The sequence below is a fragment of the Scardinius erythrophthalmus genome, assembly GCF_964197995.2.
Source record: "Scardinius erythrophthalmus genome assembly, chromosome: 14".
NCBI classification, from domain to species: domain Eukaryota; kingdom Metazoa; phylum Chordata; class Actinopteri; order Cypriniformes; family Leuciscidae; genus Scardinius; species Scardinius erythrophthalmus.
The window spans coordinates 26,984,456-27,098,198 of record NC_138234.1 but is presented as its reverse complement, the minus strand read 5'-3'; the positions used below and the strand labels follow the sequence as shown (position 1 = coordinate 27,098,198).

The 113,743-nt window shown below is 38.0% G+C and overlaps 8 protein-coding genes across 12 annotated transcripts; 7 read left to right on the top strand and 1 right to left on the bottom strand.

Annotated features, from left to right (window-relative positions):
* Window positions 1–1,196: 1,196 nt before the first annotated feature.
* capn2b (calpain 2, (m/II) large subunit b) lies at window positions 1,197–17,983 on the top strand. Its single transcript, XM_081383836.1, has 21 exons — window positions 1,197–1,524; window positions 2,742–2,811; window positions 5,396–5,514; window positions 6,744–6,877; window positions 9,039–9,207; window positions 10,088–10,171; window positions 10,257–10,342; window positions 12,502–12,570; window positions 12,675–12,835; window positions 12,974–13,137; window positions 13,275–13,286; window positions 13,400–13,611; window positions 14,528–14,564; window positions 15,274–15,339; window positions 15,421–15,478; window positions 15,557–15,621; window positions 15,747–15,815; window positions 15,905–15,983; window positions 16,086–16,202; window positions 17,526–17,584; window positions 17,665–17,983. Exons 1-21 carry the CDS (start codon window positions 1,288–1,290, stop codon window positions 17,686–17,688), a joined length of 2,091 nt encoding a protein of 696 aa, XP_081239962.1. The 5' UTR covers window positions 1,197–1,287; the 3' UTR covers window positions 17,689–17,983.
* A 1,957-nt stretch (window positions 17,984–19,940) lies between these two features.
* On the top strand, window positions 19,941–32,163 carry capn1b (calpain 1, (mu/I) large subunit b; the record flags this gene model as incomplete). The annotated part of the gene is made up of 21 exons (XM_081383837.1): window positions 19,941–20,186; window positions 20,817–20,886; window positions 22,712–22,830; window positions 22,910–23,043; window positions 23,116–23,284; window positions 23,396–23,479; window positions 23,566–23,651; window positions 23,735–23,809; window positions 26,281–26,441; window positions 26,523–26,692; window positions 26,793–26,804; window positions 27,190–27,401; window positions 27,571–27,610; window positions 28,265–28,330; window positions 28,411–28,468; window positions 28,563–28,627; window positions 28,754–28,822; window positions 28,914–28,992; window positions 31,079–31,192; window positions 31,278–31,336; window positions 31,434–32,163. The coding sequence occupies 21 exons, from the start codon at window positions 19,941–19,943 to the stop codon at window positions 31,458–31,460; spliced, it is 2,115 nt and encodes a 704-aa protein (XP_081239963.1). The 3' UTR covers window positions 31,461–32,163.
* A 608-nt stretch (window positions 32,164–32,771) lies between these two features.
* On the bottom strand, window positions 32,772–33,534 carry mrps28 (mitochondrial ribosomal protein S28). The gene has a single exon (XM_081383910.1). It carries the CDS (start codon window positions 33,527–33,529, stop codon window positions 32,978–32,980), a length of 552 nt encoding a protein of 183 aa, XP_081240036.1. The 5' UTR covers window positions 33,530–33,534; the 3' UTR covers window positions 32,772–32,977.
* Window positions 33,535–34,353: 819 nt separating this feature from the next.
* Window positions 34,354–37,455, top strand: sde2 (SDE2 telomere maintenance homolog (S. pombe)). Of its 2 annotated transcripts, XM_081385398.1 has the most exons (8): window positions 34,355–34,549; window positions 34,689–34,806; window positions 35,151–35,262; window positions 35,380–35,549; window positions 35,854–35,959; window positions 36,074–36,560; window positions 36,654–36,797; window positions 36,876–37,455. In XM_081385398.1, exons 1-8 carry the CDS (start codon window positions 34,448–34,450, stop codon window positions 37,089–37,091), a joined length of 1,455 nt encoding a protein of 484 aa, XP_081241524.1. In that variant the 5' UTR covers window positions 34,355–34,447; the 3' UTR covers window positions 37,092–37,455. The 2 variants fall into 2 exon arrangements, with proteins under 2 accessions (XP_081241523.1, XP_081241524.1); XM_081385397.1 differs by having other exon boundaries at window positions 34,354–34,549; window positions 36,074–36,797.
* Window positions 37,456–37,757: 302 nt separating this feature from the next.
* On the top strand, window positions 37,758–40,588 carry wdr83 (WD repeat domain containing 83). The gene is made up of 9 exons (XM_081383894.1): window positions 37,758–37,995; window positions 38,495–38,615; window positions 38,693–38,798; window positions 38,940–38,988; window positions 39,092–39,218; window positions 39,300–39,367; window positions 39,460–39,568; window positions 40,123–40,237; window positions 40,326–40,588. The coding sequence occupies exons 1-9, from the start codon at window positions 37,893–37,895 to the stop codon at window positions 40,482–40,484; spliced, it is 957 nt and encodes a 318-aa protein (XP_081240020.1). The 5' UTR covers window positions 37,758–37,892; the 3' UTR covers window positions 40,485–40,588.
* Window positions 40,589–48,746: 8,158 nt separating this feature from the next.
* yju2b (YJU2 splicing factor homolog B) lies at window positions 48,747–54,875 on the top strand. Of its 2 annotated transcripts, none has more exons than XM_081385623.1 (10): window positions 48,747–49,038; window positions 49,479–49,537; window positions 49,756–49,809; window positions 49,905–49,987; window positions 50,067–50,122; window positions 50,300–50,360; window positions 50,446–50,588; window positions 53,330–53,502; window positions 53,589–53,727; window positions 53,929–54,875. In XM_081385623.1, exons 2-10 carry the CDS (start codon window positions 49,535–49,537, stop codon window positions 54,390–54,392), a joined length of 1,176 nt encoding a protein of 391 aa, XP_081241749.1. In that variant the 5' UTR covers window positions 48,747–49,038; window positions 49,479–49,534; the 3' UTR covers window positions 54,393–54,875. The 2 variants fall into 2 exon arrangements, with proteins under 2 accessions (XP_081241749.1, XP_081241750.1); XM_081385624.1 differs by having other exon boundaries at window positions 49,033–49,308.
* A 962-nt stretch (window positions 54,876–55,837) lies between these two features.
* Window positions 55,838–79,230, top strand: c3b.2 (complement component c3b, tandem duplicate 2). The gene is made up of 42 exons (XM_081384007.1): window positions 55,838–55,944; window positions 56,042–56,077; window positions 56,246–56,272; window positions 56,549–56,741; window positions 56,871–57,033; window positions 57,132–57,202; window positions 57,304–57,395; window positions 58,306–58,388; window positions 58,469–58,556; window positions 59,097–59,199; window positions 59,277–59,391; window positions 59,475–59,590; window positions 61,291–61,446; window positions 61,926–62,135; window positions 62,216–62,416; window positions 63,213–63,371; window positions 63,452–63,581; window positions 65,555–65,617; window positions 65,752–66,286; window positions 68,508–68,593; window positions 69,968–70,107; window positions 70,190–70,399; window positions 70,514–70,580; window positions 71,006–71,092; window positions 71,227–71,430; window positions 71,520–71,595; window positions 71,678–71,837; window positions 71,949–72,059; window positions 72,987–73,131; window positions 73,218–73,381; window positions 73,472–73,627; window positions 75,233–75,292; window positions 75,397–75,487; window positions 76,503–76,554; window positions 76,643–76,730; window positions 77,294–77,383; window positions 77,480–77,585; window positions 77,940–78,029; window positions 78,106–78,189; window positions 78,267–78,347; window positions 78,542–78,689; window positions 78,766–79,230. The coding sequence occupies exons 1-42, from the start codon at window positions 55,871–55,873 to the stop codon at window positions 78,908–78,910; spliced, it is 5,256 nt and encodes a 1,751-aa protein (XP_081240133.1). The 5' UTR covers window positions 55,838–55,870; the 3' UTR covers window positions 78,911–79,230.
* A 14,403-nt stretch (window positions 79,231–93,633) lies between these two features.
* Window positions 93,634–101,794, top strand: pdgfaa (platelet-derived growth factor alpha polypeptide a). 3 transcript variants are annotated; one of them, XM_081383730.1, is made up of 6 exons: window positions 93,634–94,491; window positions 95,199–95,295; window positions 97,694–97,801; window positions 97,887–98,074; window positions 99,608–99,728; window positions 101,147–101,794. In XM_081383730.1, exons 1-6 carry the CDS (start codon window positions 94,429–94,431, stop codon window positions 101,158–101,160), a joined length of 591 nt encoding a protein of 196 aa, XP_081239856.1. In that variant the 5' UTR covers window positions 93,634–94,428; the 3' UTR covers window positions 101,161–101,794. The 3 variants fall into 3 exon arrangements, with proteins under 3 accessions (XP_081239856.1, XP_081239854.1, XP_081239855.1); XM_081383728.1 differs by having other exon boundaries at window positions 95,181–95,295; XM_081383729.1 differs by having other exon boundaries at window positions 94,152–94,491; window positions 95,181–95,295; window positions 101,150–101,677.
* Window positions 101,795–113,743: the final 11,949 nt, after the last annotated feature.

Below are 113,743 nucleotides of genomic sequence, written 5' to 3'. Positions count from 1 at the left end.
GCTGAAGCCAATGCTTATATTTGCCTACCCTATTAAATCACATGACAGAGCAGGAAACAAGATTTGTCTTCACTGGAATTACGGGGCCAGGGCAAAACCATTAAAGGGGTGTGAACGGCCATGGCCAAGCGTTTTATCATGCAAATTCAAACCCTAATAGATGGCCTGGGCTACTACAATTTGCGCTGTCCTAAAACATTTCAATTACATCACCAAACGTTGCAATTGGGATTTCACACTATAGCTTTTATTTTCTGTATGTTGCATTTTTGTTAGTATATGGTTAACCAATTCCATAAGTGAAACACTAACTTCCTCTCACACATAGCCTAGATAAAGTCTTGCCGTCTAATTTCCTTTGTTGAGATTGCGGCTGCCACAAAAACCGCGCTCACTGCAGACCCAGATAACGACCAGCTCCACCTCTGTGGAAATAATGGGCGGAGTTACGTTTAGCTATAGGGTGAGGGTGTGGTTGAAACGTCTAGCTCCACCCATTTACGTCCAAGCGAGGGGGAGCTGGACGTCAAGCTCCACCCAAGGGAAATCAAAACTTAATTTGAGAATGTTCATGGTCTATCCAGTAGTGCTTAGCTTACTGTAGGCTATTTGAAATATAACTCGGTGCAAGTAATAAAATAAATACTTTAATAACACGGCATTTTATTAACATGAATCAAAACGTGTGCAGACCATATACTGTAAAAGAGGGGTAAGTTGTGTAGAAATCAATGCTCTGGCTGCACCACCTTTGATATCCAATAGGTGGCGCTGTTGTGCAGCTAATCGAGTATTGAGCTTGTCTCTCCACCGTTATGTTGCCTATAAAATATCAGAATGGACATGTATGAACAAATATAAGTTAAGTTCGCACAATTAGCTTAATTAAACCAAAACAAATCCTTTAATTATATATCGGCGCTCCGCCGCAGTGCCATTGCAAAATAAAAGGTTATTTTATGTGGCTAAACAATATTGTTTGAAACGTAGCTTAAATAGTATTTTATATATATTGTAGTATAATACTAAATTGCTACAGCAATAATTCTTGATCATTCAGATAAGATATGGTCACTGTTGTCGCAGCGATACAGTAGCTCAGCCTGATAGTGTATTTTTGTTCACTCTTCCTGTTCTTCACTGTGTGCGTAAAAACGCGCAATAACTCGCTCATGACAGCCTGATGACCACTCCTAGAAAGTTTGGGGCGGAGAGTCACAGTAATAAGTTGAAGCATCAAGACAGTTGCACATTTCTCAGATTTTTTTGGTTCTTCAGAAGTGGAAAATGTCGGGAGTCGCCTCTACCCTGGCCAAGAAGAGAGCGCAGGCTGCAGGATTTGGAACGAACGCCAATGCCACCAAATACCTCAACCAGGACTTTGAGGCGCTCAGGAGCCAGTGTCTCGGCAGAGGGACCCTGTTCTCAGACCCGTCTTTCCCAGCCGCTCCCGAATCCCTGGGCTTTAAAGAACTCGGACCCAACACGTCCAAAACCAGAGGAATAGTATGGAAAAGACCCGGGGTATGACTTCAGTATTATAAGTTTTAATATGGAGGGCATCGTTTGTGCGTTGTTGGTTAAACGGGAATTCCATGCATTTCCAAAATCCTTATTAGTTGCATTTATGTAAACGGTTTCACTTCGAACGAGAGTTTTCGTACGTCGCGTATTTGCGTTCTAACGTCGCAGCGCTGTTTTTAATATTATATGTGCATTAGACTGACGTCTTGGTTGTTGCGTCTCATTTTTTTAGGGTCGCGTCATCAGCGTTGCGTTTTAAAGCGGTACCAAAACAGTTCTCTCAACTGGATACCAGTGTGGCGATTATATAGCCTACCCTGCAAACAAAACTATTTTTTCAGAACGTTTCGGTAATATTCATTTGAAGTTATAAAAACGTTATCTCTCAATGTTCCCTGGACGTTCAAAACGTAGCCTATAGTTATTGTGCGAACGCTTTGAGAACAATATTAAAGAACAGACAACTTTGAACATACAGATAACTTTTAATGTTATTGCAAGCACATCGTTTAGTGCCAAAAGTCTTAAAAGGCTTTTCACAAGATACTTTTTTTGTCAAATATTTGTGTTATGTAAATCTGTAGAATGTTTTGCCTATGCCATGCACGTCTGATAATGAATGTTTGCTGTGGTTCGCAAGCATTTGATTAACTTTTGGAGTTAAACACATATTTTATGACTTCTTATGGCCAGACCAAAATAATTCCCACAATGCATTATGTTGATTCTATTCCATTTAGCTGCATTGCTCACCGTAGGTGGTCGAATTAATACAGAACAGATGCACTGTAAAAAAAAAATGTTTTAAGGACAATCAACTTGAATGTTTAAGTCATTTCAACTCAAATTACATTAAACTGACTTAAAAATGAGTTTAATCTTGTATAACTTTAAATAGCTGAAAACTGCTTGACTCATTTTGATGAGTTAAAACAATGTAAAATCATGTTGTCATAACTTATTGATCATATATTTGTTTTACAGTGTGCCATTTTAATCATTAAATGTATTTTATTTATTGTCTTGGTACATGAACCCCAATATGAAATGTAAATAAATACAATCTTACTGTTTTGTGTCTATATACCTTCCTTTTCACTTTGATTACAATATGATTATTTAATGCAAAAACTTGTCATGCTATATTACAATAATAATATTGATTGCATGCTATGATCCTGCGTTTCAAATGTGGCTGTTTTTGGTGTTTTTTGCAGGAGCTGTGCTCGAAACCACAGTTTATCGTCGGTGGAGCGACACGGACGGATATCTGTCAAGGAGCTTTGGGTAAAATGAAAATTTATTTTAATATTCTGTGTGCTGATCTTCCATGTTTGTCTAAATGACAAGAACCTTTTCAATACAGGCCGTGCCTTTAGGTCAACAATTCTGCACACTGAGTCACATATCTCTTCTTACCCTCCTTATCTTAATTCTTTAAACATAGGATACCTGCAAGTCATTTGCATATTAAACATTTTTAAGTACCTCAACCAATAATTCAGCATATTGCTCATTCTACTCTGTAAAAAAAGGCAACCTAAAATGTGCTTCATGCAGTAATACTATTGTATGATTCATTATAAAAGGTTACAAATTATTTGCACTATTACTTGCAATGGAGAGTAAAAAATAAGTTGCTTTTGTGCTACTTTTTGGGTTTGGGGTAACGCATTACAAGTAACGTGCTTTACGTAATCAGATTACTTTTTTCAAGTAACTAGTAAAGCATTGCTTTTAAATTTTCAACAAAATATCTTACTAGTAGTTACTTTTTCAAATAAGTAATGCAAAGTTTGTTGCATTTACTCATTTCACTTGCACAAAAACAATCAGCAATCGTCAAAATGAATTAAAACAGTGAAATGCAATGTCAGAATATTACGCAAATGTAGCGCATTACTTTCCATAAAAGTACTCTCTCTGTATTTAAAATAGTTTGCATGCAACAACAAATAGGCTGTATTACAAAAATGGTCTTTTTAGTGTGGCATAAGTGCATTTACACATCAAAATCGTGTGTTACGCACCCGAATGTTACATTTTTGACGTGAATTGACTGAAAAGAAAAAATAGATCAAAACTGAATATTTTTGCATACTGACGGCAACGTTGTCAAAACGATCCTCGTTCACACAGATCCGCGAAAACTACTAAAAACGCTGTATTATTCAGGCCAAGCCAGTAGATGGCGATGTCACTTTGTAAAGAAACACTACGCACCTATAGATTGAACACGTATTACATATGGGCATGATGTCACCGTTTTCACAAATTCGCGTTTTTGATGTTTACACAGGGAAGATAACGTTGAAAACGGTGTCGTGTAAACGGCCACTCACTTTTTATTATTTGAAAAAAAAAAGATTTTTTTTTTATTCATTATTTTTATTCATTAATTTCATTATAATGATTTTTTTTATTCATTTTACTCATTATTTGAAAAAAAAAAAAAAAAATTGATTGCGTAATACCCGATGCTTGTAAATCCGGTGAAGTGCGTTAAGGTTAACTGTGAACTTGACAAGCAAACACTAGGGCGGGTCAGTATCTGAAGGATGCTTTTAATCTAGAGCTCATACCATTGTTATTATTGGTAGCTAAGACTTGTTTTCACTTAATGAAATAAAGCTGAAATAAAATAAAATTAAATACAAATATTAGATGCAAAAAAAAAAATTATTAAAAAACTTAGAGGAAAATTAGAAATGTTGCCTTCACAACTAACCGAAAGAAAAAAAAAGTAAAAAAAAAGAAAAACTAAAATAAGTGAATAAAAAAAAAATCAAAATTCAAAAGAAATGACAAAAGCACAACAAAAAGACTAAAGCTTAAAATAAAATAAAAATAAAAACATAAAATGAAAATATAAAAATAAAACCTAATTTTAAATATTAAATAAATACGGTAACAATTTACAATAAGGTTTAATTTGTTAACATTAGTTATGTATTAACTAACATGAACTAACAGTGAGCAATACATTTGCTACAGTATTTATTAATCTTTGTTAATGTTAGTTAATAAAAATAAAGCTGTTCTTCGTTTGTTCATGTTAGTTCACAGTGTATTAACTAATGTAAACAAATACAACTTTTGATTTTAATAACGTATTAGTTCATGTAGAATTAACAAAGTTAATAAATGCTGTAGAAGTATTGTTCATTTTTAGTTTGTGTCAACTATAGTTAACTAATATTAACTGAAACCATATAGTGTTACTATAAACACTGTAACAGTATATAAACAATCCTAAATTAACACGGGAGGCTCATACCATTTAGCTTCACACTGCTAACTTTAGTAATGTCACTCTCCCTTTCTATCTTTCTTTTGCCTCATTCCTTCCTGTGTTGTGTTAACCACTGACTGAATAACTGAGCCAAACACATAATGCAAACCACCCGAACGCAGAAACTAGCCGGAGGGATTTCGAACAGTTATTAAAGGTTGCAGTTAAAGAGAGGAAAACCTGGCTGTATTTATCCTGTAAAGTCTTAATGTGATGCATGTGTCAGGAAAAGCAGCCTATTGTCTTTTAAAGAGAGCGGATTCAAGTCTCTGCATTTTCTCCATGCGTCTGCTTTCTCAGACTGGCAGCTCACCACTTGCGTGACATGAAAACCACAATAGCTGCTCCGATTTGATCACGAGGTTGAGTCCCTCCAAAATGTGTCTGTTCTTGTTTGTCTGCAGGCATTTGAATGTGATTAAAGTTGTATTTCAAATGAAAATCATATTCCATATCTGTACAATACTGAATACGTGAGTAAGTGAGCAAGTGAACACAGGCCTTTCTGTGGCATGTTTAAACTCCAGAGCGCAGAGCAGTTATAAACACACAGTAACAGTCTCACTTCCTGTCTCTCAGGTGACTGCTGGCTGCTTGCGGCTATTGCTTCCCTGACCCTGAATGAAGACGTTCTGGCCCGAGTGGTGCCCAGCGGACAGAACTTTGATGACAGTTATGCTGGAATCTTCCATTTCCAGGTATCTGCAGTGTTTCCCCAAGTGTGTCACTATGCATTGGTGTTCATGTTACAATGTTAAATCATTAGCATGCTAATCAACAATACGATACGAACATTATATTTCTGGAGGGATTTGATGCTTATTGCATATAATTGCAAAAATATATTACACTCCTTAAAATACTGTGGTGGTACAGTGATTTTTATATACAGTATATCATGGAAACTATTAATTTACCATTATGTTGATGTGCTACTCAAAAAACATGGTATTACTATGGAAGCTTGTTTTCGCCATGGAATTGTTGTTTTAATTTTTTTTTCTCACAATTGCAAGTTAACATCTCTTTTTTCTCGCCATGCTGACTTTTTTCCCCTCGCAATTATGAGTTTATGTCTTGCAACTTTTCTCAGAATTGTGATATGGGGGGGAAAGTGTTTATATCTCACAGTTCTGATTTTATAACTCACAATTGAGAGTTTATATTAAGCAATTCTGAGAGAAAAAAGTCAGAATTGTGAGATAAAAAGTGTTTTGTTTTTTAATCAGTGGCGGAAACAAGCTTTTATTACCATGCCCGAATAAACATGATAATACTATAGTAAATGTTACGGGACAAAAAACTTAGTAACAAGGTAACATGTTAATAGTACTATAATATATTATTAGTAATAGTACTATATTTATTAAAATAGTTAGTATTCTTTTGAACTTTTTTAATCATCAATGAATCAGATTATCTCAGATTCCACAGAAATATTGAAAAAAATAAACAAGCATAGAATGTTGAATAACATCATTCATGATTCACCAAATCATATTAGAATGATTTCTGAAGGATCATGTGACACTGAAGACTGGCATAATGATGCTGAAAATTCAGCTTTGATCACAGGAATAATTACATTTTAAAAGTAGTTATTTTAAATAAATTATATATTGTAAAAAATATTGCATATAACATATTTTCTTTTCCTTTAAATGGTAGTGTATATTGTAATGCCATAGTACATGACTAAAAAAACATGGTAATAGCATATTATATGTCTAAAAACCCAAGATAATACATAGTTCATGTCCAAAAGTATGATAAAATTACGGTAATATGCACTTTTTGGTGCATTTTCTTATTGCCTTTAATGCAGAGTATGACTCTAAGTTTGTATAAGGGTGTATTTGCAGTTTGACACACATCTTGAGATCGAACAGATAAATCTGAGACTGCACCTTGTACCTTTGTCCTTTAGTTCTGGCAGTTTGGTGAATGGGTGGATGTTGTCATTGACGATCGGCTGCCGGTGAAAGACGGCGCGCTGGTGTTTGTTCACTCCGCCGAGGGAAATGAGTTCTGGAGCGCCCTGCTGGAGAAGGCCTATGCTAAGTTAGTGTTTGTGCATGTTGTTTCTTGTGTTTTTCTGTTTGGATGGGCAAAAATTACTGCAGTTAAGTTGGAAACTGGCTAAACCAGAAAGCCAGCTTATTTGTGGAGCTTGCTTTCTAGGAAAACAACAACAGGATAACCAAGTGTTTTCTTTAGGGTTGTCAATTGATTTGATTACTCTCAATTGTTTTTACTATTTTTTTTTTTTTTTTGTAATTATGGTAACATTCAATTTTAATAAATTCAATTTGTAATATTTCAATATATAAATGTAAAAAAATCACATAATTCTTACCTAACCTTAATCTAATAGTCTACTAATGCTATAATGAGAGTTAGTTGACATGTAGTTGCAAAGCTACTTGTAGTTGAGTGTCTAAAGTGACCCAGCAAAAAAGAGTGTAACCGAAAAAACTAGTCCCAAAAAAAGTGGTTGTTGAACTTTGGATACAAGCACAGCTTTAACCACCGCAGGTGTATTCCTGGAATAAGGGTGTGACTGCCCTAATAAAAAAAAATGTTATATGTTTAGCAATAGTTTTTCTAACACTAATTGATGGAGTGTGTAGCTTTTCATTTCTTGAACAACCATGTAGGAAGAAACATCATGGCCATATTGCAGGATGACAATGACATTCATCAGGCTCAAATTGTGAAAGAATGGTTGGGAGGGAGCATGAACAATCATTCTCACACATGAATTGACATCTATGAGTCTCTGGGCAAAAAAATGTATGCACCTCTCACAACATTTATTTCCATCAAGAGGAAATTTCCATTTATCGTTGCCAGCTGAACATGAAATGTCAACACCTGTTGTTTGTTGCGTTGTGTGTAAGATTGCCTACTAATTTTGGAACCACCATGTGAACTACGGGAATGGCCCCGCCCACAAGCGTTGATGTCATGCATGAGCATTTATAGTAGGGTTGAAATAAAAAGTTTAATGTAGACTATAAACGAACTACACTAGTCGCATGACTTCAATGTCACAATCACTACGCGTCCGACAACTCTTTCAGAATCATTTACCCTGAAACTTTGAGCTAACAAATAAACATAACAAGGCCGTGAAAATGAATTAGTGAGTAGCTGTGAAGACGTTTAATGTCTCTGACAACCTCTGTAGTCCCATGGTCACCATGATTTTGCCTTGATCAACATATTTTGTTGATCCTGGAATAACATTCCTGTCCCAAAATGTAGTCCTTACCCTATCCCTACCCCTAAACCTAACCCTACCCATAATTTTTCCCTAATATCAGAGTGAAATGGTAGGTGAATAACACTGATGTTGAAGCACCTCATCCTGGTTGTAAGCCTAAACTTGACATAAACTGTAAACTTGTCCCTCAAATCTGATTGGTTGATTGGAATGTTGGTGTGGTACTTGGTGAAATCATGTTCACCGTAGTCCCATTTAGTTTCTTGTTAGAAACTACCTTTTTTAAGACAAGAAAAAGCTTTTAAAAATTCACTTAAATAATTATTTTATGTTGTAGAGTAAAACGTGAAAATATCTTGAGCTTGTGTTCATAACCACAGACCTTATTTCATAGCCTGGTTCTACCAGACTCTCGTACATTTCATTTGTACAGAGAGTCTGGCCTCTCTCCATTGACAAGCGTTAACTTCCTTGTAGGCGGGTACTCTGTCGAAGTTTAAAACTATTGGATCTGCCCAGAGTCACTAAGGATCTGCCATAACCAATCGCTAACATTTGGTCGTGACGTATGTCAACTCAAACTAGCGCACGATCTCAACGTCATCGTTCTCAGCCACTCCCTCTGTTCGCTGATTGGTCCTACAAAAAATTGATTTCTGGAAACCTAAGAATATACAGCAGTCCCAGACGTAGTACTGAAGGAAAATGAAATTGAGCGGAAGTACGTAGGAGGGCGGAGCCAGGCTACTTATTTCAGGCATTTAACCAAAAACCCATTAAAAAAACTAAAAAAACAATTGACTTGAGGATGAAGTGCTAAAATGCTGATTTGTTTCTCCGAATTGGCCTACAATCTTTGTATAGTATCAAACATGTTGTTTAAGAGGATTTACTATAGTTTCTTTTTTAATGAGACTGTCTTATAGGTCTCTGAAAACATTCCAAAGACATGTGCTCACATGTCGTTTCATAACTCTTTTTTTTGGTGTCTGGCAGGGTGAATGGCTGTTATGAAGCCCTGTCTGGAGGATCCACCAGTGAGGGTTTTGAGGATTTCACCGGAGGCATCGCTGAGAACTACGACCTGAGTAAAGCGCCGGCCAACATGTTTCAGATCATCCAGAAAGCCCTGGAAGCTGGAGCTTTGCTGGGCTGCTCCATCGATGTGAGATTCCTCTGCCTGCACTCATGACACTCATAAATTAATATAAGTTACTCATAAGACAAGCGTCTTATGTAAATGTGTGTGTGTTCGTAGTTTATCGGGCATCAAATCCAATAACTGTTTACAGAACAAATTTCAATAGTATAATGACACTAAGGCATGTTTACACCTGGTATTAAGATGTGGACGACACTAAATGCAGGTGTAAATGGAGTCTAAAATGTTTTGAGTAAGTGAAAACGCATTAGACCGGATTGCCTTCGTAGTGTAAACGCTCATGTGGTCGAATGTGCCACAAAAGACAGTCTACTCTCCTCCTACTGACCTAATGCGTTAACATTATGGGAATCGCTCTAGCCAGACGGGATTTAAACTTCACCGGCTGAAGACCCAAGTTTGGTTTGAAGATGAAAAACATACCAAGCACAATGTTCTCTCACCATTCCTGATTTCTCACACACACTCACTGCGTTCTGTCTTGCATCTGTCAGAGCAGAAACTAAAGCTGCTTCTCTCCATATATTTTCCCATAATCTCCGGTCGTGTTCAAATGTAAATTGCTCAAGCTTATTTTCGTCCGTTAGACTGAAAGATGTGAAAACCCTTACATTTACCTGCCCATAGACCTTCCCCTTGAAGAAATCAGGACAGAAGTGGTTGAAAGTGGACAAAATAGACAGATTAAAACAGCAGGTGTAAACGGCAATGTGTCTCCCTTGTCTACTTGTGATCCGATCGACCAAAACGCAATTTAATACCAGGTGTAAACAGGGCCAGAAAAAGTTTAATATGCTTTGACCTGAATTTGGAAAAAACTTTTGGGTCATAAGCCCCGCCCTTTGTCAGATATCCCAGTTTAATGCTTATTTCTATGATGTAGATCACCAGTGCTTCTGATTCAGAAGCCGTCACCCGTCAGAAGCTGGTGAAAGGCCACGCCTACTCGCTCACGGGGGCGACAGAGGTATGAATAAAGTTATTGGCAAGCCCTTTTTTTAATGACAGAATTATTAAATTGTGTCATTAGAGTACATGCTATTTTTCTTCAGGTGAACTATCGTGGCCGTAAGGAGAAGCTGGTCCGAATGCGCAACCCTTGGGGGCAGGTGGAGTGGACCGGAGCCTGGAGTGACAGGTAGGGTTTGATTACCGCCAGGACCAGAGATACGACATAAGTTCATCGGTATACTAATATAATTCAGTAAACGTAACTGAAATAGCAGTTATTCAGAAAGTATAAGGGTCGCAACCGTGCAGTGTCGATAAACTTGACTGATGAAAATGGTTAGAAACGAAGGGTTTTTTGACTTTGCAGCAATAACAGAAATTGCAGATCATGAAAAGAATGAACTGATTTGAATTAAAACAAACATACTGTTGATTAAAAATATGACAGTTGCAAAATTTTACGCATGAATTAGTGCAATTAGTTACGCATGCAAACGTTTTCACGAACAAATCATGATTCATCAATAACTTTCCCAGCCAACATTTACATGTGGGCCTTTGATTGGCTGTCACTTGGGCTCTGCATGGGCAACCCAAATAGGGCTCAGAGAAATGTGTCCACCGGCTCCACATGGGCCCCATGTGTGTTAGCCAATAGGGGCCATGATTGGTCCATAGTGGGCTCTAAGTGGGGCCCATTTAGATGTTCATTGTATGGGCTCACTTGGGTCCCAAATGGGTGCTAATAAAGGGGCCAAGTTGGGCTACACACAAATCCTTATGGGGGCCACATGGGTGATCACCCTGGACCCACAAATGGCCCCATTATGTTTTTTTTTTTTTGTTTAACCACAATGGGTGAAAATTGGGCCTCATTTATTAATTTCTTTAAAGATTTCAGTGGGTCGGATAATTCACTATGCAAAATTCACTTTCAAACCACTCTCATTTTTATAAACCTGTACCTGACCAAATAAAGAATTCATAAAATTGGCTGATTTTATGTGGTAATCCATATATTTTAAAGTACATGATAAAATATATATTGCTGTTAGTTTTTGGTAAATGTTGATGTTGTCACACGACCGCAGGGAAGAGAAGTATCCAATTACAGTAAAGTTTATTTTTGAAAACACAAACAGAGTAAATACAAGCAGGAGTGCAGATGTGGGAAGTACAAACAAGGAACAAAACATAAAACAAAACAAGGCCGACGATATTCCAGCAAAAACACTAATCCAAACGAGACAGAAACATAAGCAAACGTTTTACAAGGAGGATGTAAAGACAACGGCCGACACACAAACACTTGAGCCCTATTCGGGAGGGACTAGTTTCCCACGTCTAGAAAACACTCTCCCAGCTCTGTAATAAACACAGAGATGTTAGTCCTGTCCGAATCGGTACTTGAAATCACAGACGTCAGGTGATAAGAATTGTTACTCAAACGTCTTTTAGAAAAGTTGTCCCGTCCGAATAGTATGGAAGCTTGTTTCCTCCACAGAATGAACAATAAAAAAGGTAATTGACTTTTTATCTCACAATTCTGACTTTTTTTCTCAGAATTGCGTGATATAAAGTCGGAATTACGAGTTATAAAGTCAGAATTGCGTGATATAAAGTCGGAATTACGAGTTCTAAAGTCAGAATTGCGTGATATAAAGTCGCAATTGCGAGTTATAAAGACAGATTGCATGATATAAAGTCGCAATTACGAGTTATAAAGTCAGAATTGCGTGATATAGTCGCAATTGCAAGAAATAAACACGAAATTCTGAGTTTTTTTCTCAGAATTGCATGTTTATATCTCGCAATTCTGACTTTATAACACGCAATTGGGAGATAGAAAGTCAGAATTGCATGATATAAAGTCGCAATTGCGTGGTATAAAGTCAGAATTGTGAGATATGAACACGCAATTTTGTAGTGCAATTTTATCTTTATTTTCGTCAGCTAAAATTAGATGCTACTTAGACTAAAATTAATGAATGTGACATTGAAATTCTGACTAAAAAACTCTGGAAATCATTAACATATAACTGTCCATATTGACATATGTGGCCTATTCAGAATTAATTAGTCCACCCTGTTAAACAACAGTGTGAATTATGACAGCATTTGGAAGTTAGTGATTCAGTGCAAAAACACCGTATTTACATGAGTATTTGTGGTGCAAGAAATCTTGACTGTGGGCAGAAGTGTAGATAATGGCCTATGTTGAAATCATAGTTTTATGGAGTGCTTGGAACTTTGGAAACAATAGCATCAAACATAATCATCAAACATCTACATCAAACACTGAACTGCTGATGGTTATCTGAAGTGTTTATTTCTTCCTTCCTTTAGTTCATCTGAATGGAACAGTGTTCCGGCTTCAGAGCGACCGAACGCCAACGCTGAGGATGGTGAATTCTGGTGCGTTTACAATCTAACGTCCATTTACAACTACAGTATAGGGTATTAAAAAAGTTCCATACATTATATTAAATACGCATAACGTGTTTTCTCTATTTGTTTAGGATGTCATTCTCAGAATTCCTAAGCCATTACTCTCGTATAGAGATCTGCACTCTGACCCCGGACACCATCACCAGCGATTCGGTGAAACACTGGGCCGTGACTAACCACGACGGCACTTGGAGGAAAGGCTCCACCGCCGGGGGCTGCAGAAACAACCCTTGTGAGCCACAAAAGAACTGCAAACACACTATAAGCATCATGAATCAGATTCAGATTTCAGTGCAAACAAAATGATTCAATTGGACAAAGTTTGGTTGGTTTGGTTTGTTTAATAATAATGCATCCATTCATTGCTCAGACACATTCTGGATGAATCCTCAGTATGTGATTAAGCTGGAAGATGACAATCCAGACGATAATGAGCCGGACTGCAGTTTCGTGGTGGGTCTGATCCAGAAGAACCGGCGCCGCCTTAGGAAAATGGGAGAGGACATGCACACTATTGGCTTTGCTATTTATGAGGTGGGTGGAGACACAAAGAGCAGTCTAAACAGTGTGATTATGATGGATGGAGAGGAAAGGAACACATGTACTTCAACAGAACTCCCAGATTACATTTGAACAATATCAAATCAATGTTTTTTTGTTTGTTTCCACAGGTACCTCCTCAGGTAAGCATTAAACTACAAAGAGGGATGGTGACTTTTCCCTTGACCAATCATATCTGAGAATTCACATTAGTCACAGCCTTCCTGGCTCGCTGATTGGCCTTTTTCTCCATCAGTTTCAGGGTCAGCGGGACGTGCACCTCGATAAGAACTTCTTCCTGACGCACGGGCAGAAAGCTCGCTCTGAGACTTTCATTAACTTGAGGGAGGTCTGCACGCGCTTCAAATTGCCTCCAGGAGAATACCTAGTTGTGCCTTCCACCTTCGAAGCCAACCTGGACGGAGACTTTTGCCTGCGTGTCTTTTCTGAAAGACAGACTGAAACACTGTAATATATCACATCTGTGTGAGGTTATACTTAAAGGCACAACATGTAATATTTTTGGGGCCCTATTTTAATGCACAAGTGCACTTAGGGCGTGTACGAATCCACTTTTGCTAGTTCAATGTTGGGAAAAATGGTGTTTTGGCCGTAACATGCAATAGACCAATCAGATTGGCTTATTGCACCGTGGCGGATTAAACGCTTTTCTAGTGAGGAAACGGATCTGCTCGAGGTTAAAGCACACAAGCAGACCAACTACAGGACAAAGTGTACATGCGTTGTCGACCCGCCTATAGGCGCATATTACTAACGTGCTCTTTAAATAACAAAAAAAATATTGCGCCATTGACTTTAGACCAGGTTTCAGTTGGTCAGTGGGGCAGTTTATTTCAGTTGCCTCAAAATAGCAACGCGCCAACAATGCGCCAGAACACACTTCGTTTTCAGACCAGCACGCCCATGAATGCACAAATGGGCACAAATGCATTTGCTATTTAAACAATGTGGCACAGGACGTGAAAATGATAACTGCGTCGGGCTGAAACTAGCAAAAAACACTTGCATTGTGCTTGGCGCCGCATTTTGCCAGGTGTATGATAGGGCCCTTGGATTCAAATATCCAAAAACCATTTGAACAATGTTTTAATGTTTCTGATTATGTTTAAATCCAGAGAAATCAGCAATTTTTTTTTGCCGATTGCTTTTCATTGGCTGTGGAGGTGAAGACGACAACTCCCATGATTCCACACACATTCACGGTGTCATCAAGCTACGCCTTTGTTGTTCTTTGAATAAGCGAACTCTAGGGGCGAAACTTACATACTGTGCCTTTAATGCCAATATGCAAACAGAATGTATTTTTATTTCAATTACTTGGTTCTTAATTTATTTAATTGTAAAATCTTATGTTTTCTCCTAGAATTTGTGATGACCCTGTGGATGCTGAATTACCTGATGTAAGTAACTCAACAGACTGCTCTCAAATAATATAATGTAACACTCTCAAAAGTTAACCAAAGTTGATCATTCAGTTCATGCGGAAAATTGGAATACCACATAAAACATTTGGGAATAAATCACCGTTTCTATCCCATGTGTTCAAGAGAACAAAATCGTCAATTCTAGGGAGTCCAATTTTCAGTCACATGATCTTTTTGCGTCACATGTTTTTTGTTGCCCATCAAAGAATTTATTATGTAAATGTGTTTCCATCATAGTTTTTGAGCGTTTTCTTATCTGATATTTTTTTTAAAAATCTGCTTCAATACGTACATACGTTTTTTTATTCACATTTTAATATTTGATACGCATCTTACCATTTCCATCCAGCCTTTTTTGTGCAATATCCTAAAATTTGCACAAATGGATGAAAACAAGCTACTTGCTGATAAAATATTTTCCACAGCCTGTCACGTTTATTTCTATTACTAGTAGAAATGTTGAAATTATTATAATTTTAATTTAATAATAATTAATATCTAATAGTAACAATAATAAATGAATAAATAATAACAACAATCATAAGAATCAATGAATTAAAAATAATCATCCTCATTAAGAAATATGAATATTTTGGGTTGTAATCAACATTTTGACACAAATTATGCTGATAAGTTGTATTGAACCTGGAACTTTCCTTTAAAATGTGCTTCTTCATGTTTTCAGGAGACTGTCTCAGACGCTGAAGTTGAATCTGGATTCAGAACCATGTTTGTAAAACTCGCTGGAGCTGTAAGTGGAGACGACTTGTTATGCAGTAAACCTTTATATATTCTGAAAAGCAGATCAACTGAATCATACTTCTCTCACTAGGACATGGAAATCTCAGCCTTGGAGCTCAGCACTATCTTAAACAGAATCATTGCAAAACGTAAGTACTCCCGCATCCTTTAGTTTACACTCGAGATCTAAGGAGGAGTCTAAGGAGCTGAACTGCGTTGTTTTGCAGGAACTGACATAAAGACAGGCGGCTTCAGTATGGAGACGTGTCGTGTCATGGTGAACATCATGGATGTATCCTCTCAGTTGCTACTCCTTACATTTTTATGTTTGTGTCAACGTGACATGTGCGCTGGAGTCAGGAATTACAAGAATTTGATGTGTTGTTGTATTGTAAATTTCCCTTAACTGTATCTCAGGACAGTGGGAATGGAAAACTGGGCCTTGGAGAGTTCGCTACTCTGTGGAAGAAAGTGCAGAAATACCTTGTAAGAGATCCCAAAACCCAGAAGCCTTTTACATAATTAACCATTTAACATTATTCTGAACATGTTGTCTTATTTTAAAATCACCCCAGGCAATTTACAAGAAGAATGACATGGATGGCTCAGGAACCATAAGCACTCCAGAGTTGCGTATGGCACTGAAAGAGGCCGGTGAGTCAAGCCAGACTCAGATACTCGCACACATACAAGCAATAATCTTATTTTGGGGGTGTATTTTAATATTCACTGCTTGTGTTCTCATTCCTCTCCTAGGTTTCTGCCTGAATAACGCTATATTTCAGCTGCTGGTAGCACGTTACGCTGAGACAGACATGACCCTTGACTTTGATAACTTTGTGGCCTGCCTCATGCGTCTGGAGATGATGTTCCGTAAGTCCCTTGAGTGTTCGTTTATCAAATATTTTGCATTGAACACATTTAATCAAATTTAGATTTAAAGGTAGGGTAGGTCATTTTCAGAGCAGCTAGCAATAGCGAGCTAGCTTTGAAAGCATGAGATCCCACCCTCCCTTTAGAGCGTCTCCAAAGCCACGCCTCCTTCAAAACACATGAACGCACACAGCAGAGTCTGCAAACCTACAATTTCGTTAAAATACCTCATGTCTCAAAGCACATAACATTACAATAATAATGAACAGAGCACTGACCTGTACCACTTGACTGCTGCAGATTCATTTCGGCGTTGATAGCGTTGCAATAAATTTGAGTCACGAACATCTTAGAGTATAACATCACTGGTTTCCATCTCTTCCAAATTACTGTTTATGTTGTGAACGCAGCATAAGCTGGTTGTTTTGGTTCAGGAGGAACTGTAAAAGGCGGCTGATGTTTTGTTTGCGCTGCTCGGTGACTGACGTCTGTCTAACTCTGCATAGCATGAAACACACTGATGACGTGTGATGTCTGCGCGAGCAGGTGCGCGGAGGTATAGAAATACATACTCTGACCAGCAGGTAGGACATCTTATCCGGTCCGAATGCAATGATTGGACAAACCTTATTTGGTCCTAAGATTCCACAGAAGATATTTGTACTAGGGATGGCCATACAATGTAATCTGCTACAACGCATGTGCAGGTTGCTTTTCCTTCTGAACAAGTGCGCACCCCGAGTCCGTGTTGCTTTCACATTCACGCGAATCAGAACACAGTTCGAGTGCAACCGAACTCAGACCTCCTCCTTCAGGTAGTCTCGAGTTCGGTACCTCGGGGCGCTCCCAGGTCCACATGACAGCTACATTCACATTACTTAGTTTTCATGCGAGCCGTGCCCCCAGTCTGAATTCTGCCCGTGTAAAAACGCCCTTAGTTTGCGAGCTTATGATTTCACTGCGTTTACGGCCAGCAAAGCAAAATTCTAATAGTATTTTTATTATAATTAATAATTACAGATCGAATACTCGACTATTCATGCACACCCCTAATACTGTATGTACATGTTTAAATATTTAGACCACTTCTGTTATTGATTGCTATCAGGATGTGAAGAGAGTTTCAACCAGGATAGCAAAAAGTGTTTATGAAAAAATTGCATACTCTGCCTTTAACAGATTTGACCCCGAAATCTGCATAGAAAATCTCTGCAGATTCTGTCTAGGCATTTGATGTTGGGTCTGCGCCCCCAGTAGAGCTGGATATGCAGAGGTTTTGTACGTCTCTGGTCTGATCATTGTGAATGTGTCTCTCATTTCTAGGGGTGTTCAAAAAGCTGGATGCCCACAAAAGTGGCTTCATTGAGCTGGACTTTCAGCAGGTTTGTCACGCTATACATTTTTTTTAAATGTAAATATTTAAATAAATACATTTTTTAATACATTTTCTATATTTTTTTAGTGGCTGAACTTTACCATGATTTAGATGACTCACCAACAGACCGCACCACTCAAGAATGAATTATTAAGATTACATGTGTCAAACTTTTAAAGATAGGTATTTACTTTTATTTTTTAAATTGTCTATTGCACTTTTGACCAGTCTTACTTCCAGATTTTGCATGATTTTATTGTGTTTGACATTGTCACACTATTTTCGTTTACAAATGGAAGCATTGTTGAACCAGGAGAATCTTAACCACTGTGTAATAAAACTGTGTGCATTGTTATTATTATTTTTCTCTCTCTCTGGAGAACATTATTAAACACTTTTGAAACTGTACGAACTCGTATTTTTGTACATCAATGGAAGTTACTAAAGAAACACTTCCGGTCCCTTTAAGGCATTTGACGTCTCAGCTGTCAATCATTCGCTAGCCCCGCCCTCATAGGCGTGGCCGTGCACTGCGGTACTCTGATTGTTGTCTCATCTGCACGGATCCGTTCATCATTCCCTATTGTTCGTTAATTTAAAACGAACCCGCTGGGCTGATAACCATAACGACAACTAAACGGTGGTAAGTTTTGTTTAACTTTTCCGTGTTAAATATATGCGATATCCGTCTGTTAGTATAAAACCTCTGCCCTATATTTCTAGCAAGTGACGAAACTATTTTCTTATTGCTTATTTGTTTAATTTCTACCGGCGATTGTGAATCGATATTAATAATTGTGAAAGGGGTCACATTTAGGATGTGCATTTTATATATATATATATATATATATATATATTATATATATATATATATATATATATATATATATATATATATATATATATATATATATATAATTAACTAATTTACAATAACATACAAACTGATAGCACTATATAATGCAGCATGAGTGAATATGTGTTGAATATGTTCAATTGTTTTTGAGGGTGTGTTCATTCATCATCTAAAACAAACACTAGAATGCTGATGCTCAGTCTGGCCTATTGATTTCACATCACTAAGTCAGCTGACATTGTATCAGTAGCCACTGTTTACATTCCACATGATCTGCCCTACTGCACCGCGAAAAAATCCACAGACTAGTTAAAAGTTTGTCATTTTGGTATAGTTTCAAGAGTATGTTTTGGAGAACATCCACTGCCCTTTTAAACCTTATATAAATATATAAATATATAAATTAACAGTTATGTGTACATTTACACTTATATGCAGGCAACAAAAAAGTATCACATGTTAATATTTTTTGTTACAAAGTAATACGTACTTTGGATTGCAATGTGACAACCAAATATACAGTAGCCTATACACAATGTATAGGCCTATATCAAAATACCATGGTATTACTCTCTGTTAGCATCACTGTACCATGTTAACATGAATTCATCATGTGGTAGCAAATTAGCCATGAACTGATTTCTCTTTCTGATCAATACATTTCTAAATGACCTTTTTCTCCTCAAGCCCACGGCCCTCACAAGGAACTGAAGGTATATTCGCCATCTTGTCTTTCTGTAGTACCAGTTTAAATTAAGGAATGATAATGACCTAAATATGGACTATTTAACAGTTATCTTATATCATGAGGTTTCCTTTAGCTAACGCTTAGAGAACTGCCCTCCATGGACATTGCATTGTCCATGAAATCATGGTAAACAGGGTCTGGACATATGCAGAGCTAATGTTTAACCCTATTAGAAGTCAAGACCACATGAAATCAGCCAGTCATTAGTAGACCTCTCTCCACCCTCTGTATGGCGCTAATCGAGTGACTGTTGTAGAGGGCATTTCTCTCAGCACGCTGGACTAAAAGCCGCATGAATGCTGCTGCACTAATAATGGCAAAGTGGGTGACCACAAGCGAACATAAGCAAGCATCATAAGCTTTTAGCAGCAGCACTTTGTGCTAAACGCTCAGAAACATTGAACGTGTGCTGTCGAATGATTGGTGCTATTCCTGTGCTAGCTTCTAGTCATATGCACACACTTTTACTCTTTTGTTTGGTGTAGCGGTTAAAGCTCTGAACTTGTGATCAGGAGGTTCCTGGTTTGATTCCCACAAGAAGCGAGCCATGAGCTATAGCCTAATCATTTAAAGCGATAGCTCACAAAAAATTGTCCCTGTTGTTCCAAACCTGTGTTGCAAACAGAGAAATGTTGAAGAAAGTGCATATCTTTTCCATATATTGAAAGTAAATGGAGACTGTGGGATACGGGTTTGGAACAAAATGGCATGGGATCTACTTTGTGTTTAAATGACTACCTTATTTTGGTGCGCTACAGTATGTTTTCAATTGGAGGAGTGTCGTCGCGTATCTACAAGGAGCGCTTGCAGGCTGAAGGGATGGGAAGCAATGACAATGCAGTCAAGTTCCTGAACCAGGACTACGAGGAGCTGAAGAGAGAGTGTGTGGAGAGCGGCAGGCTGTTTGAGGACTCCTGCTTTCCCGCCGTGCCCCAGTCACTGGGCTTCAAGGAGCTTGCGCCAAACTCCTCCAAAACACGGGGTGTGCAGTGGATAAGACCCACTGTGAGTGTCACAGAGCACCATCTAAACAAGCAGCATGGTAGAAACCACATACAACTGCATAGTCAACATGTTTTTGCCACATTTTGACACTGAAAAAAAGGACTGAGCTAGACTCGAACTCTCATGTCCCACCTGAGAACCAAGATGCAACATCTGGTGCTGATTACCGAGACAGATTTGAAACTGAGAGTTAAATTACTTTGTAATGGACAAGCAAAAATGAAATATTCCCTCTTTTCTCTAAAAAAAGGAAAGGAGATATCCATATGTAAATATGCTGAAACATTTAATTAATTAATTTAAATTGTTTCATTACTTCATACAAGCAGCAAGTAAGTTTCGTCATTGAATCATCAAGGAGTGTTATATTTGTCTCGGCCTGTGTATCATTGTCAGACTCAAACAATATTTTCATTGGCAAACGGACAGTATCCAACTTGTTCAATATATGTATAGACTTGTTTGCATCTCATATATTAAAGACAGAGACATTGAGTTCATCTCACAGGCGTATGATGAAGATGTTTGATGATATGGTTGATATGTAGTCATGCGTAAAGTGTGTTATTAGGTTGACTGGGAGAGTATCACACTTTGGCTGAGGTGTATTTGCTTGCGTAATGTTTGCAGGAGCTGTCCAACAATCCTCAGTTCATAATTGGCGGAGCCACTCGGACAGATATTTGCCAGGGGGCTCTAGGTGAGTATGTACTATACGAGCCTGGGTGTGTATGTTTGTGCGTGCTTGCACACGTTAACGAGCGTCAAAAGATTAATTTGTGCTTCACTGCAGTTTGGGTGATCCTACAGCTTAAGTCTAAGCAAAACAGAGTATGTATACAAACTTCACACATACTGGCTGTCAAATGTTGCCACACAAATGAAGAAACTGATGTCTCCCAAATTTTTATGAAAAATAACTTGTTCAACATCATATATTTGCAGAAATGCATCAATGTATTGTAGACATAAAAGCATAGGTAGGACGTAGCATAGGCTATTAGCATGATTTGCACATTAGCATGTTTTTATTAACATGTAAATGTAATGTAATATTATATTACATGGACGATGGATGGATGGATGGATGGATAGAAGGACGAATGGGTGGCTAGATAGATCGATAGATAGATAGATAGATATAGATAGATAGAAGGATAGATAGATAGATTTTACTGCATATATAATTTGGGTTTATTACAGTTGGTTTTATGAATGACTTAATGACAAATCCCACTTAGTCAGAATCTGATTCATTATGTTACTATGATCACAATGCATAGTGTTTTATGTCGCTTCTAAGAGGAAATGTGTGTTAGAGGGCTAGATGAATGTGTGTGTTTGTTTCCTGGCTGGTGGGAGTGTTCAAACACGATGCCTGAGTGGTGAGTCACACAAACACGGGTGTAGCATTAGAGAACTCTGCCATTGCTGGCTGCAAGCCACAGCCCACAGCCCACAGCGTGTGTGTGTGTGTTTGAGGGAGAGTGAGTCTGTGGGTGTGCACTCATTAGTGCCGAAGTTTGTACAACAAGCACTGGGTGGAGTAGGATGGGGAAGCTTATCGCAGAAATGCATTTTACCTTTCAGTTAGCACATAGAAAAGATTGAGCCTCCTCAGACAAACGGACAAACGGGTTTGGCTTTGCCAAGGGTGTTTGAGATAAAACAGCATTCATCCAAAGTAAATATAGAGTACGGAAGTATCTCAAACATAAACAAACACATTCTCCTCCCCCTCTTTGTCTGTGGGTGGAGGGCTCCCCCTAATGGGTCATTGTAGTACACACATTATATTTATCATCCTAGTTATTGTTTCTTCAGAATTAGCTTCTCAAACTTTGAAGAAGAATAATTTTAATTTTGAATTAAAGTAGTAACAAGCTGTATTATTAATTGTATTTTGGCTAAAACTATGGTGCATTTATTAACCATGGTACATTTTTATAAGGGTAATAGGTTTGAAAACTTTTATAAACTTTAATAAATTGTTTATAAATGCATTTTTTTTAATTCATGTGCCCTCATGATAAATAACCTCTCCTCCCTCTTGCAGCACCATCTCTTCTCTGATGATGCGTTTACTGGCATGAGGGCGGGGCAACCTGTCAATCACATGAGATCGACCAATAGCAAACCACAACCATACAATAAATTCCTGATTGACAAAAATAAAGTCGCGCCCTACATTTTCTCTTCGAGAAGCCATTTTAGATCAAAGGTCAAAGTTTATTTATAAAGCACATTTACAAGCAGTCACTACTGCCCCAAAGTGCTGTACAAGTATTTTACTTGGATATAAGCTACAATAGGGCAGAAAAAAACTATTGCCGCCTCAGTTTAATGCTGATTTAATACTTTCAATAAACGTTTTTTTTTTTTTTGGACTGGGGAGGAAGTTTTCACTTATAAGCGTTGTTATAGTACATAAGGTTCTTTTTTCCTCAGAATGTCTTGCCCTATAGGCTTCCACTGTAAATGAAATACAGTAACAGTATTTTCTGTGGTAATTTTTCTCCACTCAGGTGACTGTTGGCTTTTGGCTGCCATTGGGTCCCTGACTTTAAACGACAAGCTGCTTCACAGAGTTGTACCTCATGGGCAAAGCTTTACGGACGAGTATGCCGGCATCTTCCACTTCCAGGTGCACAGCCAACTGTTAATAAACTATATTTTTCTTTACTTTACCATGCACTAATGTGTGTTGTTTTCTTGTTGTGCAGTTCTGGCAGTTTGGCGACTGGGTGGATGTTGTGATTGATGACCGATTGCCAGTAAAGGATAAAGAGCTAATGTTTGTTCACTCAGCAGAGGGAAATGAGTTCTGGAGCGCCCTTTTGGAGAAGGCCTATGCCAAGTGGGTCTCTTCCTCTCTTTTCTTCTTCTATATGGCATTTATAGGGACCATAATGTGTGTTTGTGCCTGTAGACTGAACGGCTCATATGAAGCTCTGTCGGGAGGTTCCACCACTGAAGGCTTTGAGGACTTCACCGGTGGAGTGGCCGAGATGTACGAACTGCGTAAAGCTCCCAAAGACTTGCACCGCATCATTGCCAAAGCCTTGGAGAGAGGCTCACTGCTGGGCTGCTCCATTGATGTGAGTCCCAACAGCACCTACTACAGGCCTGGAGACACAACTCAACATTTATGAGTTATCCAAATAAAGATGGACAGTTTTTTGTGTGATTTAAGTGTGTTTGTCTGGTAGATCACCAGTGCCTTTGATATGGAGGCCGTGACCTTTAAGAAGCTGGTGAAGGGGCATGCGTACTCCGTCACAGGTCTCAGAGAGGTCAGGATCACGTCTAAAATGTATCTTGAGCTCATTAGTTTATAATTTTAATCATTTGCATCAATCTTTTGTTGTTTTAATTTTAGGTGGATTTCCGTGGCAGGAGAGAGAGGTTGATCCGTGTCCGAAACCCTTGGGGGCAAGTTGAATGGACAGGGGCTTGGAGTGACAAGTGAGACAGCCAATCAGAATGAATTTGAATGGACTTGCTATACCCGACATGCTCAAAGTATAACACTTATACTTCATTTCCAGTTCTTCTGAGTGGAATGGAATTGATCCAGCAGAAAGAGAGGAAATGAACAACCACATGGAGGATGGCGAGTTTTGGTAAATCTCCTGCATAGAAATCTGATCTTTATGGATAATGCGCTCTATATTAGGGCTGTGAGTTAGTTCCAAGAAGAAGTGATTCTTTGATTCTGAGATGTTGGGAGTCCAGACCCCAGAGTCGACTCCAAAGCACGTGAGTTGCATGTTTCGGAGTGAAGCACGGCACTGTGTTCATTTATACGTGAGTTGCATGTTTCGGAGTGAAGCGCGGCACTGTGTTCATTTATACGCGAGTTGCATGTTTCGGAGTGAAGCGCGGCACTGTGTTCATTTATACGCGAGTTGCATGTTTCGGAGTGAAGCGCGGCACTGTGTTCATTTATACGCGAGTTGCATGTTTCGGAGTGAAGCGCGGCACTGTGTTCATTTATACGCGAGTTGCATGTTTCGGAGTGAAGCGCAGCACTGTGTTCATTTATACTTGAGTTGCATGTTTCGGAGTGAAGCGCAGCACTGTGTTCATTTATACGCGAGTTGCATGTTTCGGAGTGAAGCGCAGCACTGTGTTCATTTATACGCGAGTTGCATGTTTCGGAGTGAAGCGCAGCACTGTGTTCATTTATACGCGAGTTGCATGTTTCGGAGTGAAGCGCAGCACTGTGTTCATTTATACGCGAGTTGCATGTTTCGGAGTGAAGCGCAGCACTGTGTTCATTTATACGCGAGTTGCATGTTTCGGAGTGAAGCGCAGCACTGTGTTCATTTATACGCGAGTTGCATGTTTCGGAGTGAAGCGCAGAACTGTGTTCATTTATACGCGAGTTGCATGTTTCGGAGTGAAGCGCAGAACTGTGTTCATTTATACGCGAGTTGCATGTTTCGGAGTGAAGCGCAGCACTGTGTTCATTTATACGCGAGTTGCATGTTTCGGAGTGAAGCGCAGCACTGTGTTCATTTATACGCGAGTTGCATGTTTGGGAGTGAAGCGCAGCACTGTGTTCATTTATACGCGAGTTGCATGTTTCGGAGTGAAGCGCAGCACTGTGTTCATTTATACGCGAGTTGCATGTTTCGGAGTGAAGCGCAGCACTGTGTTCATTTATACGCGAGTTGCATGTTTCGGAGTGAAGCGCAGCACTGTGTTCATTTATACGCGAGTTGCATGTTTCGGAGTGAAGCGCAGCACTGTGTTCATTTATACGCGAGTTGCATGTTTCGGAGTGAAGCGCAGCACTGTGTTCATTTATACGTGAGTTGCATGTTTCGGAGTGAAGCGCAGCACTGTGTTCATTTATACGCGAGTTGCATGTTTCGGAGTGAAGCGCAGCACTGTGTTCATTTATACGCGAGTTGCATGTTTCGGAGTGAAGCGCAGCACTGTGTTCATTTATACGCGAGTTGCATGTTTCGGAGTGAAGCGCAGAACTGTGTTCATTTATACGCGAGTTGCATGTTTCGGAGTGAAGCGCAGAACTGTGTTCATTTATACGCGAGTTGCATGTTTCGGAGTGAAGCGCAGCACTGTGTTCATTTATACGCGAGTTGCATGTTTCGGAGTGAAGCGCAGCACTGTGTTCATTTATACGCGAGTTGCATGTTTGGGAGTGAAGCGCAGCACTGTGTTCATTTATACGCGAGTTGCATGTTTCGGAGTGAAGCGCAGCACTGTGTTCATTTATACGCGAGTTGCATGTTTCGGAGTGAAGCGCAGCACTGTGTTCATTTATACGCGAGTTGCATGTTTCGGAGTGAAGCGCAGAACTGTGTTCATTTATACGCGAGTTGCATGTTTCGGAGTGAAGCGCAGCACTGTGTTCATTTATACGCGAGTTGCATGTTTCGGAGTGAAGCGCAGCACTGTGTTCATTTATACGTGAGTTGCATGTTTCGGAGTGAAGCGCAGCACTGTGTTCATTTATACGCGAGTTGCATGTTTCGGAGTGAAGCGCAGCACTGTGTTCATTTATACGCGAGTTGCATGTTTCGGAGTGAAGCGCAGAACTGTGTTCATTTATACGCGAGTTGCATGTTTCGGAGTGAAGCGCAGAACTGTGTTCATTTATACGCGAGTTGCATGTTTCGGAGTGAAGCGCAGCACTGTGTTCATTTATACGCGAGTTGCATGTTTCGGAGTGAAGCGCAGAACTGTGTTCATTTATACGCGAGTTGCATGTTTCGGAGTGAAGCGCAGAACTGTGTTCATTTATACGCGAGTTGCATGTTTCGAAGTGAAGCGCAGAACTGTGTTCATTTATACGCGAGTTGCATGTTTCGGAGTGAAGTACGGCACTGTGTTCATTTATGCGCGAGTTGCATGTTTCGGAGTGAAGCGCAGCACTGTGTTCATTTATACGTGAGCAGCTCATTATCTGCCGTGTTTTTTCTCAAAAATCGAGAGAAATAGTCTGGTATCAGTTCTTGGAATCGACTCCAATTCCAAAAGCTCAATCATTTCTATTTCCTGTGTATACTTTTTCTTCACAGAGTTTTGCTGTGATACTGATGCTTTGCTTCTCTGCCCACATCAGGATGTCATTTGAGGAGTTCAAACGTCAGTTTTCTCGTTTGGAGATCTGTAACCTCACACCAGATGCTCTGAGTGAAGATTCTCTAAATTTCTGGAACACGATTAAGTTTAATGGCACCTGGAGGCGAGGAAGTACAGCAGGAGGCTGCAGGAACCACCCCAGTGAGATTAATTCACAATGCAACTTATTCATCAGCTAAAACATACTGCATTACACATCTAGTTTGGTGTCTCTTTTGTCAGATACATTCTGGATAAATCCTCAATATAAGATCACGCTACAGGAGGAAGATGATGATCCTGAGGATGATGAGGTGGCCTGCACATTCATGGTGGCCTTGATGCAAAAGGACAGACGGCGTTACCGCAAGCAAGGACAGGACATGCACACCATCGGCTTCGCCTTATATGAGGTTTGAGGACAAAAATGAAGAAACAACACTCACAGACTTTGTTAGATATCATGGTTAACTTATATCATATCTAATTTCTTGTCTTTTTTCATGTGTTTAGGTCCCAGAAGAGGTATGTCATCTTTTCAGTTTTATATGAATCTAAAGGTGAAGTGTATAAAACACTTTGTAATCTGCAGAGGCTTTTAATTAAGTCATTTCTAGGTTGATATTCCCCTAATTGTATAAACACTGTGTCCCTGTGGTGTTTTTAAAATATTGCTCTGTTTGTTTGAGTATTTTGACCAGCCCCGCATAGTAACAGCGGCTTAACCAATGCTGTGAGTTTGGGGCGGAGCTATCTGTTTAACTGACCAATGACAGACAGGGAGGGTTCAGGAAACCTGTTTAAAAACAATAATTTTTTCATCTGTTTGGTGGTGGAGAAATTACAGACTTCACCTCTAAATTACATTCATAACTTGTGATGTTAAAAACTGTATTTATTCTGTTTTTAGTTTCGTGGCTCCCAGAGTGTTCACCTCAAGAAGGACTTTTTCTTGCGTCAATCGTCCTGTGCGCGGTCTGAGAGCTTCATTAATCTGCGAGAGGTCAGTACGCGACTGAAACTGCCACCGGGCGAGTATCTCATTGTCCCTTCCACTTTTGAGCCTGGAAAAGAGGCTGACTTCGTCCTGCGAGTCTTCACTGAGAAACAGTCAGAAACTCAGTAAGTGACTCGACCATTCAACTACAACAAACACCAGTAGTATAAATAAGTATTTTAAAATTTTGATTATATTTAATTATTTATCTTTTTTTGGACTCACCTGTTTGTTGTATTTAATTGTGCAGCATCATTATATTGGAGAAAACTAAAATAAAATCTTTTTTTTTAGCGAAATGGATGATGAGATTTCATTTAACCTGGAAGATGAAGTAAGTACTTTTCTACAGAAGCTTATTTTCGCCATGAAATAAAAATAAAGAAAAATTTTCGCAATTCTGGCTTTTTTTCCTCAGAATTGCGAGATATAAAGCCGCAATTGCAAGTTTTAATGTCAGAATTTCGAGATATAAATCTCACAAAACTTTTTTTCTCACAATTGCGAGTTTATATCTCGTTTATATCTTCTTTTCTCAGAATTGTGAAATATAAACTGGCAATTTCGAGTTATAAAGTCCAATTCTGAGGGAAAAAAATTGGCAGTTTATATCTCACAATTCAGAGAAAAAAGTCGAATTGCATTGCAAGATGTAAACTCGTAATTCTGAATTGTGAGATCTGAAAAAAGATTGCGAGAAAAAAGTCAGAATTGTGAGATACCAACTCGCAATTGCGAGAAAAGTCATAATTTTCAAGTTTATATCACGCAGTTTGATGAAAAGAATCACGAGATGTAAACTTGCAATTGCAAGGAAAATGCCAGAATTGTGAGATAAAAAGTCGCAATTACCTTTTTTATTTTTGATTCCATGGCAGAAACAAGCTTCCATGCTTTTCTCATATTGCAGATGGACAAAAGTACATAGACTTACATTTAAGGAAGGAACAGAGTATATCCGATATATAAATGTGTGTTTTATCCACAGGAAGAGGTTTCAGTGGAGAATATTGATAACTCTTTCAAAAAAATGTTTGCTCAGCTGTCTGGAGAGGTGTGTATGTTTCTATGCGTGTCTTGATTAATGATATTGTGTATTCCATTAGATTAATCTTGATCTAACCTCTCTTGTAGGACATGGAGATTTCAGTTCAGGAGCTCAGGACCATTCTGAACCGAGTGGTGAGCAAACGTAAGCTGGGCTGAGGTTTTCAAGTGTTCACGTCTGGTCTGTGTCTGTGTCTGTGTGTGCTTGAGAAACACCTCTGCTCTTCTGTGTTCTACAGACAGGGACTTAAAGACAGACGGGTTCAGTATGGAGTCGTGCAGATGCATGGTCAGCCTGATGGATGTATCCTCTGATTCTGAAATGCTAACGACTTAGCTTATTGGATTGCGTACTGTATTTATGCGTTTCGTCAGATTATTAATACGCATTTAGTTTATACTGTAATGTGCCTTGACTGATCGAACTCAGAAAGATGGCAGTGCACGGCTGGGAATTGTGGAGTTCCAGATTCTTTGGAATAAAATCAGGAAGTGGCTGGTGAGAAACTGAGTGGTCCATCAATCATCACACATCCTTCCCTACATCACATAGTATGGTGGCAACTCATACTCGTTTATCTCATTTGCAGGGCATTTTCAGAGAGTTTGATCTGGATAAATCTGGCACAATGAGCTCCTATGAAATGCGCCTGGCTGTGGAGTCAGCTGGTAATAATCAGTTTTTAATGTTAATCTTGTGTGGTTATGATGTTCCTGGTTAGAGACTAAAGATCAAATACTGATTTGATTTTGATTCACAAGCTCTTGATGTTTGATCAAATCAAACTGATTTGGAACCTATGGAAGCTTGTTTCCGCCACAGAATAAAAAATAAAAAAGGTAATTGCGACTTTTTATCTCTCAATTCTGACTTTTTTTCTCCGAATTGCATGATATAAACTCGCAATTGTGAGTTATAAAGTCAGAATTGCATGAAAGTCGCAATTGCGCGATATAAAGTCATAATTGTGTGTTATAAAGTCAGAATTGCGAGATATAAAGTTGGAATTGCGAGATATAAACTCGCAATTGCGCGTTATAAATTCAGAATTGTGTGATATAAACTTGCAATTGCGAGTTATAAATTCAGAATTGTGTGATATAAACTTGCAATTGCGCGTTATAAATTCAGAATTGTGTGATATAAACTTGCAATTGCGAGTTATAAATTCAGAATTGCGAGTTATAAACTCACAATTGCATGTTATTAAGTCAGAATTGCGTCAAAGTTGCAATATCGAGTTTTAAATTCAAAATGTTGTGTTATAAACTCGCAATTGTTATAAAGTCAGAATTGCGAGATATAAAGTTGGAATTGCGAGATATAAACTCGCAATTGTGCGTTATAAATTCAGAATTGTGTGATATAAACTAGCAATTGCAAGTTATAAATTCAGAATTGCGTGAAATAAACTCACAATTGCATGTTATAAAGTCAGAATTGCGTCAAAGTTGCAATAGCGAGTTATAAATTCAGAATTGTGTGATATAAACTCGCAATTGCATGTTATTAAGTCAGAATTGCGTCAAAGTTGCAATAGCGAGTTATAAATTCAGAATTGTATGATATAAACTCGCAATTGCATGTTATTAAGTCAGAATTGCGTCAAAGTTGCAATAGCGAGTTATAAATTCAGAATTGTGTGATATAAACTCGCAATTGTGTTATAACTTATAAATTCAGAATTGTGTGATATAAACTCGCAATTGCATGATATAAAGTCAGAATTGCGTCAAAGTTGCAATAGCGAGTTATAAATTCAGAATTGTGTGATATAAACTCACAATTGCATGATATAAAGTCAGAATTGCGTCAAAGTTGCAATTGCGAGTTATAAATTCAGAATTGAGTGAAATAAACTCATAATTACGAGTTATAAATTCAGAATTGTGTGAAATAAACTCACAATTACGAGTTATAAATTCAGAATTGTGTGATATAAACTCACAATTGCATGTTAAGTCAGAATTGCGTCAGTTGCAGTTGCGAGTTATAAAGTCAGAATTGCGTGAAATAAACTCGCAATTGCATGTTAAGTTATTAAACTTTTTTTTCTCAGAATTGCGAATTTATATCACGCAATACTGACTTTATAACTCACAATTGCAACTTTCATGCAATTCTGACTTTATAACAAGCAACTGCAAGTTTATTGGCCTATCACAATTCTGAGAATTGCGCAATAAACTCGCAATTCCAAGAAAAAAGTCAGAATTGTGAGAAAGTCGCAATTACCTTTTAAATGTTTTATTCCGTGGCAGAAACAAGTTTCCATAGGAGCCAGAATTGAACCAAGAGCTTGTGAATCAAAATCGAATCAGAAGATCTGTATGGATACCGATGCTTAATCTCGATTACAGATGTCTTTAACAAATTGATTTGAATCAGATTCATTTCGATACATTTCAGTTATAGTGACCATTTTACTTGCACATGATTTCGGGAATCGAGGCTGTATGCTTTAAAGTTAATAAGTTCAAAAGAGTCGTTCTTTCAGGCATCAGGTTGCTCTGTTTTTTATTCACTAAATAACCGATTCATAAGAGTAATTTGTTCATGAAACGGGTAATGCTGTATATTTTTGATTCCCAAGAGTGAACCACCTCATCAAGTTTACAAATACGTTTTTATGCAGCCACTGTGAATCAATCTATTTTGGGATTTTAAGAACATATATTAGGATCATTCCTATTAAATGCGTGTTTAATCAGTGAAAATCTATCGTTTTACCACTGCCTATTTTCTTGTCCTAAGGTTTTAAACTGAATAACAAGCTTCATCAGATACTGGTGGCACGATATTCCGAAGGAGATACAATTGACTTCGACAACTTTGTCTGTTGCCTGGTCAAACTGGAGACCATGTTCAGTATGTCATTTACATATCTATTTATTTGTATCATTTATTCGCTAATATTCCTCTAGAATATCTCATTGACTGTCATATTCAACAGGGTCTTTTAGAGAGCTGGATAGAGAGGGGTCAGGCATCGCAGAACTCAATATTAGCGAGGTGAGTAAAGTGTCTCCTATGTTGTTAATTATCTGTTAAGTCTAAATATTGTATATAAAAGAAATTAATTTGTTAACCCTCTTGTTGTCCCTAACAGTGGCTGTACATGACCATGTGTGGTTGATGTGTGAAGAAGATCATATCATGCTGGACTAGAAGGGCCGAAATCACACCCCCTCAACCGCAGCTTTAAGCCATTACACACCCAAAGATGCCAATACAATACTGCCTTAAAACACATCCAACATAACCATCACATCAGCTTATGACACTATGCTTTTTGATTAAAACAGGACACCTCAGTATGCAAATTGCTTTTATCAATTATAAACCACTAAATGTAAATGAATATATATATAACCGCTTTATTCTTAACTGCATGCGACTAACCTTATGCTGTAGGATATATTTTATTGTACCTTGCATATGTAGCTTAACTTAGCATTCTGAAGTTTGCACCATTACAGCCTTGATATTTAAAGAAACGTTTTACTTGAGATTCAGAAATTGATTTTGTTCGTATATGATTTTGTTAGAATTTATGATCACTGTGATTTGCTGTGCAATTATTATCTATATAAAAATAACTTATGTTCTTATAGGATGTTCAGGGAATTGTGCTACACTAGATCCTTTTATGCTGCTTATTATGAAGTGAAAATAAAGGTTAAATTTAACTTATTGGCATGTTATGTTTTTAATGGCTATATTTACATGATTCTGTATAAATTGAGAACCGCTAATTTTGGGGGTTTCAAATAGATTTCAATTCTGAACAGACAACTGAACAAAATAACGTAATTTACTAGAGGTTCTGACAAAATTGTAATAGCTGCTGTCTATTTAAAAATGATTATTTAATTTCCCTTGTAAATACTTCACTTCTTTCATTATTGAATGAATCCGCGTTATTGAACAAATCTCTTGAGTGAATGATTCAATGACAAATAATTGTTTTAACATTAACTTGTCGCCACCTACTGGTGTAACGATGTAATTAATACAACAGTTAGGCTATTTGAAGCACCATTACAATCAAAGGGTGATTTGCTCCATTTTGCTCAATCAGTAACATTCACAGATCATTTGAATAATTGTAACATAAATAACCATATTGTGATTTTGAAAAGACTGTGAATGTGTGTATATATAAAATAATAATAATAATTATATATTAGGGCTGTCAAAAGATTAATCGCGATTAATCACATCCAAAATAAAAGTTTGTGTTTAAATAATATATGTGTGTGTACTGTGTATAATTAAATTTGTATATATAAAAATTATATTCATATATAATATAAATTAAATATAAATATATACAGTATATTCATGCAAATATTTCTTAAATATATACATGCATGTGTGTGTATTTATATATACAAAATAATTATACACAGTACACACACACATATTATGTAAACACAAACTTTTATTTTGGATGCGATTAATCGCGATTAATCTTTTGACAGCCCTATTATATATATATTTTTTTTTTTTTGTTATTGTATATATATTTAGGGCCTCAGACATTAATAAACAATGATCGAAATCAGTTCGATTTTAAATTTTATATATCTCAAACATTACAGTGTCCAATCACACACACACAAAGTTCAATCTCAGTGTTGTCCGTGGCAACTATTCCTTGGTCTTGGTGTCTTTGCTCTCCATCAGTCCCAGCAGTGTGGCGTCCGCCTCCAGCAGCGTCGTGTCGCTGGTCGCTCCCAGGAACCGCGAGGTCAACTCCAGGTCCTCCAGCCTCAGTCTCACCCTGCTGCCCCTCTGGTACTTCAGCCCGTCCGGCGCCGGGGGCCTCCTGCACACACAGTGGAACTTCCCGCCGAAATCGATATATAGATCATCATTGACGACGTGAAAGATTTTCCCGATGACGATCTTGTCTTTCGCGGGACCCATCTGCATGAGCGGGGAGTGTCGCAGGAGCGATGTGAAGGAGGTCTCGTCCCTGGAGCTCCTCCGCGCCGCTGCGCTCCGGTCGCCGCTCTGCCGCAGGTCCGAGTGCAGATCATATGCGGCTGCAAACCCGCTCTTCACCCTCTCGGGCGACTCATCCTCTCCTCCGCTCGCGTCTGAGCTGTATAATGATCGGAGCGTGGCTAAAACGCTGTGTTTTGGCAGGAAAGATGATCTGGAACTCACGTTGAACATCACCTTGCAGAGCGACGCCATGTTGAAACGTCATAAGGAGCAGAAAACGCAGGGAGCATTTCAAAATAAGAGCATACATGAGAAAGTGGGATTTTCATGGGAAATGAGGAACAAAGTGAGATTCTAGCATGGTGCTTTTGGATTTATGATGCTCATACTATGCTAAAATGTTATTAATCATCTAACATAAAAGTTTGTGTTTATATATATATAGGGGGCTCTGTGATTTAGGCCTATACCAGTGAGTTATGTAATTTATTTAAATCATCATTTACACATAAAAAATATAAAATGTATTTTGGTTCAGTTATTCTTAGGGCATTTTTGAGTTATCACATCACAAAAAGATTATGTACAGACTTAATATAGTACAAATAACTAGAAATGAAAAGCACAAAAATATAATATAATAAAATAATAAATAAATTAAACATTACATATTTTTTAAAAAAATATTTCATATAAATATTATATTAAACATCAAATATGACATATATTAATAAATTATATATAGCTATAATTATATATACAGTATAGTATATAGTTCAGATGCAAAAGCCTCTAAGTGCCATCTGAAATTTTCTTCTAGAATGATCATTTTTATCAAGCTTGTATATTTAAGTTAAGTAATTTCACTTAAATGGCAATAACAATTACCTATTAATTGTCATTTAAGTGAAATTACTGAACTTAAATATACAAGCTTTATAAAAATGATCATTCCAGAAGAAAATTTCAGATGGCACTTAGAGGCTTTTGCATCTGAACTCTTCATATATATATATAGCTCAATTTATTTTGTATAAAAAAGACTTTTATATTTACTACGATTTGGAAAGTTCTCTCGGCTTCCGTAGATGAGTCAATGCAGTTGTACGTCACGGCTTTTACCGGAAGTTTATAAGCACATCTTCGAGAACAAACAGAGGAGAAGAAAACATGGAGCTCTTCGTAATTTCACCGAATTTAAGGTTTATTAACCTAACTGTCGGCCCGGATTCGACTGTCAGCGATCTTATCACTCATTTTGCCGTTAAAGAGGTGAGTCTATCATTAGCCGAACGTTAATGCGATACGAACTCAAGTTGTGCTGTAACGTTACTCTCTCTCGCTGCTGATGGTTCAATGTGATTTTGATGATGATTAAAGTTTCCTAAAGTATGTATTTATTTTCTCTCAGGGCGTCTGTTGTACGGATTTCTATGTGAAGAGTAATGGCCGCGTCTCTGGCAGTGAAGACCCGCTTCAGTCTGGAGTTGTGTACCGTCTGGAGCCTCGGTTGCGAGGAGGCAAAGGAGGTAACGTTAACCAGACGAGTCTTAAGTCTGTAAATATTACAATATGATAGGCTTTTGATATTTGGCTGATTGTTTTATAGATTTATATTGTAATGTAATGATTCGGGTCTTCTTTGGTGTCAATTTGTCCACGACTATAAAATGGGAATGGAATTAATTTGTTATTATTTGGAACCAATCCCAAATGGTGGTATTTTTAATTGTATTATTATTTTGTATTTTATTTTTTAATTCTTGGTGCTAGATTATGATTCTGTTAGATTTTATTTTGTTGTAGAAAATACTTATATAACGTCTTGAACATTTAAAAGTTATAGAGATGTTTTAAACTCATATTTTTGTAGGATTTGGCTCTATGTTGAGGGCCCTCGGTGCACAAATCGAAAAGACCACGAACCGCGAGGCCTGCAGAGATCTGAGTGGGAGAAGACTTCGAGACGTCAATCATGAGAAAGAGTAATGCTGATTAATACCATAATCATTTTTTGCATGCTTGTTTGATTATAATTTTCATAAGCTGCATCACATCTGGCTTGTATGATTGTATGAGTAAGTGAATATTTATTTGTGCAGAATGGCAGAGTGGTTGAAAAAGCAATCCGACCGAGAGGCGGAAAAGGAGCAGCGTCGTCTGGAGCGGATTCAGAGGAAATTGGCTGAGCCAAAACATTATTTCACTGACACGAATTATGAACAGCAGTGCCACGACCTCTCAGAGAGACTGGAGGACTCTGTATTGAAAGGTAACTTGGTGATTTTCTGTGTTCAAATTCCATGTGCTAGCCTAGAATACATTACATTTACATAGAAGAATTATGAATATTTATAAACATATATATATATATATATATATATATATATATATATATATATATATATATACACACAGTTGTAATTAAAATTATCCAACCCCCTATTGCAAATCAGGTTCATGTATGTATGTATGTATGTGTGTAATATTGCATTTTATAAATGTTAAATATATCCCCTATCCCTAATTCTTGACAGTAAAGGTAAAAGTTGAAAATAAACTTCTCTACTGTTTAGGCATGCAGGCTTCCTCTAGTGGTCTCGTTCAGGCGGACGAGAAACCGAGCCGCAAGCGTCCGTCACCAACCGACGGCCAAAAGAAAGCAAAGAAGAAATGTTTCTGGTGAGATTATTTCACATGTGTTGTGGGCAATAAAGGAAATGTAGATGAACTACAAAGATGAAATTCAAATCCTACAATTTCAAATCCTGCAATATGCCTTCTTTAATCCATTAGGTCTGGCATTGGAGAACTGGAAGACACGGGCAGCTCTGGTGAAGGAAGTGATGACAGTGACAGCGAGGCCTCTCCATCCACCTCTGGGGCTTCCTGTAGTTCGGATGTCCCCAAACCTAAGCCGGCTTCAACCACCAGGGGGAGTGACAGGACAGAACCTCAGGACCAGCCCAGCAGCACCAGCAGCTCCTCCTCGAGTTCAACAAGCTCCCCAACACACAGCCAGGAAGAGGAGCAGAAGGAGGCAGAGAAGGAACATACAGCTGATATCAGCCAAAACAGTGGCACAGAAGAGAAGTTGCAGATTGACATCAGCCAAAACGACAACACCGAAGAGGAGAAGATGCAGGTTGACATCGTTAAAAACTGCAGCACCAAAGAGGAGGAGAAGATGCACGTTGACATCAGCCAAAACAGTGGCACTGGAGAAGAGAAGTTGCAGGATGATATCAGCCAAAACACCAGCACCGAAGAGGAGAAGTTGCAGGTTGACATCGTTAAAAACTGCAGCACCAAAGAGGAGGAGAAGATGCACGTTGACATCAGCCAAAACAGTGGCACTGGAGAAGAGAAGTTGCAGGATGACATCAGTCAAAACAGCAGCACCGAAGAGGAGAAGTTGCAGGTTGATATCTGCCAAAACACCAGCACCGAAGAGAAGTTGCAGGTTGCGCCAGCAGAAGCACAGAGCGGCCCAGCCGAGAGCAGTCAGGCGCTGGAAGTGGTGAGATCTTCTACTTCTGATGTGGTTGTTCCTGTTGGAAATGTTTTTTTGTTTGATAATCCTGACCTCTCTGTTCAGGCGGAGGGTCCGCTGGATCTGCTCTCTGCGAGTGGGCCGGAGCAGCTGGAGGCTTTGGGTCTGGAGCGGCTGAAGAAAGAGCTGATGGAACGAGGGATGAAGTGTGGAGGAACCCTGCAGGAACGGGCTGCGCGTCTGTTCTCCGTCAGAGGACTGGCTGCAGATCAGATTGACCCTGCGCTCTTGGCCAAAGCCAGCAAGGGCAAGAAGAAATAACGTGCTTTTCCTAAACCACCAACTGATTTTGACCTCCGTTTTGCTTTTCTTGTAATGTCTGTAGATGCTGATAACAATTCAGATGTCTTTTTCTGTTAGTAAAACATTACAAGTTACTTAAGCTGAGACTCAGGCTAACTTTTTACGCGACATGTACCATAACTTCTTTGATTACTTAGTCATTGTAAATAGCTATTTTGATTCATACAGATATGTACTGGAAATCAGTCACGTTTATGATGTGGGTGGCAATCCAGTGATTTTTAGCCAACAGTTTGTTCACATTGCACAGTATTTGATTGTATATGTGATCATGGTCCATTTTGCTCTTGACTTTATGGTTGAGTAAAATATTGTTGCACAATTTTGTGTCCTTTTTATTTATTACTACACACTGTCATTGTGTGTCATGAATGTGAAAAGAACCTTTCGTTCTGGTCATAAAAATGACTAGGAAGGTGCATCAAATCTGGCTTCCGTTATTGGGTTTCATTAATATTGAGTATATTTAGATGCATTTTCCATCACATGCACATGATAACTTATGAAATAGTTATAATGAAAAACATGAAATTAAAAAATACATATTTAAACCTCCGAAATAAACTAACGAACAAAAATGTTTTAGCGTAGTATTCTCAAGAACGTGCGTCTTCCGACACATCAGATGGCGATAATGAGCACCGTTTATCAACATACATTCCGCTGAAGAAAACTGTGTTTTATGTGGAGTAGTTCTGGGTTTATCGTAGTGTAACCGCTTCAATATGTATTTTTTAGTAAATATGTTCAGCTAGAGTCATGGCTTTCCCCCAGCCCCGTCCTCAGGCTCCTCAGCTGCCGCAGCTTCTCCTGCGGACTGTCGACTGTCAGCAGGGCGCCGTGAGAGCCGTGCGCTTCAACGGTAAGAGCCCGCACTGTTGAGCGAACTATCTGCTTTTTTAACCTTAAAACAAACAGCCGTCTATCTCAAGAAGGTTCATGACGGGTCGCATATTTCAATTTCATTTTATCGCTTTGTTGGAGACCTATACACTAAGTATAGTCTTTTGAATATGTTAATTTCTAAAGATTTGTACCTCACAGTCTTATCTCTAGTACTAGCGATTCTGATTGGCCACGTTGAGAAAAGTAACAGGTACTGCGTGACGCTGTTGTTTCACTCAAAAATGGTTTTTTTTTTTTTTTGTCATTGCTTAGCCTACTCACCGTCAAGATTTTGAGTGTATATAAATCTGCGTATCATCAGCATAAAAGTGATGGAGGCCAAGAGATCACAACAAAGGACCAAGTGGTGATAGATAAATATGAAAGAGTAAGAGACTGAGACCAAGACTGAGCCCTGGGGAACACCAGTAATATCAGACCTGTAACCACCTATCATTTATTACATGTTCTTCCAGCTGATGGGAATTATCTGCTGACCTGTGGCGGTGATAAATCTCTGAAGCTTTGGAGTGTGAGTCGAGGGACTCTGCTGAAGACTTACACCGGTCACGGATATGAAGTGCTGGACGTGGACTGGTATATCTTACATACATCACATTAAAATATCATCACTACTGTGTTAGGTTTGTGTTAATTTCACTTTCTTTTCGCAGTTCTTATGACAACAGTCAGCTGTGTTCGTGCAGCTCGGATAAAACCGTCATTCTGTGGGATGTGGGGTCTGGACAGGTGACGCGCAAACTTCGCGGGCACGCAGGGGTAACACCGCATTCCCCGCCACGATATTATACTGCCTTTATTATTTGAGTTTGCTAAGATAATTGCAGTATATAATTGTAAATAAATGATGATTTTTTCACTAAAATGTCTTTTGTTTTCAATGTTATGCTCATTCCCTAGAAAGTGAACTGTGTGCAGTTTAATGAGGAGGCTACTGTGATGCTGTCAGGTGGGTCAGGCGTTATGAAATTGATTTAATCATAATTGATTATGGGAATAGCTGCAGTCCAATCTCAATCTCACTGTGACTAAGTTACTTCTTAATGCTTCAGGCTCCATTGATGGGACAGTACGATGCTGGGACACTAGATCCAGACGGATGGAGCCGATCCAGATCCTGGACGAGGCTCGGGATGGCATCAGCAGCCTAAAAGTGTCAGAGCATGAGCTTTTGACTGGGTCAGAACCAAACTAAACTCATCTTACTGTAGGATATGATGTGAGAATTAGAGTGTGGAACTGAAGTTTGTTGTTTATCAGGTCTGTGGATGGAAGAGTGAGGCGTTATGACCTAAGAATGGGGCAGCTTCATGTCGATTTCATTGGAAGTGAGTTTTATCACACATGAGGGAATAAAAATACATGTTTTGTACTGTGTGATGTCTAACATGCTTTTGTTGTGTGTATTTGTGCTCCACAGGTCCCATCACTTGTGTGTGTTTCAGTCGGGACGGTCAGTGCACACTTAGCTCCAGTTTGGACTCTACGGTGCGCCTGTTGGACAAAAGCTCAGGGGAGATGCTGGGAGAGTATGTACAACACAGATCAAACTACTACACAAGTACAATTAAACTAGATTTTCTTTTAAAACAATGCTAGTTGCCACGATTCATTCGGCTTTTATGAGTAAAGTATATGGATAACTTTATTTTCACAAATAAAAATGGATATTAAACCTAACTTTTAAAATTGACAAATAAATAATAATAATTGCACACTTAAAATGTCTTTAAATTAATCAATTAAATTTGACAAACCCCAAAAAATTAACTTTTCAAAAGAATAAATATGCATATTTAAAATAGTTTATTTAATTCATGTTTAAAAGCTTAGTTAAACATAGTCAAATAAATAAATCACTTTTCATAATAACAAATAAATGCATTATTGAAAACAGTTTAAAAGCATGATTAAACATGACAGTGAAATAAAGTAATCACATTTCCAACTGTCAATTAATTTTCTAAAACAGTTCATTTAATTCATGTTAAAAATGTTAGTTAAATGGAACAGTAAATACTACACTACAATAATGTACTATTATCACTTCAGTTTGACGTGTTTCTGTGGTGTCTCTTCACAGGTACTCCGGTCATGTCAATAAAGGCTATAAGCTTGACTGCTGTCTGTCTGATAAAGACACACATGTTCTGAGCTGTTCAGAAGATGGTCATGTTTACTTCTGGGATCTGGTGGAGGTGAGCAGAATAAGTCACATGACCCACAGAGCCAATGCTGTGACATAATGTCAAGTTGAATATGTAAAGCTGCAATCTACCCTTGTAGGGCTCCCTGACTTTAAAGCTGCCTGTTGGGAAAGCTGTCGTCCAATCGCTGTCCTTTCACCCAACGGAGCCCCGCCTTTTGACTTCAATGGAGGGGTGTGTTCAGGTATGGGGGGCGGAGCCAGAGGATCCAGCTGTGGATGGCGTCAAAGCTGAGTAGTGTGTGTTGAACACCAAACACATGAGCAGGACTCATTCAAATCACTATTTTGTATCATTTTGATTGTGTCATACATATTTTTGTATGTTAATATAAAAAGAAATTAAAAAAAGTAAAAAATTAAAGTTTTTATAATGTATTTTTTATATAATTTTAGGATGTTTTTATGTGATCATACTTTTATGTCGTTAGTTCATTATTGTAAAAAAAAAGTGTAGTTACAACAAAACGAGCACAACAACTTTTGTTTGCATATTTAATCAGGACTTTACATATTTACAAGCAGCAAAATAAAATAAAGATGAACAATAATTTATTTGGCAGTAAAAATGGGTTTCAAATAAATAAATAATTTATAAGCACATAAATATTTTACATTTTTGGTTTGGATGGAATCAGTCTTGACTCAGAATTGGCCATTCAAACACAGTATTGTGTTGCCATTAACCAAAACTAAACTTTTAGACTCAATTATAGCCGAATAAGCCATGTCATCAGAGAAAGCAACATATACAACTTAATACATTTCAGTACATACATATTATTTCTTCCTGAATAAAGTACCTTAAACAGCCTTTTATTTAAATTCAAGGCACTATTCGTACAGTCTCTAAACCAATAGGGTAAGCAGACGGTAGCCAGATTTGGGCTGTCTCTACCCCATACACACACATGCAGCGGCGGAGAGTTTCTCCACTTTGTGCCAGCGATGGAGGTTGTCGAGGAAGGCTATGTCCTCGTGGTGTGTGGGGCGACAGCAGGGCTGATGGTGCCAGGGGCCGGTGTATTGAAGGGTGCCGCTCTGCAGGAGGTTGGTGAGCGTGAGGTCGTGGTTGGAGGCGAGGCGAGGGCAGGTCCCGCTGCAGTATTTAAACAGCACCGTCTCATCCGAGTCGTATCCCAGCCCGAGGTCCCGCACCTGCAGCAGGATGGAGTGCAGAGCACACGGGGACTCGGCGCTGCGGGGCGACCGAATCGCCCTCCCCGAACCCTCCTTTTCCTCACCATCACCTCCTCTTCTCTCTTCGTCACGGAGGTCCGTGTCTAAAAAAGAAAGAGCGAAACATAAATACTCGTGGTTGCCAGAACTTAGAAAAGTAGCAGTACATCTCTATTCAGTAAAAATGCTTGATTCGGTGAAAATGCCTTTTTGTCCATGCATTAAAAGTCAATGGGGTCCAAACAATAGTATTGGACCCCATTGACTTCCACTGTATGGACAAAACCTTTTTTTTTTCAAAATAACTTCTATTTGTTCCACAGAAGAAAAAAAGTCATACAGGTTTGGAACGGCAAATAGTGAGCCAGAGCCTATAAAAAATCTACAGAAATTGAGTTGCCCTCTCCTCAAAAGTCATGACCTCCAGGCTTACCTAGTAGCGTTCTAAGCCAGTGTCCTTCTCCCGCTTGAATGCAAAACAGCAGAACGGTGATCTTCAGTAGTGAACGCATCGTTCTTCTTGTCTATTCGCCTGGTTTTCCTTCTTCAGGATGAGAGCGCAGGTGATGCTGAGATGCGCCAGAGTCACCGTCTCTTTTATAGGCATCTAAGCGGGGCGGAGGGGATGATGGGGTGCGGCCTGGAGGGGAGGGAGGTGGAATAACCCTTCACTCTCTCACCTGGACTCGTGGCTATGATTAGAGGCGACTAGATGTAATGTTTGGAAAGCCACTGGTATTTCTTTAAGTCTGAGCGGCTGAGAGTATGGAAAATGGGGGTAAATTGTTTAAAGCTGTTGGACGTCTGACTAGCGTAGTCATCATGGAGGTTGAGCCGATGAAACACATGGAATAGGTTTTTTTTTACACACATTTGATACAATATGATGAACAATGAAAATAAAGGGTTAACTGCATGAAGGATGGAAGAAAGGCCCATAATTAAAAAAAAACTAAATAGATGACAGAAGTTATTTGAATGGAAATTCCAAGAATAATGGCTGTCTTCAGATACATAAATTTGGGGATTTATTAAAATATGATTTTTTTCTCTCGCTATCTACATTCCTTATTTAACTATGAAGGCATGAAGTCCTGCAGTGCTGGAGAAGTGAATGCGCATGACTTGCAGTGATATCTTAGCCGTCTTGTGTTATATGAGTAAAGCGGCACCATAATATATTTGGACACTTAAGTCACACTTAATTGCATTAGGTAACGAAATTTCAAACCAAGCTGCATTTGCAAAAATTATTTTTGTGAAATATATTGCTTGAAATCTTTTTAATACATTAATTCATACATTTCAGACACATTTTTAAGTGTGTTTCAAGCATCCACATACTTTTTTGGGCCACTGTATGCAAGTGGATCTTAAACCGACAACCTTAACCTTTAGCTATAAAAACAATTTTTTTGTTAAATCTTCTACCAGACAAAGAACATCTTTCAGTGTTGATACATTCCATTATGAAATCTAAGGATAAATAAATATAGCACTTTAAAAAGATAACAGGGTTGATAGTTTTACAGTTCAGTAAGACTTGCTGACCTCACCATGACGATACTATGGGGCTCTTTGTCAGAAAGAGATTTTAATACTGATAAATAGAAATCTGAAATCTAATTTTTAGTAATCATTTACTATTTAAAATGATTGTAACAGGGTTGATATTCTAAGCGTCATCCTCTATTGACAAAACAGGAGATATTTACATACCTTTGAAGAGTTCATTTTCTGAAAGGCAAATGTAATTTTGACAGAATTATTGTAATAAAAGGGAGTTATAATGGTAACGGGGTTGACAGTTTTACAATTTGATTTAACATTCCTTGCTAAATTGTGCTCACCATTATGATACTCACAGGATCTTGTTAAAAAGAGAATTTAATGCTGGGATTATACAAATATCTAATTTTTAGCAATCATTTACTGTTTAAAATCATGCATGGTAACAGGGTTGACATTCTAAGAGTGTGCCCTATTAAAAACAGGAGACATTAACGTGACTTTGAATGTTCACTTATTGAAAGATGTAATTTTTACAGGATTTTCGTAATAAAAGGGCGTTATGATGGTAACAGGGTTGACAGTTTTACAGTTTGATTTTACATTCCTTGCTTTGTGCTCATTATGATACTCAAGGATCTTGTTAAAAAGAGAATTTAATGCTGGGATTATACAAATATCTCATTTTTAGCAATCATTTACTGTTTAAAATCATGCATGGTAACAGGGTTGACATTCTAAGAGTGTGCCCTATTAAAAACAGGAGACATTAACGTGACTTTGAATGTTCACTTATTGAAAAGATGTAATTTTTACAGGATTTTCGTAATAAAAGGGCGTTATGATGGTAACAGGGTTGACAGTTTTACAGTTTGATTTTACATTCCTTGCTTTGTGCTCATTATGATACTCAAGGATCTTGTTAAAAAGAGAATTGAATACTGGAATAATACAAATATCATATTTTTTTGCAATAATTTACTGTTTAAAATCATGCATGGTAACAGGGTTGATATTCTAAGATTGTGCCCTATTAAAAACAGGAGACATTTTCGTGACTTTGGCAGTGAACTTCCTGAAAAGATGATGTAATTTTGACAGAACTATTGTAATAAAATTTTATGATTGTAACAGGCAACAGGGTTGACTGTTTTCAAACTTAATTCCACTATTCATATATTTTCTTTCCTTATTATAATTATGTTACTGTTCTGTGCACATAGTAATTTTGACAGAATATTTGTAATAAAAGGAGCTAAGATGTAGGGCTGAAGTTACTTTAAGTCTCTTTATTCTAAATTTTTTAAACTAAACTCCACTGTTTGTATATTTTCTTACCTTATTGTAATTACGATATGTTGTATTCCATGTGGCTTTCCAGTGCTTAAACTGCTAATGCTGAGGATGTTACCTAAACTTTAAAGTTCATGGGTATAAACAGAAAAAAATAACCAAGCTTTACCAGAAAGCCATGCTTTGCAGATATAATTGAATGCAAATATATATCTATGGTGGTTTTAAAAAATGTAGCTAAATCCTTTAAATAAATTGAATTTTAGTCTGAGGATAATGCCAATTCTTACTGAGCGTAGTTATATTTAAGAAAAATACCTAAGAGTTTGGATTGTGTGCAGTTTGGAATGTTTTCCAGTCAGACATCCATCAATATTAAAATGAGATCAATGGAAAAGGATTTCAGCCAATCGTCGGGCAGTTTAAATCTGACACAGGACCATATAACAATCTGCTTTAGGGAGACTTCCACAGAAATATCTTCTCAGCTTGTCTGTTTTTATTTATAACTCTTTTTAACCCATCCATCATAACGAAGATTACAGTAAGATCAGTTTCCACTGGTGCTGCTGCCATGCTGTTGGCTCAAACCTCCTTACAACCTTGTTAAAACTGGACGTCTTCATCCAGACCAGAGTGAACACGCAGCGTTCAGGTCTGCTGTGTCCCCAGACACGCAAAGGAGAAAGAGTGAATTAGATCAGTAAGAGGGAATGGATTTGGAATATATTAGCTATTTGTCTCGCCAAAACAACAAAAGTATGATATATTCCTTTTTGCTTCGGTTTATTATCCTTTCCTTACTCCTGTTTGTCCTCCCAGAGTTATGTATGATTCCATCCTTGAATAAAGCTGAAATAAAGAAGATGATGAAGAAGTGAAAGTGAGGAGGATATGCATGGCACTTTCAAATCTGAAAGTGGTACACTACAAATCATGGTACACTACAAATCTGAGCCTGAAAAACATTAGATCTTTTTTTCCTTTTCAAAAATATGGTCAAAATATGAAATGAGCTGGTTTCTATTCAATATATATTGGTTTTTATAAACATGTACAGTATATGCCAGAATAGGCAGGGTTGCAAATTTAGCCTAAATTACATTGTCACTCAGTAGGGGCTATAGCTAGTTTGCAACTTAATGTTCTTTTGTAGTTATGATCAATTTACATGTCCTATAAATTAAGAAAAGAATTAGGTTTTAACATTTTTTAACAATAACTAAGGAAACAGGCTGAACTTAAATGCAGTAAACCCGAATAAGTTGGCAAAACTCAAAAAAAGTAAGGCAATCTATTGCCTCAATTTTTTTGAGTTAAGAAATTCAAAGTTTAAGTAAGCAGAACTGGCAGATTTTTATTTTGTACTTTTACATTTTAATTGTTCTTAACTTGAAATGTTTGAGTACACTAAATCATACATTTAACTTAAAACTGTCATGTAATCTCAATGCGAATTCTTATTAGTATAATCTTAGCTAGCTTTAACAATATATAGATTGCTAACATACTAATTTGTCAACATGTTAACAATAGTATGTTATATAGAAGCACTTGCTGTATGAGTGCATCAATATAAAGATGTTAATTGCTCTCAAACAATCTGCATGCACCACTTGTCACCATGATGGTAACTCTCCTAAAACCAACATTAACAGAAATTCTTCTAAATTAGCATAACAAAACATTAATCAATACTCAATCTCCCACTTAACATTAATCTTGCATAAAAAAACACACATTATATTACACTTTATTTTAGCATTTACTCTCCCTTTCGAGTGCTATCGGCAAAGCATGCTGGGAAATAGACATCCCAGCCATTTCAGTTAAACTTAAGTTCGTCTTAAATTAAAATAAATAATTTCATAAACTCAAAACAATGAACAGTTCAGTTTACTTAAAATATAGTTCTGTGAACTTGAAAGAAAAAGAAAGTGCTAAATACTTATAAAAGTTAATTTGACTCAACTAATTGGTTTAATTTAAGAACTTGAAAGAAAAAGAAAGTGCTAAATACTTATAAAAGTTAATTTGACTCAACTAATTGGTTTAATTTAAGTTTGTCTTACTCAAACCAATTAATTATTTTGAGAGTTCGGGTTTACAGTGTAACATTACATTTTGTATTAAATTTGGATTGGATTTTTCTTATCCTGCTTTAGAGTCTAATTGAGTTCACTGCTTAGATGTCACAACTTTATGGATTGTTTTGTTTGTGGCAATTTAGGGGAAATCATTGAATAAAATAATCAATCATCAGTTACAGGATGGAATACAAAAGGCAAAGGTTAAATGTTATGCTTTCAGTAATTAAGTAAGGAATAATTGTGACGGGCCGTTGAATTATTAGGGAAGAAAATGCACAGCCGCGGTGGCATAATTTAACAGATTGCATCAGAATTATGACATATTTTAGTTGTTGGATAGCCAAGTGTTTTACATTTGTGGCTAATTCGTATGATTTCATACAGTCTCACTTGCATATATTCGTACAATTTGCTTATGCCTAATGGTTAGGATTCATGCTTACGTTTTTTAAATTATACGTTTCCGTCCAAATCACATCATATAAATTCAAATGAAATCGCCACCTCGTAAAATGTGTGCAGACATTTGATGTGTTTAAAAATAGCCAATTTTCATACTTAGCTACTTTCGATGCTAATTTCTGTAAGATAATTAGTCTTGCGTAGCCAGACCTTCAGACTGATGGCAGAAGTTTGTTCAGCATCATGATTACATTTACGTTTATGCATTTGGCCGACGCTTTTATCCAAAGCATCTTACATTGTATTTCGAGGTACACAATTACATTCTTATCAGTTCTTGCTTTCCCTGGGAATCAAACCGATGATTTTGGCATTGCAAGAGCCAACGCTCTACTGTTAGAGCTACAGGAAAGCATGATTAGGGGCATGAAAATGTGAATTTAATGTTCCAACAATAACAGACCGGTGTGAAGCCAGTAGTTCACTATAAGTGCCTCAAGTGAAGCTTTCGGACTTCTTTTAAAGAGTCTATGCCGTGAACTTCACTACTTGTTAAAATCCATTGTTTAGACTAGTTGATCCAGATAAGCGCTCATTGTCACAGTTGTAAACACGATGACTATCTTCTTCCATAAGGGGGTTTGGCATCACAATGGCTTTGTTTCTCGGTGGACCATAAGAACACGACACACACGTCTCCCGGAAATTCTGTAGAATTCAACCATTCAGAGGATTTTGTGTGCCTTTATGCATCAGACCCTCAGCCAACAGTCCATGGGTGTGACATCTGAGGCTGAGACTATAAGATAATAGTTTATCAAACTATTAAATAGGTATCACCAAAAAAACAAAGCGTTGTCCACCAAAGCGTACCCTATTAACGGAAGTACAGTCGGGATACGGTAACCCTTCTGGCATGTCCTGAAAGACCCTCTCAGGATTCCGAGGCAGTCTGAGTCAGGCAGGAATCTCATATCAAAGTCACAGAGGGAAAAACAGTCTCACTCGCACACTGTAAAACACACAGTGACATGGAAGGGAGGTGTGGACCCACGGAAAAGAGCTTTGTCTGTCTGGTACAAATCACAAGAGCTCACCTATGCATGCACTCATGGATTTAGTCTTTAAAAAAGTACATAGTCTCTCAGCATTCCTCATACTTTTGTTTTCTGATAAGATAATTCTTAGGGAAGATGGATGCAAAACAACACAATATTAATGAATCACAATAGCTCTACTTGATCCAATGTGGTCCGTAAAGTATTCTTTTAAATAATAATTCATTTTATGTTATTACAGTGAAACTGTGATTTGTAACACATTTTAGAAGCTTACTGTATATGATATCGTTGTGTTCATGAGTGAATAATGCAACTTGAAATTTTTTTCTCATATGCGCCTGTTGGCAAACACCTGGTTCCCAAGAGCACAAGCTAAATGACTATAAAGAGAATAAAATGTGTCTATATGCTGCTCAGGTGTATCGTGTGTTAGATCAGGGGTGTTTAAGGTATGGATGACCTTATACCAGAGTAGTCTTGCATTCCTTCTCCGGCGGGTCTCCCGGCCGGCCCATATAGGGCTCGTCTGCTCCGGGCAGGAATGCAAGAGCAGCGTTCCAGTATTGGGAAGTATTCTGTGGGAATTAGTGGGGAATCTCAAACTCGCCAGACAAGGGCTGTTTATGCTGTAAATCTGACCAGCGCACTAGAAGCTCCTGCCTCCTCCATCACTTCTCATCCACTCACACCTTTCTCAACATCCCTCCATCACACTGGACCAGCAGGGCACAATGAACTCCAAAGGATTTTTTTCTTTTCTTCAAAATGGTATTTAGCCTATTTGTCTCATCTCATGTATGTTTCCATGCCTAAGATTGGAAAAAACCTTACATGTCCAAGTTTTTCTGACCATCTGGCTACACATGCACAAAAAATAAACTCCACAGATGTTCCATTACCCCTCACTGGCGGGAAAATGCCCACCTGGAAGCGAAATCCCAACTGGCAAACATGGCATGGTTATTCCGAGTGAATGTGAGCCAACAGACGACAGGATGTTATTTACGCCTCACGATTGACTCGCAACGGATTTTTCCATCTCAGAGGGTTTCCCCGTTGTCCGAGTATATTTTATTTATATGATAACCTTATATTTTATACATTTAAATAAACTTTTTTGAGATTTGGAGTTACCTGTCCAGCGCGTCGCGTCGCGTCCTCCGCTCAAGAGGTGGCGCTGTCGGGACTCTCAGCTCTAGAATGACGCGAGGCGACGACGACTAGGAAACCCAGACGCTGTTTACGCAGACGGTTGTTTGGTCAGTATTTTAACGCAGGACATTCTTTTCATCTCATTTATAATGTTCATATGTTTCTACGTGTATTAGTAGTGTAAATAGCATACATTTTCCGCGGTGGTTGTTGTTTGATATAAGTCGGCTGGTTTTTGGTTATTTTAAGACAGCCTATCGTGTATCAGCTGACAACTACAGTCAATTTGCGTTTTATTGTAATTATAACACGTTTTAATTTTTGCTCTGGTAATTTAATTAGTCCTGTAAAAGTACTGGAGTGACAGTATTACCACGGTACTTTGATATACATTAAGCGCAGCGTCATGTCAATGAAACAATGTATTACCATTGCATTTTTGTCAGCGTTTAGGCGATACATGTAACGATAACTTATAAGAATCTGAAACACCATATTTATGATTTATAATAATGTTAGTTTTTCTCTACCATGTTCTTTTCTGCAGTTGTATTCTTTCTGATTGATACTAAAATCATCTGGAGCTGATCTAAACCAGAAAAAATGGTATGGACCATATTTTTAAGTATTATTTATATTACTATTTGTTTTTATTTTTATAATTTGTTTTAAATTTTAGGTAACGTTCTTGTCATTTTTATGTTTTATTTTCATTTTAAATATGAATAAGCTTTAATTTATTATTTATTTCAGGTTTATTTTTTGTCATTTGGCCACTTCACTTAAAAAAAATAAAAGATTTTAATGCTTGTTCTCTGTTTTAGGGTGAACGTAAAGGAGTGAACAAGTACTATCCTCCGGATTTCGATCCAGCCAAGGTGGGAACAACAATTTTTCTGTGTTCTGTCTTTCAAGACTGTGTGAAAGCTTGTATATTAAAAATGATTTTCCTGACATATGTATTTCATAACAGCATGGCTCCATCAACGGCTACAGGAAAAGTCACCCGCTGCGGGAGAGGGCCAGGAAACTGTCTCAGGGCATCCTCATCATCCGGTAATACACATTTTCATTAAACAGTCTCTGTCACTGTTTTTTGATTCACATGTGATGATTGTCTGTTTTGTGTTTACAGATTTGAGATGCCTTATAATATTTGGTGTGATGGCTGTAAGAATCATATCGGCATGGGTACGACTCTGAAGTTGTGCATAACGCTGTACTATTCGTACTGTTTCTGTAGTATATAGTATGTAAATTGTATAGTTTGTCACAATGCAATCCTCTCCAACTTGATTTTCTATTTCTAGTGTGATGAATTACCCGGATTTTGTCTAACAGGATGTCTAATTCGTTTTGTCTTTAAAGGGGTTCGATACAATGCAGAGAAGTCGAAAGTGGGAAATTACTACACAACTCCGATATACAGGTGATATGTCGTCTGATCTCTTACAGTTCAGTTTCGTATGCCTCGAGGCAGCATGTGTTAACCTGTAGGTTTGTGTGTACCAAAGGTTCAAGATGAAGTGCCATCTGTGTGTGAACTACATCGAGATGCAGACAGACCCGGCCACCTGTGATTATGTCATTGTGAGTGGAGCCCAAAGGAAGGAAGAAAGATGGGACATGGCTGAGAATGAGCAGATACTCACTACTGGTGCGAAACTGTCTGTCTGTCTGTCTCTATATATCTGTCTGTGTGTCTGACTGTCTCTATATATCTGTCTGTCTGTCTGTCTCTATATATCTGTCTGTGTGTCTGTCTCTATATATCTGTCTGTGTGTCTGTCTCTATATATCTGTCTGTCTCTATATGTGTGTCTGTCTCTATATGTGTGTCTGTCTCTATATATCTGTCTGTCTCTATATATCTGTCTGTGTGTCTGTCTCTATATATCTGTCTGTGTGTCTGTCTCTATATATCTGTCTGTCTGTCTGTCTCTATATATCTGTCTGTCTGTCTGTCTCTATATATCTGTCTGTGTGTCTGTCTCTATATATCTGTCTGTCTCTATATATCTGTCTGTCTGTCTGTCTATATATATCTGTCTGTGTGTCTGTCTCTATATATCTGTCTGTTTGTCTGTCTCTATATATCGGTCTGTGTGTCTGTCTCTATATATCTGTCTGTCTGTCTGTCTCTATATATCTGTCTGTTTGTCTGTCTCTATATATCGGTCTGTGTGTCTGTATATATCTATATATCTGTCTGTCTCTATATATCTGTCTGTGTGTCTGTCTCTATATATGTCTGTCTGTCTGTCTGTCTCTATATATCTGTCTGTGTGTCTGTCTCTATATATCTGTCTGTGTGTCTGTATATATCTATATATCTGTCTGTCTCTATATATCTGTCTGTGTGTCTGTCTCTATATATCTGTCTGTCTGTCTGTCTCTATATATCTGTCTGTGTGTCTGTATATATCTATATATCTGTCTGTCTCTATATATCTGTCTGTGCGTCTGTCTCTATATATCTGTCTGTCTGTCTGTCTGTCTGTCTGTCTCTATATATCTGTCTGTGTGTCTGTCTCTATATATCTGTCTGTCTGTCTGTCTCTATATATCTGTCTGTCTCTATATATCTGTCTGTGTGTCTGTCTCTATATATCTGTCTGTCTCTATATATCTGTCTGTCTCTATATATCTGTCTGTGTGTCTGTCTCTATATATCTGTCTGTCTCTATATATCTGTCTGTCTGTCCCTATATATCTGTCTGTGTGTCTGTCTCTATATATCTGTCTGTCTCTATATATCTGTCTGTCTCTATATATCTGTCTGTCTCTATATATCTGTCTGTGTGTCTGTCTCTATATATCTGTCTGTCTCTATATATCTGACTGTCTGTCTCTACAGTATATCTGTCTGTCTGTCTGTCTGTCTGTCTATCTATCTGTCTGTCTATCTATCTATCTATCTATCTATCTATCTATCTGTCTGTCTGTCTGTCTATCTATCTGTCTGTCTATCTATCTATCTATCTATCTATCTGTCTGTCTGTCTGTCTGTCTGTCTTTCTGTCTATCTATCTATCTGTATATATCTGTCTGTCTGTCTATCTGTCTGTCTGTCTGTCTGTCTGTCTGTCTGTCTATCTATCTATCTATCTCTCTATCTGTCTGTCTGTCTGTCTGTCTGTCTATCTATCTATCTATCTGTCTGTCTGTCTGTCTGTCTATCTATCTATCTGTATATGTCTGTCTGTCTATCTATCTCTCTATCTGTCTGTCTGTCTCTATATATCTGTCTGTCTCTCTATCTCTCTGTCTGTCTGTCTGTCTGTCTGTCAGGGCTGCACAATATAGAAGTGCGATAGTGCGATATTCAAAATGCGATACGACGATGATGCTTTAAGTGTGTAAAATAAATGTAATTATGTTTAAACATTTAAAAACTGAAAATGACATAACAAACATACGTTTCACAATCTATTTTTTTTAAGATTTTAAGACATCCCTACAACTGAAATTGAACAGCAGTGTTTTACTGTAGCTGTATAAAGTAAGTGTCATTTTAATGTCAGTGTAAACTTCAGGGTTTCAGGTAGGCCTTACGTTACTAACCTAACTTAGGTTTATTTAACAACTAAAATTGAATAGTTAAATGTAAAAATAAAACACTCGTTAGTCTTCACTGTATGAATTATATTATACCATTAAAGCTATAAAAGTTATTCTATCAAGAGCAGTGAGTGATTTTCTCTTTGTCTTTTGTTGTTTGATTAACATTAAACACACAGACGGAAGCAGATTTATTAGGCTGCTGTCTCTTTAAGAACTGCACGGATCCAATAAATTGATCCATGGGTGCTTTTTTTTTCAACTGTTTACCCCAATTAAGATAAACTGACTGTTTATGTGAAAACTCACCAAGACAGGCATTTTTTTCCCCATAATTTGCTGTGTATTTGGCCATATAAGCTGCGAAAGAGAGAACTGAAATCATGATTACGTGCTCTCCGAGAGGCGGCATTCTGTGCGTGTAAATAGGCCCCACTTCTCTTATTTCTCCTAATAAGATTAAGCATGTCACACGTATGTGACAGTCATGTGTCCAGTCTATTCTCTAATGTCTGCGTCGACCTAAAACCTAATACTTTTCATAATCTTTTGAAGGATTAAATTCAACTTTGATTTATCATGCAGACTTTCTGTCTGATCTGTCTGTCTGTAAATCTATCCGTCTGTCTGTCTCGATCTGCCTGTCCATCCATCTGCCTTTGAGCTAATCTATTTGTCTGTCTTTGTCTATCTGTCCGTCCACCCATATTTTCAGTATTATTTATTACAAATATTTTAATATTGATTTAAAGAAAAAGACATTTAAGTAATTAATTACAGTTATTTGTATGACAGTCATCAAGATATTTAGGCTCAGTGTGCTGTTTTCCCCAATAGAGCACAGTGAGAAGGAGAAGCTGGAGACAGATGCCATGTATAAATTAGATCACGGAGGAAAGGATAAGGAAAAGCTACGTGCCGCAATCCCGTCTCTCAATGAGCTTCAAGATCACCAGTCCAGCTGGAAAGATGATTTTCAGCTGAACAGCGTCCTCCGCAGGAAGTTCAGGGTGGGTTACACGTTGCCCGCTGCATCAGATATGCATCTGCCATGAAAGATTTGCCACCTTAACCTATTCCTGGTTTGCAAATACAGTCTGAGAAGAAAGTGATTGCAGAGGAGGTGGAAAAAGACAACGCAGTGCGAATGAGGACTGGCCTGTCCATCCCGTTATTACCCGAGAGAGAAGAAGATAAGAAGCTAGCCTCACTACTCACCCTTCAGATTCCAGACTGTGAGTGAACCTGCTCTCTTTTCAAGTCAAAAATCTATGTATTTATTTATTCTTATATCTGTTTAATTAGATTTTTTATTTGTATATATATTAATCTTTCAACTGATTTTACTATTTGTTACTCTTTTTGTTCATCTTTTATTGCTTATAATGGATAAATCTATACATATATTGATCTGGATAAATCTTTTTCTCTTCCAGCTTATGATGAGGGTCAGCAGTCGAAAAGGAAACAGATATCGACTCGTTCCTGGTTCAGTCCCTCGTCTTCAGCGGCAGGGGGAGCTGCCGGGAGCCTCTTGCTAAAGTTAGGCCAACAGGGTCGAGGAGCAGCCATGGCTAAAGCACTCAGCTCGACTATTCCCAGCCCACACATTCTGGTACGCAGGAAGTCCGAGAATGGCAAGACTGAAAGCGTTAACATTATGAACTCCAACTCGTCGTGTCCCGACGCTAACCCAGCAGCTGTGGACATAAACCCCAGGGACTCATCTTCTCCTCTCACAAATAATGCGAACGTGAGCAAAAACACAAACACTCACAGCTGCACTACAGAGACTCGTGAAGGAACCACATCAGAGGAGGTGGTCATCACCATTGACCCGTGTGCTGGAAAGTCTCTGGTTGCAGATTACAGTGACTCTGACTCGGGCAGTGAGGTCTGAAAAAGATCGGAAGTTTAAATTATTCACACATATATCAGTCTTCTTATGGTCAACAATTAGTCGTCATTTACCAAAAAATAAACTCTTCCATACTGAAAAGTGTGTCTCTTTTTAACTTTCAAACATTGAAAATTTAACTTAGTTTATTGATTTGCTCACAGCAATCATGGTAACAAACTCCGAAACACAAGGGGGCGAGAGAGTTGCATTAAAATGCCTCTTGCATTTAAATGGATGACTGCTCAGAAATCGCATACTGTCTAGTGTACCAGAATTGATGAGGAACGAAGTTTGCAACTGTTAAAAAAATGTCTATATAGGCTGCATCCAAAATCGCATACTTCCCTAGTAGGCGAAAAATAGTGCGGCAAAAAAGTATGGCTGCAACCGATATTGCATAATTCCCTACTATTTAGTAGGCAGCAAACAGTATGTCACAAAAGAAGTATGTTTGTATTCACATTGCTCATTAAACAGTAGGTGAAAAGTACCTGAATGACTTACTACTTCAGGAGATTTTGAAGTGTGCATTCGATGGACATTTTACTATCCCCAGGATTTGTGAATGGCAGTGAAGCCAGACAGGCAGGTCATGTGATAATGACAGCATGGTGAATGTTGTACGTTCGGATTACATTCATACTATATAGAACATACACCATGCTGTCATTATCACATGACAGCATGGTGAATGTACGTCCGGATTACATTCATACTATATAGAACATACTTTTTTAGCGGTCAAGAAGTAATTAGAATTTATGACTGTAATTCTGTAATAGACAGAATTTATGAATTCGAACACGACAGATAGTAATGCTATCTTTCAGAATGTGCTTCCAACACATTCCAAGGTTAAGGATGGGTTTAGGGTATGGTCACAGGGTTAGTATTTGTTTCAGCTTTGTGTATGCAATTAGCACTTTGTAATAACCAATGAAATCTTTAGAATTGGCTGCTGGACGGTGTTTGTACTTCTTTGTGGAAAAAAAAAGGCTTATTATTCAGGTAAGTTGCTATTAAAATTTAGACTTTAAATAACATGATCTCTGGAGGATTCTCTTCAAACTGACAGTAGTTGACCTGAAAAGGAAAATTTGCTGTAAAAAATATATTTACACTAATTTCTTCATCAGCGCGCCCTTGTGGCAACGCAGAGAAAACACAAACTACAATAAACACCGTGGCATCATGATAATGGACGTTTTCACAAATTTTACTGAGAAAATAAAAAAAACTACTTTTAATAAAAATATTTTTGCCAATGTTTTAAGAGTTTCTAATGATGAAAGCCTGTAATATGTTGCCTATGTGTATGTTGCCAGATATGGCTGGTGCTTAAAGCAAACATTACACAAGAGTTTCTCAAAGTTTGAAGATAGCGGTGGTCTGGTTTAGTGGGAGGGATTTTGAGGTATTATTACAGCTCTCTCGTTGATGTTTCGGACATTTTATGAGTCGTCACTCCAACGGACGAGATGCTCCTTCCACTGCTGTTATGGACGACTTTGCTCTGTCACATCTCCGATGGCCAGGCTTCCTCTCAAAAACAGTGCGTTTAATATTATATTAATAACGTTTAATAATGTGTAAATGTTCTCCTTGTCTCGAAGTTGATTTAAAGTGTGTTTATCTTGTCAATTGAACAGCAAGAGGACAGTTTGGGGACCTAATATGCGAATACGGTATATACTGATATCTTTTTTGTGTGTGTGTTGTGTATTTTGTGCTTCTGAGATAATTTTTTGAAAAACTTTAATGTATAGCCTATAAAATTCTCAGTATTGATTTTTGTTGTATGTAAAATCAAGTAGGGTTTATCTGTAACTTGTGAGTGTGATCTGTGTTGACAGTGAGCCGGTTATTGACCCGTCTCCGACGTAAGTAGGCTACACTGTCCTCTGACCTTAGTTGGTTAACACACACTGTAACACACTTCTTTTCTTCTTTTTTTTCTTTCTTTTTTTTTTAGTTTAGAAATAGTCTTTTTGAACGTCAGGCTATTCAATTTCTTTTCTTTTAAGTCAGACCACTTTGACATTTTTTATTTATTTTACCACAAAAACAAAATCATTTAAAATATACCTTAATTTGAAAATTGAAAACATGTTTCCCATCGAAGTTATGTGTGCTTGGATGTGTATGTTTTGGTTTAGGTTTTCTATTCTAGCTCCAGCAAAGATAAGGCCTGGAACAAAACAGAACATCCTTCTAGAGGGCCAGAATCTGTCCCGGGTACTAAAAGTCAATATCCAGGTTTATGACTATCCAGTCTCCGAAACTGTCTATTGGCGGGACTCAGTTATCCTCAAGTCAGACAACAAGTACAGCGCCCTCAAGACCATTGAGGTGAATTTATGTATGAATGTATTTTATCTTGGTTGGTTTAAACTTGGTTGGTTAAAGTTCTCACTTGTTTGAGACATTGCTCATGTTGCATGCTGAACCTAAATGTAATAAAATACGGTCTTTTGCCAGATTGATCCAAATGTGCTACGTCCAGATGGAAAGAAGAAATATGTGAAGCTGGTTGCTCAGTTCGGCCAATTCCATCGTGCAGAAAGAGTAATAACAGTGTCGTTCCGCACTGGACACATCTTCATTCAGACTGATAAACCTGTTTACAACCCTGGAGATGCAGGTCAGATCTCACATGCTGTTGAGCACATTGATAATACCTATTATTAGTGCATTGTTCAATCCTTTTTGTTTTCCTTGATCATTCCGGGAATTTTCCAGTGCGTTCCAGGGCTTTTGTATCTGATTCAGAATTCCGTGCTTCTGAGAAAACCATATCTCTTGAGATTCAGGTGATTGTCGCTGGCATTGACATAAGCGTCATTACAGTTTGCAAGTCAACAGTTTATTTATCTTCAACAATGTTTTATGGCTCAATTGGCTCATGTTTCAGAATCCAGATGGTATTGCAGTTCATGGTATTTCCAGAGCCAAAGCAATAGATGGGATACTATCTGACACCTACCTCCTCTCCACTGTAGTCAAGTATGCATACAAAACTGTTCATTTCTGGTTTATAGAGCTGGTAAGTCCCGCTCCTTCCGCTAACCCCACTGGACCTCTAGGTTGAAAAATCATCAATGCAAGACAAGTGAATGGGAGAAAATAATTATTTTCGGGTCCCGTTTGAATTGTGCCTTGAATGTGAACATAATATTGTCTGTGAATTTTTTATATAATTTTTCGTGTAAAGAATGCTACAATTTAGCGGGTTGAAGTTTGATACGGTTAGACTTTGTGTGAGAGCACTTTGTGGACTACAACTCTTCGCTGCTTTCGACGCGTTTGAAACATCACCACCACTCGCATACGGACACTAGCTCACGGATCCCGCTAAACATGTCTGTGTCTTTGGTGCACTTCACCGCCTTCTTTCAGGGAGAGGACAAAATCGTTGAGGTTGGCGAAAACCACGGGTAAGTCAACTTTATGGGGTGACGTCACATAGGCGACATGTAGTCTTTCTCGTTATGTCTTTTCCACAACTGCTAGCCGAAGAATCATACAATATACTGTCAAACTCGTAACATGAAAAATTATATGAAAAATTTACAGACAACATATGTTCACATTCATGGCACAATTCAAACGGGACCAGAAAATAATTATTTTCTCACATTCACTTGCATTGACGATTTTTCAACCTAGAGGTCCAGCGGGGTTTTACGGATGGGCGGGACTTACCAGCTCTATAGTATAATTACACAATTAGTATAGTTTGTGTGTTTAAATGTAATTATCTCTGTTTTATAATTAATTAAACATTCAATATTTTAAATTGTTATATTTTTATAAAATAATGTAATTTATATTTAATATTATATATTAATATGATTATAATACATTTTGATTTACCCTGTGCTCATGTAGCTGCTGATCTTTTTTGATTTTCCAGAGAGGGCAAGTGGAAAGTTGTTGCAAAGTTTGATCAGGGAAAAGAGAACATTTTCAGCAGAGAGTTTGAAGTAAAGAAATATGGTAAGCAATGCATATAATCTTCATATTCTTATTTATTTCCCTCTGTCGGTGGGTTAACGCCATTTCTTCTTGCTCCCAAGTGCTCCCAGCGTTCAATGTCACTTTGAATCCAAAGACGCCCCACCTTGGTCTAGATGCAGATAAGCTGGAAGTAGAAGTAACTGCCAGGTGTGTGAATCAAACTACTCTGAATTTTCAGAACTTATTTAGACGCTGAAGTAACACTTTTATATATGTTCTACCGTTCAAAAATTTGGGGTCTGTTAGATTTTTTTTTTCAATCACAGTTTCCGCAAAAATATTCAGCAGCACAACTGTTTTCAACACTGATAATAATAAGAAATGTTTTTTGATCATATTAGAATGAACATGTGACACTGAAGACATTCAGAGTAATGATGCTGAAAATTCAGCGTTGCCATCACAGGAATAAATAAATCGATTTCAATATATAAATAATATATAGAAATAAATCTATTTTAATATATAAAATATATTCAAATATAAAAGTTTTTTTTTTTTTTTTTTATATTTCACAATGTTTTACCATATTTTTTATTGAATAAATGCAGCCTTGGTGAGAATAAGAGACTTTTTTCAAAAGCATTACAAAATCTTACCGATCCCAGATTTTTGAACAGTGACGTATTGAATTCAACATTCATAAGTGTCCAAAAACCTTGTGGTCACTATGTATATTTCTTCCAGGTATCTTTATGGTGAACCAGTGAAAGGTGTTGCATATGTGCTGTTTGGTATTGAAATAAATGGTGAGAAGAAGAGACTCACATCTATGAAGCAACTGAATGATGTAAGTGATTAAACAAGATAAAAAAAAACATTAGCTTTGTAGAAAGAGACTTTTGTAATCTGTTTTATAAATTGCAGCTGAATGGAGGAATTGTTAGTTTGACTATGGAGGAGATAAAGAGGGTCTATCCTGACACAAACAGCCTAGTGGGGTCTTCTGTGTACGTCAAAGCGTCAGTAATGACCAGCTCAGGTGGGTAAATCAGTAAATATCAGTGTTTGCCTCTGAGTTTTCCTCTGTGAAAACACTCTTACGTCTTAAGACTTTCTTCTCAGGTAGCGACCTTGTGGATGCAGAGATATCCGGCATTAAAATAGTAATATCACCTTACATGCTGTCCATCAGGGACACACCAAAGTATTACAAACATGGCCTGCCATTTGGCATGAAGGTAATTTGCTTTCTGTTGCGACGTTTACTGCTCTAAGGGATAGTTCACCCTTCACGTCATGTCATACCTGTGTGATTGAGCAGAATGCCCAAGCTGCTCTGTTCCTTACCCTGGACGGTGAACACGGGCTGTCTGGCTCTAAAAAGAACTCAACAGCAGTTTAATTTTTAATATTATTTAGAGTATTTGTTAATATTTTGAGTTAGTTTTCATTTTTATGTTTTAATTTAAGTTTTAGTCGTTTTGCTATGTGCATTTGTCATTTCTTGTAGATTAAAAAAACATTTATTTTTGGCTTTCATTTATTGTTATTTCAGTTTTAGTAATTTTAGTTAACTTCTTTCATTTCAGTTAATTCCCAAGGCATTTCTGTGTTTTTTTTTTTTTTTTTTTTTTTACAAAAATATACAGTGTATATATACAGTACCAGTCAAAAGTTTGGAAACATTACTATTTTTAATGTTTTTGAAAGAAGTCTCTTATGCTCATCAATTCGCAGTTAAAAAAAAACAACAAAAAACAAACAAACAGTAATATTATGAAATATTATTACAATTTAAAATAATGGTTCTCTTTTTTAATATAATTTAAAATTTAATTTATTTTTGTGATGCAAAGCTGAATTTCCATCAGCAAGTACTCCAGTCTTTGGTGTCTTATGGTCCTTTAGAAATCATTCTAATATGATGATTTGATACTCAGTTATTATCAATGATGGAAACAGTTGTGCTGTTTAATATATTTTTTTGGAATACTTTTTTCAGGATTCATCGATGAGTAAAACGTTAACAGCATTTATTCATAAAAACAGCATTTATTCAAAATAAAAAAAATTCTAACAATATAAATCGTTACCATCACCTTTTATCAATTTAACGCATCCTTGTTGAATTAAAGTACTAATTTCTTAAAAAAAAAATAGTTATTGTTCCCAAACTTTTGAACGGTAGTGTATATTGTTACAAAAGATTTCTATTCTAAATAAATACAGTTCTTTTTAACTTTTTATTCATCAAATAATCCTGAAAAAAAGTATCTCATAAAAAATATAAAAAATATTAAGCAGCACAACTGTTTCCAACATTGATCATAAATCAGCATATTAGAATGATTTCTGAAGGATCATAAGACACCAAAGACTGGAGTACTTGCTGATGAAAATTCAGCTTTGCATCACAAAAATAAATTACATTTTAAAGTATATTAAAAAAGAGAACCATTATTTTAAATTGTAATAATATTTCATAATATTACTGTTTTTTTTATGTTTTTTGTTTTTTTAACTGCAGGCTTGATGAGCATAAGAGACTTCTTTCAAAAACATTAAAAATAGTAATGTTTCCAAACTTTTGACTGGTACTGTATATACACACACATACATAATATAAAAAAAAATTAAATTAGAAATTCCTTGGGAACAAATACAAGCAATATGTTGTCTATTATTATTTTGAAAAGGTTTTATTTTTATATTTTCACGTTTTTTTTTATTTTAGTTTAAGTTTTAGTAATTTGATGTGTTTTTGTCAAATTATTTATATATTTTTTTTAGCTTCCTTCTAAAAAGATATTAGGCGCTGAGTAAATTATGTAAAAAATTTTGGGTGAACTATCCCTTTGATCTGATTTTATGATAGGATTGTTGATTTTAGCACATGACTGTAGCATTATTACAAATTAGTTTGTATTTTGTTGCTTAGGTTGCAGTGAGTAACCATGACGGCTCTCCAGCCCCTAATATTCCTGTTAAAATCAGCTTTCTTGAAAGCCCGATCAGTGTTCACAGCGGCATCATCCAAGTCTACATCAACATGCCTAACACGGCCAGCTCATATGGTAAATCACAGATACTGAAAGTAAGTCAACTCACAGAAAAAACATACACGCACAATAAAAACATATATACACACACACACAGGGCATAGGATAAGTCCTTTACATGCAATCTGCAAGCTATTACATCATTACTGCATGGCACAAGCTGATTGGCCTCTGCTGATCCTGCAGCCAATGAGATTGCTTGCTCAACATTTAAATAGTCTGGTGCAGTGTTTGCTGTAAGCTAGTCCTGCAGTGCACTATCAGAGTTCCTTTGAACCCCTCCACCTCCCCCAGCTCCACCTGCCTAGATTTATGCATGTCTATTTATGCTGCAGCATATCTTGCTCGCTCACAGCAGCGTGTTTGTGTATCTATTAGAAGAAGCAAGTCCATACTTACTCTGAAGCAGCGTAGCAGATCTAGTCCACCAAAACAAAATACATTAACATTGCCATATTTATTAACCTGCCAAAACTACCCAGAGACTTGTCATGATTGACGTATTCATGTGCAGGTGGAGACAGCGAATCCTTCACTGAAACCAGAACAGCAGGCTGTTTTAGAAGTGCATGTGGAGCCATATTCCCCTTTTTCCGGCTACAGGAACTTCCTGCATATCTCAGTGGGTCTCAATCGAGTGGTGGTGGGCGACAGACTCAACGTCGAAGCGCACATCAAATCCCCACCAGATCAAAAAAAGTTTGTGGAGCATCTGACGTATGCCGTGAGTATGACACTTGGGGCATTTTGGGATGAAAATGACTGCAATCTTGGTATTGATTACACTTACAATTGTTTCTATAGGTGTTAAGCAAGGGAAATATAATCCATGCTGGGAGAATGGATGTCAAAGACCTGGCTGTCATAAACATTCCTCTGCTGGTTACCACAGAAATGCTACCTGCTTTTCGGATTGTGGCGTACTACATTTTGCCATGGAAATATAATGCGGAAGTGGTGGCAGACTCTGTGTTTGTTGATGTGGAGGACCGGTGTGTAGGTTCGGTGAGTTCATGTGGCGTCTATACGAAATTATTAACATTGCATGATTCTAGCACTTAACGCCTATTTTTCAATAATGTAAGTAATTCTGCTTCTGGTTTTTAAACCACTTAAAGGTGCATTGTGTAATATTTATTGTGTAATATTTATTTTGCCTATATTTTCTTCCTGTTTTCGGTCGAAGGCCATAGTAATTGATTGTCGAGTTCACACGCATAGGTTTAGTTACCTATGATCACACACATGAACTCGACAATCGATTACTATGGACTTCGACCGAAAACAGGAAGAAAATACAGGTATGTGCGCTGGCTGAAGTAACATCATTTTTATTAATATCTTTCACATCTACTGCAGTCAGATTCACCCGTGATCACTCTGAAGGAATCACTCATATTGGCTGTGCACTTGTAATGACACATCAAGGAAGTTAAGAGGCTAAAAGCAGGTTTAAAACTTGCCCCATTGAAGTCAACAGGGTGCAAATTTTAAAAAGAGGATAACACGGTGTAGGCAACACCGATTTTTTCAAATTTACAAGAAAATTAGCTCAATGTTCAAATTGACCGGGGTTCTCCTTTAACTGGCTACAATATCTTTTTCTGTCGGCCACCGTAACTTCTGTTGGTTGCAATTCGCAACCTCACCACTAGATCCCGCTAAAAATTACACAGTGCACCTTTAAGAGGTTACTGTGTCCCAAAAAAAAGGCCATATAAGTTTAATGCCATAATAGTGGCTTACATTCGTTTATTTATGAGTGCATTATTTTATTTGAGTGTTTTTATGATTGTGTTAGCTCAGTGTAGGATCAGTGGAGGGAGAAAAACTCAATTACTACTCACCAGGCAGCAGCTTTAAATTTGAAGTGAAAGGTGACCCGGGAGCAAAGGTCAGCCTGGTTGCGGTGGATAACGCCATCTTTCTGTTGAGTAAAAACCGCCTGACGCAGAAGAAGGTGAGTGACGACGTTATTTTCACTGTACTCTCCAGAACATTCTCCAGGGCCTCATTGACACTCATGACTCTTTCACTCAGGTGTGGGAGGTGGTGGGACAGGGCGATATGGGCTGCACCTCTGGAGGAGGCAAGAATAATATGGGTGTTTTCAGTGATGCAGGACTGATGTTTTATTCCAGCACAGGACATTCCACTGACGACAGAAAAGGTCCTTCACACACACACACACACACACACACACACACACACACACACACACACACACACACACACACACACACACACACACACACACACACACACACACACACACACACACACAGCATTAACATCTAATCAATTGGACTAGAATAAATGTCATTACACTACCATTCAAAGATTGGAACATATTTAAAGTCTCTTATGTGCATCACAGATGCATTTATTTGATCAAAAATACAGTAAAACGGTAATATTGTGAAATATTTTTACAGTTGAAAATAACTATTTTGTATTTGAATATATTGTAAAATGTAATTTATTCCTGTGATCAAATCAGTCTTCAGTGTCACATGATCCTTCAGAATCATTCTAATATGCGGTTTTGATGCTCATTATTATTATCAGTGTTGCTTAATATTTTGTGCTTTTTTATAATACATTTTTGTTCAGGATTCTAGAATAGAAAGTTCAAAAGAACAGCATTTATTTGAAATATTAATTTTTGCAGCATTTTAAATGTATTAACTTTTGATCAATTTAATACTTACTTGACGAATTAAAGTATAACTTTCTTTTAAATACTACTGACATTGAACGGTTATATTTATAAAACAAGCCCAAAGCTTCAGAATTAGGCAAAGATAATGAGGATGGCAACAACACAAAATTGCACAAAAATGGCAGACTTTTAATTTCTTAACTATTTTACAGTCCTGTTCCCCATGTACATACTATGTACTTATTATAGTAGTTGCAATAACTGTTTACTAACCTTAAACAATGTAGTTACCTTATATTAAGCTGTACTTTCTTAGGTAAGTCTAAGGTACACTTTACACATAAGTCCATGTACAGTGAAATAAAGTGCAACCAGATGCCTAATCAAAAATACAGGACAAATATATCCTATTTTTAGGCAACAGTTGTTATGCAGCCTTTCAAAAATCTTACCTATGGTTAAAGTCCCCCTGTGGTGAAAATCAAGCTTTTAATGTTGTTTAAATGTCTATGTGGTGTTTTTTAAAATGCTTTAAGACAAACCATGTGCAAATTCATAAGTCAACTTCACTGCTGAGTATTTTCTCCTTAAATCTCCAGTGAACCCAAAAACACCGGTTGAAATCGCTGGTGTTTCTGACGTCACAAACTATCTTGTAACCAATCAGGTCAGCGTGTGATTGTCAACGAGTGGATCTCTTAGCTGGTGTGAGTGAGTGAGTGGAGGCGGGGCTCATTTGCATATTCAAGGATGTAGAGTTACATTCAAACCATTTTAAGGCATGAAGAATTTTTTTCAAGGAAAAAAAAACGTTCAATATGTTATTTTGGTGATCAAAGATAAGTTTTAAGGGATAATTATTGACTACCGGGGGACTTTAACACTGTAACATTATGGCAATAATATCAGATATCATTGGTTTTACATTGAGATGCTCTCTAGGGTGATCTTGACCTTCAGCATCCACATCCCATTCGCCATGGTTTCACAGCGATGAACCATTTTTGGTTCCCCAAAGAACCTTTCAGTGGTCAGTTCTTAAAACCATTTTTTTCTTAGAGTGAAAAACATTTTAAAGGTGCATTGCGCAACATTTCATGTTAAAAATACCCGTTTTTCTAACCCATGCATGCTTAAAACAATTGCCTCATGGGCTGAATGAGCCCTTCTCTGATCACTGCGAATGCCTCTATAATCCTGTACAGTAAAATCAATAAGAGGGATTCGGGTCGGAATTTGAGACTGGGCGTGACGTCATGCCCGTTCAGTTGCAGTGTTGCAGTTTCGCTTGTCGCCAGAGGGGGCATAGTTCTGCAAAAACTCAGAGACTTGCGCAATGCACCTTTAAAGAACCTTTTTCCACCATCAAGAACCTTTAGTGGAATGGAAAGGTTCCATGGATGTTAAAGGTTCTTCACTGAACCATAGATGCCAATAAAGAACCTTTATTTTTAAGAGTGTATTTCTTTTGTTTGGAACAGATTGCTCCAGTAAATCTAGAAGAAGACGTTCTGCTGCCAAACTGCAGCTCAGAGAGCAGCTGGGTGAGTCGCTGTGCATCAGAAATCTTTAAAAAGTTTGATATTTTAGAGTTTGTTGACAAGTGTTAGCAAAAGCGCTAGCCATAATGAGCGAGTCGAGCTAATGCGCCCTGCCTTAACACGTTCTTGTCTCTCAGAGAAGGTATATTCTGACGAGCTCCTGCAGAGATGTTGTGTGGACGGCATGCGGGAGATTCCCATGCCCTATTCGTGCTACCGCCGCTCCCTCTACATCACCGAGGACTGGAGCTGCGTGTTAGCTTTCCTCCACTGTTGCGCACAGTACAGAGGGGAGGAGCTTGGCGTCGTTACCAGGCCCCCGACGACCACCCCTACACCCACCATCACCCCTACACCCACCACCTTCACGATTGAAACGATTGAAGATCCCATGGATTATTTTACCTTTTCAGATGCTATTGAGGTATACCGATCTGTCGTCCTCCATTCTCATGTCGAAAGACTTGGGGTGTCAGCACGCAGGGACAATGATTTTGAAAGCACAAAAGCGGAGGTGGCGGAGGTGGTGGAGGAGGAGGAGGAGGAGGAGGAGGAGCAAGAGTTCGATGAAGATGATTTAGCTGACATAGAAGACATTTACGTGCGCACCAAGTTCTTCGAGTCGTGGCTGTGGACTGACATCAGACTGCCCAGCATACCCAAGTCTGATGGGTAAGAGTTTGACTTATGCTGCGTTCACACCAAACGCGAAAATGCGTCTGGCGCGAGTGATTTCAATGTTAAGTCAATGGTAAGACGCGTTTACGCGCGTCTGGAGGTCTTGCGGCGCGAATGAGGCGTTTAGCGCGGCGCGGTAGACGCGAATTCGCCTCATTCGCGCGTCTAGTTCGCGCGAATGATGCGAATTGAGCGTCTGGCGCGTTTCGCGCGTCAAGCGCGAATTGTGCTTTTTGTGCATCACGCGTTTGACGCGAATTCGCGTCTGCCGTCCGAGTTGAAAAATCTGAACTTCTGCGTCAATTCGCGCCGCGTTAACCAATCAGGAGCCTGCCTGCTTGCTGCTGTCACGTGGTGAACTGACAGTTTAATGTTATTTTATGTTTGGCCTCAATAAATTATTTTGTAATATGACTAAAATGCACAACAAAGCAAATCTTTCACATAAAAACTCGATTTCAATATGAGAGATAGCCTACTCATTTGTATTGAATGCTATTTATTCCATATCTATTCTAGATTCGCCTATATGAAACTTTATTAATCTAATGTAAAGACACCAAACACAATTAAGTGTACAAAAACTTTTCAAAAAAATCACAGGACAGGTTTCACTTCTGGAGGCTGGCTCCATTTATTATCAAAACAAAAATAAATGACAGATTAGGTGCGGGAGAGGGTAAACCTCGCGCCGGGCTGTACAGCGCGGGCTCGTCATGCAGAGACCACTCGAGGCCGAGGCTTTATACGGCCTACGCTGTCCTCGTCAGCGTCCTCACCGTTAGGTCCACCAAACCTACCTCCTGGAGCAAATTGTGAAACTCCTGAAACCCTCCGGAGGTTTTGGTGGACCCGAGTACAGCGACGATGTCCCCTACGCAGCTGTTTCTGCTCTCCAGAGCATATACGAGCGGTGATTCTCTCGATTAATGCTAATGCTAATGCTCGATAAACAAATGAAAAAGATGGCCGCCAACAGCTTTCGATACTTTCGCCCCCGGGATTCGCCTTTGACGCACGTGACGCGCGTAAATTTCGCTTCAAACTTTTGATTTTACGCGCGTCAATTTCGCTCTTGACGCGTGAATGCACACAAAGTGGTCACGCGTATAACTAGACGCGGCAGGCGCGAATTTTGACGCATTTTCGCGTTTGGTGTGAACGCAGCATTAAGGTGCGTTCACACCGGACGCGTTTAGCGCGTCAGGCGCGAGTCATTTCAATGTTAAGTCAATGCAAAGACGCGTTACGCGCGTAAAAAATTCCTGCGGCGCGAATGAGGCGTTTAGCGCGGCGCGGTAGACGCGAATTCGCCTCATTCGCGCGTCAAGTTCGCGCGAATGACGCAAATTGAGCGTCTGGCGCGTTAAGCGCGTTACGCGCGAATGATTTTATTAGTGCTATTTGTGCATTCACGCGTTTGACGCGAATTCGCGTCTGCCGCCCGAGTTGAAAAATCTGAACTTCTGCGTCAATTCGCGCCGCGTTAACCAATCAGGAGCCTGCTTGCATGCTGCTGTCACGTGGTGAAGTGACAGTTTATAATGTTATTTTATGTTTGGCCTCAATAAATTATTTTGTAATATGACTAAAATGCACAATAAAGCAAATAAAAACAAAACTCGATTTCAATATATGAGAGATACTCATTTTGTATTGAATGCTATTTATGTGCAACAGGGTGAACCTCGCGCCGGGCTGTACAGCGCGGGCTCGTCAGGCAGCGACCACCACTCGAGGCCGAGGCTTATACGGCCTACGCTTTCCTCGTCAGCGTCCTCACCGTTAGGTCCACCAAACCTACCTCCTGGAGCAAATTGTGAAACCCCTGAAACCCTCCGGAGGGTTTGGTGGACCCGAGAACAGCGACGATGTCCACTACGCTGCTGTTTCTGCTCTCCAGAGCATATACGAGCGGTGACTCTCTCGATTAATGCGCTAATGCTCGATAAACATCTAAAAAAAGATGGCCGCCAACAGGTTTCGAAACTTTCGCCTCTGACGCGCGTGACGCGCGTAAATTTCGATTCAAACTTTTGATTTTACGCGCGTCAATTTCGCTCTTGACACGCGAATGCACACAAAGTGGTCAAGCGTATAACTAGACGCGGCAGGCGCGATTTTGACGCGCTGTTCGCGTTCGGTGTGAACGCACACACTCAGTGAAGAAGTCCCACTTTTATCATGTTCACTGATGAAGTGTTTGTTATTCCAGGCTGGCTGTGTTTTCAATGGACACGGTTCTTCCTGACAGTATCACTCAGTGGGGGTTTCTGGCTGTCAGTGCCTCGCCTGAGAAGGGTAAAGAGTCCTGATCTCGTCTGAAGATCATCTGTTTGTCTGGGCAGAGCTCCTTTATATGGTTTTAGATCTGCCATAGTGATAGCTGAATAATTACAATCAAAAGATATGAATTATGATAATTTTTATTAGATTTTATGCTATATGAGCCATTTCTGCACATGAATTTGGAATACATTAATAATTAATATTTAGCTTTTAATACTACAAGACAAGCATTTCTGCATATGAATTATGGATATATTATTATTAATAATAATTATTATTTAGCTTTTAAAACAACATAAACATATAAAGTGTTTCTGCATATGAATGTGATATTTTAATAATTGCTAAACTATTAATAGTACCTGTCAAGCGTTTTTGCATATGAACTATGGATATAATGCTTAGCTTTTAATGTTACATGCCTAGCATTTCTGCACACAAATTATGAATATTTAAAAAAAGTATTATTTCACTTTTAATGCTACGTGCCAAGCATTTCTTCATAAGAATTTAAAATATTTTTTAGTAATAGTTATTTAGCTTTTAATGCTACAAGTCAAATTAATAATGGATATTTTATTAATAATTATTTAGGCTTTAGTGCTATATGTAACGCATTTCTGCATATAAATTATGTATATTTTAATAATATTTATTTAGCTTTAAATGCTACAAGTCTAATTAATTATGGATATTTTATTAATAATTATTTAGGCTTTAATGCTATATGCCAATTTATAATGAGTATTTTGTTAATAACTATTTAGCTTTTAATTCTGTCAAATATTTCTGCATTTAATTTACAAATATTCCACTAATAGTTATTTAACTTTTAATGCTACATGTCAAATTAATTATGAATTATTTATCAATAATTATTTACATTTTAATGTTACATGTCAAATTAATTATTAATTATTTATCAATAATTATTTACATTTTAATGCTACACGTATGGAAGCTTGTTTCCGCCACAGAATAAAACATTGTAAAAGATAATTGCGACTTTTTATCTCACAATTGCGAGTTTACATCTCGCAATTCTGACTTAGAATTGCGAGATAATACCGTCAGAAAAGTCACAATTGCGTCTTATAAAGTCAGAATTCTGACTTTTTTTCTCGCAATTGCGACTTTATATCACGCAATTCTGACATTATAATACGCAATTGGGAGATATAAAGTCAGAATTGCATGATATAAAGTCGCAATTGCGTGTTATAAAGTCAGAATTGCGTGATATAAAGTCGCAATTGCGAGAAAAAAAGTCAGAATTCTGACTTTTTATTTCACGCAATTCTGACTCTACATATCAGACATTTCTGAGAATGAATGTGAAAATGTCCCTGAGAATGAGATTATTCCTGGTTTGTGAACCTCTCGCAGGTTTCTGTGTAGCTGAACCTTATAACGTGCGAGCGTGGAAGCAGTTCTTCATAGACCTGCGGTTGCCTCACTCGGTGTCCAGAAATGAATATGTGCAAATCAAAGCTGTGGTCCACAACTACAGGAACTCAAACCTGGAGGTTGGATTCACACCATCATCCAACAATCCCACTCCCACTCTATCGTCTCTGTGACCTGACCTGAACAACCGTCTGTTTGCAGGTAATGGTGATCCTGGATAAGACAGAGGACATGTGTAGTGTGGCATTTAGCGGACCCCACAGACAGCAGGTTTCGGTGCAGGCCAGCTCCTCCAAGCTCATTACATACACTATCATCCCCCTCAAAACGGGAGAGCTCCCCCTACAGGTCACAGCCATTGCGGCCTCCTTCATGGGGCAAGATGCAGTGAGGAAGAATCTACGTGTGGTAGTAAGTCACTAAATCCTGCGTAATATTGAACATATTTTATATTAGATATTTGTTACATGTTCGTACACGTTTTTTGTAGCTGTCTGGGACATGATGCTATATCTTGTGTTTTAGGTAGAAGGCATCCAGACAATTAAAGTGAGGAGTTTTGTGTTGAACCCCATTCAGAAAGGAGACAGTGGTAAGAATGGTTGGAAATCATGAGATTATTCATGATCAATGCAACAACACACAAAAAAACATTTAATTAACTTAAATTCTTGCTTTTGTAAAATCACGCTTTTTAAAAAATTGTTACAGTGGCAGTGTAACACAATATAAATGGGTCTTAGAATATATACCATACATATACAGTATATGTGTGTGTGTGTGTGTGTGTGTGTGTGTGTGATATACATGGTATAATTATCTAGAACTCAAAAGATTTCTTTATAATATCACGCTTCAGCTTTTAAGTTTTACACAGTATAAATGGGGTTTGATGCATGAAAAGTATATGTTATATTATTAAAATGTATATGTTAATTTCAATAATTTATTCACTATATGATTTCATTTATATATTTTTTTGTTATAATAAATGATTAAATATTTCCTTCATCTCAGCTGGGAGACAGATGATAGAAGTGGAGAAGATGCAGCTGGACGCCGTTGTACCAAAATCTCTGCCGGAGACATTTGTCAATGTCAGAGGTTTGCCATTTTATTAAGCAATATTCATGATATTATGAAATGGTATTAACACTCAATTACATAATGGATGTGAATGAACAAAACTGGGAAATTCTTGACCCAGTTTTGTACTGATCTGTATGTGTTTTCTTCAGGTGATTTGCTGGCAGACAGCATTGATAACTCCATTCAGGATGACTCGCTGGCATCACTGATCCGCATGCCCGGCGGGTGTGTGGAGCAGAACCTGGCCACCATCACACTGCCCCTCATTGCTGCCCATTACTTGGACCGCAGTGCAAAATGGGACGTTGTGGGAGTAAGTCGCAGAGAAGAGGCCATCAAATACATTCAAAGAGGTGCAATGAGAGAGAAACAGGGATGAACTGCATTCTTTCAGATATGATTAAGATCAATTATTTATATTCTGTTATTTTTTTATTTATAGGTTACGAAAATCAACTTAATTATCGGAAAACGGATGACTCGTACCCTCCCTACGCCAAAGAAGGCACCAGCACATGGTATTCATGCTAGCACTTAACTACAGCACTATATTGAACGTTCCCTTGTACAGTTAATGTGTCTTTGTTATGTCCGTCTCAGGGTCACTGCATATGTGGTAAAGGTGTTCTCCATGGCACACTCGTTTATCAGTGTCAATGAGAAGCATCTGTGTGGCCCTCTGCTGTACCTTCTCAAGAATAAACAGCGTCCAGATGGATCCTTTCAGGAGAACAATCCTGTCTACGACACCAGTATGACGGTGAGAATTTATAACTGTGATTGCACTAGTTTCATGATCATCTGTAAAAGGGGACCACTGTCATCTGAATGCTTTCTCACAGTACTAGCTAACACATGTTTTGTGATGCAGGGAGGCCTGCGGGGCTCTGAATCCACAGTGTCTCTGACTGCATTCGTGCTCATTGCTTTGGCAGAGGCACAAAACACTGTTACCTGCCAAGAGCCAGGCCTTGACGTACAGGTAACCTCACTCTTAACACGGCTAAAAACATCGGAATTAAACGGTAGCTAAATTACATTATTGAAACAATAGCTGAATTAAATATTTAATTAAATTTCATAATTAGTAAAAATAAAATAAAAAAATACAATAAAAAAATAATTAATACAATAGCCAAATTAAATAATTAAAACAATAGCTGAGTTAAATTATTAGAAAAATATAAAAATTGAATTATTAGTGTAATTAGTGCAAAAGCTAAATTAAATGATACAATAATAATAATTAATACAATAGCTGAAATTAATAATTAATACTAAAGCTAAACTAAATAATTATGACAATAGCTGAATTAAATAATTAGAACAATATCTACATTTCATAATTATTAAGCTAAATTAAATTATACAACAATAATAATAATTAATACAATAGCTGAATTAAATAATTTGAAAAAAATATCTAAATGTAATAATTACAAGAAAAGCTCAATTAAATCATACAATAATAATAATAATTAATTCAATAGCTAAATTTAATTAAATTAAAAAAATAAGTAAAAAACATTAAATAGAATTGTACAAAAATGATAATACAGTGAAGTAAATATTTTCAGGAAAATATTTGCCATCTTCATACAGATAAAAAAGTAGGCCTATGCCATTAAATGTACGCTCCCCTCAATTCTGAAGGGACCTCCGCCAATCAGAAAGCAGAAACAGTGACCGCCCACTTATTCAGCATCTTGAGTTCCTGAAGTACCCCCCTTATATATATATATATATATATATATATATATATATATATATAAATTATAAATAATCTTATAAATATAAGTAAATAGACAAAGGTACAACACTGATTCATGTTGTATTTCCGGGCAAACCAGAAAACTGAAATTGAATATTCAGTGATGCTAATTGTATTTTCTACATTCGATCATTGCAGGACAAGTCCAGAAAAGCAGCGATTTATATAAGAGAGCATTTCCCCCAGCTGTCGAGGCCGTACACAGCGGCTATAGCATGCTACGCCTTAGCAGTCTCCAACCACGGCTGCATGAAGAGCATGTTGCTAAAATTAGCCTCACCTGGTACATAGCTTTTGAAAACAAAAATATAAAACATGTTGCTTTGTGTGGGCTTGTCTTTCTCATCTTTCTTTATTTTCTGTCTACAGATCGTACCCACTGGCCTGACTCTGATAATTATTTCTTCACGCTGGAAGCTACAGGCTACGCATTGTTAGCGCTGATCAAAAGTGGCCACATGGAAGAAGCAGCCGCCCCCTTTCAATGGCTGAGCGAGAAGCGTGGCATTGGGGGAGGGTACGGCTCTACTCAGGTAAAAACCATGTGTGAACATTTACTTATTGTCTTACATTTGTATTTAAGGTACATGGTTATTCATATAATGACTGTTTTCTCCCATCAGTCTACTATGGTAGTGCTACAGGCCCTCTCTGAGTACCTCGTGAAGAGCCCTCCTCCTACTGACCTGAATTTATTGGTGCAGCTCAGTGTTCCCGGTCGCAGTGACGTACGCTGGACCTTCAATCCCGAAGTTGCTTACGTGGCTCGATCTTCACGGGTGCGATAGTATATCGTTCAAACTCTCCTTTACAGTTTTAATCAAAATGTTAATCAAATTCAACTGAAAATGCAACTTTTAATGACTTCTGCAGTCTAAAAATGATTCAAGCCCTTCATGGCACGCATCTTTAGTACTTAGTAGAACACCCTTTTGCTGTTATGACCTGCTGTAAATGAGGCAGCATTTCTGAGGAAACTTAGCCCATTCCTCATGAGTAACGGCCTCCAGTTCAGTGATATTCTTGGGTTTGCGTGTTGCTACCACCTTCTTCAAATCCCACCAGAGATTTTCTATGGGGTAATCTATAGGGTTCAAGAAAGGTTTCCAGTGCCAGAGGATATAAAGCAGCCGCAGAGCACCACCATGCTTAACTGTAGGCAGAGTGTTCTTTTAAGCATATGCTTCATTCTTCTTCCTCCAGACATACCGCTGATTCAGAGGGCCGGAAAGTTCCAATTTTGTTTCATCGCTCCACAGAACAGAACCTCAGAACCTCTGTGGCTTATTTATATGCTTTTTGGAGCAAATTGGAGCCAACTTTTCTTGTGATTTTGGGTCAGTAGTGGTGTAGGTCTTGGAGTTCTGGCATGAAAACTGCATGCGTTTGTTACTTGCCTTACTGTGCAGCTGAAACCCCAGTGCCTGTTGCCACCAAGTCTTGCTGCAGGTCTTTTGCAGTCTCTCGAGGGTTTTTCTGAACCTGCCTTCCTAGAAATCTGGCTGCAGCCTTTGATATATTCCTTTTTCTGCCCCATCCAGGACAGTGTAACCACTGTTCCTTTAACTTTGAACTTGCGAACTATGCTTCCAACTGTGTCACTAGAAACATTTCGTGCCTTCGCAACCTTTTTGTATCCTGTTTGTGAAGAGCGACGATATCTGATATCTGTGACACTCAACAAACCTAGCCAGTTCAGGTATTTCATGTGTTCTAGCTCAAGCACACCTGGTCCAACTAATAAAGCCCTTGATTAATTGCATCAGGTGTGCCCGAGACAACACCTGTTTTGCAGATTTGTGCTGTTGTGAGGGATTCTATTCAGGGGTTGAATAATTTTGAGACTGTAGAAGTCATTGAAAGTGGCATTTTTAGTTGAATTTGGGTAAACCACTTGAAACATTTGTGTTGAGCTATTTCAATTTTGTTTGATTTGTTCATTGCAAACAGCTGATATTCTGTAAATTGTGCCAATAATCCTGATTTGCAATGGGGGTTTATTACAACTGTATGTTTTTGTAAATATATATGGTGTTATTATACTGCACAAATATTTCAGCTAGCACAGATTCCCTTCACTTTCGGGTAAATATACAGTGCTCTCCCTGTCCCAGTCACCCTGGTTCCCCCAACAAAAACCCAATAGGATTTTTCCATTGGCGTTTGGATTATTGCAGAAAAAAAGCTTGGTGACCAACAAACGTTTATGATTCTCACATGTTTAGTTCATCAAGATAAATGAAAAAAGATATTAATTTTGCAGAAGTTAAAAGCTAAACGTAGGCTATATTAAATGAACTACAACAGGGTTGCATGACTTCAACTTCACCAACACCAAGGCCCTGTACAATAACTATGTTACTCACCTTCATTATCTCTTGCAGGTACCTCTTGACCAGGAATTCACAGTGGTGGCTTCTGGGAAGGGCAAGGGAATTTTGGAGGTGCTAAATGCCCACATCTACACCAAAGTATTGATTTATTAAAATATAAAACCAAGACATAATTTAGTTACAATCTTTTCTCTGTTGCATTTTATGTGTCTCAGGTAGTGACTGTGTACCACCAGCTTCCTGATGTGTACGAGAACAGCACGTGTAACGGCTTTCAGCTGGATGTCTCCATCGCTGAGACTGATGGTATGTTCTCTAATTAGTTTATATGGAAAATTTTTAAGTAATTTCAATGTTTTATCTCAAAATTCAGACAATTTTTTACATTTCTATAGATATAAACGCGCAACTGTGAGTTATAAAGTCAGAATTGTTCACAATTGAGCTGAATTTTGTTTATATCCCTCTATTCTGAGATAAAAAGTCAAAATTAATTATGCATAATTAATTTTATTACTATATTAAGTACATGTAGTAACGTGCATTAATGCTGTCATCACTTGCTATCGGAAATTTCCATCTCCCCACTTCTTAAGTTGTATTTACGAGCTTGTCGCATTCAAGTGCTTTGTTGTCGGAAAGAAGAGGAATCATGGAGGACACCAGGTTTATTCTTGCCTATTTATTGGGAAAATCTTATTAAAGTCAAAATTATATTTAGCGTCCCATTTATTGACAACCATAAACATTCACTGCATTATCTATAGTCAGCTTGCTTGCAATTCTGGAATTTTGGTCAAATACAGGCTATTTTCGCTATGTATAAAACATCAATATGCTTCAAATGATTATTCATATATGTAAATATGCACTACTTTAACAACAAGACAAGGCTATGCATCTGTTGTGGAAAAAAGTAATAAAGAAAACCAGCCACGACAGCAGTAGTTCGGTCCCCTCCGCCATGTTTTAAGTTTATGAAACTTGGGTATCAAAATTATCGCCAAGCTTCCCAGTGGTAAATACGACTTGAGAGTGCGTTCATGTCCAATTTTTAACTAGGAAACTCGTATTTATGATAATTCTGATTAGCATGTGAAGGCAGCATAAGAATACTAAAATAAAGTGTTACCTGGCATTATATCAGTTAATGAAATATGTTTACTGTGTAAATATACATTAAATCTGTAAAACTGAAAATGTCGCTAAACTTTTTTTAACGCTAAAGTTCTGAAAACCATAACTAACTTTTTTTTTTTTTTTTACACTGTACACATATAGCGGACAATATTTAATTAAGATGCTCTGTGGTCCATTTTAGAAAAAAACCCACCGGATGTAGAAAAGTCCTACAGACTCAATATCCGCGTGAGGTGAGCGCTTGTATGCAGTTTGATATCTTATTTTTTGCTAGGATATATTATTGTGATTCCCACAATTCTCTGCTTTGCACTCCCAAAGGGCTCTGGAGGGACGCCAAGTGAGGATGGTTATTCTGGACATCAGCCTGCCCACCGGCTTTGAGCCTGAAAACTCAGATTTAGAGTTGGTAAGACCAAACTCGTGACATAATGTGGCATTACATTAGCGATAACAGCTAATCATGAAGCTAGCTGTGTTGTAGCCTACCAAGACAACATTTGGAGGCATCACATCTGCACTCCAGACATGAAAGCTCTAACTTTAACCAAATTTGGCAGGATTACTTGTATCTATCATGGAGAATGCAATCCCCTAATGCATTGCGGCAAGCTACATCCAAGATGGTTGAAAAAATCATGTAAATTAATTGATGTTGATTAAAAATATCATGATTTTTTTCATTCAACACACCAGTGGGCTTTTTTACCCAATATTTGTGTGTGCTTTGTATTTTTATGCCAAGAGTATTGTGTTTTTAGCTTAGCAACATGCTAACGCTGAACTCTATTGGAATCAATTGTGAGTTGAGTCTATTTGTGTTTCACACATTTTCTGACTATGAAGAGCGCTTCAAATCTGTCCCCTTGACAGTTAGGATGCTAACTATGTAGGCACGTAGAATGTATGCAGGAAGGCAAATCATTAGGTTATAGAAGTGATAATGTCAGGATTGATTGGTTTTTTTTTTAGCTTAAAAATTCAGTAGACCGCTACATTAACAACTTCCAAGTGGTGGACAACCTGAGTGACAGAGGATCCCTCATAATTCACTTGTTTAAGGTAACCTAACAACCAGCCTTACAGTTCATACTTGTTTACTTTGATGTAAATGAAGGCAACATTGAATATTTGTCTTTGTATGAATGACCCGGACAGGTGTCCAGTACTGAGACAGACATGATCACATTCAGACTGCATCAGAAATTTAAAGTGGGGCTCCTTCAGCCTTCCACTGTCACAGTTTACCAGTACTACAACAAAGGTTCGTACACACAAAGGTTTGTGAAGTTATACTACTAATCTACACCGTTAAAGGCAAAACTAGCAATGCAAGTTTGAGAGGTGACGCCCCGTCAAATCTCGCGAGAATCACGACTTGCTTTATTGAGCTAGATTATTTACTTATTGAGTTACATCTTAACTTTGATAAAAAAGTCATCAAATTATGTAGCCCTTCCCTTGTTGCTCACAAACCCCAATTTGAAAACCCGTTTAATCTGATGAATGCTTTGGATTCCCGCACAAGACATGTGAAAAATAGATTATTAAGAATTCGTTCCCATGACTTATTAGAAAACTAACGGTGTGATCGTGATTACGATCTTTGTTCTGTCAGATAAGCGTTGTAGCAGATTCTACTCTCCTCCTGAAGACCAACAGCAGCTCGATCAGATCTGCAAAGACGACGTGTGCCGCTGCTCACAGGGTCAGTTCAGCAAGACTATCTTTATGTTTTCAATCAACTTCTCAACTTTAACCAGTTTTAAAACTTCCTTTCATAGGTGACTGTTGTGTAGTGAAAGAAGACTCCTTGTCTTTTGGGATAGAACAGAGGAAGGATGCTGTGTGCAATGGATTACATCATGGTAAAAGTTTCTTTTTGGGGGGGGACGACACACGTCGTGATCTCACCATCATCTCAATAAATGTGTCTTTTCTTCAGCCTTCAGGGTCAAACTGATCAGCGCCAGCCAGAGTCACTATGACCAGTACGAGATGGAGATCGTGCAGGTTATCAAAGAAGGTACGTCTACTACACTCTTAAAGTGGACCTATAATGCCCTTTTACAAAATCTTGATTTTAAGAACATTTTAAGAACCCTTTTCCACTATAACGGAAAGGTTCCATGGATGTTAAAGGTTGTTCACGGAATCACAGATGCCAATAAAGTGTAGAGTCTTATTTAACCTCATGTACCTCCATTTCTGTTTGTGTAGGGACAGAAGAAGGTCTGATCGAGAAGGAAAGACGAATGTTCCTCTCTCATGCGAGCTGTAGGACAGGGCTTGGTTTGAGAGAGGGTCAGGACTATCTGATCATTGGGCCGATCGCTGATGTTTGGCAAGCGGGGAGCACGTCCAACAGGCGAGTAGCGTAATAGCACTGGAAATGTACATGTTAGGGTCTGTATTTGACTATTCGCTCACGGTTTCCCTCTCAGGTATGTGTATACGCTGGGTAAAGACACGTGGGTCGAGCGCTGGCCGGCTGAGTCTGAATGCGGTGCTGGATCTCCCCTGCAGGAGAAATGCGACAAGCTGAAGAGCTTCGCAACGGCACTGACAGAAAGTGGCTGTCAGTCTTGAGACAAATGCTGTTCTTTGAATATACTGATGAATTTTGTCATGCTTATTGGGTTTTTTTAGTCCACAGAAGAAAATCTAATCTGCTATTGCTCGTAAATTTCTCAATTAATTACAAAGAAACTGCAAGTAGACTGAAATAGTATTTTATATACTGCAATAATCTTTGTTTTGTTTACAACTTCGAAATGTGTGTAAAGAAAACAACTACCAAAAAAATGCAATCAATGCTTAATCTGTACCAGAATCTTAACACTAAAAAACCTAATACCGTGATGTCATATTATACTGTATATCATTGATAAAAGTGTTACAGAGCTGTGCTGTTATGTTGAATGTTTTATTTATATATTATAGAAACACTATAATATGCGCCTAGACTGAACATGTAATACTGTACATGATGTCACAGTTTTCACAAATTCATGTTTTTGTAGTTTAATCTAAAAACTTCGAACTTCACTTTGAAACCAATTTTCAGAAGTTTGCGTTTTCAGGCACCCAAAACGCCGTCGTCATGTAAAAGAACGGCGAAAACACATAAAAAGTCTTCTGGTTTCAGTTGAAAACGCTGTTAAAACTAAATTAAAACAAAGGAACAAATTAGGGGCTGTTTTGACATTACGTGTTCAGTTTAAGCGCATAATGTTTGTTTATTTACAAAGTGACATCGCCATCTACTGGCCTGACAACATAATGCAGCGTTTTTCGTGGATCCGTGTGAACGGGTTGTTTTGACTACGTTGTCATCTGTAGGCCTACACGAAAAACGCAAAGGAAAATATTTTCCGTTTTTAGTACAGCATTATTCTAGTCAACGTGGCCACAATTAAACTTAAAGGGGGATAGTTCACCCAAAAATTACAATTTGCTTAAAACAAGGGAATGATTTAGGAAAAAGTGGCCACAATTTAGGGAATGAATCAGTAGCCTATGGTGTGTGGCAATGATTTAACTAAAACAATGGAATGACTTCATAAAACGTGGCCATGAATAAGTTATTGAAACAAATTCTCAATATGTGGCCCCAATATCTATTTTTGCGGTGCTCCATATCATGTTTGATCAGGCATGACAACAAATGTCTAAATCATGCAGTCTAGTCCATCACCACCAGAGGGTGCAATTTAACAAGTGTTAGCTGACATTCAAGCGAGATCCTGTCCAGTTATATTAAGTCAGACATCACTATTTTAATCAAAAAAAAAAAAAAAAACCCTAAATAGTTTAAGTTGTAATTCATTTTAAAACACATTTTCGAAGACATGTTCAAGGGTTCCTTTCATATTCACACACACAGTCATAAGAGATTGTGTGTGAGTGTGTGAAAGACCCTGAGAGCTTAATATCTAGTCATAACACAGAGGAAGAAAGAAACAATGCCCTCCCCGCCAGCTCAAACTGAAGGGCGCTGCGAGAGTGGCCTCCTGTTTAGATCGTCTGCTCTATTTTATTATATTTACAGTAACAGTATGTCCTCATTCACCAGCTCAACCTGCTGCGGTGCCATTAAAAAGCATCAGACATTACAAACCAGGCAAGAAGCCAAAGGGACAATTACTGCCAGCATTACACACACACACATTCCCCTTCCTTCTCTGGCTTGTCTCATGCGCCCCTTCATCTCCACTCACCTGCCAGCTTTTTTAAAGTACCAACAGGTGTGCAGTTCAAAGATAACCTGTGCGGTTAAGCCAAACCCGGTTTATCTAAGATAAACCATGACTGAGCAATGCATGACTGTACTGATAAAAACGAAAAAAGATATATGTAAAAATATTAGTGTTTTTTTTGTTTTTTTTGTGGAGAGAGTGTTTCTCATTATGGTTCTTGGTATTAAAAATCAAACCAGAGATTTACCGTCTTTCACCCACATCTATAACATAATCAGCATTTACCTTTAGAATCTTCTTCAGAGTGATGGAGAGACACTTAATAGTATTTTCCTAGTATTGTAACAGGCTGTTACTGTAAGCCATTCCATCTGACACTCACAAGCACAGGCATGCACTCTCAGCGCTCACACTCGACATAAACACACTCATACCATCATTACTGCACTTAACTTGCTGTGGATTCTCTGATCTTTGAGATCTGAGAGGTACGTACATGCGTATGGTCCACAGCTACTCATATACCAAAATCTCACCAGATACACTTTAACATCAAAAGAAAGTGAACTATACACACACATATGTATATATGAATCTTGACATCGTCATCCTGGATATGGCCATGATGTGTCTTCCTTCCTGCATGGTTGTTTAAGAAATGAAAAGCTACACACTCCATAAATTAGGGTTAGAAGAACTGTTGCCAAACATATAACATGCTAGAAACATAATAATCACTGCAATAATGATCCAATCATTTAATCCAAACAGCTACTTTTTATACCTGTGTATTTTTTTTTTGTATAGTTTTTTTTTATCTTTATTCATAATCCTTTATATTTTATAACAAATTATATTAATCGTTCAGTACTCTTGCAATATTTGAGTAGGCCTATATCTTCATATTTAATCAAAACGGATAAAAAAGGGAAAATTTATTTTTCATTATATGTATCATATCTTTTTATATTTATACTCTAAAAAATATATATTTTTCAGCCATTTGACAATATTTGAGTGAGCCTACAATCTTTCTTTTTTACAGTATATATTTTAAAACTTATTTCTACACTAGGCCTAATTTTATACTTGATATATTTTTAAAATTATATTCTTGTCACAATTTTTGTGATATTTGAGTAGACCTACATCCCAGTTTTTAATCAAAATGGCGTAAAGGAGATAAAAACCTAAAATAAATGTTAAAAATAAAATATATGATTTGTATGTTCCAATACATCAATTTATTATTTTTATTTATTTATATTTATTTTATAAATAATAATAATATAAATAAATGTATTTATTATTTATTTATATAATACTATTATTTTCTATGAATATTTCTGAACGGTGGATTCAATGATGCATCAGCGTTTTGAACAAGATTCATTGAAATTGTCAGATATGCTATGAAAAGTGTTTTTCTGAACGCCAAATATCTAAATGCTCACATAGGCCTACTGTTCTTATGAAAACATCATGGAAAACATGTATTAAAATATAATCATCAACATAAGATATGATATTTCATAAATCATCAATAAATCGCTGTGAGAAAGATGATTCTCATGCATATTCTCATCAGTGCACCTGTCTTTAGAACGCAATGTTTGCACTGCCATCATAACGACTTCTTTTTCACACATGCTCACTGTATTTTTAAACAGTCTCATGAAAGCTTGGGATAGGCAGCGAGGGCTTTTTGATCTATTATTGTGGCTTCAAATGAAGCAACTCAAAAAGCCCACCTGCACAGGTGTGTGTGGGCATGTGCGTGTGTTTGTCTGTGTATTTAAGTGCTGAAAAGCTCTCCGTCGTCATCTGACCGCGAGTACCTTTTCCTTTGGGCCCCACGTGCTGCGTTTCTGAAACGCTACTAATAAGATGAATCACTCCCTAATGAGGGGTTTTCTCTGCACTGATGATGTCACCTATAGCGGTAGCTCTCTCTCTCTCTCCCACACACACACGTTAAATCTAAAGCGAGAACAATACTGTCCTTTCCCGCCAATAGCTGCATATTAAATCCGAGGGAAGACTGCAAGCATTGTGTGGTCGGACAAAAATGACCTCATTATTCCAGTGAGTAACACTGCACTTCACGCCTTTCTCTTTCCTCTCTGTAAGACACTGCGGATAAGCGATACAACTCAGACAATGCTATTCGCAAAGCCCCTGCGCATGTGACCGCATTGCTAATTGGACTAATCTTGCGTGTAAAAAAAGTAGCCTACAACAACCCAGACAGATCATGAATTTCGTCATTGCATTGCACTGGTGTGTAGGCTACTGTACGGTTTATTCTTTCTTTGAACAATGTCATTCATCCTAATGAGAGCATGAAGAAGGCGTGGCTTAAAAACAGACGTGAAAGATCAAATGTGGGCTTGTTTGTCAATTAATTGAGGAAATGAATTATGCGAGATGGAATCTTGTGTTCTGTGTAATTCAAAAGGAGATATTAAATTTTTTCTATTTTTTTGTTTATAAAATGTTTTGATTATTTTATGTGTTACATACGATATTTAGACATTTATATTAATACAAATAATTTTTGTTTCAAATAAATGCCGTTCTTTTGAACTTTCTATTCATCATAGAATCCTGAAAAAAGTATCGTCGTTTCCACAAAAAATATTAAGCAGCACAACTGTTTTCATAATAATCAGAAATATTTTTTGAGCGGCAAATCCTCATATTAGAATGATTTCTGAAGGATCATGTGACACTGAAAACTGGAGTAATGATGCTGAAAATTAAGCTTTGCATCAAAGGAATAAATTATATCTTAAAATATAATAGAACAGAAAACAGTTTTAAATTGTAATATTATGTAGCCTTAAGGCCCGTACACACCGGGACGAATATCGGCGCGCGTTATTCGCCAGCGTTTTTCAACGCGTTTTTTGTGTTCACACCCAAGCGATTTTCGCTGACGATGAGCCGAGTGAACATGCAAATTCATTCCCTGACATTAGATGGCGCTTAATACCACTCCATAACAGTTCTCTTTTATCAAGATTTTTGTAGTCGCTGTCGCGTTTGTCATATAGTTCTTTATGTTCCGACACCAACGAGACCAGCAGCTCTACATTCATCTTGCCTTGCATCTTCCTCGTCTTATTTCTTCCCGGCAGTGTTTAGACGCTACTCGGTGTATATCTTCTTCGCCGTTACGTATGCGTGCTCGGCAAGACCGTTTTGTGTTTGAGCGCCCCCAAGTTGTGTTTTACTGTAACTTCAGAAGCTCCAGACACGTGAGCAAAAGCGCCAATCTCATTGGTCGGATAGTTTTTGACGCGGCACGTCAAACCAAAAAAACGAACCCGAGGCGTTTTTAAAAAAATTACACTTTTACGCGTGGCGTTTTTCGCGTCGGTGTGCACACTCACATTGGCGGCCTTTGTTTAGTTACGAGGCGTTAAACGTCGGCGAATATCGCGCGCGAAATTCGTCCCGGTGTGAACAGGCCTTAACAATAGTATTGTTTTTACTTTATTTTGATCAAATAAATGCAACCTTGGTGAACATAAAGACCAATCTCAAAAGCATTTAAAAATCCTATTATTATCTCATAATTTTACTGCAGGTATATTAGGCTGCTGTCACTTTAAGACCTGAAGCACAGATCCATTATACTGTTACACATGTGTTTTCTTTCTCAACTGTTTACGTTCACTTAAAACATAACTGACTCTGTTTACGTGAATACTCGCCAAGACTGGCATTTTGACATTATTTTGTGTGTATTTGACTGTTAAAGCGCAATAAGCAGCGAAATGAGTAATGAGTCAGTTTGAGGAATGATTAAAATTATGCGCAATACGCGCAATCCCACGACGAAATTCAAGCCCTGTAACAGCAACAATATTCATCTGGAACAAATGAAATGAGTGAGTGAATGGAGACGGGTTTGTGTGTAAATGGCTGTCGGAGAGATGAGAGAGAGAGAGAAAGAGTAGCTGTCATCTATTCTGCGGAAAATGAGTATTGGAAGCATTTCAGATATTTCCGTATCATTACGTATTGAGAAATTGCTATTTTTGACAACACTACATTGCACTTAGTTTATTATTTCAGATGACTTTTTAAATGACTACAACTGAAAATGTATATCTTCAACCCTATCTCACGACGAATTCGTAACAATTTAACAAAGTGGCTAATTCGTACTGATTCATACGACCTCACTCGTACCAATTAGTACGATTTTTGCTAAATCGTACATATTTTACGAATTGCCGAATTCGTATGAATTCATACGAATGACCTACCCCTGACCCCGCCCCTAAACCTACCCATCACGTGGGTTTAGACAAATCGTACAAATACGTACGAGTGAGGTCGTACGAATTCATACGAATTAGCCAACTTTTAATCATTCGTACGAATTGTTACGAATTGGTCGTGAGATAGATTTGATATATTAAATAATAATTAAATAACAGTCCCTAGTGAGTGTAAGCTTTAAATATATGGAAAAGAGCAGCATGGACATTGTTGAAAATATCTCTTTTTCTGTTCCACAGAAGAAAGCAGCATTTGAAATTAGTGAATGATCACAGAGTTTCTCTTTAAACAAAGCTCTAAATATAGACGAGAAGAATGAACAAGTGTTTCCTCTGAGTCTTTTGCAGGTGCTTGCCGACGCTGATCTCACACACCAGATGCTTACTGACCCATCCATCAACACTGAGTCCTGTTTACCCAAATACCTTCATCACTGTCACTCAGAGGAAGAGGGGAGAGGAAGGAGAGAGGAAGATGTGGGCCACTCAGCAGTGTTCGGCACATCTGCTCAGTGATAAACAGAACAATGCCACGGTGACCACTAATCTTACATACAAGATCAAGGACACGGGGGGAAAAAATTACAACAGCAGACAGAAAGCAGGGGGAAGCAATGAAAGAAAGAGCCTTTTGTTTTAGTATATAAAGAAGATGACTAGTGCAGGAGATAAGGAATCAAAATGGAAACCAGGAAAGCACTTATCTATTTCCATGCTTCGGCTTTATCTATAAAACTCAGATATGAAAGATCGTTCAGATCTGGGGTCTGATGTATAAAGTTGCATAAGCACAAACTGGGTGTTGTAAAGTGCATTTCAGGATTTATAGGCTACAGTGTTTTGTAGGCTAACGTTAAACACATCCATATCCATATGGAAATGATATGCAGATGAGGTTATGCATAGTAAAACTAGGCGTCGTAAGTTCCAAATATGGTTATTTTGGGGAGGAGGCGCTTTTAGAATGAAATCAACTCAAATTTTATACATGAGGTCCTTTATGAGGTTAAAAAGACCTTCCTTAAAACTACTTTGAAGGAAATATTAGTGGCTCTTAGCCATGCAAAACTAGCCGTTAGCATGCTAAATTAAAATTGGTTGGTTAGAGTGTTCTAAATAGATTCTATCCTAGAGGTTTCTATGGAAGCTTGAATTCCACCATAGAATGAAAAATAAAAAAGGTAATTGTGACTTTTTATCTCACAATTGCGAGTGTACTTCTCGCAATTCTGACTTAACGTGATATAAAGTCGCAATTGCGGGTTATAATGTCAGAATTGCGTAATATAACGTGGTAATTGTGTGTTATAAAGTCAGAATTGTGTGAAATAAACTCGCAATTGCGAGAAATAAACAAAATTTTTGACTTTTTCTCAGAATTGCCTGTTTATATTTCGCAATTCTGGCTTTATAACACGCAATTGGAAGTAAATAAAGTCTCAATTGCATGTTATAAAGTCAGAATTGTGAGATATAGCCTAAACTCGCAAGTTTATTTCTCGCAATTCTGACTATAACACGCAATTGCGACTTTCTATCACGCAATTCTGGGAAATAAAGTCAGAATTGTGAGATGTAAACTCGCAATTGTGAGATAAAAAGTCGCAATTTTCTTTTAAAATGTTTTATTCTGTGGCGGAAACAAGCTTCCAAACAGTAGGTATCATTATGAGACGTAGCACAAATTCTGAGAGATGATATGCAGAGAATTTTCACCTTTAGGGTAAAGCCCAAAGTATACTATGTTTTTTAAGTATACTAGGCCAGTCAGGGGACCAGTCCTCCTCGGGCCAGATGAAACAACATAGTGTGGTTATAATTCCAGGCTGCATGACAAGTCAGATTGTGGATTGAAATAATTCAGAATATTAAATCTAGCTCCTTCTGATGCATCATGCCGGCATTTGGTGGGAGGAGGAGTTGTTCAAATCACTAACACTAAGTATGCACCCATAGCAAGCATCACTAATGATATATTTCGGTCAATAACTGTGCATTTGCGAATGCTGTAAGATAGAGACTTGGCCTTGCACAATGCAGATAAGGTTGTAACACGCTGTTCCTAAGAGTAAGAGCATTCCAAACTGCGATACACACATGTAAGCATGTTCCTGCATGTGTGTCTGATCCTAGATATCAAAACAAAGCTTTATTCTCATGCTGATTACGGCAGGGCTCGTTCTCAAACACGGTAGCTGTGCAACATCATCGGTCTTGACCTCTTCAGCTGCGCTCACACGCAAGCTCCCGTCATCACCGTGCAGATGTTGTTTGACGTATGACAGTTGTGTCTATGAGTAAACTTAAGCATATTCATGCATTATCTGGGATAAGCCTTTGATTGGACACCACCCAAATGCTCCTGCAATGATGCACAATAGGTTTTGGTTGGCAGCCAAACAAGGCTTACACTGAGTATAGGCTTTGATGTCCTCTCTGACCTACCTGATGCAGGCCAGGGTTGAGGAAGCTCCTTTTGAAACTCCAGCTTGCCAAGCCACAAGAGAGTTCAAGCTAGGTCAAGTTTATGTTGTGCAGGGACTACAATTTAAAAATGTCCTGGTAGTCCATGACTGTGAATAAGGCTACTTGAGATGAGTTTTCATATTATTTTAATCCTCTGGTGCTTTTCGGTAATTTCAGACCGAAAAAGTTTACGTTTAGTTTTGTTGTTGAATTTTTTACTTCATTGGAATGGTACGAAACTTTGTAAAGGTTTTCGCACTTGCTGTGTGAACACACTTGAAATTGTACACACTTGTATTGTTCGCTGTCAAAAATGGCCGCATTGGAAATTAATGGCAGACGAATTTCCTCTATTGGAAATGTTTGGTACTGCACCCAAACAAAATCTTACTGAAAGCTCTTTTTTTTAAGATATCATTCCTCAAATTTGGGACACAGCTTTGATTTTCTCACAGCTGTAGAGTAAAACGCATTTTGGAAATATATATTTAATATAAAAATTAAAAATTTTATCTTTGTGCCATTTTTGCATTTTTTCATAACAAAAATGTAAAATTTTAGAACTTTTTTCACTTCAGCAATAATCTGTCAAGTGTCATCTTTAAAAAGAAACCAAGTCTGTGTTAAGTCTGTGCTTCAAAGTATTCAAGTATGACAGATTAAATTTCATTTTCAGGCTCAAAAAGTGAATAAATGGATTATAACCACTGCATAAATATAATTTAGTACCATAATACCCCCCTAAAAATACAAAATCGAACTAAAATATCATAAAATCATTTCATTGACATAAAATAAAAAATCTGTAATTTTTGACTGACACGCAAACAGTACCAGAGGGTTAATATTATTAAACTTTTATAGCATTTATTAATAACTTGAATTAGTTTTAATTTTTGTATTTTTCAGCTTCTATTGTAATTTTAGTGTATGTTTAAGTAATTTAGTTTTAGTCTATTATTTCTTTAAAGATAGTAGCGAGGGCAAAATTACAAATTTCTAATTATTTTAAGTTTTTTAAGTTGAAGTTTTCCTGTAATATTTTTATTTTATTTTATTTCAGCCTTATTTCAATGAATGAAAATGTTTCATTTGATTTAACAATAACAATATTGGTTGAGAGAGGGGACATTTTAAGAAATTTTTCCATTCATGTCAACATGAAGTTCATTATGTGACCAATTTTACTTCCATAATGTGATGTATTTATTAATTATAACATGATATTCAAGGAGAAAAAAATTCAGGTGGAACTAAATTTTACCCAATGAGAACTTATTAGATTATAAAAAGTAAGAGTTATAGAAACTGAATGTGAGTTTGTTAAAACAGTGGTAGCCTAGGTAGCTATTTTGCTATTTGTTAGCATTATTACGTTGCTACATTTTCCTAAACATTTATAGATTTTTTCCCCCTTTGGAGTTAGACCAGGAACATCCATTTAGAAAGTAATTAGGGACCATTTGGATTTCATGTTGACTTTAATACAGTATGCCTTGCTTAGCTGTAAGGCTGTTAGCATAATACATTGTGACATAAAAAACACAGATGGAGAGTTTAGTCATGCTACACCGCTTAATGTTGAAAATGATGTAGCTTATTACTGGAAAATCAACACTATTTTGAGAATAGCTGAGCTAATGTCACGCTACTAAAAAGTTATGTTAGCAGCATCGCTACATGGCGCTAGTTACTTCCCATCACTGAGGGAGAAACAAGAGTCTCTGGTTAATATTTCCTAAACACATTTTTGGTTCAACTTACACACGCTGTAAAAAACACTCCTTCCAGGTACAACAAACATGCTCAACCACACCTTTCTTTCCTTCTTCCATCTTAAGGTCTCAGTATTAAATGGCTTACAAGGATGAGATGAGACATGCACAAACACAAACATACACAATCTATGTATAATAAAAAAAATACGCAAAGCCAGTAATTGGAGGAGGGTGAGATAAGTCTAGTCTGTCTCTTTGTGTAAACTGTCTGGACTGCTCCTGGGAATTTCCCTTAATTTTTTTCTCCCCGTTCAAGCATTGCAACACACTGTTATTCTTGTGAGGGCTTGAGGGCTTGTCTCTGGTGGCAGAGGTCTTGGTCTGTTAATTCCTCCGGACACACTGAAGCTCTGCAGGAGCCAGAGACACTGGGGATGATGAACAGTGCAGGAATTGAGAGAGACTGAGGAGGAGGAGGGACAGAGCAGGGGTCTTTTTCCTCCCTCGTCAATAATACTTTTGTATGTACATTTATATGTTTTATCCACTCATGAGTGCTGCAGAGCAAATCAAAATAACTGATGCTGTCACTCCACTGCCAAGATCCATTACTGAAGAACATATTTTGGTCCCACTGTTCTGGCATTGATGCTACATGACATTTCAAGACATGTTATTTCTCACTTGCTCAACCTTCACTTACTTTCAAAAGAGCCAAAACTTTGGGACACAAAGTTCTCAATTTTTATCCATGCCTCCATATTTTCAAAGGAGGCGGGGGAGTCAAGATATTGTGGACACAAATTAAGTGTTCATCCATATGATTATTAAATTGTTCCCTCGTTTTAGGTAAAGCTTTGTCAAAGCGATCCCCATTCATCCGTGAAATGACTAAAATTGCTGTATTATTCATGCCAGGCCAGTAGATGTCACTTTGTAAAGAAACACTACACACCTATAGACTGAACACGTAATACGCATGCCGTCACTGTTTCCATTGTTATGTAAATGAACAGCCAAAACACATACAAAGTTTTCATTTATTAGTTAAAAATGGTGTTTTGTAAATTAGTAAATTGTGGAAAAAAATTCTTAATTTGTCACCACGATATCTTGTTTTTTTTCTCGCATGTCATGGCTAATTGGCTATCCAATTAAAACATGCCAATGATTTAGCTAAAACGGGGGATTAATTAAAGGTGCTCTAAGCGATGTTGGGTGACTTCACTTCATTTTGATGTTCGAAGTATTGTCAAACAAAACGGAGGCTAGCTAGACCCTCCCTCCTTCTCATCCCGTCCCCTCCCCCTCCCTTCCGTGCTTTTCCAATGTAAATTTGGGACTTCACATGTTCCTTCTCCTTTTTCCCTCTTCTTTGCTATTTGTTCGTCGGAAAATCATCTCTTTGGTCGTGTCAGCCATTTCAAAATTCAAGAGAATATAATTCTAACGTTAATCATTGTCATTGTCTAGGACATCTCTCCTCAAGCTAATTTCCCTCTTCTCTTCTCTCTCCTCCACTCCCCACACCCCCCTTCATGTGCATGTGCACTAACCCCCCAACCCCCACCCCCACTCCCAAATCATTCTTGTCGGTTATTGGCTGGAACACTGTTTATGTTTCGTGGTCCAGGCTGGGCCAGTTTGTTTTTCTTGCCATTTGTGGAGCCTGGGCTGTCTACAGAGACTGCATTTTTTTACAGTGTGTTCAGGGGACAGGCAGATAACGGATAGTGAGGAGATGTTTGCTGTATGTGACAAAAAATGTTTCAGCCTAAAAAACGCGTGACATCGCTTAGAGCACCTTTAATAAAACTTGGCCACAAATTGAATGAATTGTTAATTAGTGGCCACAACATCTTTTTCCCCCCACATGCCATGCGTTCCATACATCTGGCATCATATACTGAACACAATTATAAACGCAACACTTTTGTTTTTGCCCCCATTTTTCATGAGCTGAACTCAAAGATCTAAGACTTTTTCTATGTACACAAAAGGCCTATTTCTCTCAAATATTGTTTGATATTACACAAATCTGTCTAAATCTGTGTTAGTGAGCACTTCTCCTTTGCCAAAATAATCCATCCACCTCACAAGTGTGGCATATCAAGATGCTGATTAGACAGCATGATTATTGCACAGGTGTGCCTTAGGCTGGCCTCCATAAAAGGCCACTTTAAAATGTGCAGTTTTATCACACAGCACAATGCCACAGATGTCGCAAGTTTTGAGGGAGCGTGCAATTGGCATGCTGACTGCAGGAATGTCAACTAGAGCTGTTGCCCGTGAATTGAATGTTCATTTCTCTACCATAAGCCGTCTCCAAAGGCGTTTCAATTGGATACCCTTAGGTAAATCATGGCCATGTTGTACTAATAAGTTCCCTCTTTGTATTTAGTTAAACCATGGTTAAACCACCTAAAACAAGGGAACAAATTAATATGTAAGTTTATGAAACTGATACTGTTATCGTCTCCGTGTAAACTACAAAAACGTGAATCTGTGAAAACGGTGACTTCGTGCATATTTCGTGTTCAGTCTATAGGCGCGTAGTGTTTCTTTACTAAGTGAAATTGCCATCTACTGGCCTGGCATATATAATACAGCGTTTTTAGTTGTTTCACAGATCTGTTTGAAATGGGGATCACTTTAACAAAGTTGTCGTCTCGTCTGTACCCAAAAAATGCAAAGGAAAACATTCTGTAAAGAAATGCGTATGTCCTACTAAACTACACATTTTAATGGTCCATTTTTTCACCAAATTTGCACAAAATTTTCTACAATACTTTGATTTAATGACTACAAATATTTAGATTTTAAAATGTCAAGTGGTGAAACCATCAAGTAGAAAATACTTAAATACTTTCTTTGGGTTTTGCACACATTTAATCATTATTCATAAATGTTTAAAAATTATTTTTAAGATTCTTATTTTTATTTGTACAAATATCATGCACTTTGAGTCATTAATAACATATTTTCTTAGGGTTAGTCCATCTGACCTGAATAAAATGCATTGTTTAATGAAAAATTTAATGATTGAGACAATCGCGAAGATTTAAAGTGGTCAGATGACGGAAAACTGGCCTCTGTGTGTTGGTTACACCACATTGATTTTATTAAGTTTATTTAGATATTATCAAGTTACATAATGTTTTAAAACAAAATTGCTTTGATTTAATTCTCCTTTTGCATTCCACAGAAGAAACAAAGCCAGGTTTGGAATGATATCATGGTGAGTAAATGGTAACAGAGTTTTCATTTCCGAACCATTCCTTAAAAGTCCCTCAAGTCAAGAGCTTGACCAGCTAGCAAGTGTGCAGTGTTTTTTACACGATAGAAGTTCAACTTATTATTCTCATGCTTGGATGGATGGGAAGGAGAGCAAAGGTTTTTGGTTTTGGCAGGAATCCCAGCTTGGCATGGACCACTGGTGCTCGAGGTATGTGTGGGTGTCCGTGTGTCCAAGAGTGTCTGTCTTACAGAAAAGATACAAGTACGCATCTGCGTGCTCCGTAGAGGTTTCCCACACACATTACTGGTAGATGTGGTTGTGCTGTGACTCATTCTCTTTGGCAAGGCGGGATCTCAAGGGACTTCAACTCCCATAGTCCCTTTTTTCTCTGCCTATTTTTACCACAACCATAACAAATGTCGTCTCATTTGCTTTTCCTTTTTCCTTCATATCAAACTGTCGCTAGACGTCCATCCATACCAAAACGTCTTTCCGTATCAGATCTTTCGGTTCAGCTCGTCTGACCTCGTACCCCTTCCCCCTCCGTCTTCATTGAGATGTCAGTCATGAACTACATAGACGCTGGATTTCCAGCTTCTTCACCTGCTGAAGCTTTAGTGTGTGTGTGTGTGTGTGGGTCCTCACACATTCCTCTCCATCTTACAGCTAAAGCCAGGGTCAGGAATGCAAATTGTGCTTGTCACACACACAAACCCTCAAAAGTAATGAAATGGGAACATGCACAACCATAATGTATTTTGTTACAGAAGAAAATGCCAAGTCTTTTATTCCAAGAGCCAATCTGTGGAATGAGCGGAATGAATGGAAAGCTTCCAGAGAATTTCATTATTCCCTTTTACCTCACCAAACTGCACCAAACCCAATTTGGAAGCTAGTGTGTGTGCCGTGTCTATGTATCTAGCCTACATTGTTTCAACTCTAGGACAGTGTGCTCACCTCCTGTAGTCTGCTGTCTTCACCTTTTCCTTATTATCTTGTAGTCCATTCAATGTTTCCTTCTCTCCCATAATTTCTTCTCAATAGTTGTCTGTCTATGGTGCTTCCTGTCTCAGTGGGGCTAATTAAGGATTCACCCATCTAAAACTGAGGAGAACACTGGATTCAGTAGACCCTGAAACTCACCCACTCCTATTTTTTCCTGTTAGACATTATCTGACAGAACATGACTAATGTAAACACTGTCTGAATCTGAACTAAACGTGTTAACTATTAACTTTCTAATAGCTCAGAGGAAGTTGCCTTGATAACTCACCTCCAGAGTCGAAATATCAAGGAAAATAGCTTAACCGCTTCCTTCAAAAATAACACGCGAGGGTATGATGTCACGTCCTCACTTGTCTAATCTTGAGGAAATGTGAAGCGAAGTAGAAATAATTCTGTCTTCAAAGGGTGAGCAAGGTGAAACACATCCGAATTATGGTGGTGTCTAATTTCTGAACCCATCTTTTAAGAGAACGGTGTTTTTAACGATTCGGCTTAAGTCGTCGTCACCTACTGACTTAACGATTTTAACGACGGTCACTTAGTGAATCTTTTTTTTCCCAACTGATTGAAAAGATTGGAATCACTGAAATGAATCGAAATGCGGTGACTTGAAAGGCTGGTTAGCAGAGATTACCTCGTCCTGAGGGGGCGCGCGGCTCTCTCTGAGTTTAAGTTGAGGAGATGAGAGAAGCGCCAGTTCATTCACTGTCAGATCCCCTCCACGCGCGCGAGCGAGACCTGTTCAAGTTTGAACCGAATTAGTTTTATATGAGGAGTTGAAGACACAAAGTGTGGACGGTGCATAAAATGGACTATTTTGGATAAACGAGGACTCTTTATTCTATCATGTTTCTGAATCTAGGATTACCTTTGGATTTAGAATTTAGGATTTTTTAAATTAAATTCAGAAGCGATGCGGTCAAGAGATGAAAGATCGCTTCATTCATGTTTTCTTTTTTTGTGTGTGAAATGATCACAACGGATTAAAACGACAATTACTTGTTAAAAGGAGTATTTGATTTCAGAGAGTCGTTATAGTGCTTTAACAGACTTGTGAAGAGTTTATCCTCCTTAGAGAGGTTTGTCTGTGGAAAGGCATGTTCCCTGGCTCCACGCCGGTAGGAGCATCTTTGCGGCTCCGGTCGGGAAGGTTTCGCCTGCGCTGGGACACATTTGGACCACAGGGGAGATGAGAACCGCGCTGATCTACTTTCTCTTCTGCTGCTTCTCTCTGCTTTCAGCAGCCGCTGAGGTAAGACCAACCTCTGAACACATATTCATTGGGGATAGAGGGAGAGGAACACAATGTTTAGAGAGAGAGATTCCTTTACACATGATGAATGATTGTTCACTGTAAAAAAAGAAAGAATTTGCTTCCTAAAAATTTTAAGTAGGCCTACAATCAACTTGGATGTTTAAGTAATTTCAGCTTAAATTACATTAGAGTTGAAGAGTTTTTAGAAATATATGTAATATCTGTTGGCTACTCATGTTGGTTACATGTAATTGAAAAAAAATCTTAACACTTTACAGTAAGGTCTCATTTTTTAACATCATTTAATGCATTAACTCACATGAACTAACAATAAGCAATGTATTTGCATGCAGCATTAAATAACCCTTGGGAGTTCACTTTGTTAACTAATGTTAAAAGATAGTTTTTGTTCTAAAAAGTGTATTAGTAGCCTAAATGTTGAGAATAACATTAACTAAGATTAATACATGCTGTCGAAGTAACAAATGAAACCTTATTGTAAAGTGTTACCATAAAAATATCGAATTTTCTACAAATATTTTGATATAGGCTAATGACTTTAAACATTTCAAGTGGTGCAACCGTAAAAGTATTTAAATACTATCTAATATTTTACTAAAGAACTTAAGGGATTTGGTCCACAACACATGAATTTTCATTCATTTCAATTTGATGTACTTTGGAAGGACCATTTTCTTCCACAGGAAGCGCCGATTCCCCGAGAGCTGATCGAGAGACTCTCTAACAGCGACATCCGCAGCATTAGCGACCTCCAGAGGCTCCTGGAGATTGACTTCGTAGGTAAAGTCATTCTGTTTTTTCTGATTATTTGACAAGAGGTGTGGGTAGGCCAAATATGATCTAAAATAAATCTTAAACCTATACCAGCAAGTGGTGATTCATATCTGTGACTTGAATCTTGTGAATCTGTTCAAATTGAAAAATAAAAAAGATTTCTTCAGATTCATTCAGTTTTGTTTAGTGGTCCTTTCTGCATGTTACATCTTTGGCGACAAGTTTATGAATGAGTCATTGGAACATTCACTCAACCTTCTTGTCAGCTGGTTGCTAAACAAGTTGCTAAACAAGCACTGCAACTATTACAGGAATGTGGGTTGTGTGCTAGATAAATTGGAGAATTGTTGTAGTCCTTGATTCGTTTGAGAATGATTTGTTCACTTAAAAGATTTGTTTTAAAACATGAGTGAAACCCAACCAATGTCAGCACAATGTGTCAAGTCGCCAAAGTGTTGAGGTGCAATGTTAGGAGAACAAGACTGTGGGAAATATCCATTCAGAGACTCACTCAATCTTTTATTGCACTCAAAGTTTATGGACCTCACCACGAACGCCTCAGCACATGTTGCCTAGAGACCGCAGTCCCGCTCCTGCACTCATGGCGCCGCATCAGCATTTGAACTTGGTAAATCATGTGACATTTTGGCAGCACAAACATTCTGAGCTCAAATATGTCCTTTGAAATGATGCAGTCACAGTACATTTTTAAATTCCATCATATGAAAAAGTAGTTTATTCCCATTCTTGAAGCATGAGTGATATTTCAGCATGTTTTGTGAATAAATAAATGCTTTTTAAAAATGTAAAGTTTAAAAATCTCGGTTTGGCTTACAATGATTGAATGTTCAGAATTCTAAATTCAAACTGACAGTGATGATGTCAGTGCAGCATTTGCATACTGCATTGCTATTGGTCCTATTCCTTGCATTTATTTGCATTCTCAGTCATTTGTCTTTGCTAGCATCTTTTCAACTTATCAACGGCTGCCTTTACACTGTACAGATGCTGTTGATTAGTTATTCCCACAATGAAGACTAGTCAGTTTTAATAATAAGAAGTTTTGCACATCCCACAAATAATTATTAAAGTATATAAACAGTAAAATAGTTCACCCAAAAATAAAAAAAATAAAAATGTCATCCCTTACTCACCCTCATGTTGCTCCAAACCTGTATGAGTTTCTTTCTACTGTTGAACACAAAATAAGATATTTTAAAGAATGTTGGTAATCAAACAGTTGATGGACCCCATTGACTTCCATAAATACCATTGCAGTCAATGGCTACCATCATCTGTTTGATTACCAACATTCTTCTTTTGTGTTCAACAGTAGAAAGAAACTCATACAGGTTTGGAACAACATGAGGGTGAGTATAGATGACAGAATTTTTATTTTTGGGTGAACTATCCCTTTAAGGAAGCCTATCTGACCCTAAATGGAAGCTTTTGTAATCGCAAAGATTTGATGGCGAAGACCCAACCGAAAGGGTTAAAATACCCACAACGCCTCAAATATAAACTTCCAGCGCATCTAATGAGGAAATGCTGCAGCCGTAACGATATGAGCCTCAGATTTGATTCGGCCCATAAGCGCTGTAATTGAAATGCAAACAGCTGCGTCTGTGTGGCTGGTGCCTGAGGGAGGTCAAGAGACTCTCTCCATTATACTGTTGTCATGCTGCCTTTATGAGTTGAGTGCGGCTGAATGCCAGCGCTGCTGTAATGTATTATTCATGTCGAATTCCTCAGTTTGTGTGTGCATCTCTGCGTGCGAGTGTGTGTCCGTGTGTTCGGGAGAGAAAAGAGGCTGAAGCTCAAGTAGTGTTTGCGTTTGTGAGGTCTGTTGCTCCGCTAACGACTGTGTGAAAAGCCGAGCGGGTCGGTCGGCCACGGTGCTCAAGCCTGAATTAAAACCACCCTCCTCCTCCATTGGGCCGGTTTCCGGGGGCAACAACAGGGGCATCTCTGCCCCCCCATCGTCCCGCTGTATGGCTGAATGGCTCTGCGGATCCGTGGAACAGCATGATTAAATACTGCGCACTTTGCTCAGACTAACCAACCAGACATCCTTAAAGCATTTTAAATGACACAATCCTTTCCGAACGTCTTATTGTTGAGTAGGTTTTCTCGGTGTGTCCTCAGGCGGTGCATATATTTGCTTTCGAATGAAGCGTGCAGGCAGGTTTGCGGACACCTTTTATTCTTTACTTAGTAATCAGACTGGGTTTTCTTCATTTCTTTGCATCAGGCTGGCGGAGGCGGGGTTCACAAAGAGGTTCAAGGGCACTCTTTCTTCACAATAGTGAGGGAGGGATTGTGCATTGGATGGTTGCTTGTTCTACAAGCCAAAATATGTTGCTTAAACACTGTTGACTTTGTGCTTCGTTGACTTCTTTTGCAGAGAATGAGGTGCTGGAAGACGTTAAGCAGGGCCACCATAAGGAGCATCTGTATGACAGCAGACACCTCAAGAGTTCACACGCACACTCTAGACGCAAGAGAAGCATTGGTAAAACACAGACACACACACACGCTCAGGTTGCAAAGCTCCTGCAAAGGTTGTTCTGTGTGTTTATGGGCTATTGTGTGTTTAGAGGAGGCAGTGCCAGCCGTCTGTAAGACTCGCACAGTGATCTACGAGATCCCACGCAGTCAGGTGGATCCCACGGCTGCCAACTTCCTGATCTGGCCTCCGTGTGTCGAGGTGAGGCGATGCTCAGGCTGCTGCAACACCAGCAACATGCGCTGCCACCCGTCCAGAAAACACTACAGGACTGTGAAGGTGAGAAAACACACATCTTCCCTTCTAGTATATACTTTTTTTTGAAATGTAATTATTTAATCATTATTTTAAATCAAAATATAAAATTATATATATATATATATATATATATATATGCACTATTTTTATATATATATATATATATATATATACAAATATTTATAATTGTAAATAGTTTGGCAAATTTAAAATGTTCAATGTTTTATAAATAATACATATTTTATATATTAATTTGTTATATATACATGTTTTTATATATCATGAATATAAGATATTATATAAAAATAGTATTATTATAAAATAGAAATATTTCTAATTTATATATTAAAAATATATACTCAATATATTTAAAATAATACTTAATTATAACTATATTTTGCATAATTGAGCAAATTTAGCTTAAAAATATAACATATTATATATATATTTATATTTTAAATATTTAACTTATGATTAAATTTCAATTATTATTACATTTAAATAATTTTAAATAATTTGGCAAATAAAAATGTTCAATGTTTTATAATTAATACATATAAAATATAAAATAATATATATATATATTGTTATATATTTAAATATTTTATGCACATAGATTAAACATTATAAATTACTATTAAATCAGAATTATTTTAAATAATTTTACAAATATTTTTCATAATAATAAATATAAAATAATATAAAAATCTGCAGTCAAAAGTCTTAATCTTAATATGAAATATAAAATCTTAATATGAACACAGGTGTTTTTCTTCTAAGACCAAGTTATCTGAGTTATGACATCCACACCCATTTTAAAGCGCACCATTTTTCCTGCTTGTGAATTATTTTTTTTTTTTTCATTTCTGCATTTTTATAGGAACTGTAGGTGAAAGTTAATTGAAACAACTCCCTTGTTTCTCCTCGTCTAAGCACATTTATATTGGAAATTCGTTTTTATTGATGCAAATCTTCTGCGCACTAGGCTGTGACCGTGTTTGCCACTTGCCAGGCTCATTTTCACCATGCAAAGCTTTTCACATTTCTCAGATTTAAATGTAACAAGAGCGAGGCGTAGGACGTGCCAAAAGGGAGGACAGTGTCAATGAGAATTTCAGGGCCGCTGAACACACTGAAAGAGTTTCAGGCCAGACTTCCGCGGCTGGTTAACGAATAGCTCTAACCTTGAGTTAACCGCTGCAAATATCTGTCTGTTACTCCACGGCTGTGGGGTGTGTTCTGTTCCGTTTATCTCGCCAGCAATGTGTGTGAGTGTTCCGACCTGAATAAAGTATTGTATAAATGGGCCTGCAGGGCAGCTGAGTTGGCAGGGAGGGAAGGAGTCTGTCAGTATGATATGAGGTGTGTGTGTTTAGAAAGAGAGGTTTGAGGCGGCTCATCTGCGTTACAGGAAACCGACCGAGTCACATTTAGCTCTCGCCTTATCTCACCTCTGGAAAAGCAGAGGAAAAAACACACTGTTGATAGGGTTATGAGTGTGTGCGTGCAACTCAGGATGTTCCCACAATCTCTCGCTCTCTCTCTCTCTCTCAGGTGGCCAAGGTGGAGTATGTACGCAGAAGGCCAAAGCTTCGGGAGGTGCAGGTGCAGCTGGAGGATCATCTCGAGTGCGTGTGCACGTCCAAACATCACTCAGAGTCCCGCATACACACAGGTACGCAAACACTGCCGCCCTTAAAGGTGTAGTACGCGATTTCTGAGAAACACTGTTGATATTTGAAATCAACCCAAACAAACACACCCCTCCCTTTATTGCTAAGCCCCCAAAATCAACAATGCATGGTTGGATGTCTCTTTATCATAGCTGAAGCGAAGCAAAATAATGCGAAGATGACGAAAGAACCAAAAATTAACATACAGTACACTAGAGTATTGAAACCCCCATGCTATAAATACCACCTGGCCAAAGCGACCATTGACAGATATGTCACAGAGCAATATGAGTTGAAAATGTGTGTTTGGTTCAAACGCTCTAGTTTTATTCCGTTTTCCAACTGTACGTGGTTAGAAATTAAATGAATTTATTTAGAATTTAGAATTTATTCACACCTCTACTATTGAATCCATCGTATCATCAGCACTCGGATTCGCTTCCATGGTGCTGTCAAGTACGACTTGCAGTTTGTGAGGTAAACTAAACGCTATTGGCTATTTGAAAAGGAGGAGGGGCCATTCAATATGTCCCGCCTTAGCTTCCTGTTCCAGTGGAAATTACGTCAACGTATCATACAAAGCTGCGCGTTCCAAGGCTGGTCCTGAAGCTCATATCCTTTCTTTTTCCAGTGATATTCCTCTGAGCTTTTCACTTTTGTAATGTCTCTCAGGCATCTCTCTTTCTACAGTCTTTCTTCAAATCTTCCTCTTGCTCACTCTCTCTCCCCCTACCCATCATGAATGGACACGCCTTCTACTGCTGAATGGCTGCAAGTTTGTTGTGCGCTCGGTATAATCCACTTTCAACAGCGTTTCTCAGGAATCGTTTACTGTACCTTTAAACACACTCCGTCTTTTTAATCATTTGCTTTCCCACACCTTGTTTTATTTTTCCCTCTCCACCCTTTTTTCCTGCCTTGTCGTTTCCCTTCATTCCTTCGCTCAAAGGCCAGAGCTAAAAAAAGAAGAGGAAATGGAAAATAAGATAAACTGTCCGAAAGCAGGCAGTCAAGATTTACAGACTCTATATTTAGACTATTGGTCAGTAAGATGAAAGCCAAGTGGACTTATTGGTCAAGGTCGAGAGTAAGAGCAGTCTAGGGAGTATTTTTTATACAAAATGTGATTATTTTTAATATAAAAATGTAAGATTATTTTAACAATTATTCAAGACAAGACCATTTTTGTGCAATTTTATATAAAATCTAATAATATTTAAAAATATATATATAATAAAATGCAATTTTTAATATTAAGACAAATAAACTTTGAGGAAGAAAAATTAAGTACAAAGAAACAAAATAATATTTTTTTCATCCATTGCACACTTCACTCACAGACATCCATTGTAAGCAGCTTTTTTTTTTTTTCAGTTCAACAGGTGCGCTGTCAAAAGCTAACAAAGTCTTTTCTCCACAGCAGATATAAGGTGAGCGTGGCTCTGGATAAAAGAAAGCAGAGAAGGAGGGCCATCGCATCCAATCAGATAACTCGGACTGCACGACAGCCATTGGGTGATATCATCTGAAGAGACGAGGCGGATGTGAACTGTTCAACAATGAGCGAATCAGGGCGCCCTTTTTGGCTTACTTTGGACTTTTGATGCACCTTTAGAAGCGACCCGGAGAGAGACTTTGGATTAAAACCCTGGGGGAACAAAGCACAACAAACTAGAGACTGCAATGACAGAGACTCGCAGAGCCTGAAAATGAACTTTGAGTCGCAGACGTCGAAGTACTGATTCCACGACCTTTTAAAGGAGCATCTATCACAACTTTATTTGTGTATCAAAATGTTTTTCTCCAGCAAATATCTGTATCATCTTATTTTTGTATAACTGCCAGTTTTTTATCAACACTGATCTTCTCTTGTCTTATATATGCCGTAGAATGAACGAGTACAACAAAACACAATCTACAGTAACTGATACTAATAAAGTGAATACATTTTATGACGTTTGTCTGACAGACAAAGATTAATATGTCTCAAAGATGAGTGTGATTATGTGCATTCATAACACCGTTTCCTAACCAGGAGCATTGTGATAAATCTTCTCTCTTCAGTGTCGATCTGGAATGTTTCTTGAACCAAATGCAACCACATCAAAACCATGGGTGACAAGCCATTTTTAAGTCTACTTTAAATATGTCCTACAGACGATATTATTGAGATTAATGCAACCACAAGTTAAAGGGGTAGTGGTACGAGTAGTGAGTTGTCCTCGAAAAAGATGGATAATGCAAAAAACCTGTCGGGGGCTAAAAATATAAAAAGAAAGGGAAAAGGACATGACTTGGCATGTCAAGGGATGCGACAGCAGCTAAATGAGTGGATGGTGAAAGGCAACAGGGTGTTTGTGTGTGTGTTCATCTGAGCCTCATTGGACTGTCACTGCTCGTCAATGTCAGAATATTTTAGATGATTAATCAAATCAAAGTAGGCGGGCTTTATGTTCACAGAAGCTGCTGAGCGCGAATTTTAGCGGAGCAACTGACGCTTCAGTTTACGGTCAAGTGCGAGATAAGATGAAAGTAGCTAAACTAAACATTTCATATTTGACGGTCTCTTTAGGTCATAAATGTTAAACGAATGACAAAAATAATCAGAATAAACTTTCGTCTAATTTCGCCATTTTTAACTTAAAATCGGCCTATGTAACGTGACTCGTAATAATTAGTTTACTGTCATTGTGAGGTGACAAGAAAAATGAACAAAGCCGTTTTCATCATGTTAGGGACAAGATTAATAATGAATGTGTACATATTGAGAATTAATATAATACAATTTGTAACCTTCAGTTAATTAAAAAAACTGATTGGCTGTTTGATTGCGTCGGGTCACGCCCCATTTTCGCTTTCACATTGCACCAGTATGAACTTTCCTGGAGGACTTTAAGGCATCTAATAAGTTCTGATTGGCTTATTTCGTGCAGCTCTCTTTCTCTAATATGACGATAATTGAGATGATGGAAGCTGCTCTGTCAGGTTCTGGCATATCCAAAGCAAACATCAGCCACATAAACACACACATCCAAACCACTAAACCAAACTGTGCCCTGACTGGTCGCCCAGTTCCTGTCTGGCCGCTCCAGAGACTTTGATGGGGCTCCTGGAATTGGCTTGTGCTGAAACCCTGCGTTGTTTCAAAATGAAAGCTAATTATAATTGCCAGTTACTGTCACAGACCTAGCGTTCATACACAAAACTCTTGTAGACAGTGGTTAGCTGAGAGACGAGGTCAGAATAACGTCATGTGATGTTTGAGATCTTGTTGTAATGTAACAAGTAGGCCTATTACCCACAAATGCGGTTACATGTTGGTTTGAGGACTTAAACATGCTTTCTTTACTTCAAACCACCAGCTTGGGTGTGTTTGAAGGCACAATAGATCCAATGTGAGTCATTAGTGTGACTTTGTTGTGATAGTCACATCTAAGTACTTAAACCAACACATCCACTTTCCAAAAAACAGGCAGGATAAGGCCAGAAGCATACACGGTTAGAATGTAAAAATGTCGATTAAAGTACATTTCATTCAATACCTAAAAGTACTGATGAATTATAAATTCACTATTTTAACCATTTTGCATGTGCTGTATTTTTGCGTATTTGTATATCATTTGCATATTGTATATCATCATTTGTATATCATCAGCTATTATCTAAGCAACATGCCAGTGTTAAATTTGGCATGTTACAGAAATTGCGATAGGCTAATCTTTTCTTCCCTATTGTATTGAATTGGCTTCTCGAACAAGAACAAAATGGATAATGTCCATTTTGATTTCATGTTTAAAAAAAGAAAAGAAAATGTTAATAGAATCAGTTGTGATTGAAATCTCTAGTCTGCTTCTTATAAGATGGTGCTCTGTATTTCTATTTCTATTTCTATTAGAGTATTGAATCGTTAGCAACATGCTAACACTGAATTCATTTTTTTATTCGAGTTTCCCTTCCCTGTGTATCTTTCAAAAAGAGAGGCAGTTCACTAGGTTTTGAAAAGTCTGAGCTCATTTAGCCTCCGAACGAAAGTGAGAAAAAGAAGGACAAGAGAGATCTGTTTCACGCAATTTAAGTTGAAGCACAGAAGCTTAATTCAGCTGTTAAAACTCTGTCATGTGTGGAAATCAGGTTTATTGCCGTTAATAGTGTAAATTACAGAATGGCCTTTTCCTGGACTGTCTGATGGATTCGGGTTTCTGACCTCAGATGGAAGCAAACAAAGGAAAGGATACAGGGAATTTGTTTCTCAGACTCACATTTCAACCCATTTTCTTTCTTTCATTCTCATTTTCCCTCTCTCTTCTGAAAGCTTTCTTGTGAGTACAATAAACAACCACTTCATTTGTTTTATCCTTACATCAGCAACTGACATTTTTGATATCTTAGAGAAAGTATTTCTCCTCCGGGGTAGAACTGAATATAGTCGCTATAACACAACGTGATTGTTCTTAAGAAAATGGCTTTTGTTTCACAAAGTGTTGATCTGATATGAAAGATCCAACGCTGTGAATCCAGGCCTCCAGGCAAGTATGTCCATTTCCTCTTTTAAGCTTTCTGACTGAAGGGCTACAAGTGATCTCACATCTTTTGTCACAACATACCTGACATTTATTCAACAGTGTATTCTACGGTAACTGCCGTCATACTAAAGCAAGAAGCCACTCAAAGTCATGCTTTACAGTGATTTTACCACAGTAATGTAGTAACAATAGCTAAAAGCCATTTTACCTGTGGTAAAATTACTGTAAAACTTTACGCCACAGAGTGTTCTGGGTGTTTTTGAGAGCATGGCTTGGTGGTTGTATGGGGTTTCTGTGTGGTTGTTAAGTAATCAAAAGCACTCAACAGTGTCTTAAATTCTAGCCTCTAAACAGGGCTTGACATAAACATTTTTTCTCACTAGCACATTAACTAAAGTTAATAGCCACTCAGCATTTTCACTGGCCACAAATTTTACATCAATACCATGAGAAAAACTGCCATATAGATATTTTTAATATTATCACAGGTATATTAGGCTGCGGTCACTTTAAGACCTGAAGCACTGATCCATTATACTGTTACACATGCGTTTTCCTTCTCAACTGTTTACGTTCACTTAAAACATAACTGACTGTGTTTACGTGAATACTCGCCAAAACCGCTATTATGACATTATTTTGTGTGTATCTGACTGTTTAAGTAGCCTGCAAATCCAGACCTAAATCTGAAAGATTAATGGTCTGGCATCGACTAATGAAAATCGGCGAGCTCGAGGGGCGGCACCAAGCATGCATTTGAAAATCTCACTGCACGCAATTGGATAACACTACGACCAATAACAAGGTATCGCTTAGCTACCAGCGGAGCTAACTGGTAGATTAGACTCTTGCTGTATCCGGTCGGCAAAACAGCAAAAACGCCCTTCTTGCAAAGCAAGGATTTGAGCGCCATCTTCTGTTCCTCTTTTAGATAAAAAGCCAAGTCTAACTCGTTCATTGTAGCGGCCAAAGCCGTTTCAAACAACTGGTGTTCATCCATAGCCATCTTGCAATGTTTACTAATGACTTCGACATCACAGCGCTGTCGTCATCTGTTTAGCTCGCCTCTGGCCCGCCTATATCAGATAACCCGATGTGATTAGTGCAGCTCAGATCGAGGGGCATATTTAATGAGCATCATTACACTTGTGCTCTTGCGAGAACTCTGGATTTCCAGGGTACTGTTTAAGTGCAATAAGCAGCTAAAAAGAACTTGATTTAGTACTAAGAGGTGGCTTTGGGTCTGAGCACAAAATCTGTGGGAATGAGTAAAATTATGCACAATACCTGCAATACTCGCAATCTCACACCGAAATTCAAGCCCTGTAACACCAACAATATTCATACAGAGCAAATGAAACGAGTGAGTGAATGGAGGCGGGTTTGTGTGTCAACACGCTGTCGGAGAGATCATGAGAGCGCGAAAGCACAGCTGGTCTCGTATTTCTGTCCTGCGGAAAATGTGTATTCGAAGCGTTTCAGATATTGTAAATGACATCGCAGTAGTATCGATATGTATCGAAAAAATCGCTATTTTTGACAACACTACATTGCACTTAGTTAGTTTCAGACGCCTTTTTAAAATACTACAATTAAAAAATGTATGTATTATATATAAAATTCAACCTGCCACAGTGGCTAGTAGGAGTGACTGCGTTACATGCCACTGCTGAAATCCATCGGCTGCTGGCGGGTGTTAATGTCAAGCCCTGCTTCTAAACATGGCATCAGAACCTCCTCCATTGCATCTCTTGGAGATTTTCTTCGCCCATGGTGGCGAATTCATTCTAATGTATTCGCATAATCTCATTTGTATGTTTATGTACGTTCTGGTTGGATTTAGGGGCCTTCATGTTGATGTTTTACCTACAATATGTACCATTATGTTTTTGTACGAAACAGATCATAAGAATTCATTCAAAATCGTCAATTTGCTTACGAATTTGAGATCAGATTGGAAGATGCAGCCAATAGTGGAAGTGTATGAATTTATACGAAGTCACCAAAGTGGAAGTGTAAACTGTCAGCAGTGCTGTGTCTAGTTCTTCAGTGTCTTAGGTCTGCATATGGAGGATTAGTCCAGCTGTGACATTCTACTTTGAGGAACAGGGCAGGTTAATACTCTCTCGAGGGGGAGGGATGGAGAATTTGATCCGAGATGAGAGAGAATGTGTGTGTGGTGATAGAGGAGCTACTGAGGCTCAATCAGAGCAACAATGAGGAGAAGTAGAGACATGCAGGTCCGGAACAAAAGGATGGATGAGGTGCAGAGCCAGGGGAGAAGAGAGCGAGGTTGATGAGTTGGGTGGGGGGATCTGAGTTAAACTGGCTGATCACTATCAGCTAAATGGTCGCTCTTCAACAGCATTCATCCATCCGTCAATCCGTCCCTCACACACACACACACACACACACACACACACACACACAATGTGTCTCATCCCTGAGCCCCCCCATGGAACTCCCACTTTGTCTCTGTTAGACGCTGAGACAAAAGAAGGGTGGGCGAGAGAGCCAAAAAGAAGGAGAGAGCGATAAAAGAACTGATAAGAGGATGTGTTGTGGATGCTAAGTGCTTTTTGATGAACTCTCTACTTGCGCTCGTCAGTCACTCAAACAGCAGGGAGTCTGTGTTTGTGAGCGTCAGTGTGAAAGAGAGAAATCTAAGTACCAAATTCTTTTGAACTGGTCTTAATAACATGTCTTTTTGTCTATATACCTGTCTGATATACATAAAAGTGTACAAAATCTATCTTTTGATCAAACTTTGATCATTTCCTTAATCTTTTAAGCCACTAAGAAGATAGTGATCAAACTACATTTTATAAAAATCACCTGTCAAGATTATAATATGTATTACATCAGCATATGAGAGTCAAATTGGACGAGTACAGGGACTCATCAATTAACAGTTCATCTATTGCCAAATCAATTATCAGTCAAAAATAGAAAATTATTGAAAATATTCAAATCAGGAATGTCAGAATCAGATGTTGTATGTTATGACTGAATATGAATATGATGTTGTGATTGATGCCCAAGCGTGTGTTTTCAGTTCTAATATTCCTACCGACTGCCAGCCTAAGTTTTTGACGGACGTGATAACACGCGTAAGGTATGAACTATGTTTAAGTTTTGGGTAATTATAAAATGAGCTGGAAACAGTCAAAATGCTTTGAAATGTCAAGTTTAGTTTTCAGAACTTTTCAAAATCAATCATCAGTAAACAAAGTTGAAACTGAACTTGGGCACAAATTTGATTTGACTTAAAACTCAAGAACAAATAATCTTCAGTTTTAAAAAGTGGGTGTAAATCTCTGACAGTGTATAACGAGTAAAAACAGAGTTTAGGTGGAGGAGGGATTCCGGAAGGACTGTTGGAAAGGAGTGAAGTGAACAACTATTTATATTCCCTTATCGTTGTTATGGGTGGAATTATATGGTCATGTGCCTCCCAAACATTAATTAGGAAACTCTTGCCAGAAGACACCACTGCCAGAATCACTGTTCAGTCATTCAATCTCAGTACCTTTTGCCACAGATTGTCCCATAACCTATTTATTTTCTCCACTGCTCACAAACACCAGCCATTTGCAGGATTACAGCCTGGTTCCGTTCATCCCATGGCGGAGATGACGACTCTGGTTGCGCTCACGTTCTGTTTTAATCCATCGGCAGTTTTTCATTATATACAAATCCATTAAAAGCCTGGTGAAGCCGACAGGGTGAGGGCTCTCCAGTGAGTCGGTGAGAGAAAGGGAGATACTCTACTCACATTTAACACAACGAACGACACATGCCTCGCATTCAAACAAGGGATTGTATTTCCCAGAATTACAGGATATAGTGCAGCAATGTCTTGTATAGACACAGGGATTACCATAGAAAACTCCACAAAGGGATTTGGTGCTAAAACCATTTATTTTATTGTCTAAGCACACATGAGTATGAGAGAAAGAGAGAGATAAAGCGAGATAAAGGATGGATATATCCTGACCTGGGATTTCTAATCCAGATTAACAGATATGGCTATTTATAACTTACATCAGTTACATCAGTAGGCTAAGGCTAAAATAGTAATATTAATTATTATTAATACTATTAAATATTTAAATAATAACTATTCATATATATTTTTGTATAATAACACTAAATTGTATAATTTACTGTTGTCCCTACAGGTAAGTGATTTTATGTCTCTTGCATCACTATAATACATATAGTTTGAATACATAATTATATTATATTATATTATATTATATTATATTATATTATATTGAAATAAAGAAAACAAATTCCTTTTGCCCTTAAGGGTCTAAACGGATAATGGGCAAGACAGTGGTGGGTCGAAGGTGCAGGGAGTTTAGGGGATGGGGTAGATTATTTTGGAGAAAGGGCAGCAGGGGTACTCAGGGCCACTGAAGCAAAAGTAAGTCTTTTTATTGAAGGAGTGAATTATAGGGATGAAACAGGTTTAGCCTCACCACGAGGACAAAGAGAAGCTTATGAGCTGACAAGTTGAATCACTAAATCACCAATATGGCCTCCCTCATACACGCACACCCAATAAATTGGTTGTGGAAACACTTCGGCAACTCAAATGTGCTGTTTTCAAAATCAAAAAAGCTTTAGCATCTCTTTAAGATCAGCATCTGGGCATCCGTTTAAGTTAGCAGAGAAAATGTAGAGCTGTTTGAAGACACACTTTGTTCTGTCTTCTTTTATCCTCTTCTCGCTCCTTGCTGTGACCGGCACTTCGGCTAAATCTCCTGCTTTCTCTTCACGCTCGACTCTCTGGCTGGTTTAAGTGCTGGCTCAAGATGAAGGGCAGGGGAGGTGAAGTAGAGGAATAAAGGCAAGAGTGAAGAATGAAAAGAAGCAGTTGCTGCATGCCATTCAGAGGATGTCTGGCTCTTCAGAATAACAACACCTCAAAGCGAAAATAGAGAGAGGAAAGACACGGAGGAGGAACGAAAGAACAAGGGAGACACTTCACAGAACAAGGATGAGATGTTTAGAAAACAAGGAGGAGGAATTTAGCAGACAGGGAGAATGAAGAACAGGGGAGGTGTAAAAACAACACTAGAGAAAAGGGGAAACCCGAGGCGTTTGGTGATTTAAAGACCAATGGACCATAACAAGACGAAGAGAAAGAGAAAAGAGAGAAAGAATTGGAGACAGAGAAGGGGAAGCCCAGTCAATTTATCCTCACATTTATTCTCTAACCCTCTAGATCATGTGATCATTTTAATTCTGTTTGTAGTTTTTTTTTTTTAAATAGTAGTTGTTCCAAAATTATTATTATTTTTTTTATATATTCCTCTGATTTTCACAAAGTAGACATACTTTCCAGAACAGCGATTAATATCCACTACAGCCACCCAATTTTCATGATTTTCTAATTTTTTGGAAAGGGTCTGTATAATAACATTGTTTCTGTTTGAGATTAGTTTGACCCCAACTGATATATGTTCTAAAACCTGTATTAGCCAAATAGCTATCAAATGTATCCTTTTGTGGAGAAGGCAATCCCATAATGCACTGAGCCAATATGCTGGACATGGTGAGATAAAATCCTAAAAACTTCAGCTTTATACATATATCTGTATGTCATCAAGGCAAAAATTAGAATTATGTTTGTGGAAGCTCTGATGACATTATCGCGGTGGCTTGGTAACTGTGGTAACTGCGCATGCGCTAAAGTTTTGTTTGGAATATAACGTAATTCACATGTAAACTAATATGTGAATCAGACGGGTTCATGTAAACAAAGCATTCAGAATCTGAAATTGGATCGGATTCATTCCAATTGAAGACAATTAGTGCATGTAAACACGTGGCTCACTAGGTTTTGGAATAAAGTAAATAACTGTCAGGAGTGTACTTATAAAGTGTGAGAATACAAATCAGTTTGGCAGGCTAACGTTTTTCATGTAGGGTGTAATCAGTTCTCGTAATATTAACTCTTTCCCCACCAGTAAAAACAAATAATTGCCAGCCACTGCCACCATTTTTGATCAATTTCACAAATGTCGACATTTCATATGGTAATGTTAGGCAATTTTGATTTATATACTGTTTGATGATCGCATTTTTTGCGTAAGCAATGCTTTTATCGCTTGTTTCTGCTTCTTTTTCTAACTCAATGAGAATGAATCTAACTGGTCCTTCTTGAAGCTCAATTGAGCACATTTGAGCTTCAACAAGAACCAATGAGGTTCATTCTCGTGTTACGCAGCACGTTTGAGCTTCAACAAGAACCAATGAGGTTCATTCTCGTGTTACGCAGCACGTTTGAGTTTCCACAAGAACCAATGAGGTTCATTCTCGTGTTACGCAGCACGTTTGAGTTTCCACAAGAACCAATGAGGTTCATTCTCGTTTTACGCAGCACGTTTGAGTTTCCACAAGAACCAATGAGGTTCATTCTCGTTTTACGCAGCACGTTTGAGTTTCAAGAAGGACCAATGAGGTTCATTCTCGTGTTACGCAGCACGTTTGAGTTTCCACAAGAACCAATGAGGTTCATTCTCGTTTTACGCAGCACGTTTAAGTTTCCACAAGAACCAATGAGGTTCATTCTCGTTTTACGCAGCACGTTTGAGTTTCCACAAGAACCAATGAGGTTCATTCTCGTTTTACGCAGCACGTTTGAGTTTCAAGAAGGACCAATGAGGTTCATTCTCGTTTTACGCAGCACGTTTGAGTTTCAAGAAGGACCAATGAGGTTCATTCTCGTGTTACGCAGCACGTTTGAGCTTCAGCAAGAACCAATGAGGTTCATTCTCGTGTTACGCAGCACGTTTGAGCTTCCACAAGAACCAATGAGGTTCATTCTCGTTTTACGCAGCACGTTTGAGTTTCAAGAAGGACCAATGAGGTTCATTCTCTTGTGTTACGCAGCACGTTTGAGCGTCCGCAAGAACCAATGAGGTTCATTCTCTTGTGTTACGCAGCACGTTTGAGCTTCTGCGAGAACCAATGAGTTTCATTCTCTTGTGTTACGCAGCACGTTTGAGCTTCTGCGAGAACCAATGAGTTTCATTCTCGTGTGTTACACAGCACTTTGAGTTTCCACAAGAACCAATGAGGTTAATTCTCGTGTTACACAGCACGTTTGAGTTTCAACAAGAAGCAAAGAGGTTCATTCTCTTGTGTTACGCAGCACGTTCGAGCTTCAACAAGAGGCAGGTTTGACTGAGATTCTATTTATGTTCGCTGATCAATTTTTAAATGTGAATAAAAGCCTAAATTCAATCGTTGTTTGAGCTTTTTAAAGTGCTCACGCGGTCTTTTATACCCCAACCGAGCATGAGGGTTAACTTTAAAACAAACTTACACTGCAACGTCACATTTCTAGACCTTTTCACCATCTGCACTACCAGTGTACAGTGTATTGTCAGTCTGTCTGCACCTTCAGCGTCACCTAATAAACAATGGACTTTGAGTGTGGATTGAGGCTTTAAACGGTTTCCCTCCAACAGATGATTGAGGAGCCCTTGGGTTTACATTCACCCTTGTCTTACATACATCACACAGAGAGAATAGAGCTCAAGACGCCTGGACTAGACTGATAAAGAGAAAGCCGAGGAGAGAAGGGAGGACAACGAAGGAGAGGATGAGTTAAAGGGACATAAAGGAAGATTTAGCTGCAGTTTATTCAGCACGCTCCACGTAGGGGCTCTCTCTCCGTGACATCTGACCTTTGACCTCTGACCGGGGCTTTGTTAAGCAGTCAGGTGCCAACTTGCCCAGAAGCAAGATGGGATTCCATCACCCCCCTCCTCCAGTCTCGCTCCCTTTCACATACACACACATACGCTTCATACTCTTGGAAGAAAAACAAATAAGATTTAGCATTATTGCACAGTTGATGAAAGAGCAGATCCTCTCAAGAGCCCATCCACTGTGTGACTCAGCAGCTCAGTTAATTCAGCCCTAAATTCCTTCAGGGATTCCCACAGGAAAACCAACTCACTTTTGTACAGCTTTGAAGAGCCTTGAGCACGTGTCTGCTCTCTTTATTGACTTAGAAGATACTTTTTTGTGGCTTTTTAAGAATATTGTGCATTAAAGGTTAGTTCCCCCAAAAATTCAAATCTATGATCTCTATGACCATTTTGGGTGAATAGACTTTTAATGGAGGGACAGAAATCTCTCAGATTTCATAAAAAATATCTTCATTTGTGTTTCAAAGATGAACAAAAGTGGACAAAAGTCTTTTTTTGAATATTGTGTTTCATGCTTTTAGGATGTTTTCAGACTTTTTGGTGTGGATCCAAATCCATTTAATGTCACAGTTTGGATTTTTACTCCAACCATCCATCCATCCATCCATCCATCCATCCATCCATCCATCCATCAAAAAGTAATATTTTTTTTTTGCTATTTGTTACCTTAATTCATAACCAGACACTGAAATTTAAAACGCTTGTTATTTGTGTCACAGTACGTTAAAACTGCAATTGATTTTTTTAAAGAATTTTGACTGTATTTTAGAATTCTTCATTAGAATAGATTTAAATTGCATTTTTCCCAGCCAAAAGCATTTAAAAATACGTATGTCACTTAAAATACAGATTCTTGTCATAAGAATACTGAAACAGTGTTATGAAATATTGTAGTTTTTTGATATATAAATTGTTCACCCCTGATTTTTTTTTAGCCATTAGATTTGCCAATGGTTGCAATATAAATGACATAAAATATTTGGCTAGATTTGTTTCAGTGCTATGTCTGACTTTCAGATTTACACATCACTAAATGTCAAGTTAAAAAAGCATTGTTCAGATGTCCCTTCCTGTTTAAGTGGGCAGTTTATGCTGATAGTCTGGCTGAGTTAGACTAGGAATAAAGTGTTCTAAATATTTATAAGACTTCATAAAACATCTCTTATTTCCACCAACACAGCAGTGATTCTCGTTGAATAGAGCCGTTATATAAAGCAAGGGTCAAGTCATTGCATTTCCACCGACCTGCAAAGTTTGAACGTCCATGTACAGTATTGTGTGACTTACATTGCAATATGTCAAGAATTGAGCATTGATCTTTAAGTGCAAATGCCAGTTTTTGACAGTTTTATCTATGTTTTCATGTGAGCAAAGCTATACAATATTCTGTCCTTTGTTCTATGCTACCCCTCACCTCGGGGTCTCTCGGCTCTGGGAAGGCTCCTCAAGCTTAACGTGCAAGATCAAACAGCGCGGAAACAGAGAAAAGGGGTTTTCAACTTGCAGAACAGCCAAGATTAGGGCAAGAACATCAGAGGAGCAGAGCAATAAAGAGAAGGAAAGCCTGCGGGTCAGAGAAAGAGAGAAGAAGAAGAGAGAGAGACCTGAACTGGTAGGGTAGATTGTTGACAAAACGGGCATATCTCACCCTTATCCCATCATAAAACACATTATACATTATATATATATATATATATATATATATATATATATATATGTATATATATAAACATAATGTGATTTATAGCTGTGCTTTCTTTAGTT

Excerpts from the sequence above, each read along its gene's own strand:
- capn2b (XM_081383836.1), top strand. The coding sequence starts at position 1,288 with ATGTCGGGAGTCGCCTCTACCCTGGCCAAGAAGAGAGCGCAGGCTGCA. Across the intron at positions 15,984-16,085 it reads TATGGCACTGAAAGAGGCCG|GTTTCTGCCTGAATAACGCT; the intron begins GTGAGTCAAGCC and ends TTCCTCTCCTAG. Across the intron at positions 16,203-17,525 it reads GCGTCTGGAGATGATGTTCC|GGGTGTTCAAAAAGCTGGAT; the intron begins GTAAGTCCCTTG and ends TCTCATTTCTAG.
- mrps28 (XM_081383910.1), bottom strand. The coding sequence starts at position 33,529 with ATGGCGTCGCTCTGCAAGGTGATGTTCAACGTGAGTTCCAGATCATCT.
- sde2 (XM_081385397.1), top strand. The coding sequence starts at position 34,448 with ATGGAGCTCTTCGTAATTTCACCGAATTTAAGGTTTATTAACCTAACT. Across the intron at positions 34,550-34,688 it reads CTCATTTTGCCGTTAAAGAG|GGCGTCTGTTGTACGGATTT; the intron begins GTGAGTCTATCA and ends ATTTTCTCTCAG. Across the intron at positions 36,798-36,875 it reads GCAGTCAGGCGCTGGAAGTG|GCGGAGGGTCCGCTGGATCT; the intron begins GTGAGATCTTCT and ends CTCTCTGTTCAG.
- wdr83 (XM_081383894.1), top strand. The coding sequence starts at position 37,893 with ATGGCTTTCCCCCAGCCCCGTCCTCAGGCTCCTCAGCTGCCGCAGCTT. Across the intron at positions 39,219-39,299 it reads GAGCATGAGCTTTTGACTGG|GTCTGTGGATGGAAGAGTGA; the intron begins GTCAGAACCAAA and ends GTTGTTTATCAG. Across the intron at positions 40,238-40,325 it reads ACTTCTGGGATCTGGTGGAG|GGCTCCCTGACTTTAAAGCT; the intron begins GTGAGCAGAATA and ends CTACCCTTGTAG.
- yju2b (XM_081385623.1), top strand. Across the intron at positions 49,810-49,904 it reads CGGATTTCGATCCAGCCAAG|CATGGCTCCATCAACGGCTA; the intron begins GTGGGAACAACA and ends ATTTCATAACAG. Across the intron at positions 53,728-53,928 it reads CACCCTTCAGATTCCAGACT|CTTATGATGAGGGTCAGCAG; the intron begins GTGAGTGAACCT and ends TTTCTCTTCCAG.
- c3b.2 (XM_081384007.1), top strand. The coding sequence starts at position 55,871 with ATGCTCCTTCCACTGCTGTTATGGACGACTTTGCTCTGTCACATCTCC. Across the intron at positions 62,417-63,212 it reads AGGACCGGTGTGTAGGTTCG|CTCAGTGTAGGATCAGTGGA; the intron begins GTGAGTTCATGT and ends TGATTGTGTTAG. Across the intron at positions 71,093-71,226 it reads GACATTTGTCAATGTCAGAG|GTGATTTGCTGGCAGACAGC; the intron begins GTTTGCCATTTT and ends TGTTTTCTTCAG.
- pdgfaa (XM_081383728.1), top strand. The coding sequence starts at position 94,429 with ATGAGAACCGCGCTGATCTACTTTCTCTTCTGCTGCTTCTCTCTGCTT. Across the intron at positions 95,296-97,693 it reads CCTGGAGATTGACTTCGTAG|AGAATGAGGTGCTGGAAGAC; the intron begins GTAAAGTCATTC and ends CTTCTTTTGCAG. Across the intron at positions 97,802-97,886 it reads TAGACGCAAGAGAAGCATTG|AGGAGGCAGTGCCAGCCGTC; the intron begins GTAAAACACAGA and ends TTGTGTGTTTAG.